The sequence below is a fragment of the Pezoporus flaviventris genome, unplaced genomic scaffold (assembly GCF_033815535.1).
Source record: "Pezoporus flaviventris isolate CSIRO_AGI_PZ_B2104156 unplaced genomic scaffold, CSIRO_AGI_Pfla_v1 ptg000007l, whole genome shotgun sequence".
NCBI classification, from domain to species: Eukaryota; Metazoa; Chordata; class Aves; order Psittaciformes; family Psittacidae; genus Pezoporus; species Pezoporus flaviventris.
Genome location: NW_026892555.1, coordinates 4,227,594 through 4,371,772, shown reverse-complemented (window position 1 = coordinate 4,371,772; position 144,179 = coordinate 4,227,594). Strand labels below are relative to the sequence as shown.

Sequence of the window (144,179 nt, the reverse complement as noted above, 5' to 3'; positions counted from 1 at the left end):
AGACTCCCACAGCCTATTTGACAGATGCACAGTGTGACATGGCATGTAGGAAACTGCAACCATGTTTTGCTTTAAGTCACATAACTAATTAAACTCACGAGTTGGCTCAAGCTTCACCGAATAATATGGTGCTTTGGAAGGAAAACTGAAAGCTCTGTGAATAGCTGAAGCTCTGAAGATGAGGATTTGCTGATGAGAGCTACAAAGACAGCATCAGTAGTTATCAAATGGTGACTGTTTACATTTTGGCAGATTTTTTGGTTTTAAAAGAAGGAGAGGCACAAAGAAGTGGTCATTTCCCTTTTACGAACTATTACTGTATCTACAATACAGCAGCATGCAAACCCACAATATAATTAGGACTACACTGAAGATGTTAGCAGCAAAGTAAGAGACAGTCCCTGTTTCAGTGAGAAAGGTCAATGTCTTCTACTCTGCAGCTGAGGAGAGCAGGGAGCACAGAGCATGGCTACAGGTTTCCTTGCGATTCAGAGGTGCTTGGTACCTTCATTGGAGGCAATCCTGTCATGACCAAGAGTATGCTATTAGGCTAATAGATTTCTTAGATGATATTTTATTACCATCTTAAGTAACAGAAACAACTGGGATTGTGCCATACAAATAACCATCCTTTCTGCCCAGTTATGGGGTTATCTTCTTTAAACTGAAAACAGTGAATGTCAGCAGGCAGACAAGGTGCTAACCTGGCTTTTTATGCATACACCATGCCTCAGAACAAGAGTTGAGCCAGAATATTCTAAAGGTAAATGTTTTACAAAACAGGAGTGTATTTCAACTTGGAAACACAGGGAGCGAGGTATCTGCCTATATGGGCATCATTTCTACTGTGAAAAGGGTAAATGATCCTAAGAGACATATTGTACATTCACGTAAATGTGTCCATGGTCACAATTTTATCATTGGACTCTAGTAATATTTGTACTGCTTTCAGCTCCATCACAGCCTCTCCCCCTGCCCAGTTTATCTTCACACAGACACACCTTTCGCTCCTCATTTTAAAGGTACCCCTTCAGCAAATTGAAAGAACATCAGCTTTAAAGCAAGACACCAGGAAAGCCTTGCATGGATCTAAGGTGAGATCGTGCTGGGAAGTCAGTGCTATTCTTTTCATTCTTGCCAGGGGAGTTTTAGTGCTCAAAAAGAAGGAGACAAATGTCTTTATTATTATTTCTTGTTGCTTTTATCATTAGCACTACTGCTTAAGCTGTATCACTTGCATTAGTAATAGTATTAGTAGTAGCAGTAGCAATAACAGTAGCAACAAGAGCATCATTCGTAGGAGCCATAGTCATGACTTCAGCTTTACCCTTATCTGGAGAATAAATCTCTTAAAGCATCTCAGCTTAGCTGCACTGGCAAACCCAGTTAAGCCTGGGGAGTGTGGGTAACCGATGATGCATGCCTGCTTGAAGTCAGTATGACATCTCTAGCCCACTTCCATAGGTACCAAGACACTATCAGATGGCAACTGCACTTAGAGCTAAACTGGGCAACACCAGAGATGGAAAACCAAAATGCACTTGAATGAGTAGGGGAGGAGCACAAGGAGATCCTCCTTTGAAGCGTACAGGGTCTGCTCGGATTTACTGTCACCAGTTAACTGGTTCTGTAAGGCAACCACTTATGTGTAACTGATAGTTAGTAAAAAGAATTATTTGATGATTATCCCATTGCCTTTCCATTACTGGCCTGACCTGATAAGAAACAGCTTCCCTATCCATCACATCTGTGACCGTTCTAACTGAACTCATTTTTCAGACCACTATCAGCCAGCCTTGGCTATTTTTACTCCTAGATTTATGAGCCAAATTCATTCCCTAAATTCAATTCTCTTTGATGAAAGCTTTTTCAGAGATTTTTTTTTTTCATCCTTCCTCCATTGTCTGTGAGTTATGCTTTACCTTCTCTGTCCCACATGCAAGCCCTGGAAGGTTATCTGCACCTGCAGGGAGATTGCATTGCCTTCCTATATTTCTTTTAACTACTGAAGTTATTATTTTCAGGGGAAAAAATGTTTTTCTTTTAGATCTCACCATAAGGTTCAGGAAGTCTTTAAACAAGGCAAAATCTCTGTTTGTGTAGGTGGGTTTATTCCTCCTCCTCAATAGACCTTGGATCTCTGAGTTTCTGTAGAAGTGAGGACATGAGTCAATTACGTGCTGAAGGATGCTCACCATTCACTTGCATTTCTTCTTCAATCACCCATTAATACCTGCAGCAGACTTGGATACTGCTATCTGTGATAGGCACTTTGCATCAGTTTGAATAGCAGACTAAGAGTGCAAGTGAAAAATAACTTCCACAGAAGGAAAGGGATGTCCTCAGGAAAAAAAGAATATTAAATTCCACAATAACTCAAACATCTACTCAGCTGGAAATGTCCTGTTTCTCCCCATGAGCCTTATGCAGGGATGTTGCTGCAAGTCCCTTTCCCAGAGATGAGGTTTGTGTTTGAGGAAATTTAGCTACCTCCCATTGAAAGGGGAGACAAACAAGCTGCACATACAGCTCTCTGACTGAGAGATGTGGTAGTGATGAGTCTTTGGAGACACTCGGTGACATGTTTTAGTAGTCGATTTGGCAGTCCTGGGGTAATGGTTGGACAACCTAGCTGATTCTGTGATTCTCCATTTAAAGAACTAGACCATATCCTGGCTGTGTAAAATGTACTTTTGAGACAGAAAGCCCAGCTGTGCCCAGAAAACACTCCCTGAAGGAGGAAAATCCAACACAGGCCAGACTTCTGCACTCCCAGACACCCAAAATCTGGCTTTGGCTGTGAGAAATTGGCTTTTGCCTATCCTTGCTTACATTCCTCCTTGGATTATTGAACTAAATTGCTTTAATGAATTTGAATTTCTTATTACATTCCTCTCAGTCAGCTATCTCAGCTGCTTCAGTAGCTTGACAAGGCAAACACTGAAGGTCAAACCTCTCTCCAGACCCTCTTTGCAACATATAACAAGGTGGGAAAACTGAGGAGGGATATTACCCGATATTGCCAACCCTGACATTCAAAAGTCTGGATCCAGACCTGCCTACAGAGAAAAGACTGCTGGGTCTCCTCTGCTGTTTGCATGGTGCAGGTGAATTGAAACAAAGGGCCAGGTCAGAAGGTGTCAGTCCCTGTAGAGACCTACAAAAGTCATGTCAGACCTAGAATTTGTGACTTAGAAGTTTCCTGACATCAAGGAATGCCTCTTCCCACTGAATCTGCAGCTAATATATAGGATCAATGGAGACCCTTTGCTTAGCAGTGCTCGGTTGTGTACAAGGGAACACAAGCATTGCCCAAGCCCCAGGAGATATGGTTTTGTCTTTTGCTTTCATCAGAGTACAGACATTCAAAACCAAAAGCCCATGATCCCATGTGGTTTCAGGTGATGCCTGCAAGGCAGAGATTTAGACCCTCAATTCTGACTTTTCAACTCTTTTATTGTTTCTAGATTTTTCCCAAAAAGCAGTAGCCTTTGTCTTGATTTTAAACATCACAACTGCTATTAAACAAAGAGAAAAACCTAAGCAAACAGAAAGAAATAATTCTGTGCAGAAACCAGGTCACTCCTACTTTCATGGCTGTTCTCAGTTCCTGTTCATAAAGCTCATACTCCAGCCCTGAGTGGTGAAGACCTGGCAGGAGATAGCAGTAATGCATTGGCCCACCACCCTAAGCAATCTCTCATCATACCATGGCATTATAACATACTGCTGTGCTGAAACATTGCAATCCCCTATTCCAAATCCCAAACATACCAAGATCTGGCCACAAGACTGACCTGATTTAAAACACCTGAAAGGTTATACGTGATGTGCTGATTACCCTCCTCTGCTCAGCAGCAGTTTGGTGGGGAAGGAGGTGACTTTAGGAGCAACCGGCCTGTAGGAATGGGGAGAAGAGCAGGAGCCATCTTGCTACAGGGCACAAACAAGTGCCCTGTAATAAAAGGCTTGAGATAAAGACTCTGCAGTGATAAACAGCGCCTCCTTTTCCCCCAGAAGTTGCCCTCAGCTCCTTATTTAAAGCCAATCCCCTTTGGCCATCCTGCTGTGTCTTCCTAACCAGCTTCTCATTGTTCCTTCTGGCCTTCTTACTGCTGTTGTCCTATACTGTACCCTTCCCTATGTCTGCTATGGACTGTATGTTTGTATGAGAACCCCACTAGAGATTACTTTTTAGGAAGCAGTTGAATTTGTGGAAAACACACAAAACAGTGTGTTTTGTGTTTGTAGAACAAGAAAGCTTCTGTGTCCTCTCCCTTGTTCCTCCTCCCTCCATCCCAGCAGCGCACAGCAAGGCTGGGTTGTCCACCAAGTAGCTCCCTAACAGTGTCTCCTCATGGGAATGGCCCCCTCAGACAGACCAGAACAGAGATGCTTTCTGGGCCCTGGTACACCCCTCCTTTGTCTACAGCCCACACATACCCTTCATCCCATTCATCACCTTGTGTGCTGAGTCTCACTCACCACTTTCTGCTTAAGGAGAGACACACATGGCAAGGGGTTGGAATTAAATGATCTTAAGGTCCATTCGAACCCAAACTATTCCATTATTCTATGATTCTATGGTGATGGTGCCTCATCCAGCTCTTAACATCGCAGGTGCTCTTTTTGCCCTGGGAGGTATTGCTTAAGTAAATTAATCTCTGCCAGAACATGTGGACTGCTACAAGGATAGCTGAGGACCATGGGAATTGGTTTTACTATTCTGCAGTGGTGTGGACCTTTGTTAGGATTAATCCTCTGCATTACACTGATCTGCTTCTCACTGAATAGGCTTTGATTGATTAAGGATGTAACTGTGTCTCACACTACCACTAACCTTCTTAACCTTGGCATCAAGAAAAGTACCGAGACGCTCAGGGAAAGATCTGCAAACATGTATCTCCATGATCAGGCCTGATAAGCCCAGATACTTTTGGTTTGCTGGTATAAATATCTGCTAAAAAACTGCATTCTGAAGAAAGCAGGACTGTCTGTGGCAAGCTCTGCTCTGTCTGATGCTGTTTCTCAGGCCAATTGAAACAACTGAACTGTAGCTTCCCAAAACCCAGACTATTCCTGGTCTACTCCTATAGCCCAAGGAGCTGGGCTCTGGGCCAAGCAATTCTTCCAGGGAGGGGACAATCTTCTCAGGACACAGTTGTAGTGGAATCACTCTGGTTTTGCCCTATCAGCCTCTTGCCTATGTCTCTGCAGTATTACTTTAGAACCCTTGCGAGCTCAACAGCCTCAGCACAAACTTCCGTCAAAGAACTTCTGGCTTAACAGTGGCCATGGGAAGATTCTTTTTGCTCCCAAATACCATGCTGTCAGGCACCCTGTGGGGTGTGAGAGGATGTACATTCCAATTTACTTGTGATTTTCCAGGAATTGAGAGCTGTTGGAGCTCAGCAATTTCATTTTAATGACTGGCATGCCAAAAGGATGAAAAGACATGGTGTTAGCCTATTATCTCTAAATCATTTTATTTCAAGCTAAGGTAAGAGCAAATAGTAGTAATACCAGACAGAGTATGCAGTGTAGGAATAGATAATACAGTTCACAGAGATGTTTCTATAAATATACTACTTTCTAGTCTAGCAGGTTTCAAAGTTTCTTTCACACTCTGTGATTCAGCTAATAAGCTGAAAGATGCTTCTCAGCCTTCTTATTCAAGGACTCACACAACCCATTCACCATCTGGCTGCCTCACAAAAGGCAACCCATGTATAGAGCCCTTCTCTCGCTTATAATTTAAGTTTGCAGTTTCTGTGGATACAAAGATTTCCTACTAGGTCAAGTAGAGTGTTCTATCCCCACACCATGGCCTGGCCCCTCTAGCATTCAATAGAGTACAGTCTTTAAATCAAATAGTCAATAAAGATATTTAATGAATATTCCTGTGTTCAGGAATAAATTATTAAACCACTGTAAAAGAAAATTATCTTATTCCCTATGATGGCCACAGTCAAATGCCAGAGTGAAGCCTCGTTATTTGTCTTCAGATTCTACAGAGTCATTGTATTGGGTTCACACTGAAAGGTTTTGGTAGCAGGGAGGTTATAGGGATGAGAAGCCGCTAGAAACTTCTTCTATGCCTGACAGAACCAATGCAGCCAGCTTCAAGATGGACCTAGTGTTGGCCAAGGCCAAGCCCATCAGCAATTGTGGTTGTGCCTCTGGGATAATGTGTTTAAGAAGGGAAAAACACTACTATGTAGGATAGGAGCAACTTCAGCCAGAGAGAGGAATAACAGTATGCGTGAGAAATAGCCGTGCAGACACCAAGGTCAGTAAAGAAGGAGGCACTGGAGCAGACATTCCCCTGCAGCCCATGATGCAGACTATGGTGAGGTTGGGTGAGGGTCATGGAGGTCCACAGGGTCAACAGGACTGTGGATCAGCTAGAGGAGTATACTCAGGACCAGATACACTCAGGTTTTGAGTATCTCCAAGGATGGAGACTCCACAAACTCTCTGAGTGGCTGGTTCCAGAGTCTACACCCCTCAACCTCTCCTCTTCCGATAGAAGTGCTTTCTCTTATGTTTAAGTTAAATTTCCTCTATTTCAATTTCTGTAATTTCTTTTTGTCCTGTCACTGGGCACCACCAGAGACATCTTGGGCAACACAAGAGAGTTCCACCACATCACTTCACCGCATTAGATAAGATCTCCCTGAATCTTCTCTTCTTGAGGCTGGATAGTCCCATAGGAGCCTCTTGTCATGTGTTAGATGCTTTAACATCTGAACCATCTTTGTGGCCCTTCACTGGACTCATCCCACTATACCTATGTGTCTCTTGTACTGAGGAGTCCAGCACTTCTGGGGGTCTCACCAGCACTGGATAGAAGTGAAAGACCCTTGAACTGCTGGCAACACTCCACCTAATACAGCCAAGGAGGCTGTTGGCCCTTTTTTCGCTACAAGGGCATATTGCCAGCTCATATGCAATTTGTTGTCCACCAGGACCTCTAGTTCTTCCTCTGCTAAGCTGCTTTCCAGACCCCAGAAAGGGGTAAGAGTTGGTATTTTCCTTTCTTGAACTTCATGAAGTTCCACCAGCCCATTTCTCCAGCCTACTGAGATCCCTCTGAAAGGCAGCACAACCCTCTGGACCCTCAAATATGCCTCCCAGTTTTGTGTTCTGTACATAATACAGGAGACTCAGAAATCTCATGCAGGACAACTCAGTTCTACTCATAGAGCCTGCAGAGTGAGAATTAGGCGTCACAGAAAATAACTTCAGGGCCCCAAGTTTCTCATTAGTTCTGGATCTGAGAATTGCTCTCCCTGTCATATCTTGTTATCCTCTGCTGCTCACTGAAAAGACCATATTTAAATATCACAGCCCTGGTGCATACACTTTATTTCAGCCTCCCTGCATCTTAATATTATTAGTATTGATTTTCTGACATTCTGCAGCAGAGATGGCAAAGGGGTCTCTCTGCCCGACGTCCTCTGCACAGCACTCGTGCATCATTGCTTTTGCAGCTACGAAAGCCTCATCCCAGTTTACCACATTCCCTCCAATGTGCTGTCAATAAACCTTGAAAACAAGCCACCTTATAGCTCTTGTCTTTAACTGTTTGCTTTGGTCTGTATTCATCTCATTGGCTTGTCTCTGCTAACTGAAGTTAACCTCTGCAAGGAAGCAGTGAGATTCCACTTCTGCCCTTGCAGCTGGTCAGAGAAGGGCAGAATGAGTGCAGATGAGCACTTTGTGAATCTAGGGCACATTTCTCTCCCTCTTCTGCCCTTTGCAGGAGCTCCATTAGAAGAACCTCATTAGGAATCCTCACTCGTGGCAGCTTCAAGCCATCTGTTGCTACAGAGGAAAGTGCTTGTTGGAAGTATTTGTTTTCCTAAATAGCTCCTGAGCAGTTGGTATTGTCTGGCGTTTGGGGTGCTCCTGGTTGGTCTTCAGACAGGACCTGTCTTACCAAACACTTTCAGTTGTGAATTTTACTAAAACACACCCATCCTCAGGATCTGGCTGGATCCCAGCATGTGTTCAGTTGAAACTACAAATGCCTTTCCTGGAATCAGAACAGAACTGATGCTCCTAAATTCTTTCTCCACAACTAAAATGGTCCCAACCAAACAGCTTGCAGAGCTCAGAAGTTCCTGGTGTCATGGATTATGGATCATAGAAGCCTGTGTGGAGACTTCATAGCAGCCTTCCAGTATCTGAAGGGGGCCTACAAAGATGCTGGATAGGGACTCTTCATCATTGACTGTAGTTATAGGACAATAAGTGATGGTTTAAACTTAAACAGGGGAAGTTCAGGTTAGATATAGGGAAGAAGCTCTTTACTGTGAGGGTGCTGAGGCACTGGAACAGCTACCCAAAGAAGTGGTGAATGCCCCATCCCTGGTAGTGTTCCAGGCTAGGTTGGACAGAGCCTTGGACAACACGGTCTAGTGTAAGGTGTCCCTTCCTGTCTCTGCCCCTGCCCATGTCAGGGGGGATGGAACTGGATGATCTTAAGGTCCTTTCCAACCCAAACCATTCTATGATTCTAAGATTCTGTCACTGCCCACCTCACAACCAGTGGTTTCTTTTGCACTACAGAAGAATATGTTGCTCCTCTCTGAGGAGATGGGGCTGTGCTAAGAGGGCTTCTGTCCCACTTTTCTGCAAGACGAGAATCTTTTCTTTGTAATCCATTAGCAGTAGACCCATGGGGACCCTTTAGCCCTTCCGGTGATGGGTGAAAAGGCTTGCAGGACCTAAGAGCCCAGATAGTGCCTCTATGTCTAGGAAGGCAGGATCAAGGTATACTTAAATTATTCACTCTAATCAAATAATCAATGCCACTGCTTTAGGATCTCCTTCCAACAGAGAGCATTCACAGCCCTCTGTGTCAACCCCTAGATAGAACCACTGGGAAGGTGGTGAGCATCACAACCAGCTTTCTTCCAGGATTAATGAAAGAAGGAAACAAACCTGGAACCACTGTTCGAAGCACAAACCACTGGCTATTTCGCAATGGACTGATGGGAGAGGCACTCCACAGGACCTTTGTTAATAGAAGCAGCCACAGGATGGCAAATGGATAGGCTGGGAAAGAAACAGAAGAAAGAGAAATACCGATGGTATGACCCTGAGAACAACAGGGAGAGATGTGGTGCTGCACTGATTGCAAAGAAGTTATGAACTGAGCAAAGACACTGACACCTGCCACGTTTGGAGAAATGGTGTATTGTAAATTCATTAGAAAATTTCAGGCTGTGTTAAAGAAGCATATTTAGTTTATAATGAATCAGTGATAAATAATAAAATAAATTTGAATAGAATAATAAACAACAGAACTAATAAATTAAGTCCAGTAAGAACAAGAATAAAGGGATAGGAATACACCAGATTCCTTGGGCACCATAGCAGGATGGTCTTTGACTTGCAGAACTCGTAAATTTAGCTACTTTTCATTTTGGTAGTCAGTTCAGAGTTATTACAGAAGCTGGGCTACAGGTAAAGTTGAATTTGTAGAGGCTCAGGAAGACTTTAAAGTAAGGAAAGAGCTACAAATGCCTTTAAAAATAATAGCAATAATTTAGGTTGGAAGCAAAACTTGACCATCTATCCTCTGAATAAAGAAAAGCCAGATTCAAAGATAGATCAAGATGCTCTAGAGCTTTTCCAATCAGGCTTTGATAATTTTGAGGTTAGTACTGGGTCAACCTGTTCCAGGGCTTAACCATTTTCTTTGTTATTCATTTTTACCTGATGCTTAATGGGAATATCACTTGCTACAGCTTGTGTATGTTGCTGCTCATCCATTTGCTGTACAGTTCCAACTGGAGCCTGCCTCCATCTTCTCCATAACCATATAATGTGGAAATCATAGACTCATAGAATGGTTTTGGTTGGGAAGGACATGAAGATCATTTAATTCCAACCCACAATGGTCCCATCTTTTTAGAATCATAGAATAGTTAGGGTTGGAAAGGACCTTAAGACCATCTAGTTCCAATCCCCCTGCCATGGGCAGGGACACCTCACGCTAAACCATATCACCCAAGGCTTCGTCCAACCTGGCCTTGAACACCACCAGGGATGGAGCATTCACAACCTCCCTGGGCAACCCATTCCAGTGCCTCACCACCCTAACAGGAAAGAATTTCCTCCTTATATCCAATCTAAACTTCCCCTGTTTAAGTTTTAACCCATTACCCCTTGTCCTGTCACTACAGTCCCTAATGAAGAGTCCCTCTCCAGCACCCCTATAGGCCCCCTTCAGATACTGGAAAGCTGCTATGAGGTCTCCACGCAGCCTTCTCTTCTCCAGGCTGAACAGCCCCAACTTTCTCACCCTGTCTTCATATGGAAGCTGCTCCAGTCCCCTGATCATCCTCGTGGCCCTTCCCTGGACTTGTTCCAACAGTTCCATGTCCTTTTTATGTTGAGGACACCAGAACTGCACACAATACTCCAGGTGAGGTCTCACAAGAGCAGAGCAGAGGGGCAGGATCACCTCCTTCAACCTGCTGGTCACGCTCCTTTTGGTGCAGCCCAGGACATGGTTGGCCTTCTGGGCTGCAAGCGCACACTGAAGCCGGCTCATGTTCATTTTCTCATCAACCAGCACCCCCAAGTCCTTCTCCACAGGGCTGCTCTGAATCTCTTCTCTGCCCAACCTGTAGCTGTGCCTGGGATTGCTCCAACCCAGCTGTAGGACCTTGCGCTTGTCAGGGTTAAACTTCATGAGGTTGCCATCAGCCCACCTCACAAGCGTGTCAAGGTCCCTCTGGATGGCATTCCTTCCCTCCAGGGTATCAACCGAACCACACAGCTTGGTGTCATCGGCAAACTTGCTGAGGGCGCACTCAATCCCACTGCCCATGGCAGAGACGAAGATGTTGAACAAGACCGGTCCCAACACCGATCCCTGAGGGACACCACTCGTTACTGGTCTCCAGCCGGACATTGAGCCATTGACCACAACTCTTTGCATGCGGCCATCCAGCCAGTTCTTTATTCACCGAGTGGTCCATCCATCAAATTGATGTCTCTCCAATTTAGAGACAAGGATGTCGTGTGGGACAGTGTCGAACGCTTTGCACAAGTCCAGGTAGATGACATCAACTGCTCTACTCCTGTCCATCAGTTCTGCAGCCCCACCATAGGAGGCCACCAAATAGATCAGGCAGGATTTCCCCTTAGTGAAGACATGCTGGCTGTTGATTTTCATGTGCCTTAGCATGCCTTCCAGGAGAATCTGCTCCAAGCTTTTGCCAGGCACAGAGGTGAGACTGACTGGTCTGTAATTCCCTGGGTCATCCATTTTCCCCTTCTTGAAAATGGGGGTTATATTTCCCTTTTTCCAGTCGTCGGGAACTTCACCTGACTGCCATGATTTCTCAAATATGATAGCCAGTGGCTTTGCAAATTCATTCACCAGCTCCTTCAGGACCTGTGGATGGATCTCATCAGGACCCATGGACTTGTGCACGTTCAGATTTTTAAGATGGTCTCGCATCAGATTGTCTCCTACAGTGGGCCCAAGGTCTTCATTCTCACAGTCCCTGTGTCTGCCTTCAAAGACTTGGGTGGTGCAGTCAGAGCCTTTGCCAGTGAATCATAGAATCATAGGATCGTTAGGGTTGGAAAGGACCTTAAGATCATCCAGTTCCAACCCCCCTGCCGTGGGCAGGGACACCTTACGCTAAACCATATCACCCAAGGCTTCATCCAACCTGGCCTTGAACACTGCCAGGAATGGAGCATTCACAACCTCCCTGGGCAACCTATTCCAGTGCCTCACCAACCTAACAGGAAAGAATTTCCTTCTTATATCCAACCTAAACTTCCCCTGTTTAAGTTTTAACCCATTACCCCTGAAGATTGAGGAAAAGAAGTCATTCAGAACCTCAGCCTTTTTTAGTGCTAGTACAGTTCTACCGAAAACCAACTGAGCTGCACTGAGTTAAAACAAAGGGACAAATCGATTTCTCTTCTCTGGATTCACAGTGCTGGATTTTTTCTCATCCTCAGTGTAATAATTTTTCAATGGCCCTGAGTCATTTCCCGACTTTCTTTTCTTTACACGTGGATCTCAGCATTGCCTTTCATGATGCACAGAAAAAGAACTATTTAATACCTCATATCCCAGCATCTACTTACTCGTGGTACCTCACTGGGATATTGCCATGGAAACAGGGAAAGTTTGAAATAAAAGTGAATATGCTTGCTTTGCTTATTTTTCAGTAGGGACTTCAAGATTTACTGCAGCATAAAACAAGCTGAGTACCATCTGCTTATTGAAAATTGAATGCAAGTGTTTCTTTCCTTTCTTCTGGACCTCTAAATCTCTGCCACAGAGTATTCCCTCAGAAGCATCCTTAGAGGTGGTGCACGAGTTCATGTAGCTTCCTGTCTAGAAGTTAAGTAGATGAGAAATACCTTTGTCCTTCAGATATGGGTGACACAGATGAGGAACAGACTGAAGTAGAATGGAAGGCAACATGTATTGGAGACAAGCAGAACCATGAAAACAGTGGCTGGAAGTGAATCTAGGCTGTGTAAGTTATTCAAATTCCAAACTAAGCTTTGAGAAAGGTAATTTTTTTACATATGATAGCGGTGTGTAGGAGTCTTCACAAATACACCAGCGTCATTCTTCCCCTCTGTGGCCGTTTTCCCTGTGAATCAATTGAGTCAAGCACCACTGAACTGGAGAGTTGAGTCCTCTGTTCTTTGCAGGGGAAGCAGCAGCACGTGCCTCCCAGATGATGTGACTGTGATTTATTCAGACTGCCTTTTAGTAAGGGGCAGCGGAGCATAGGTTTTGATAGAGTTGGTGGAGATAAACAGTCACAACATCTATGTAAGCTATCTGGAGAAGGCAAAGGGTACAGTGACATTTCTCCCCACTGCCTGCTGAGGTCTGTAAAGCAGGACAAGGGGTAATGGGTTAAAACTTAAACAGGGGAAGTTTGGATTGGATATAAGGAGGAAATTCTTTCTTGTTAGGGTGGTGAGGCACTGGAATGGGTTGCCCAGGGATGTTGTGAATGCTCCATCCCTGGCAGTGTTCAAGGCCAGGTTGGAGGCCTTGGGTGATACGGTTTAGTGTGAGGTGTCCCTGCCCATGGCAGGGGGGGATGGAACTGAATGATCTTAAGGTCCTTTCCAACCCTAACTATTCTATGATTCTATGATTCTATCTGTCTCTAAGTTATATGCCAAAGAAGAGACCTAAGTTCATCTTAGAAGGTGGTTAGAAGGAAGTTCATTTCTTTTCATAGAATCATAGAATGATTTGAGTTGGAAGGTACCTTAAAGATCACCCAGTTCCAGCCCCCTGCCATGGGCAGGCACACCTTCCACTAGACCAGGTTGCTCAAAGTCCCATTAAACCTGGCCTTGAATTCTGGCCTTTTCACACCCTTGCTTTACAGTTGTATTGAGATCCCCATTAAGGAAAACTTTTGGCATCATGAATGCTGCTTTTATTACCCAGACACCTACCTGTCAACAACCTGTCTTTCTGATGCTGTTTATTGCTGTCTGCACTAGCACCAATTGTGACACACAGGGAAATCCCCCCTGACTTGAGGAGATAGCCCAGACCCACCACTGAGCCTCCAGCAGCTTCCCAGGCAAAATGCAGCAGCACTGATAAGTGCATTTATTTCTTTGCTTTCCCCAGCCCTTTCCCAAGTCAGTGGTCAAAGAGCTTGCATTTCCTCATGCATTTCCATGGAGCTGGAATGTCAAACAGAGACTGACTTGCAATGGTCTATATGTACAGGGTCACCTCTTCCTCTAGAAGTAGAGGGAACAACCCTCTGTCTTGCTCAGCATGTAACATGGCTTCACAGGCAGCTCACGAGGCTGCAACCATTGCAGGGCTACCCATTTCCTGCATGATTTAACCTTTCCCTGAGGTGTCCCAGTGGAGAAGAGGTGTTCGGGTAGCAGTTGCAACCAGATTGTGTTTTCTGTTGCTGTTGCTTTGGTAATCAGACAGCTACACTAATAATCATGTCCTTACAACCCTGGCTCCTGCTTATCACAGCCTTCTTTGAGAATGAAAGCACATTGTGCCCTGCTCACTCAGCCATCCGTCACTTCGCCGTCCTGAATGATTAATGTCTATCCCCCAGAGCCTGCACACAGCTCTCCCCGGGAGGCAGTGGAGCTATATGTATGATGTTTTATCCCATGGAATATGGGGATGAATGCGTGATCATGACAAGGGAAGTCCAGGGTGCTACAGGAATGTGCAAGAGAGGCCGTGCTTTGCAGGACATTCATTTTAAGTGTGCTTAGATTATGCTTCATTTAAGCTTCCTCCTAATTCATGAACATCAGGTCAAATCTCCCACTGTGTCCATTTGGAGTGACAGATGTATTATCTCTGGAGAAGTGCAGTTGATATTGAGAGACTATGTTTAAGCAGCAGGGGGGGTGTCTCTGCTTCTGCGGGGTCTCTGCAGGGCTGAGGCGATCCCTGCTTCAGGCCTGCAGCACCTCCCACCCTCCTTCTCCTCCTGGGCATGGACACACAGTCCAGGTGCTGACTCTTTACCTGTTCTAGACAACTGCTCTCCCACCCTTTTCATCCCTGTGGTACCTTCTTTCCCCTCACTTTCAATTATGATCTTCAATACAAACAGCCCTAAGATGATGTTCACTCCCTCCCTGACACATCATCATCAGCAGTTACCTGCTTGTAACCACTTGATGTACTGGGTTAGCAGAATATGGTTCCTCCCCTCCCTTTCTTCTTTCATCCCAAGAAAGCGATGCATAATAGCGTATTAGATTATAAACACTCTGAGGGACCAATTTGCCTCAGTGTTGTCCATTTACAATGCCAAGCTGAACAGCCCCATTTTTGCTTTGTATTAAGCACAACTGCAGTCAAAATAACATGTAATCATGAATATAAGACCAAAGAATAGGAGCCATTTTTCCCAGTGTGTCTGGGTCTGTCCTGAAGAGTTGTGTGTTTAGAACAATCATTGAAGATCTTGAGTTGGGAGAGACCCATAAGGATCACCAAGTCCAACTGCCTGCTCCTTGCAAGGCTACCTAAAGCCAAACCATAGAAGTAGAACTAGCAAAGTGTTGTAACTTGCACTGATTTGCTGGGTTGGCTCAAATAAGCAAAGTTCAGCACCAGTGGAGGCTATGCCTACATTAAACTGCTTAGTGCAATGCTGAAAAAAATTAGGTAAATTCTATTAAATCTGACTAGGTAAATAATTCAAATTGTATTAATTGCTGCTCTATCTAATCCATTCTTTTTCATCACAGCCATATTCAGCTGAGTCCCATCTCAGTGATGCTGGCTTTTACACTACCACCCAACAGTTTGTTTCACATCACCCCACAGGCTCTTGTACCAAAATACAGACTAATTTAACACATCAGTCCAAATATTTCTCTTGTTTACAGTGATATAAATTCAGTGAGTTGAGATCAGATTGATTCTGAAATACAGCTTCCATGCTGTGATAGTCAGAGCCCAAGCACAATGTGGGGAAAGACAGACTAACACAGAAATACAAGCTTGGATCACTCGTACTGCACGTATTCCACACTGGCAACATGAGTCTAAAATGGCAGGAGGTTGCCTTCTTGCTCCATCTCTGCTCCTTGTTTTTCCTTGCCTTTTGGGAAAATCATTTCAACCCACGTTTTTGAGGCAAAAATAGGGACAACATTCCCAAAGAAATCTTGCAGAAGGGTGACTGCATGTCTGAGCAGCCCCCTTTTTATACATGGAATTTCTTGTTAAGAAATAAGGAAAGAAAAGCACAGCAATAGCACTAAATATGTCACCAAGAGTCATAACTCACAGTTTGAGATCAAGGTCACTCACGTTGTGAGTTGGCCTCTTTTCCTCTCACTTCTGTGTACAGCACAGCAAACCTCTGTCCTAAAACTCCACAGATGTGTCAGCATCTTGCAGTTTGTCTCTGCATCCTACTATTCAAAATGCAGCTGGTAACACTCATCAGTACAACAGCGAAACACAAGATAAAAGCTGTTGCTCATGATGCACTGTGCAGCACAGGACACCAGAGGATAGTGTAAACTGTCTTCTTTGCTTGAAAGTCAGCTGCTGGCTCTTGCCTAGAGAAGGACACCAGATTAAGCTGACTGTGGTATGACACACTGAGATGTTCTTCGTGCTCTGTGGCACCAGCAATCTAGCACCTCCTTTAGGACTATCTAGGTCCCCTATAGCAGATATAAGCAAAATGGAGACGGGTCATGAGTCAGGCCTGAAATTTCGTGTGATCAAGATGTACCGTATATTCGCCTTTTATTCAAATCAAAATCTAAGGTTTAGATTTAGGGAACAGTCAGAGCTGTGGGTTGTTCTCTTTGGAAATACCAAGTTCATTCATGTGATCCAAACTGTCACTGTAAAATTGTTTTTTTTTGTGACACAAGAATATTATTGGATGAGGTCTGCAGAAGTAATGTGGCTATCAAAAGGACTTTTTCTTCCTCTCAACTTTGACTAGGAGGTAGAAGGGAAAGATTAACTTCCAGGTGGAGTCCATATAGTCTGAGGTGGTACAGGTCAGTAGTTTCTATCTCTAGCATTTCCAACCTCTTAGAAACCAAGCGACACACTCCCACACCAGTCAAACCTGGAACAAATAACCATAGTGCTAAGACAGGGCAGCTCATCTGAGTCTGCATTAAGCGTTAAAGCTAAGAGCTTCCATTAATAGCCACTATGTAAGTGGCACAGTACATTAACTTCATCTATAGGAACATTTTCTTCCTTTGCTTCAATAGTCAAAATTTCCCAGCAGTAAAATGTTGGAGCCAAAGATAGGCTGAATATAAGTAGCAACTAGTCTTTATAGCTCCTTCAATGGCTCAACTTGGACTAATACACTGCAGGTCTTCCAGACCTTTTTGTTTTCTGCCTTTTAATCAAGTAACAGCTTCTTCCTGGCTCTGAAGATCCTAGAAATGTGCCTTTTATTTCCTAAAACCAGGGCTTTTTCCTTTTAATAGCAGAAATAAAGACATTTCCTTCTCTCAGTTCTGAATGCTTTGGTTTCTGTTTAATTGGGTATTGCTTTGTCCTGGGAGAGTGAGAAACCACTTCAGGGAAGAGCTAATTTACCTTTTCTGTAATGCTCATTATTTTGTACGCTTCCAGTACAATTCCCTCATTTATCCTCTCTCAGAAATCACTGTTTTTACAACGGGCAAGCTGAACTGAAGACATTGCCTTAGGTGAGAAAGATGCAGAGATTTGGTCACAGCGTGATTACAGACACAAACCCATTTTCAGCTCCTGAGATATTTTGTTTGCTGTCAACCAAGTGGTTGATGTGGACTGAGCAGGCTCTTGCATTTTGCTGCAGGATGCTTCATTTCTTTCATCCTCTGAGATGGGACCCAGGCACATGTCAGCAGCCAAACCCTGAGCAATCAGTCATCTGTGACTTTGATTTAGTTTTATACATATATTTATATGCCTATACATGAAAGATTGGAGGGTGCTTTTAAGTCTAACATTCCTGTGGTTGTTAATGTTCAGCACATGAGGTATTCTTCTAATCTTCCTGGGATTCCACTGCACTACCTGGAACCCTTTAAAATCTGGTCTTCTAGACTATATTATTGATTGCTTAATTAACTACTCAAAGGGGATTTCTTTTGCTTGCAAAAGGGGTGGACAGGGTTCAACACCACTTTGGCTTCTCTGTGCATACTGGGTAAATCAAGATGATAAAATGTGCTGGCAAATACCACTCCAAAAAGAGATTGTTGATTTTAATGACTAACAGAGATGTTGTCTGATGCAGCACAGCAAACGCATGTGGGATTGATTGGGTATATTCATCTCTGTTGCGAAATGGAGATAAATAAATTGTTTTTCTCCTTTCTGTGCCATAATAACTCCTGTCTTCACCATCAGAAAATGAAGTATTTACAAGCATTTTTTTGTTGTTTTAATGTTTCTGGGGACTGAATACAGGGCGCATATAACACTCACTGTGTCCCAACACACGAGATATGTTGGCTTTTAACTCATTTCTAAATGAGTCTCATATACAGCAAGAACAGATGAAGGCTATGATGACAAGCTAATATCACTCTCGTTATAATAAAGAACAGTGACTTCTACCAAGTACTTTCTGCATTAAGGAAATGGTTTCTTCCTCTAAGGCTGCACAAAGTAGTTGGTCTCTTTTCTCACTCCATGTAATGGAAAATTTGCTGCAACCAGTTTTTTCTTGTAATGGTTAACTGATCTCACGGTTCATGTAGACATTTTCTTTCATCAAGGCTGTTGGAAGGAAATATAAAACCTCTGATTCTCTCTGTGAAGCAGGGATCAGCTTCTGGCCATGGCATCATTGGAGAAAAAATTACAAAGAAAAAAAAACAAACAAAAGGAAAACAAAGAAAAAATAAAAAATAAAGGAGGAAATGACAACGAAAAAAGGAAAAGGAAAAACAAAAGAAAAATAGAAAACAGAAAATACAAAGAAAAAAGAAAAAGAGAAATAAGAAAAAAAAAAAAAAGAGAAAAAAGATGAGATTCTTCCATTCTTGGTAAGAAATGTTTCTCAAATATGAAATATTAGCTCCAGGAACTTAGAATTCTTCCATGAGCAGTATTGTGTAGAAATCACATCGTAAGTGCAAAAGCAGATCCTGTACCTGACTTCACTTGTGACTCATCTGGACAGCAGCAACAGTACAAGTTGCCCAATGCTCCATCCCAAATGAGAGATTGTGCTTGTGCCTCACAGCAACAGAGCTAGAATTATCCTGAGACCCATTTCCCCTCTTTTGATAGAAAGCACTGGATTAACAGCTTTGTGAGGGAAATGCCTCATGTTAGGAGAAGTTACGCTGTTCATTTTGATATCCTAAGATCTTGTCCTTCAGCTCCACAATATTGCAGTGGGGGGAGTCTCAACAGCCAACTCCAGTCTGCCATGTACTGGCTCTGCTCTTAAGCCTCCCCTAAAGCGCTTCCCTTTTGCTTATTCTGTGCTGTATTCTTCTGGGAACAGCATGGTTGGGTATCTGATGAAGGTTCATACTTCACTCTGCACGTACTTTTGTCAAAAAAGCTTTTATTGCAATGCAAAATATCTTCTGTATATGACATCTTTCCCCCCCCCCCCCCCCCCCCCAACCCCCTTAAATTTAATGAGTAATCCTTTCTGGGTTTGTACATTGTGATTCTTGTGTGTATGTATGAATATATATACATATCTATATATCTATCAATCTATAGATATTATATTAATACAATCATATATAAATCTGGACCTATATCATTTTATATATTTACACATATCACTAGTTATATGTGTGTGTGTGCATATACATATATATACATTACATATACACTATATACACATATATGTGCACACACACATATCATATAATCATAAACAACTGTTGGTTGTCAAGGGACTTTGCTTTAACAAAATAAGTTTCATCAGTGGATTTTACTTCTGTAGTGCAATTTTACAGGAAGTTAACATTTCCACATTCAATATAAAAGAAACAATATACATTTGAAAACGTGCCATAGGATTTTTAATGAAAAAATTAGAAAAGTGCATTATTTTACAACACTACAGTAAATGATTCTTTTTTTCTTTTTTCTCTGTAAAGACATTGTAAAATATATACAGGGTTGCTTAGTGCATTCATTACAAAAGAAAGATGCAATCCCTTGCATAAATTACATATTGTACAGGGGTTCGCTGTCTACTTGGACTTGTAAACATTTGTGTGATACAGTTTTCATTCTTTATGTAAGCTGCAATACATCTTATTTTCATTTGACTGTTGTTGCATTCTAACTCCAGTACGGCATTCTAAGGCCATGTGTGAAGGCATCCTCTCCCATTATGGAGAAGGCCAGGAAAAGAAATGAAAACACAAAAGAGTCTTTAATTTGGTTCTTTGTAATCAAGTTATCACTGGTTTAATAAATCGCATCTTGATGCCGTGACCTGCTCTTTCTCCTTTGCTAGGACCAGCTCAACAACTATGTTGAAGTTAGAGGTTTGAAATGAGCAGAGAAAATAGCTTCCAGGAGGTAAATTCCCAGTGCAGTCTCCACAGCCAAGCAGTTCCTCTTTCTAGGTGACCGTGCTCCTAACGCTCTGTGTGCTGCACAGAAAATGTATTGACCAGGGTAGAAATTTAGAGAGTTTTGCTCTATCTCAGGCTGTTGAGGGCCTTTAGAATGCCGTCAATACACCATCAGTAAGTCCGCATATGCACATTCAAAGAAGTACAAAAATGCACCAAAAAGTGTCAAGAGATCCAAAAGAGACAGAGCATCAACACACACTCACAAACACACACATACACGCACGCTTCTGTCTGAGCAGGAAGGCTCAGTCTCCAAAGTAGGAATCACAATTTAATTTCAACATGTATGTGTGTTTGGAAGAAATCCAAGAATTTCCATATAAACTCCTTAGGTCCCAAATTGAACACTTTTATCCCTGTTTCTCATAGATGAACAGTTTGTTGAAGTAAGAAATTGCACCTTGAAGAGACAGTATCCACATTCTTTTGGCCTACTGGAAACAACTTTTAACCTCCGCACCACCACCACCCACCACCCCCCCCCCATTCTCCGCTGACCTATCCAGCTCCAAATAATTTCCTTTGTCACCTTATCACTAGGATCAAAAGATTCAGTCAATCCTCCTCAATGGCATCAAACAGCCACACAAATCTTAACAAGTCAAGGGAAGAGGAAAAAGAAAACACTTTTTTCTTCCATAGTTCACTCCTGACCTTGCAAAAAAAGAACAGATGGATTACTGGATGTATAGCATAGGAATAGAAATAGGAATAGGAATTAGGAATAGGAATTAAGAATAAGAATAGGAACAGGAACAGGAATAGAAAAGTAAATTATAGGAAATTTACATTCAGTAAAAGAAAGACAGATTAGGTTTGTATTCTTAGAATGAGACAGTCTCTCATTATTTCTGCTTATTAGTTAGTTGTCAAAAAGACCTGTAGTAGGCAGAACTACTAGTCCTTTGTTTTCAAACAGGGTCAACCCAACAGTAATTACACCCAAACTTTGTGTGGATTAACCAATTTGTTAAAGTCAAAAAAAGCGGTGCTCAGAATGGTACCCAGGAAATGACTTAATAAAGATAACCACTAGATTAACAGAGTCTTAACTGTGTTGTAACCTGGACAGTGGGATTCCTCTCTTGTTATGCAGGTAGTATCCTTGTCCTCCAATATCTGAATTATATTCCTGCACTAACAACTTATACAGAAAGCATCTGACACAACGTAAATGCAGCTGAGCAGTTAAAAAGGAGATAAATTGGCATGAGAAGAACACTAAGATGTGCTGGGCATAACAGTGTGGTGGTTGATGGTGACCACACCAGACTCTGCTGTACTAATCTTCCCATGAAAATAAAAAGGGCTCAGTATCAGTGATGGAGAAGAATTCCTGTTCTTGCCTTTGACTCCAGTATCTTTCCACGTTGAAAAGGGATATGCTAAAAAGGAGCAATATGGCATCCAGACTTCTGGAAAATGTGTGTGACAGGAATTCTTCAAAGAAAAGAGAAGTCACATGGAAAGGTAAGTCACTAGAGCAATGGGGACTTAGACGCTAAAGAACATGAAAGGAATGTACAGTGAACATAAAAATCCCCTCACCAACTAACTGTGCATTACTACAAGGATCTCATGTCTATGTCTTTGCTCCTGTATTGCATTTAGTCAATCTTTTGGCAAAACAACAGCTGCCAGAGCAACCAGAGGAACTTGGCGAAGTTCTCTTGGCCACAAACATGATGAATAACTGTGAGCTGCCCCACAGATCTATGTGGATGGCTGGCACAAAGAAGATAATGAGATGTGCCCACTGTTGCATGCTGAACAAGAAACTCCAATTCACCCACATCGCCATTCAGAAGGGGCTCTCAGAAGTAGAAATGCAAATCAGACAGATCAGAGAAATGTGCTAGGTACCATAAGGGAAACATTAGAACAAACAACTATAGAGATATCTGAAGGACCTTTCACCAACGTTCCTTGTCTTGGTTCCTAAGGAGAATGTTCCCCTGAGATCTTGCTCAGTGTGCAAGTTAGAAATCATCCCTGTCCTCTATCATTCCAACCCAGAAAGAAATATTATCTTCTGCTTCGCCTTTTTAACCTCAGTCAGAGAGGGTTGAGGAGAAGGATATGGATAGCATCAGTGTCCTCATCAACCTAGCACGTAACACAGACACTCAACTGTATCTTCCCCTTTCCCCAGGTGGTCCAGACACATTTCCATGCAATCCTCCCTCCTGGAAGCATGATCTATCCCAGGCAGCACAGCTGAGACACTTTGGCTACTGCACTAAATGGGTACCAGAAACATGCTCCATCCTGAAATACAGCCTCTCACTCATCCGTCTGCATCATCCCAACTCTCTAAGACACAAAACTGATCCTTTCCTCCACAGGCAAGACAGAATCAGGCCCAAAGCCTACCTCCACACTTAAGCACCTATTTAGTTCAGTGGGAATTAAGAGCCTCACTGCATATATTGGATTGAAGCTAAAATCCTTTCCCAGGTACCCCCATGACCAGCTCCAGTCAATGTGCCAAGATGATGCTTGTCAATAGGACAGCCATGGCATGACCTGCATGTCAGCAGTGGTATCACCAAACAGGCCTTTTGCAAATCATTTTGTAGACCTGTGATTTCAGATTCTGGGAGGCCAAAAATAATTTACACACTCTACTCCAGCTAATCTAATTAAATGCTGTTATCAGATTAATTAGCCTCTTAACAGTAATTATGATTAAGGAGCTGCATACTCATGCTGTAGAGAGAAGCACCAATAATGACTTAATGTTATTTCTCCAAAGGTCAATTTTGATTATGTTTTGACATGTAGAAGCTGCCCAAACACAGTCAATCTGAAGAGGATTCTTTGCTATATTGTCACCTCCTGAACCCGGCTGGAGAAGCTTTGCATTTCCCACACATTTCCACAGCAAAGCTCTGGGGAGATGCTATCAAAGGTAGGCAGGGATACCACAGTCCAGGTTTTGGAGCCACAGTACAGGTTTGCTGCAGACAGCAGGAGGGATAGTATAAGTGATCTCTTCCAAGGAATAGTAGAGGGAAGATGCTCTAGGAGATGCAATTTTCCCTGCTCCCTACTTGACACCAATAATCCACTCTACCATGAACCAGCCATGGTCCATCCTTCCCATACACCCCTCCACTCCTGTTTGGGATGATGACTGTTTTGACTAAACCCAGAAGAATCATGGCTCCTCCTTAATTGGAAACCATGTCACAGACCTTACCAATGACATATAGACAATGAGCCAAGCCACTGTCTCTTCGCCTGAACATGTAGTTTGTGCCTTTCTCCTCACAGTCTTCAAACAAACACGTTCCCAAACTCGCCTTGCAGGCTAATGCATTGCATCCCAGCCAGGGAGAAGTGGATCTGACCTGTGCGGGTTTATGGACTTTACATTTCCTACTTGATTTCCTGCATATTGTTTTTAATCAATCTGTAGATTTCTTTTGTCAGTACTAAATAGAGTGGAACATTTCCTTCCCCAGGGTGCAGTTCTTTAGCATAATGCTTTTCATTAGTAGATGAAGGGGAAAGTACAGAATGAGGTGATCTTAGGTCTGAAGATATATCTATGAAATGGCAATCTAATGAGTTAATATCTGGGTACGAAAGTGGGGAAGGCATATGGAGAAAGCCTGAGGGCCGCTGTCTGTGAAATGGATCTCTCTTCTAGCCTCAAGTATAGTGCTCTGGATATGGCAATTAATGCAAGCTGTTCCATAGGCCAGATAAACAATGAATCAAAGCCAGACTAGTGGTATGAGAACTCATGCATGAGTAAGAGGCATTAGAGAGCATAGTTTCAATTATTATATTTGCTAGCTGCTCCACTTGTGAATTAGCCAGCTATGATAAATGTCATCATGCTGTTGTTTGCTCTGCATTTCTCAAAGTGAACTAAAAGACAACACAGACATAGTTTGGAACTGTGAATATTAATTACCAATAAAATTGCAGCAGTAATCTTTCTTCTCCCCACCTTTTATCCTCCCCCCCCCCCCCCCCCCGCCCCAGCCCCCATTCTGCTGTGAGTGTTGATGTATGGCAGCACTCCTTACACTGTCAAAAAGCAAGGTGAGGGAGGGCTTTGGGATATTTATTAATTACAATATTCACAGAAGGAGAGACAAATGAAGGCTGAAGGCCCCAGGGATAGCATTTCCAGCCTAAAATTAGCAGGCAGCATTGGATGACTGGATCCCATAAAGCAAAACACAGTTGCATAAATTACACAAGTTAACTGCTGTCTTAAGGTCTTTCTGCTCTCCATTAGGCTTAGGGAAGCTTGTTCATGAAAAGTAGTAGCTGCAGACACTGATACGGTATCTAGCAGTAAATAGAAAAAGGCTCACATTCCAATTTCAGTAAAGGGGTATAAATGAGGCCTCACTGCATTGCACCTAAGTCGGTTCAGTCACTGTATTAGAAATCTGTGAGAAAAAAAATAGCCTTAGAGTGTTTTGATTTCTCTTCCCAATTCACAGAATATAAACCCACCAGCTACAGAAAACAGTCAAGCAGCAGCTGCAACATCCACCTAGGTTATGTGCAAACCCAGCCGTCATGCATTCCCCATGTCTGTGTTCCCCAGTGCACACAAGGAGAAACTTTGTGGAGCTCCCAGTGTAACAGAGACACAAATGCTGAAAGCTCCTCAATTTGAAGCTCTGTGCTGGACTTTTTTCCCAAAGGAATACTGATGTGTACATGACTTTGAAATTTGTGCAAAGGGCAATATCGTTTGACTGAGAATCACAAAATCACAGAATGGTTTGGGTTGGAAGGGGCCTTAAAGATCATCTAGTTCCAATCCCACCTTCCACTAGACCATGTCCAACCTGAATCAGTCAGGGGCTTTGAAGATGCCTCTTTGGGGAGAAACTAAAAGTAAGAATAACAGTCACCAAACAATTTCAAATTAAATGAAAGACTTGGGGCCAGTGCAAACAAGTTTACCCTTAGTAAAGCAAATACTGGCTTCAGAGGAAGGTCCTGCCACTTCAGGCTTTAGAGAATGAAAGACTTTGGTTACATCCTCCTGAGCCCTTGCATTAGGGAACACCAGTAAAGGAATAGCATCACTAACATATCACAGGGATCAGCACTGCTCAGGCTGAGCTGGCTGTATAAAATCCTGATTTCAATGAAAACAGCAGCAAAAAAGTAACTGGAGAATCAGGAACTCCATGAATCCCCCTATCAGAAGTAATCAGTGAAACACAGTGGCACAGACCTTGGTGGAGCAGAGGATGGTCTCCTAGATCAAAGCACAACAGCCTTCAGTACCACCACACAGTGATTTCAACTCAAAAGAACACTAGTCATGCTGATGAGTACAGTTTCTTTCTTTCCAAATTGCTACCCTCTTCCATGTTGATTATCTGCACCTAAAATAATTGAAAAATGCATTTTAGCAAAGGATACCATCAGTTTTCATGGGTTTAGATCAGCCTCTGAGCTCAGATTAACTAGCATAAGAGTCCCAGAGTGCCTTCCATCTGAAATCAGATTCTCTCTGTGCGATGTCATTATTCCATTTGTTTCAGTTTTGGTGTATTGCTATGATAGCTAATCCTCTTTGTGTGCTTTATCTTCCTGGTGTTCCCGAAATAAAGTTTGATATTAAAGTTAGATGACAGGCAGGCTAGTCAGAAAGGCAATATTACCTTTGCAGTTCTGTGTTACGTATCTCTAGCTAATGAAAGTAGTGGTGGTGTGATTCTCACTGTCATTTGTGCAATATTCCAGTCAATAATAGTGTCTTGTTGAAATATGCATTAGAGCCCGTAACATTAGTGCAGTGGATACATTCCAACACTCCCCTCTGGTCTGGCTTCCACAAACAGATTTTAAATTACTGTCTAATTAGATCTTAATATTAACAGGAATATTACACAAACTTAAATGAGGATAGAAATTTCAGCTGAAAGCTACTTCCAACCAAACCTGTGCCCCCTGGTCTGCACACCCCAAAGCATTCTGGAAGGTTTCCATTCTCCATCTTGGTTCCATTGATTGCTCTTTTCTAAGCTTTTAGCAACAAATGATGCTTTCTTTTTCCCCATGAAAAAAACTTTCAAATCTGTTAGAGAAAACAAGGAATTATCTTGCTCAGGTTTGAGTCACAATAATCTTGATTACTGCTCTGGCATTTCTTCGATCAAAGCACTAGGAAACTAATGAGACAACCTACAATACCATAGATTAACTTGGTCACTTCCCTCTTTTTCCTTGCTGTTGATCGTGTCCTAATGAGCTGTTACAGAGGAGTCCACAAAGAAGCCTACTGATAAAGGTCACTTTATGTCTTCTCTGTTCATTAGCAATTGAGACGCTATTAGGGGCTGTTGGAGTAACATCCAAACACCCCTTCTTGAGCTGTCCCATTACAGTCATCCCTGTAAAGCAGATGTATGTACAAATTTTTGGCAAAGCAGCTCCAGTCGGATCAGTCAGGATCTTCCTTACACAGTAACAAAGACCAAGCAGAGACTTGCGCCTGCATTGTTCTATTAAGTTTCCTCTTTCTTTTCCATATCACAGCACGCTCAGTCAAAGCTATTTTGGTGCTTCACTGATCAAACTGATTTTTCCCTTTGATGATAATATGAAATATGATAGGATAATAGCGTTGTTATATAATCAAAGTCGACAGCAGGGAGCTAAATTTGTGTTGTTTTGATGAAGAGTACATTAGTGTGACATAAATAGATTAATCTGATTTATTATTATTATTTCTAATGCTTAATAATAGGGAAGGGTAGGGGAAATGAGACTCTGGGGAATGAGAGTGCATAACAAAGTGATAGCAGGCGTTAGGATGTCTTGTCATAAGCAGCACCACTACTACTTGCTTTAGCTGAATTTCAAAATAGAGAGTAGAGAGCAAGAGAGGTTGTTGTGCAAGACTTAATATCTTATGTGGAATAAAACTTATGATGTACCAAAGAAAATGTACTTTGGAAAGCAGTGTTGTGGGAAGAAAACTGGTGTTCATATGAAGACAGGCTGAGAAAGCTGGGGCTTCTCCAGCTTTCTGTAGAAGAGAAGCTATGTGGAGATCTCAGAGCAGTTTTCAGTATCTGAAGGAGGCCTACAAGGATTCTGCAGAGGGACTCTTTATCAGGGACTGTAGTGGTAGGGCAATAAGAAGTCAGAGATAGAGCAGATAAAAATCAGCTCACCTTTCACTAGTGATTTTTCATGTGCAACTGAATAGCTGGAATTAACCTTGGACAAAGGCTTCCCTTTCACAGTCTGTTCCAGTTCCAGACAGCCCAAGTCATTATTCACACATCAGCCAAGAACCACAAAAAGATAAAAGAAGCATATTTTGCCTGGCGTACTGGTGTGTACACGTGAGAGTTCTTTACGGCTGCACAAAGCAAAGTCCTGCAAAAGCTCATGCAAACGTCCAAATGCATGCAGTCTTGCAAAGGAAATGTCTTCCCACTTTAAAATGTTGTGTGTAACAAAAATATAGATTGGACAGAAATGTGGGTTCTTCAAGCAGAAAATAAAAAGAAACATATTTTAAAATCCTAAGGAATGCAGATACATCTTGACTGTCCCACATACACAGTCATACAGATATCTACTCTGGCTCCTTCTTAACAACATATATGGGTTTCTTCAACAACATCTATAAACTTCAACTAAACTAAAGCAGAACTTTTACAAAGCCATTGAGTTTTAATGCAAAGACTGCAAGTAGAAGATGAACCATGACATGCCATGGTAAGTGTCTTCCCTACTTATACACCCCATGCATTAAAATTTACTCTTCATTCATGGTTCCAGAGGGAAGATTGTAGTAGAAAATCAGCTAGAGTATGTAACAGCTTTGAACGACTGGAACTCAACATGATCTTTAGGATATTTAAAGATGATTTTTATATGCAGCAGAATTTTCCACTTACAGGACAAAAGGAAAAAGCTGACCAATGTTTTATAAGATAAAATTGTTGGTTTGGGTTTGTTTGGATGGGGTTTTTCCCCACAAAACTGTTTAAACTTTGCTAAAAGTCCCTTTACACAAGTTCTTCTTTGCAAGGCAGACAGAATTTCACTCAAGTTCTGCAAAACCCCAAAGTTTTTCTGCTTTTCTCCAGTGTCAGATACACCCAGCAGGTGTACATGATATTGATGTGCATATTCCAGGCGTACTTTTTCTTATCTCCTTAGCAGGAATAGAAACCTACATTGATTTGCACAATTTCCACATTCTGGAATGCCACAAGCAAAAACTGCGGTCGTGAATTTGGACAGCACTGTGAACCCCATGGGCCACTCTTGAAAGAAACCAGCTTCTAGGTGGCAATAACTGAGCTGGTTTAACACATCCTGAAGCTGTTTTTCTAGATATACTTGCTTCAATACTTCTGCTGTCAGCCTTAGAACATGGTGCCAGCAGCAGAGCATTAATACACCCAGCATGCTCTCCTACTGTATTCAGGGAAGTTATCCTCACATGTTAGGCTGAAAAAAGTCAATCCTCATCCATCCTCATTAAGAATCCTAAAATATTTCTTCACTAATCTTAATGGAGATTTCCATACCACCGGATTGTATAATCCCAAAGGAAGCTGCATAGGAGAGCCAAAGACATGGATATCTGCTTTTCATCTACTTGTTGAAGCACGGATATGGAAATTAGAACATGAACATATTTGATATACCAAATAATTTAAAGCCAGGGAGAAGAGAACAGAGGAGGAATTGAAATGTCCTATTTCTCCCTATTAATTCTCTTTATAGAAGCCTCTTTGAAAGGGTATCAACATCCATCAGCACACAGAGCTCAGAGCTGGGGCTTGTACAGAAACATACCATCTAGCTTTAATGGGGAAAAAAAAAGGGATTATTGCTTTTACACTGAGAGCACAGAATGGTAGAATCAGCAGGAGGTGATTAGTGCCAAAAAAGGATGTGTTTTGTATGGCGAATTAACACGAAAGGCAGTTTAAAAGATAGGATTAAATCAGAGACAAAGGTGGAGGTTTATAAAACTCCCAGTCCTACCCCTGTCAAATGAAAGATAAATCTCCCAAAGCACTAAATCCCATGTAATCATTGCAAATTCCTATTATCTTAAAAGGGAGCTGGATTAGGCCTCTAATTCAGTCCTGTAAAGTCTGTTTGGTCCAGATGAACAGCCGAGAGATGGACAATCTCCAAGGAACAACTCTATGACATGGTCTCAACATCCTTCACTACAATTTGCCAATGAATCACTCCCAACATTACCCTCCAAACACTGGAGTAAAACTGCTTTTGCCCATCACTGCTAAATGCATTTTGCCTTTCTACCTAGCAAAAAACCAGTATCACATCTTATCTCACAAGTTCCCAGTGAGCCAAACACAAGATACTGTCCCTTGAATTCTTCCTGAGACCAACAAAGGCTTTCCATTATTTACAAATCAAAAGCATTTAGAGACAATCATCTTTATTTTTTTATTTAAAACAAGGAAATGCCCTGTCACTATTATATAAGAAAAAATATACATCCACCTATTTATACCCATCCTAATCCAAGCATTCAAAAAAAAAATATAATTCCTATTCATGCAGGTATTTGCTGCACAAAATAATAATAATAATAATAGAAATAATAATAATAATAAATTTATAAATAAAATTAAAATAACAAAATACACTCTTTGGTTCCAACAATTCTCCCAATTTCTCTTAAAAATTGTTGGAACGGTTGAAAACGATAAAAGGAAATCTAGTTAAATCAATAGGATTATTTGCTTTTGATTATTAATTCCGTTGCTAGTTTTTCTTGTGTTTTTATTATGCATACCAGTTTTACAAAGTGCATGCTTTATTTATTTTTTTTTTTAATTTTGAACTGGCAAGCTAAAATGATCCATCTTTTCCTGCCTTTTTTTTTTAATTAATGTTAATACAATCTAAAATCTAGCATTAAAAAATTTACCATGATACACCTGGTATATTGACTGCTTATGGCGCATGCTTGTCTTGGCAAAAAAGAAATGAACCAAATTTGCTCCCCTCCCACCCTCCCTGTTCCTTTTGGAAGCAATCTAAAAGTTAAAAGCAGACTGGAACACAATTGCCTCAAGGGAAAAAATAACCCAAAATAATACCTGATGCTTTGATTTTTGTCGCATAGCACTAGTCGTGGAATTCCACGCACACGCACGCACACCCAACACGCACACAAGCACACAACCTGCTCGTGAGGAAAAGAGTTTATTAGGTCAAGAGTGCCAATGGCACATGAAGGCTCCCAGCTGTGTGTGCAACTTTGGATTTGGTACCCACTTCACGTCACCTTGAATCCTCTGACATCCACCGAGGGGGTAATGTAAGGCATACTTTGCTGGAACGGTAATAATCCATGCTTCATGCTCAAGAGCTGAGTCTCAGAGGAGGACTGGCTTTCTCTACTCCCTTCAGCCTCACTCCGTCTCACTCAAGGAACAAAAAAAACCCAAAACAATGGAGAAGAACTGGGGGGAAACAAGGAAAGCAAAAGAAGACAAATCCCTTTAAATGGACTTTCGCCTTTTCATCAGCCTGTGGTTATCTGTAAAGCTGTGCAACCCAGGTGAGATGGAGCTGACAGGAGATGGGAAAAGGCTGTTTTTTAATGTGCTTGGCGAGATCTCCTCTATCTTGTAAGAGATGGAGTGAAAGTACTGGGGGTTCAGCTTTGAGCTGAATGAATTTTGGTGGGACACAACCCGGCTGGTGTACTCATGGGACCTGTAACACATGCAGGAACAAACTGACTGAAGGTCTGTTACTTCGGCCTTGTATCGTGGCCGACCATGCTGGGAGTCATCTTGGATGTGGATAATCATGCTGTTGCGGTTTCCTGCCAGGGACGCCCGTTCCTCAGCATCCCGCCTCTCGTCCTCGCTGTTCATGGTCAAGAACCTGAGAACAACCAGATTTAGAAATGCCCCAATGACTGTCAACCCCACTAGAATGTACATAAAGCTAAAAGCCACATAGAGAGGCTTCTTTTGAAGGGCCCCTTTGGTCTGCAGGGCCACATAGTCTCCAAAACCTATGGTAGTCAATGTTATAAAGCAGTAATAGTAAGCATGGAAAAAGCTCCACTCCTCATACTGGGAAAAAGCTGCTGCTCCAATGCAGAGTGTTCCCATGCAGGAGAAGAAACCCACAGTGACCATGTTTTCCATGGAGACCTCGGTGCTCCTCATCCCACAGCACTTTTTGATGCGTTTCAAGAGGTACTTGACAAAGGTGTTCATGCGCTCGCCCAAGCTCTGGAACATGACGAGTGTCAGTGGGATCCCCAGGACTGCGTAGAACATGCAAAAGGCCTTCCCTGCATCCGTCCCTGGGGCAGCGTGTCCATAACCTGGGAATGAAAAGATAGGACAGTCAGCAAGGCAGATCATGGCCACAAGTCCCCCTTTGTGCCAGCCACGTGAATCACAGAGTTTGATGCCACAGCCAGATCCAAAGCTACAGGAACACTGCAGTCACACAGCCTTTCTATCTCCTTGACCGTGTCCTGTATCCAAAGCAAGTAAGACACAGAGAACCGCTGTACACACAGGAGTGGGAAAGATGAAAGGATGGACAAGCCATCCTACTTCAAGTAACTGTGCAGTCTCCTTAACAAGACTGTATTGAATTCATTCACTAAAGAAATGTCACGTCCATCCTTTAATACATACGGAAGTGGAAACTTTGGAAATAGATAGACACTTCAACAGTGTTTTCTGAGAGGAGTTGGTGTTGCCGTATCCCAAACCCAGAGTACACTTATGGCAGCATGGAATTAACAATATTAACACACCCACCAATGAAAGAAATTCCTTTTCAGACTCTTCCAGGCTGAACAAACCTTTCTGCCAGACACCCTATGAAAGCCACTCTCTTCTGCAACACTGTAAGATTCCATGCCTGCCCTCTTTAATTACTGACGAATAAACAACTTACAAGCTTGCTTTGTAGTTTCACAGCTTTTACAGTTAATGTGGCAAAGGTAATTTCATCTAATCCAGGACAGCATAGTTTACAGAAGGTAATATCACATCTAAGCCTTTATTCTAAATCAAACCATAAAGAGGGTGGGGGGTGTTTTGAAATTCTAAGTTCACTTTTTCATATCACACTGCTTTAAAACTCTACATTTCTTACAGCTGAGAATCTAAGTGACAGTACCAAAGTCTCCAAAACGGGATAGCTGGGACCCACCTGGCCATGGTGTACATTGACAATGTAGGTACCAGTATCCAGACTCTCCTTGAAGTTAATGAATAGCAACATGCACTTCTGCACATGCAACAGCTGCAGTTCCCCTCATCTATACCTAGGTCAATGAGTCATTCTTAGGAGACACCTATTTCTCTACAGTCATTATAACAGAAATCCTGGGACAGAACTCAGTCCAGGATTAATACATCTAAATTTTTGCATCTACGTGTGTGCTAGGTGTCCAAGCTCCCATTACAGTCAACAAAGATTTAATGAAAGCAGGTAGTAGTGAGTTATTTAACTGATCACCCCAAGTCTACCTTATGGCAAGATGAAATGACACTGCAGACTGCTCCATTGACCATATTCATTGAGTCCCCATTAGTGTGGCTAAATATCTGTTAATTGCAGAAGAATTTAGACACCTACTACACAAGTAGACAGACATATGCAAACAGCCAAATGCAGGCATCTTAATCATGAGTAGAACTTCAGTGCAATGTAGGTGTCTGCATTGTGGACACAAAGGGTTTAAATTAGCAGCATCTACTAGCATTTGAGACCTCTGAGATATCAGGATATCCAGATGAAACACAGGGCATACAGCAGACCCACACTCTTACAAATCAGATGCTGGAGGTCAGACAGCACCTTAGATACTACTGAGGCAGGATCATTCCCTTCGTACTGCCTCAGTCCTACTCCTCACCTTTACACCCATGTAATGAATCTGCTTCTCTATCTGACCCTTTCTATGAAACTTCTGACACTGCCCACCTCCTCAGTCTCCTGTGGCAACAGATTACAGAAATTCACTACCTGCATCATGTAGAGCAATGTCCTTGTTTCAGCTCGTGCTTTTTAGCCTTAGTATCAGAGTTCTACATCTGCCTTCAGCTAAACTCAGTTTTACCTCCGCTCTCAGTTTTCTCCTTTCTGAACTGGAGCCACAGGCTTTTTAGCTCATATAGCAGAATTCCCTTGGTCATTTCAATGTCCTTCTCTGGACCTCCTTTAGCTCTATTGCATCATTTTTGAGGTGCAGAAGCCAGAACCCTGCACAGCCCTCAGGATGTGAGTACAGCATGGTGTCTGCAGTTCTGTTAGTACAAAAGTATGAACACCATTCAACCTTCAAAATGGAAATCAACAGTGGATAAGGAAAATAAAATGAGAAAATGAGCAATAATGCCCTCCAAGAAGCAGCAGGCATTTCTTCAGCTCAGTTGCTAGTTGTTAGCAGATGGATGGTGACAAGGTCTAGTGTGAGACATCCCTGCCCATGGCAGGGGGTTTGAACAGGATGATCTTAAGGTCCTTTCCAACCCTAACTATTCTATGATTCTATTATTCTATGTAAAAAGCACAAAAGCAGCACATTACTGAATATAGAAAGTTCTTTTTAGGTTACAAAACAAAGGGATTCACCTGTTGTATCGGGCTAGATAGCCTGTTCATCATAAAAAGCAGTTTTCCAAATTACCTGGAAAGTGAAATGTCTTGAATAGATTGATGCAGGGTTTGTTCCACCTGATTGTCCCTCAGTAAAGGCTATAATTGCCTCTCATTACTAAGATCAGCTTTTGAACTACAGGGGTGTTAATTAAACCAGGGACATCTTCCCATTTTATAGCTTTAGTTACAGCTGATAAAGAGAAGGAAAGCTTTGGAAAATGTGATTTTCCAGATGGTTGCAGGGATGGCAGTTGGTGGAAACAACTTTCACTTTGGGTTCTAAAGAAAATGGCTGGGGTGAAAAAAACTTCCTCTCTATATTGCTATATCCCTCTCACTAAATATATCCACAGAGGCAGTTTAGGGAAATTATAAAACATTAATGCTTAAACACTATCTCACAACTGCATTTCTAAAATTTGCCACAGACTTCAGAATTAACTTGGGACTCACAGCTCTCCCATAAGACAGCAACATACCCAATTCCCTGCTTTACAGACAGGAAAGCACAGGCACCAGCAGGCTATAACTCACAGAGGTAGATAGAATATCCAGAAGTTCTGATTTCTATTCTGTCCCATGTCATACTCACTTTCCACAATATCAGATTGCAAAATACAAAAATGTATTTTACCATATTTTCACCATGAAGCTGGGCTAAAGGAAGGACTTTATTAATGAAGATGGAATAAAACTTTGCAAATAGATTCATGTATAGGGGAACAGAGTCATATATTTCTCCAGTACAATATGGCTTTAAGGAATAGGCACCTTAGCCATTTCCTCCTACACTGGAATGATGGGTTTCAAAACACACTAGACAAAGACTTAACTCTCCATTACTTTAGCATTACAGAATCTATCCAGCAATACAGAGCAATGCGTGAAAAGCAAACTCCAGCACTGCACGTTTTCTGAAATTCAGTAAATTTCAAATTTAAAATGAACCACTCTCTTTTCAACATCAAAGACTGCCTCTGGGAAACATGAGGACATCAGTCATTGCCAGAGAGAGGGGCACAGAGGATCATTAATGCCAGAATCAGTCTCCAAGTAGCTGGGCTTTACTTGTCTGAAGTAAAGGCAGAAGCAGAAACCACTTGGTAGCAGATTTCAGCTAGCAAAATTCAGCCCAGCTTCCTCTACATGAATGTTTCTGCCCTTTACCAGAATATAAAGAGATGATGCCATGTGAACCATAAGAAACACATGGTTCACAGAAGAAACACAAGGCTCAAAGAGAAGTAGAAAGGTTAAGCATGAGATTGGCATTTCTCACACTTCTGTGGTGAAGAAGAAAGATGAGAAGACCTTAAAATTAGGTATAGCAAATGCATCCCCTAACAAGCCATGTGGCTGTGATAACAATGAGAAAGGTACAGATGAAGCTTTACACTGCACCACACCTAGGTAAGTACTACCTATACTATAGTACTTCACTATACTAACCAGTTTGCTGAGCTCCCACAATAAAGTAATGGAACCACAGCAGGCAGATTTCTCTGATATTTAATGAGACATAATCTGATTGATCAAGGACAATCTAAATAACTTTCACCTTGATTGGAAGTGATGTCATTAGCACTCTCTCTTTCATAATAACACCCAGCTGCTTAGGCTTTCAAGACAAAGCTCATCTGGGCTGCCACCAAGAATGGTTCAGCATGAAGAAATTCCCTGTCTCAGACTGTTACTCCAATTCTGGACTGCAGAGCACCAATGCACCACAAAAGCTGTCTCCTCCTGATTACAGAAGGGCTGGGCTACACATATCAAGCAGAACTTGCAGGCAAGGAGGCAAGGGAGGCAAAGGGTCAGACTGTAAGGAGTTGCACACCGAATGTGTAGTCTGTTAAAGTCTTCACTGCCCTTGATCTTTCCAGACCTTGTCCATTGTCAGGTGGAAAACTCTCAAAGACCACATGCTTCTATATGCAATTCTAGAAAGAAAGAATACTATTTTCCTGTTTGCCAGAGTGTAGTCTGGGAAAAACCTACTCAACCCCCTTCAAAGCTTATTTTTCCATGGTTTCTTTCAGATGGGACACAGAGGGAAACTCATTATAGATTCTACGTGAGATCCATTCAGGAGGACAATCCAAATATCTTTCACTTCTAAAAGGACATTGTGCTGGGGTACCAGGCCACAACCCTAGCATGCAGTGGAACACAGCGCACATGAATCATTCCCTATTTCCCTTCTTTGTGTCACTCATGGTTTTAGAGACATTTTATCAACAAAAATGCCATGCCTGCATTCAGACTCTAAGCAAGTATCTCTGGCACTGTATAGCCTCATGTGGACAGACCAGCCTGTTTAGATCTACATCGGTGATCTTTGCACCACGCTCAGCTGCAGCGTAGACAGGCCCGTAACGTCTGACTTGTCCTCCAACACAAATTCTCTTGAATAACACTTTGCTTCTGGGGAAAAAGAGTCTCAACAAACACTTCCATACCACTGCAATGACACAGATTGCCCAGAATAAGTAGATCTATGATAAAAATTAAAACATTATGGGAAAAAATCCTTTCACTGTACTACATCTACATGGAACCAACTACAATACTGTAAGGCGATAGCTACTATAGCAAAGTAAACTGGGAGAAGGGATGGATTCCACCACCAACCCATGAGTGTCCACACTTACATCATTAGCACAGTTTGTGTCATGGCTTTACACTGGACCAATCAGCACTGTCCCAGGCAAAGTCCATGACCAGTCCAGCCATGGAGGTTAGCACTGGCCAGGGATCACTGTAGCTGAGCATCACTCTGGAGCAGTACATGTGTTTAGCTGTTACTGACATTCTCCATACTGTGTTTTCAAAACACAGCTCACGCTCTACTTAGTAGCATAGATGGAGCCTGTATGGTGCAAAGCAAAAGGTGCTTTTCTACGCTGGGCTCTATCAGAGACTGGGAGAGGTTTGTCTCTAGATATGCACTGGTACCAGGCCAAATACATGATCAGTGTTAAAACATAAAAATGAAATGTGACAGTGGTTAGCTATTTATAGGTAGTATTCAGGCCAGTGTGTAGCTGCAGAGTGGCTAAGCCTCATTCATATTCACGTTCAATGTATAACGGGTTTTAGATGTCTTGAATCTTGAAGCAACACTGCGTTATTCATGAGAGATGCTTTATTTCTCTCAGGAGGAGGTTTCTCCTCTCATTCATCTACACATCATTCATCCCCGTGATGGACACTTGGGCCTGGTTGTCTCTGACAACAGCCTCTGGAAAGAAATGAACTATTTACTCCATCCATGTGACTCAAGTCTTTCTTACTCATGCTGTCAGCAGCCCTGGCCATGAGATAATGAAAACGGGAAAATGGCACCTGGTACTCAGATGGGCAAACATAATTCAGATTAAAACATCCTCCTGATGTCACACACTTCAGAGGTTCATCTACGTCAGAGGAACTGCCACAAAGAACAGGCTGTGTCTCCGCCAGATTTGCTGGTCATGCTTTCAGCAGGGAGAAAAAACATGTCCTTTGAGGTATAGATGAAAGAGGTTTCAGTATGGATCAAGAAGATACTTCATCTTTCTAACTGGTAGTAACTCATTTGCCAGGACAAAGGCATTTTCATGTAAGGAAATTGAGAGCACATCATGGATGCTGCTGTTACATGGATGAAAGCTGCTGTGCAACTACACCAGCCTCCTGGCACACAAGCACCACTGACTCTTCCCAAATCCTGCTGTCTTTCTCCTTAAACATCTCCAGGACCCCCTTATTTCTTTCATTCCCTTATCCCACTGCAGCACACCAACTGAACAACCTTTCTTAGTTTTGCACAGCTTCCCCTTCCATCCTCAAAGACATCCTCCCCTTCCGTCCTCAAAGACATCCTCCCCTTCCATGCTCAAAAGTCAATCTCTAATACCAGGTCAAAGCACAGCACAAGGCTCTCCAGAGACACACACAGCAATATGGGATGACATCATCTTGTGTTTGAAGACAGGCACATCCTGTGAGAGGAAAAAGGACGGGCCAACCCCAGGTATAACCTTAAATTTGAAATTCTTCAATAACGGCAGCACAGCCTCTCACCCTGGTTCATCTCTGTTCCATGTCCTGACTGCAGAGGTAAGACCATGCCACCTTGGAAATTACACTCACTGTTTTCCATTGCATCAAGACCTGCAGAAGATCTGTTCTGGGCAGCAAGGATGAAGCAGGCTCCCCTCACCTTAGTCTCCCCACCACAGATGTCTTTTCTTGTTGATCTTAGAACCAAACTGTCAAGATGTTCAGGGCAAACAGCTTCAAAAGCAGATCTGATCGGATAGTCAGACACGCACGTATGCACAGGCAATGTGCAGCAAAGAAATGTGGAAAAGAAATGGCTTCTCTCTCTGATCCACTAGCTGGCAGGTGAGGGTGCAGCCAAAGCTGGCGTTGCAGGCAGAAAGCCAGTCCTGATCCACGCATACCATAAGTCAGGACAGATAAGTGCCTCAGCCTTGGAAATTACCCCCACCACAGTGATCTCTCTAAGCTCACCAGGCACTGTCAGCAAATGGACTGCCTAACAGCCCAGCAGCAGACCTGAAGGACTCATCCAAAATGACTGATAAGATTGAAAATGCCAGTTTCTGTGCTACCCATTCTCTATCATGTTTTCTCACTCCCTCTTGGTCTGCAGCCACCATACATTACCTGTCAGATGCCTGCCTGGTGTGGTGGGGGTACAAACCTATTCAGGTCACTGGGGCAGAGTAGTTGAAAGTGGTGCTCATTCAGTTGTGTGCCCATCAGTGGTGTGTGCCCGGGCAGTTTCCACCCTCCCCATAGCTGGAGAGACCTGGGGGCTTCTCTGCTTTCTCCTGGAAAAGAGCTTGTATCCCTCCTGAACTCACACAACAACAGGACACAGCTCCCCTATTCTGAGAGAAATTGCTTCTGCCTAACAGGGAAGCAGAGATTTAGTCACAACGTTTGGCTCTTTCAGATACCCACTGGGTTACTGCATGAAGAAATTGGTTTACAAGTTTAAACCAAGCCATAAGAAACTTTTCTAATGAGCTCTATTTCTATTCTCATTTCTTGATAATGATGAGCCACATATATCTGTATCTATGCCCATCTGTCTTTCCTCGCCAATAGTTTTGAAGCTGCTCACCAATTTCCACCACTTAAAGAAGCTGTAATGTAAACTCGATATTAATCTGTTCTGCTGGGCCTGCCATCTGGCCAATATGCGAATACACGTAAAAGGGCCAAAAAAAATCAACGCAGAGATAGTGCAGAGTCAGCTGCAATGTGATCAGCTCTTTCTCTGGCCTTTGGTTAGAGGAAAGAGACAGGAGTTTGGGGTCTTGCAAGGTGGGTTGAGACACAGAGGCATGGGATATGACTTCAGGAATAGGTGTCTCCATCAGACAGCCTGTGATGGAATACCTATCTGCCTGCAAGGTTGAGGATGCAAATCAGAGTTCAAGAGAACTGGAGGATGTTTTGGAGTTCACATGAACCGAAATACTTCAGAGTTCTGCATTTCTGTTTGTTGTCTTATTTTCTTTTGCACATGAATCATTTCCATTTTTTCTGTGTAAAATTTACACTATAAAGGGCTTTTACTAAAAAAGTAAATGAGGGAAAGTGGAAATGTTCAAATGGTCACATGAAACCACTGACAATCTTTCTGCTCATCTATTATGACAAAGCAGACCTGTTTATCTCAAATCTCCTCTTGTTGAACTTAGCTTGAACTTTTACTGCTTAGATGAGAGATGCCTGTGATCACTGGCAATTCTTCTGAATAAGATGACAGAGCATCCGAGGTAATTGCCACCTTGTGTATCACCTCCCCAGGAAACCAAAGATGTCAACACTTGCCAGTTAATTTTGTTGACATGACAACATTATCTCTACTCATCTCTGCAACTGCCTCTGCTTCAGAAAAGAGGCTGGGAAGAGGGAAGAGGTTCAGCTCCAGCGCTATGAGAAGACTGGCACTGAAAACAGCAGTCATATGGGACATGTTTCTGGTATAACATTTCATAACTACTCCCAAAACCAATGGCAGCTCTGTTCTGGCTTTCCAGCTGGGCAGTAGTTGCTGGATTCCTGGACTGCAGCTGAGCCTGGCCACCTTTCTGAAGGCATCAACAGCAGTACAAACCAGCAGCTAGGCACATCACCAGGAGAGCACGTGTGCACCACAGGGGTGCAGCAAGGCAGATCAGCCAACAAGCTGGATTCTTGTAACAGCAAGAAAAACAAACCTCCAAAGTCCAAGGATGAGCAGGTTGACCACGACTCTCCAGGTTCAAACATCATCACACTAGGGGTCTGAAGCATCTCCCTTATGAGGAGAGATTGTGGGAGCAGCGCCTGATTAGTCTAGAGAAGAGAGGACTGAATGGGGATCTCATCAATGCAGATCAACATCTCAAAGGTGGGTGTCAGGAGGATGGTGCCAGACTCTTCAGTGGTGCCCAGCAACAGGATGAGGAGCAAAGGCCATAAACTAAAACACGACCAGTTTCACCTCAGTATGAGAAAGAACTTCTTTATGCTGATGGCGGCAGAGCACTGAACAGGCTGCCCTGGGGGGTCATTGGGTTGAATATCTCCCTTTCTGGAGATATTCAAACCCCATCGTGGACATGTTCCTGTGTAACCTTCTCTGAATGGCCCTGCCTTGGACGAGGGTTGGACTGGATGATCTCCAGACTCCCTTCCACCACTGATGATTCTGTGATCTTGGAGCTTTGTCATAAGCACAAAATGATCAGGTTTTCCAGAGCCTGAACACCAGCAGTTCAGCACTGTGAACTTTTGCGTCTGTTTTGTATCTCTCAGGCACTGAGATACCTGGCTGCACAAACGCCGGTAGCGCTTCGGAGTCAACATTTTCCCATGCTATCTATTTCTGACTGCCCCTGCATGCCTTTCCTCTCTATCCTCTTTATCCTCTCCATTTTGTCCTCCTAAACGTCAGCGGACTGACCTGAGGCTCACATCACATCTAGTCCCAAGACAAATCATGCCCAGAAGAAGTTCTCAATCTGAAGAGAATCAGAGCAACCACTAGGAAGAGACATATCAGGTCACGTTATCCATTCCATAGGGCCAGCATGTAATTGTTCCCCACAATATATTCTCCAGGGCTTTGTCCAGTTTTGTTTAAATGATTGAAATAACAGGGTTTCTTCTCCCTCCCTTAGGAAATTATTCCCCTGTCTACCAGATTCAGCTATTAGGAAGGTTTTTTACATAGATAGCCTGTACTTTTCTATGCTGCCTTTTATCACAGTGTTCTTTCATAGCCCTCAATCCAACACACCCCATTTCTCTCCATCATTACTCGCTCCTTTACTCTTCTTGGAGATAATAACAGCTTTATCCCTTAGTCAACATTAGCTATAAACAGAGATCTCTGAGGCAAAGACCTGTAGCAAGAAAGATAACAGGTGTTTTACAACATATAGCTATATTTAGATTTTAAATGTCTCTTCAGAAGCAGCTCCTTATGTGATCAATTCTGTTGTGCTTGCCTGACATCCCTCTTGCTCCTCAGAAACTTTCAGGGTCTTTGCTAAAGTTGGGTACAGTCATTAGAGACGCAGAACCATGCTAGCAGTTATCAGTTCTCTGGACTGCAAAATAACCTCTTCGGGTATGTAGGTCTGAATGGTCATCACTAACATTATGTCCTCGTTGTACAGGAAACTTTTCCTGATGCTGCCATTCCTTACATCATAAAGGCTCCTTCTATTATTGCTATGGAATTGCACTAACCATTATTTTTTCCCAACCCCCTCTATAAATGGCCATAAATGGCCTTCTTAGGAAATTTTAACAGCATCCTGTAACTGATTTTGGTTGCTCCCAGTTTACTGGCAATGATTTCCGACCTCTCCATGAGGGAGGAAGATGAAGGAATCACCACCTGGCAGAGCTGGCAAGTTGATTCAAACAGTGCTCTGGGGCATGTGGAAAAAATGCATCAGGAAGAAGCGTAAGGGCTCATGTCTTAGCAAGAGGCCAAAAATAAATCACAGAATCATAGAATGGTTTGGGTTGGAAGGAATCTTAAAGCTTATCCAGTTCCAACACCCTGCCATGGGTAGGGACACCTTCCACTAGAGCAGCTTGCTCCAAGCCCCTGTGTCCAGCCTGGCCTCGAACACTGCCAGGGATGGGGCAGCCACAGCTTCTCTGGGCATCCTGTGCTAGCGCCTTAGCACCCTCACAGGGAAGAACTTTTTCCTTATATCTAACCTGGCAGAGTGGCTTGAATCATTACTGATGTAGTAACCACATCCTCTAAACCTGTGATGCCATTATCCACTGCACTTCACAGGGCTCTGTTTGCAGATCAGTGTGACAGCAAATGCTGACAGAGTTGGTCCAGTGTGAAACAGCACATCCAATGAGAGATGCAGGCTGACATTTAGGCAAGCGGTTCAGCTGTGTTCTTACTGAAGCAACTGCATTTTGCCTCTGCGACTGTCTATATGCAACCAGGAGAAGAGCACAGACAACTTGCCGTGAGTTTGCTCACCTGTTTTTATTTCATGCCGCATCTACTGAAGATTGTTCCCATGCAGAAGACAAAAGGGATATTTTTCAAGCTTTCAGAAAATGCTAATAGGCACATGGTATTTTGAGCAGATTCTCCTTTCTGCTGCTTGAGAAACCAGGGCTTCCCCCATCCAAAAGGGCAGCTAAAGGAAGGGTTATCGATTCCCACTGTGCTCAGCTTTGGTCCCTGCTAGTAAAACATGCCAGCAAATCGATTAGGAGACACAATTTTTACTAATACAGATAAATGGGTACAAGGTCTGATCTAAACAAAGTTTTACAGATACAAACGTGCTTCTTCCAGGGTAGACTCTGTCTCAGTAGGTGAACAGTCGTGAGAGGAGGAAACACCAATTCCTCTTTCTCCTTTATGTCTCATTCTCTGCCCTTTCTTGACCACGATAAGGAATTAGCCAAATGGACACAAGTTTTCCTGCTTCTAGACATCTGCAATCATAGACTTCTTGACATCAGTTACAGCATGTATTTTACCCTTCTCTGATGAAAAGAACTTGCAAGCATGGCTTCTGACTCTTGCTGGCTGCAGTTTTGGCCAAAGCTATTTTCCCTGCAGACACTCTAATTTTGCAGTAGCTTTATTAGTTGAAACCTGGCTTCAGTGGTCTAACAGACTAAGCAAGTAGAGTCCATCATAATTTCCCCCACTGCATCACACACACAGACTGAGCAGTGATTTAATTGGATTTATATATAGATTTCATCAAAGGGATACATGTATTTATTGAAAAAACAAAGGAAGACAATTATTTTGTTGAAATGCTTTGGACTGAGTTTATTTTACCAATGTCAGATTTTGTCTGTTGTTTTTATTTCCAAACCAGGCTTATGCTTGAAAGTACAAGCAAAAAGAGATTTCTTAATTTCCCTTTACATATTTTGGTTGTGTGTTCTGTCAATTGTCTTTGAAAAGCTGAAATAATGTAACCAAAACTTCTGTGAAGGAAGAAGTGTAATTCTGACTGAGAAAGCATTTTTGGAACTTGAAACCAAGGAAGTTAATAGAAATATATTGCCCTACTCTACCATCCTGTTTAGTTTTCCATTGAGCCAGTACTAACTCTGAGGTACATTTATCCTTGCATTTTGAGACAGAAGAGCTGAGCTAAAATGTGAAGGTCAAAGTTTTGCAGTGCTATTCAGGGTTGTCTACAGGAAAATGTGCTGGAATTGCAGGATCAGGGTAATTACACTGCTGTAGCTGGGCTGGTCTAACTCACTGGGTTGGCACTTCCGAATGAAGCCACCTCATCCTTTTTTCTCTGATTGCAACTTTCATCTCAAGCACACACCAGGAGCACAGAGACTGTCAGTACCTTTCCCCACCAAACCAAAACCAGAGGGGCTTCTCATAAGATGCTGATACAACCAGCAGAAACTGTCCAAGGTTAAGTCAGGTGTTTTAGGAACTTAAGCCTAAGAGATATCAAACCCAGAACTTGAGTTCACATGCAGTGAGAACCTCCTTCGTAAAAAGATAAGACATCCACCTCAGAGCTCCTATCTCTATTTGATAATGCTGTCCCTAAACACACTGCTCTTACACCTAAAAGTCTTCCTTCGTTTCCATGAAAGTAAAATCCTTAGCTCAAAGAGCAGTCTTCCCAATCTTCCCTACTGCCATAGATTAACAAAGATCAGACATATCTCACCAGTCTGTTTGGGGTGAATAAACCAGGCACTGCTAATCTGTTGCATGAGACAGTTTCACTCTCACAGCATTTTGCACCTTTCCAGCTTGAATTTAATTTTTTTGTACACCAGCAACCCAAATTTAGATACAGAAAACCAGAAATTCAATGCTTTGTGTAGTATTTCATACAGTTTTAGACAGATCTTGTACACAGCACTGACAGAAAACTTGAAATAAAGTATACATCTCAAAACTACCTGTATGGTTCACAGCACTAAAAATCTACAGGATCTTATTTTGTCTCACACTGATGAAAACAGAGTAATCTTTCTTGGTGACTATGAACTCACAGCACCATAACTCAAGTATCCATGAGTTCATGGTTTAACTAGAGACAGGCATTTGAGCTAAGCTCCATCTTAGCATTAAACAGATGGATGCTAAAAAAAAACTTTCCATAGACTGCAAGCATCTCTCCAACAAATGACCCATGAAAAGCAGGATGGGGTTCAAGTGTGCTACTGAGTCTTGAAGCTGACAAGCATATCCCAATTAGTTATTCTAAAAGTGGCTCAGTTTAATCTCCTCAACACATTTCCAGTTCTTAACAAATGCTTTTCTTAAAACCAGCCCGAGATCTTTCACCCCCCTTTCATTTCTTTATTGTTTACAGACATCTCCCTTTCCACATCAGCTCTGATAAGCACGCGGAGCAGCAAGATCACAGGAGGCAGTGGAGTGAGACACCATTTAATGCACCTGACTGGGCATAATCAGAGCAATCCATCACTTCAGTTTTCTATTCCCAGCCACCAGGAATAGTCAAACTGTGTGGGAAGAAATGGGAAGCCGCTTACCAAAACTTCTTCAAACCTCTACTCCTCACCATTCCTTTTTATGATGGGTAAAAAACAGTGTCCTACTATAGTATTTTGGTATCATAAACAGGTGTTTTTCAATTGATTTATTCTCTGAACTCCTCCTTACAAGGTAGCTTGAAAAATCCAACTAACAAAATAGTTCATGTGATGTTTCTGAGCAGTCCTAGCCATCACTTGCACTGGTTTTATACCTGAGAACATCTACTGTGATCCAAGACAAATATTATATAATTGACACAGAATATATATGAATGGTTCCCAACTATTCACAGTTCTCCTCTGAAACTGGGAATTACCATCTGCATCTTCCACAGATTGATACCAGAAAGGGAGAAGGCCTAGTAATGAATAATACAGATCAGAGTTTGATATCCCCCCAAAAAAGAGCCATATAGTTAGGAAGTTAATCTGTTCAACAAGGGAGAACACCCACTAGGGAGGGATATTTAAAACTGCTTTGGACAAAACATCTTCTAGAACAATTCCTGTAGTGATTTACACCTCAGTTTCAGCTTCACTAGCAAGCTTTGAAGCATATATAAGTAAGAAACAGCATTGCTGAGGGTCCACTGGAGTTCCTGTCTATAATAATGACGCCCCACTGCACTACCCTTCCCACCCATGCCCTGTATTTCCAGAGTGATATCATCACATTCCTTAGTTTGGGATTGGAGTTGCATCACATGCCCTGTTTTGGACTAAGGTAAAGACCTTAGTTTTGTGGAAGTTCCCTCATCTGCATGTTTCTGGGAATCAGTATCTATAATGATGTGGTGAGTTGGCTGGTCACCAAGTCTCTCTCTTACTTCCCCTTCATCAACAAAACAGGAGGAAAAAGGATGGTAAAACTTATGGCTTGAAGTAAGAACAGGGACATTGCTCAGCAGTTACCATTATGGGCAAAAGAGACTCAACTTGAGGAAGATTTACTGCTAACAACAGTGTAGGACAGTGATAAATAGGCAAAGCTTCCTTCCACTCTTCCCTTCTTCCCACGGTCAACTCGCTTCCCAACTCTTCTGTCTTGTCCTCCCCATTTAGCACAAGGGGATGAGGAATGGGTGCTGTGGCCAGTCCATGGTACTTCATCTCTGCCACTCCTTCCCCCTCATGTTCTTCCCCAGCGTGGGGTTCCTCCTACAGATTACAGTCCTTCACAGACTGCTCCAGTGTGGGTGCAGTCCTTCAGGAACAGACTGCTCCAGTCGTGCCAGACAATCTGTTCCAGTGTGGGCTCCTCTCCTTGGCCTGCAGGTGGGTATCTGCTCCATCGTGGACCTCAGTGGGCTGTAGTGGCACAGACTGTTTCACCATGGTTCACACCATGGTCTGCAGGGGAATCTCTGCTCTCATGCCTGGAGCATCTCCTCCCCTCCTTCTGAACTGATATTGATGTCTGCAGAGCTGTTTCGCTGATAGAATTTCACTCTCAGAGCTGCTGCATGGCATTTTTTACCCTTTCTTAAATACATCACAGCAGCACCATCAGCATCTCCAATGGGCTCAGCTTTGGACAGCTTGGAGCTGGCTGAAGCTGTCCAATGTGGGGGCAGCTTCTGGTGTCTTCTCACAAAAGCCACTCCTGCAGCTGCCGGCTACCAAAACTTTGCTATGTAAACCCAATACACATCAATAGCTATTTTTTATTTTGCTTGTAAGTCTTGGAAATAACAAGTCCACTTTCAGACTTGCTACTTCATTTGCTGGTTGGTCTCATTTGCTTTGCAAAACTGTAAGCAGTGTGATGGAGCTGTTGTCGCCTGCTTCAAGTGCTCACACTGAGGCTCAAGCTGTTTCTTAGTCCTGAAGACCTCCTGATTCCCTGGCTGTGTAGCAGCAATAGGATTATAAACCTGGCAATGGGTTATTTATGTCTGCAGAAGACTGGCTTTAAGCTTGAAAGAGCCTGTCCCAGGGAGAAGACTCCAGTGAGCATCATCACTGGGTAACCACATTGCTTTTCTTACTAGGCAGATAGGTGGTACATGGCCTAACGACAGAGAAGCTGAAAATATCCTTCAAAAGAAAAAAAACACAACTCTTCTTTGCCTACACTGAATCTCAGACAGACTTCTGTACTCACTGGCCTATTTCTCCCAACAGCTTCTTTCTAGTTCTTTTCTATATTATAAAACCATAAAACCATAGAATGGTTTCGGTTGGAAAGGATCTTATTGGAGTTTCTCATACAACAGTTTTGAATCCTAGTTGTGCTCACTGGAGGGGGGGCGGGTTTGGGTCTATTTAACAATATTTTCATAGACTCTTAGACTGGTCTGGGTTGGAAGGGACCTTAAAGCTCATCCAGTTCCAACCCCTGCCACGGGCAGGGACACCTTCCACTAGAGCAGCTTGCTCCAAGCCCCTGTGTCCAACCTGGCCTTGAACACTGCCAGGGATGGGGCAGCCACAGCTTCTCTGGGCACCCTGTGCCAGCGCCTCAGCACCCTCACAGGGAAGAGCTTCTGCCTAAGAGCTCATCTCAGTCTCCCCTCTGGCAGGTTAAAGCCATTCCCCTTGGCCTGTCCCTACATCCTATTGGAAAAAGTCCCTCTCCAAATTTCTTGCTGTTCCCCTTTGGTATTGGATGATTGTTATATAATGTGTCTCCAGAACCTTCTGTTCTCCAGGCTGACCCAGCCCAGCTCTCTCAGCCTGGCTCCAGAGCAGAGCTGCTCCAGCCCTTGCAGCATCTCCATGGCCTCCTCTGAACTCACTCCAACAGCTCCACATCCCTCTTGTGCTGCTGCCCCAGAGCTGGATCAGGACTGCAGCGGGAGTCTCACCAGAGCAGAATAGAGGGGCAGAATCACCTCCCCCAAACTGCTCATTGGCCATAGCCATTCCTCTTCTTCCCCTGCCCCACCTATACATCCCTCCCATGCTGTTCCTGTGTCTTCACCCTACTTGTTTTCATTTGCTGCTACCTGCCTTTGTTTGGTCATCTTTTTGTCCTCTTTTTTGCCTACTTTCTTTCATTCCCATCATTCTCCTCTGTCTTGAATAGTCAAACACCTGCCTCCTTAGGCAATTCATAATAGTTAAAATAGCTTCATAGCCTATAACCACCCTATACAACAGTTGTTCTATGACTGCAATTGCCAGCTATAAACCATCAGCCTTATCTTTGCAGTCAAGATTAATTCTGGCATGGTGCATTATAAAATTAGCCATCCTTGGCAAAGCTACTGGCCTTCAGTTTTAGCAGGAACACAATTAAGTGGAATTTGCACAGTCAAGCTAGAGCAAAGCTCAGAGGAGACAGACATCATGAAGTTATTAGATTAGGAGGTAAACCACCTACTCCTTGGTTAGATCAAGCGCTTGAACACATTATATTATGTTTTAGACGTAATAGAGACAAAATGAAACCTCTTAGGCACTTTCCTTCCTTCCCTCCCTCCCCAGCCAAGCTGTGGGGAAGCAGATGTGGTAATAGCAAATGAAGAAAGGCACTACCCAGGTCTCCAGACTTTGGCTTTGCTCAGAAGGTAACTTGTGCTACCTGAGCAAAAAGGTTAACTGCGTGGGGACCCCGGAGCATGCACACAGCTTGTGGGGCTTCTGAATTAAACACACACACACACACATCATAATCAGAGCTCTGCCCTCACCCCAGGTCTGGATCTCCGGCTTGTATAAATCAGCAGAATGCCCTAAGAAACTACTTTGATTTCTGTTAGCTAAAAACCCAGTCCCAGAGCCTCTCTATGTACAAGAGGATGTGTTGGCATAACCAATGAGTGTCTGGGCATTAAAGCAGTCTCGCTTATACAGATTTTCACCATGCAGACAGGACCTTGTATATTCATCAGTAGCAACTCAAGCCTTACCTCTTCTCCAAATCAGGTTTTGATTATTGATGTGCAATGCTCCACAGCTGGTGCCCACAAGCACCATCCTGCTGGGTCAATCTCTCTCCCTTGGCCAGCACCCTCAGAGATACAGTCCAAAGGAATCAAAATCAAGCAAATTTGCTGAGCATGCCCTACTTTGTCATCACAGTGGTCCCCAAATCACTGCATTTGGCAGGATTTTGGAAGAAAACTATAAAAGAACAGTTTCAACCCACCATTTTTGTTTCTTTTTCCTTTTTCACAATCTGTGATGTGATTTACTGACATAAAATGGAAAAATTAAACATTTGTCCATCCCCCTTTAAACTACTATTCCACGTTAAAAAGTAACCTGTGAAGAAAATACACATATATGGCTTGTGAAGAAAATATATATATATGGCTATATTCAATACCGCTGTTAGGAAACCAAGGAACCTAATGCAGTTCTTCTGTAGAGGAAGGGAGATAAGAAACACAGGCTTCAGGGTAAGATCTGTAATTCTTTGGAATCTGTCAAGGCCAAGTGTCCTAAGCACTTAAATCATTACACAGTGATAACATGTCCTGTGGGAACTGGGTTCAACTTTGACAACCCTCACAAGTTTAATGTGTGAAGCTCTTTCTCCACCCACTTGCAGCCAAAGGAGCAGACCAGCTTAATTCACTGCTGTTTAAAAACAGACGCTGGCCCTCGATTCATCTCCATCAAGAGAAAAAAATACCCAAGCTCCTCAAATGAAAAGCCCTGCAGGATTTTGCCTGTGCAAATGTGAGATGGAGATTTGACAATAAAAAAGACATTTCATTTGTCTTATTAGTGGCTGACTACTGTGGAAGGTGTTCAATCAATTAGACTGATCTTGGACTCCTGAATTATTGATAGAGAGAGCTGGATTACATTCTCAAATGCTTTTAGTTTAATTGCCCGCCCCATCATTGCTTCATTTTCCTTCTTTTATGTATATAATGTTTGTTGTTGCTGTTCTGTTTTTAACTATAGCAGCTCGCCAGAGGATGACCCTGATACTTGGCTGCTGTTGCAAGTGCTGCTGATGCTGATCCAGGGAGGGAGCACTGTAGCTGCAGCCAGGCATCATTCATAGGGTGCAGCAGGCACACAAAGTCAGGGTGATGCTGGCATCCAGTGGAACTTGGTTGGAGAGAAAACAGTGGCCTCTCACTACGAGAAAGACGTGCAACAGGTATCAGGGGTGACTCTCTCCCACTTCTTACCCAGTCTGTACATTTTATACTGCTCAGTTTCCTTCTTTCTCTTCATGAATTTGCTCCTCTTTGCTTTGCATGCACTTTCCCTCCTCCTCCCCTCACATGCATAAATGCAATACAGCATAGATCTGGAGCTTGTCTTGGCCAGTGTACCATCTCCAGCATTATACAGGTGCCTGAGTGTCTCTTCTTACTCCATCCTGACCACCACAGTTCCCCCCAAACCGTCTTAACCTTCCCCTCTCATTACCCCTCTCCCCCCTCAATACCTTCCAGCCCCTTCACATGCCCCTCTCCTCCTTGTTTCTCAGCTCATACACTCTCTCCTGCATTTCCCAGACTGGACTCATCCTCTCCCTCCTCCACTTGGAGCCTGGAGTGGGCAGTTTGGTGTAAAAAACATCAGAATTTGGAAATACAAGCAAAATAGTTAAACACAGCCAGCAGAAAGAACAAGTGTCATTATGTGCAGGGCTTGAGTAATCCAGTGTGCACACAAGCCCCAAACTGCACTGACCTTGATTGTTTAACTCTTGCTCACATACCAGCACACGAACAGAGTTGCTGTATTTGTACATGATCCATGTTTTATAGATCGTAAGTGCCTTTAAGATGTGGTTCTCTGTCACTACTTCACAGGCTAACCTAAAGCAGGGAGAGAAGCTCAAATGGATTTATAAGGACATGGGAGCTAATTCACAGAGAGAGAGAGGAAAAAGGAGAGGATGCAAAATAAGATGAGATGGGACAGGGTATGAAAATGAGATTAAAAGAGCAGAGTGAAGAGGTTGAAAAGAGAAAGGAGGATACGAAGAATGAGAAAGGAGAGAGAAAAGAAGAAAGTGGGGAGGGAATAAAAAGATAAGGAAAACTTGCCCATGGAAAACGGCATATACGCAATGTGGGTGCTTGGAAGAACAAGAACTCCTGGTACCAGGTGCAAAACAGAGTATTTATGTGATAACAGGAACATGATACAATCGGTACATGGTATTGGGGGATATGATATGAGAAAGATTAAGAAGCTATAATGGTGAAACTGTAGTGCAGGTGAATAACAGTAGCTCATAAGGATTTAAAAGACGAGAACATGCATATAACAGGATCTATATGAATACAGTTCATTTTCTGGGAAGCTGTTACAGATCTCTGCCATTGTATCCAGACACAAGAGATCTCTGGAAAATTATTAGAAATATGAACAATATTGGGAAATGTGTCATTTTGCAATTTTCTAGATGACAAGCAGAGAGTTACTGCTACCTGCAATACTTGAGCTCAGTCCTTCCTGGATGTAACAGGCAATGGATTTTTCCCCCCTTGAAATAGTACCAGAGCCAGCAAAAAGCAGTTCTATTTTGGACTTGGTTTAGGTCAACAATGAGGACACTACAGAAAAGTGTTTGTTTGATCAAATGTTTGCTACTGTTTGATTTAAAAGGAAAAATAAGCAAAAGCAAGTATCCAAGTCCTTAATTTCCAAAGTGCAATGGTAAAAAAATTAAAGGCATTAGTAACTGAATCATTTGGTATGGAGAACGCACAGATGATAAAACAGCAGCTTGAGATTTCTCCATGACAAATATACAATGAACACCAGGATTAGATTACAATAACGCTTACTGCAATAGGTCTTGCAACCTGCAAGATAACAGTAACACTTCCTGCAAGGGAAGAATTGACAGGGATATTTAAAAGGAATGAGTAAAGGACAAACTGACAAACCCATGTCTGCTAAGTTTCTGTATGTAGGATTAAGATGATAACTGCCTAAAAATAACATTAAAACAAGTTAGAAGAGGGCTCTTCGGATGTGTAAGGAAAGAAGGCAGCTGGAAACGAGGGTAGGATGAGGATAAGACACACATTATGAGTATGTTGCTTGGTTTTCAGAAGGAAGGAGGTTACTTAATGCTCAGACAAAGTCCAGACAGAGACTAGTAACTGGGATAGAGAACTTGTTACAAGTCCTGAACAACTCTGCACATATAAAACCCAGATATCATTATGTCAGAATTAATTAAAGAAAGAAAGAACAAAAATGCAGGTGTGTTCTTGTTGCACTCCAGTGAGATTAATTAATATGCCCCACAGGGAATCCCTTGTGAAAATGAGTAATGCTGGGGGATTAAATAGGAAATGTCAACACGCACTGTGGGACAGAAGAGTTACTGGCTGTGGCTTGTCACCATGGTTAAAGAGATGCCTGTGGCAGCTTCTGAGTGAGAGGATCCTCTAGTACAACAACAGGTAGGTGTAGAAATGACAGAGGAAGGAGCCAAGATCCACAGACATCAGCAGTCTGCAGGCATGGGATGATGGCCTTGATGGAGAGAGGTCCACCCCTGCACACACACTTTGAGCTCCCTACAGCGGGGCTGATATTACTGTTTCCATTCCTGGAACAGCAGTGGGATGCCAGTGATGAGATAAGGCACTTCATGATAAGGCAAGTCATGAACTGCAGTAAAGGAGGGGTCTAACACCAACAAAAGGTAAAGTGGGAGCAGTGGGAAGGTTTGCACAGCCACCAAGCACCCCTGACAACACAGGAAGCGAGCGTCTCTGGGGGTACAGCTCCTTTCCAGGAGGCTGGGAGAGCTGAAATGCAAAGAAGGTTGCATCATAGAAGGTTGTATCCTGGAAAGGCTTCCATCTCCCCAGACACGGATCAGGGACCAGCCCCTTCCTTCTCTCACATAACCCAAATGATGAGGGGAGCCTAGCACAATGTTCCTGCCTCGTGAAGCCAGTTCCTGCCCTGCTGATGTGAAGGAGACCCAGAGCTGCCTTCCAGCAGCTCAGTGCAGGCAGAGGCAAGCTGTATGGAAACAGAAAGATGCTTTGGTTACACCAAAGCACCTTGGAGAATGATTTCATTCACAATAAATCTCCTTTCTCCACAGTGGTGATCACAAGGGCCTGGATGTTCAAAGGGTTCAGAGGAGGGTCACTGAAATGGTCAGAGGGATGGAATACCTCACCTAAGAGGAAAGGCTGAGAGAGTTGGGGTTGTTCAGCCTGGAGAAGAGACATTATTGCAGCCTTTCAGTACTTAAAAGGGAGCTATAAGAAAGATGGGGAGAGAGTTTTTAGCAGGGTCTGTTGTGATATAGAATCATAGAATCACAGAATGGTTTGGGTTGGAAAGGACCTTAAGATCATCTAGTTCCAGCCCCGAGCCATGAGCAGGGGCACCACACACTAAACCATGTCAACCAAGACTCAGTCCAGCTTGGCCTGTATACATACATAAATATATATATATGTGTATATATATATATACATTTGCCTTGTCCTATAAAGGACAAGGGGTGATGGTTTTAAAGTAAAAGAGGGGATATTCAGGCTGGATTGAGAAAGGAATTCTTTACTATGAGGGTGCTGAGGCACTGGCACAGGGTGCCCAGAGAAGCTGTGGCTGCCCCATCCCTGGCAGTGTTCAAGGCCAGGTTGGATGCAGGGGCTTGGAGCAACCTGCTCTATTGGAAGGTGTCCCTTTGAGGTCCTTTCCAACCCAAACCATTCTATGATTCTATGAAATGGTGCAGGAAGACATCAGGACTCTAGGGAAGATCAAGGTTTCCTTTCAATACCTGTCCTCTGCCCACTCACACCCTTCTCCATCACACTCCTCAGATGCCGGAGGAAGCAGGTTTATGCCATGAACAGGAGGCACGTGGGACCGTGCTGTGCTATGCCCCTTCAGCTTGATAGCCCCTGTTACTGCAATGCCTGGATGAGAAAGCTGAGTTTGATGAAGTCTGAAGAGCTGAAATGAGGTCTTCTACTGCCAGCCTTGGATTTTAAACTCACCCTCAAACTAGGAGAGTGGAAATATCAGACAAGTGAATCTATTACTTGCACTGCTCAATGAGGCTTTTATGATATTGCCTGTCCCCCTCGGAGAGATGCTTAGTATACTCTGGGGTGCTGAGATACATTCATTTCCATTTCCAATTCCCTTTTATTCACCATTCATCTCCCGGCTGGTATACACACACATTCTTCTTTCCACAAGCAAAAAGCCTTCCTCCCCAGCTCCTTCTTCATAGAAATGCCTCCCATTGACCCCCAACTGGTGAGCTGCATTAGCACACCAGGGGTAGAAGTGTAGCTTTTCAGATGAACCTTTCAGCTCCTCAACAACCTTGCACCTACTTGCACTAGAGCACCTTGTGTCTCCACTAAACACTGCTTTCAGCCCCCTTTTCAACAGAGACATGGTTTATTGTCCCCTAAGTAGCCCTTCAAAATTCCCCTTCTCAATCAGCACTGGGTAATGGTTTCCTAGGGACCATAATACTTAGCAGCACAGTAATTGAATGATATTATTAACGGCAGCAGCATCTGTGTTGTCTGTTTAATTAACTGGAGAGCAAATGAGGCCTAAGTCTGATTCTTTATTGTTTTCCTAATGATCTGCAGCTTTTCTTGTTTGATTATTGGCTAAGGATCCCCTTTACCAAAAAATGCACTTTTAATAAAATAATAGCAAAACAACTCGCTATAGTTGTTGAATGACATGTATTACTTCTCTCAAGCTGCAGATTAGATAATGGTAAACTTCTACTCTAAATACTCCAAATACACCATCTCTACCACTCCTTGAGTAGCATAGGGGAAATAGGAGACAGTAGCCTTTCCAAGGGAAGAAAGAAAGCTGCAACAGGCATTGTATTGCTGACAACCTGGTAAGTGACAAAAGCAAAGCTCACCCTGCTATCAATCATGGAAGTTCTGTAGGGGCTGGAGAAGACAAAACCACCTTTAAAGACTGCTGGACACCAAGGAACAGCTATAGTAAGCCAAAGCTGATGGTCACATTTCATTTCCTCTCTGCACTGAAAAACAGATGAGCACCAAACAAAGGAGACTCCTTTGCATCCAGAATTTGGCTGGATTTATGGCAGACCTACAGCAGTAGTTCCCATAGCTCCACCTAGGAGCTTCTTATACTGATGGGACAGCCACTGAACAGCAGCTTTGCAAGCCGTCATGCAACCCTGTCGTCATACACAGGCAGGAGTTGGATGTGGAGTCATCACTCCCTCCATACTCATTTAGCAGCCATCCTTGTCGGGTGGTTTGGGCTGAGGTTCATTGCTTGACAGCTGGTTATTGGCTTCTCTGCAAGGGGCATATGGAAATTTCCATGAAGATGATCCCAACTGCAGTTATTTAGTTTATCAGGAAGCACAGGCAATTGATGTTAACCAATTAGGAAAAAATCCTATCTCCAACAGGAAGATCTTGCTGTTTGATGTGCAAGATATTTGCTCCTGCAAAGTCTGTAATTTAAGTTAAGCAGTAAAGGGTGTCAGATAGCATCATATACAGATGTGGGGACATACCACTGCGCGTTATACATCCTCTTCAATGGCTAGTCTTGGAAGTCTTAAAACTACATAGCTTTTCTTTAACCTAACCTTGTGTTTCTGGTTAACCCCCTGGTCTGTTAGTCAGGACACCAACCATTACACTGCAGCAGGTGTCTGGACTGCCAACTGCATGCATGTCAAAGCCTGTCTTTGAACCAACACCATGCTAGCACTTTGCATGCTCATGGACTTGGAGGTACTCTGTCCAGGTACTAATTTGGAGACCACTGTGCTCACAAATGGGCCTTAGATAAGAGAGATTCCACCTTCTTGTTATCAGTCAACACAGCACACAGATTGAAAGGAAGGGGGGCATGGCAACATGCTTCTGCTCAGGTTTAGAGGTGAGGTGCTTGTGTAGCATGTTTCTATTGACATTTATGGGTTCAGTAATCAACATGGGATCTTTGAACATCAAGTCCATGTTGGCTCCTTTGTTCCAAGTCCCAAATGCATCTCACTGCATAACATCATCAGTACCAAAAGGTACCAAACCATATAAATATTACACCTTAGCACCAAGGCTGAGGCTTTGAGGGGCACTATGGAAGAAGAGCTGCTTGTAACTCCATGATCTCAATGCAAATTCCTCCAGGAGTCATTGCCTACTGATCTGAATTGTCATTAAGGAGAAAAATAAACCCATTTTGTCCTGTGATGGCCTCATTGAGTTCAGTATCATGTTTCATCAACCAACTTCTGCTCGCACATATTAAATAAATACAGAATGAAGAATGAGTAGAACTGGATCCTGTGGCTTTGAAGAGATTGGGAAAATGACTGTCTTGCATGTGTAGCTAAGAATAAACAGGAAAATCAAATGAGCAAGGAAAGAAAAGAAAATGTAATGATGTCTCTGGTCACCACTGGACTTCTCTGTCTCAGAACAAATTCACAACTGCTCCAAGATGTGCAGACTTCAAACAGTTGTGACTCTCTGGACATTTCTTTGAAGCACTTCACTAAACCAACTTCTTAGCTAGGGGCTGGCTCCTTAACAATTACAGACATCTCTGACTTGTTCACATGGAAATCCTGCTATTTGTTCATGAGGGATTTATTTGTAATCCTTGATTTGCTGCCATTCTCTCCCTCCTTGGATTCCAGTGTAGCAGCTGTTGGCTGCCTCCTTCTCAGTGCATGGATGAAAAACAAATGAATGAAAACAAGAACTTTGTGGCTTCCTTTCAATATAGCATCTTCTTCATACTGGGTATAACAACAGGTACTGTTAGAAGCCAAGAAAGCTGCTGTTTGGATGGATGAAGCTGTCAGCATGATTGCTGATAAGACCTCAGACATTTCTCCTGAGGGTCTGAAGAACCATCTACAGCTTCAAATCTCTTTAGAAAGCATTTAAAAGCCCCTCAAAATTTGTGATGTAAATCTGCTAGGTACAGTCTTTCTTGTGATTCAGCTGGAGCTTGTCCTCCCTCCAAGAGACAGCTTCTCAGCAGCGTTTTGGTACAGCAGGTTCCAGTACCAACTGGAAAAGGGGGAAAGAAAGATAAAAGATATGAGCTTCAGAAACTGTATGCTTCAGAGAAAAATCTAAATGATAGGAAATAATAAACTCTTTCAGGTCAGCTGCTAACCAACTAAGTGGCTAGACAGTTGTAGCCTTCCAAGTCTTCTCTTTACTGCCTCCATAAATTGGGAATAGTGGTGCCTGGCTATCAGTAAGCAAAAATGGTTCTGGGATCTCCGAACAGCAAGCAGTGGATATAAAAATGCTCCAGTAAACCCTGCTGATTTGCGGTTTTCACCATAAGAGTCTTTCTTGGGATTGATGCCTGGGAAGCCATCCCACTGGATTCTCCCAGCTCTTCTGTTCATATTATTAACAGGCAAAACCCCCTTGGGTCCTCACAACACAGTTTCACACTCATTCATACCTCAGCAGACTTGCTCCCGTACCATTACTTCTTTCAGATGACCCTTACCCCTTCTGTGCACTTAGTTACAAAATGCTAGCAAAGTGCCACATGTCTCAATGGAAGGTACACTTCTGACTGCAAATTTGTATTGTTCTCAACCTGGATTTTAACCTTCCATAATCCCCCCCCCCCCCCCATTACTGATGAGTGCTACGCCCTTTGATTAAGCCAAATCAGTCCACCCTTTATTCAGTTTCTACATCCATTAGATATTTGCACCTAGGTAGCAACAGCCCTTTTGCGCATCCCTTGGACAAGCTCTCCAGGTTTAACCCTCCACTAGTATTTTGCATTGCCTTCCCACTGCTTTGTGTGCATTTCTTGGTAATTCACCTTTTAACAGTGCAATGAGGTCTGCAGATCAAGCTATGAGTGGGGAGTGGGGAACTCATCTTTCTTAATAGGGTGCAACACCTTCAATCTCCTCTTTCTTTATGGTGATTGCTTCTCCCCACTATGCTTGTGCTTGCACGCAGCGTTGCATATTTTATATCGTAACATGAAGGCATCTACTCATCTCCCTGCACCTACAGCATAGCTGGAGGTGATGTCAGGAGCCCAGGGGGATCCGCATGCAAGCTGCAATCTCATCTACATAGCATCTTTCCAGTTGCATTCTGCAGAGTTAAAGACTGAAGCGTATAAAGAAAACAGGAAAGGAATAAAGAGGGAGGAAATCCAGCTCTGTGGCAAGGATCTAGGACAGACCCCTAGGAAGGTGCATTCAAAGGAAGTCCCAGCTTTCTACCACATAATGAAGCAGGTGCCTATGTCACATGCTGTGGAAGAGCCCAGCCATTGCCAACACGCAGTGCAGGGAACCAGAAATCTTGGCTCATGGTCTCTGCTCTCCACGTGAAGCCACTGAGCAAAACTACATAATCCACTTAAGCATGAGCCTCATTTTATGATCTCTGGATGGTGAGAAGGTGGCAAGATCAACAGCCTCATTGCCCGTGTTTGACAGGCGCATGGGGAAGAGCTGCCTGACTTGGCTTTAAAGGGTGTTTCCTTGCTGCATTTGTAGAAAGTTGCCATAATTAAAATGAGGAGAGAGCAATCCCCAACACAAGAAATCCATCAGGCAATGCAATCGCTGTACTGGGATCTGCAGGCCCTTACCCAGCCGGAGCTTGAATTTTAGGTAATTGATTTCCAGAAAACTCGTTCTTTGCCAGATTTCCTATCTCACTGGGTTTTGCTGTCAAACAACTAATTCAGCTTATTGGTATATCTTTTCTGGTATGCCTGTGGGAGGGGGACTGGTAGGAAATAATTGCCCCACTAATGCTGATCATATGCACACAGCATCCTCCTCCCTGACGGTGGCTGTGCCATGGGGTGTCACGTCCCATTCCTCACGTCCCCAGAGCTCTGACTGACTGACAAATTAGGGACAGTGCCACTCGTATTTTCTTGTGTTTCGGTTGCAGAGCCATGTCACATTCATTTTTGCTCCTGGCCATGAAGGACATGGCCGTCATGGCCTGTCAAGCCCTTCACAATCTGGCTCTTGGCAGTCTAATCATCTCAGGCCCATCTGAGAGAGGGGCTCCAAAACAAGAGAGGACAAAGTCTGACTCAGTATACTGCGAAGGTCACCCTATGGCATGCTCTGGCTGATGACGCTGTGCTGGAGGCTCCTGGGATGATGTGAAGCTAGTTAGCCTCCTGTTTTCTTTACCTTTCCATGGAGAAATGACTGGCAATGGATACCAGGTATGTTTCAATGTCTCATCGTGATCTCTGCTTCTTCCTGGCATGGTCTGGCTAGCAGGTTTGGCCACCACTCATTCCAAGTCTATCCCGCATTTGACCTATTTATCTTCTTCCACCTGCCTCCTTCTTTCCCATCTCTCCCTCCCTTTCCCTTCCATTTTCCACAGCAAAATCTGTGGTCCCAGAGAACTTTCTACGTGCACAAGACAAGCACAAGTGACTTGTGTGAAAGGTTTCAGCCCCTCCATGGTGCTGGTGAGCAGTGGCAGAAAGACTGGCCATCTCCAAAGACCAGTGCCAGCTCCATTGCTGCTGGGCTTTCCTGGTCACTGGGCCTGCATGGAGACATCCAGAATCTCCCCATGTGCAGAACACTGACTCAGACTCTTTGGCATAAAACCTGCTGGCAAATACTGCCTTTTGAGCAGGCAATGGATGTATTTTCCCAATACGGGTCTGCCACATAGCAAAGGTATTTCAAAAGGGTCACCATTCTACTAGATGATCACAGTGAGCAGGTTCCTCTACCTAAGATACCACCTTGTATTACAACACAGTCTCAGCTTTTACTTAAACCTGATGATCCTTGTGCAGGTCCTCTAATCTTCCCTCCAGGGCCTGTGACCAGGATGGACAAGGCAAGGGTACAGTTTCATTCTGACCTGCCTTATCACCTCCTAAAAAGCACTTCCAAATCTGTGATAAGCAGAGGCAAAAATGGCAGCCTTACAGCTATACAAACAGAGCTATATAAATACAAAAATACACACATCTATGCATATATAGCTATACGTACTGTAGGAACCAACCTTGCTGCTAGCATCCCTCTCTCAAACAAGACTTGACTGGTTTTGCAATGAGTCTTTAGTAAAACCTTTTGCTCCCTACATGGCCACCCTGTATTTCAGCAGCTCTGAAGCAGAAACAAGGCTCCACTGGGGAGAGCATCAATATCAAACCAAGGGACCTACCAGCCGGAGGTAGGGTTAGGAGCAGAACCCCAACCCGACAGCTCTGTCAGCATTTAAATCACATGACTATCATCTCCTTCCACTCAGCCACAACCTCATTTTCTACTAAGCTGGTTAGCCTTGCTTTTTGCCCATGTCCTGACTCCATATGACTGCCACTTGCATAAAGCAGCATGTCCCATCTATTCAGCTTGCATTCAGATTGCTTTGTTTGTGGTGTTCTTTAGACTGCTCCCAAAAAACAACTACTGATCTCATTCAGATTTACCAAGTCATTTCACAATTCTGAGTGCTCTTTGCTTGGTAACCTCGCAGCCACTTCAGTAGGAACAGTCTGAGGTCCTTAATCTTTGCTGATATATAAATAGTATTTTTATAAGCCTAATGCAATGAACCCCATTGTCAGGTGCTAGCTACCAGGTTCTTCATAGCAGAGGAAATGTCTCTCCACTAAAAAGCAATCAGTTTGCACATAAAGTCCCTTAAAAACTTAGCTGTATTTTGTCATAGGGTACACCTGGATTTCTAGTCTGTCCCTCCACTGGAAAAGCAACAGTCACATCTCTCCTGCTCTGCCTGCTTAGGTAGTTGTTAGCGTGTATCTGCACCACAAAACACATAAAGGATAGCCATAAGGCAACCCTCAATGCTCAGCACTTGCCAAAATCCACCAAATGTTAGTACTAACAGCCATAAAGGCCCACAGTGTATATGCTATCACTATTAATCATGTATAGCAATGGTCCCCAAAGGCATAATCCAATGCCCTTTAGCCCTGGTGTTTGGTAGGCGCTAGAGCATTATATACTTTGGATTAAGACATGTAAATTGTGATTGGCACACACTGACAGATGTTGGCAGATGAGCAAAGAAATTACTACTGTTTTCAAAGCAGGAAGCACCTTTTCCTAATTTAAGAAAAGTTGGTCCAACTGTATCAGTCACCAATGGCACAAAACCCTTACCATAACCAGGCTTAAAGAGCTAAGAAGTGTTATGGGAGCGGTATTGCTGATTGTAAGCACAGAACTAAGTTTGTCCTGGCTAACACATTCCCAACACATGTTTTTGAACTTAAATAAATGTTGTCATACATCCGCAAGGAAGTAGAGATGCAGTATCCACATAATGGCACAGAATTGCATGGCATGAAGACAGGGTCAACCCCTATAGGGCTGTAAACCTAGTGACCTCTCCCGAAACCTATGGAAGTCAAATATGGCACATAACAGGTCTGCTTCAGTATCATGCTTCTAGTAGCACCATTATCTGATGGTTCAAAGAAGCTGTCTTTATGTAAAAAACTTCCTTAATGGGAAATAAGTATTTTAACCTGGCAGGGATGTCATCTTCCTTGATCTATGCAGAAAACATTTTACGCTCTGAAATTCATAACCAGAAATGTTATTGCTGCCCTCAGAATTAGACAACTACAACTTTAAAAAGCTGGCCTCATCCATTGAAGCAACAGGCTGCTCTGCATGCTCATTAAAAGAGGAAACAGGAGGTAACAGACTGATTTCAGCACCTACCGTGGCAGGAGAATAACATTTAATTTCCCTGGCCCCTGATGAGCCAGATTTCTTCCCCTGTCATATAATCTGCAATAAATAGTCCATCAATCCTTTCACCGGGTGGCTGGCTGCAGAGCTGTTCAGTTTAGCATATGCACTTTACTGTCCCCATTGCATTGTTGCACATTAGCCCACATTTAAACCGTATTTTCCACTGGAAATCTCACTCAGAAAGAGACCCACATTTCTCAAAATCCACATTAGGCACCATCACCAGTGACTCATCCCCCTGCAGCAAACCAAAGCAACTCGGATAATCCCCCTTTTCATCTCCCTTTCATCTCCATCCCCATGCTCCCCTGTCCTTCTTGTTAATCATTTCACTGCTCCCCTTCTGGGTTAACACTTTGAGTATTAGACCTCTGTATATTGACTGAAAGACAGCATGAGTCAAAATAAGGCAAATTTAGTATTTCAAGACATGAAAGGAACATCACCACAATGCATCAATCAGCTCATTGTAGAAAGAGAGAAGTTGGACTTCTGCTGAAGCAGGGAAAGTACCACTTCATCACTTGCACTTAGCAGTCTAATTTTAGCAGTGCTGAGGGCAATGCAGGTCCCCTGCCAGGCAACACTCCGAATTTGCCTCTAAACACATTTTAATCTTATATCAAAATTAAACGTGACCTGACCACCTTCACACTTTCAGCAGAGGAGGGGAAAGCAGTGGTTGGCAAGCTCTGCCTGTCATAGACACCTCCAGCAGATCACTCTTCTCACGCTGCGTTGAAGAAGACGGCAAAGCACCCACATTTCCCTGCAGGCATCAGATGCTTCCATCAGCCCTTCAAGCCCTCCCAGGGCAGAGCAAGGGGCGTGGGGAGGAGTGGGGAGATGTGCTTTCATTTTTGGAATGGGCATAAACTGAAAATAGCCTCCTGGTAGATGAGTACATTAGTGAAGCATGACTTACCAAGCAGAAGAGATGCTTCACTGAGATAAATCTATTGCCTCTGAACTCACCCTGAGAGTGAAGAAGCCAGCACCAGGAACAGATGTTCACACCAATGTTTTTTCCACCTTTACCTTGGATAACCTCTGAATCCTCACTGCATCTTGCTAGGGCTTTAAAAGGAGGGAAGTCGTCAAGGCCAGGACCAGTACACTTTGCTCTACATGGTTGATCAGAGCCTTCCAGTTTGTTTAAAGAAGTAATTTGGTGATAAAAATCCTAACAATATCCTGCTCCCTTCACCCTCAATATGCTGTAATTATATTTAACACACTTGGGGGAAAAAGAAAGCCAAACAACAATCTCGTAGTGAGGAGGCACCAGAGGGAATGTGGGCTAGAAAAGGATATTACAGTATCACTTCAGAGAGCACCATAAATAAATCTTCACCCGAGATGGGTAGGCAGATCAGTGCAGAGCTCCACACAAAATTGCGCTGCTCTATAAGACAATGACTCATCAACTTCTCCACTTCTGATAATCAGTCCAACCAGGCTTTCATTGCAGCAAGGAAGAGAAGCCACAGAAAGGAACCATCTCCAAGCCTGGGTAGAAAATCTGGCCTTGATGTCACAGCAGGGAGCTGAGACCTATGGGTCCAGATCTCACCTCCCTTGATCATTTTCTGATGGACAGTGGGGATGCTCTCCAAAGAATGGTGCTTGCAGCCAAGGCATCCAGTGCTGGGCTTCCCAATACAAAAGAAACATGGACATGCTGGAGTGAATCCAACAAAGGGCCATGAAGATGATGGAAGGGATGGGAATATCTGTCACACAAGAGGCTGAGAGAGCTGGGACTGTTCAGCCTGGAGAAGAGGAGGCTCAAGAGGATCTTCTCCATGCTTATAAATACCTCATAGGAGAACATAAGGAAGGTGCAGCCAGACTTCTCAGTGGTGCCATTGACAGGACAACAAGCACAAAGTGGCATACAGGGAATGCCATTTAGACAGAAGGAACTCATTCACCGTGAGAGTAGTCACCATCAAAATAGGTTGCTCAGAGAGGCTGTGGAGTCTCCTTTCTTGGAGATACTCAGGACAATACTCTCCGAATACTCTCGGAAATACTCTCCGAATCAACCCCCAGCCGGATGTGGCCCTCACCAACCCCGCTCCAGCTAACCCTGTTTGAGCTCACGACTAGATGATCTCCAGAGATTCCTCCAAACCTCCACAACTATGTGATTATGTGTCACCCCAGTTTATTGGCTGTTCAAGAACATTAATATCACCTACATATGCTGTTAAAAATCAGATGCCCATTTAAATACATTACAGGCCTCACTAAATGTAAAATCCAGGGTGCTAATCAGGTGTCTGTAAGTTTCTGAGCCAATGTCTAGCCCTGTGTCACCAAAGATGTTCAGAGCTCATTTTATTTCTCCTCAACAATATAAAATCAACATCTGAATCAAAGGTCTCCCTCCAAATGACTACCATTCACTATTATTTTTTTAAATCATCCACACACTGCTTCTTTCCCTTTCTTCTCCAACACGACACTTCTTCTCTTTTGCCCACTTGCACCTTCCACTAAATGGAGAAGGAAAATTGGACCAGACAGGAATATGTAACACAAAACCCGCCACTCTGGGGCCTGGTTTGTGCTTTTCAGCAGAAGAATAGGGCAATTAATACCCAGGGAAGAAGAAAGTTGCACACAGCAATACATGCCATTTGCTCTGGAAATGAGGTAGCTGATTTCCAACGAGCAGCATTTGTACATGCAGAATAGCTATTTAAGGATGTTCACTGAAGCTTTATGGTTGTCTCCAAGCTCCAGAGAGCTCAACTCATGGTAACTAAAGCACCTGGATTTCCAGGTTGGCAGATGCTAATCTAAACCTAATTTTAACACGTTAAAGCTCTCTATAATGTTTGCAGAACAGTTTCTCTGTAAGAAAACATGAATGAATGTTAGAGGATGGGATAGGAAGAATTTGTCAGTAGATGTTCGTCTTCTGCAATTCTAAAGCCACATGCATTACTTGACTCATGGCTCCCATGAAGAGTGCAACTGACTCTTGCACCCTACAAGACCACCTTGGGTCCTGCATGACATCCAGATCAGACAGAGGATAATTTTCAGTCAAATTATCCCATTAACTCTGCATAGTTAAAGGTCCTCTTCGTCAGAGGCAGGGTGAGGGTAGGAAGAGAGCAAACCCAGGCAGAGAGCCCACATGAACCACAGGCATTACAGTCCGAGGCAAGGGAAGTAGAACTGTAAGAAGACGGAAAGAACAAGACACTGTCCAGGAATGGCCTGTCCCATGATCTACAAGCTCTGTGCAGCATGGAACAACAACTGGAACAAGTTCTCATTTCCCATTGAAACACATTCCTAAAGGGATAAAGGTCTTCTGCTGTTAAATCTACACCTTCTTACTTCTGACTTACCAAAAGTAAATTGGTAAAATAACTACTGTGCCAGGTGTATCCTATGGGAAAAGTAAGAATTAAACTGCCAGGAACTCCTGAGTGTAACTCTGCCTTCCTGAAGATAGGACTGAGTGCTCACAAACTTGTCCTGTGTGCACGTAAGTGGGGAACCACATGAAATCATGCCTTCCTGTGCAGCAGGGCAGCTGGCATGCTGGTGCACACAAGCATTCTGAACATGCAGTTACTATACCATCTTCAGAGCCAAAAGCATCTGTGTTTTAACTCGACAGCCCTTCTGCATTTAGAGCCCTCATAATATCCATAAAATTTCCTTCCTCAGTCTTTCCTTGCTGCAGCTCTATGAAAACTGCTTTTTTTTCACCTAGACTAGGAGGAGGAAAGAGTGGAAGGGCACACTGAAAACATGACTTTCCTAACAGTGAGGCCATGTGTGTGCATTGCACATGTGTGACTGCCTGTATATCTCCAGCCCAACTCAGTTATGTCCCCAATTAGAGTCCAAGCACTTCAAGGCAGACATCACTAGCCAGATGCCTCCTGATGTTCCTCCACTAACTCCATAAATTTCCTCAAGGGCAGACTATGCTTATACATTTACTTTTAGGTTTATTCAGCAGGCCTACAGCAGCTTTGTCCCAGATCAGCAAAGAAACACCAGTGCAGGGTAATGTGGTCCAATACAAACCCCCCTGGCTTTCTGATTTTTCTCAACTTCCTGCAGTCCTCAACAGTCCTTCAGACCACTTCAAAGGCTGGGGTATGATGAAAGTCACTACCCAAGATGTTTCTAGGATGCTCCATGATGGGTACAAAATCACTATTTCTTGGTTGGCTCCTGTAATTGCCTCAGAATCACCTCAAAGGTTCAGTAGCATGGATTGAAAGGTGCAGTTTCAAAATGCCCTATCTCTTGGTGACCTATCATCCGTGGATCACTGACATGGCCATTAAGGCTCATCAAGTTAGTTCATGCCTAAGGAAGAGTCTGAGCCACACATCCACACACATACATTAAATCTGCAGACAAAAAACATCTTGATGTAATTAAGGCTGAACAGCAGTGACTGCTTTGACCAGACCCATCTTTTTTTCTAAGGTTTTCAATTGAACTGAACATTTCCAAGGGGAATTTATTAAAAGGAGAGACCAATTCGTTTTAAAAACATGCTGTAGGGACATTAGAAAGCCCTTATCATTACTAACGCTTACCAATAAGAGAATTATTAATTGGAAAGAAAAGAATGTGTTTGATTCATTTTAGAAATTACCCATGATTAAGGATTATTATTCCTGGATCGTTATGAATTTGCATACAGCCATGTTTCATTCCTGGGGTTCAAAAGAGCTCAAAAACTGAGCTTGAGACTAAACCAAAACTGCTGGGTGCCATACACAGGCAAAGCCTCCCACCCCAAGTCATTTCAGAGTGGTCTGGGACACCACACACTGGGCACAGGCAACTTCTAGATAGCCTGACCTAGAGCCAAAAACTGCCATCAAATCTGAACCATGTGCATCTCCTTTGGAAGGAGATAACCCACATTGCAATCACTGCTGTAGGCGAGGGATTTTGTGCATAGCCGCACTTATGAATAGGGCGATATTTGCTCAGCATGACATCCCTTTCCATTCCCAGTTTGACACTGGCATGTACTAGATCTACTAGATCCTTAAACTACTAGATCCTTAAACTATTAGATCCCTAAAGTACTAGATCCTTAACTAAAAATAATATATAGATCCATACATATATAAGCCTGTACGAAACTCCAAGAAATACTTTCCCCACCAAGGTACACAAACTTGTCATGCAGCCTCGGAACACTTCTCCCCTCTGAAACAAACTGCCTTTAGCTTTCTTTGTACTTCTCTCTACTCATCACTTCATAAACACGATCAAAAGGCAAAAAGCAAAACCAGAGAGTGGCAGGCGAGCTTTTTCCTATGAGTATTAACCCTATAAAGTACATCAGTTTTAAATTATTCATCGTCTTTACCTATGGATTGAATCCTATCACTTTTCCTTCTCAAGAACATTCCCCATAGAGAGGAACCACATGGTGCTGATCACACCATTATTTTCCTGTTTGCCCTACCTATCACTGTCCAACATTTATTAGCAATCCTGTGTAACCAGAGAAGGGCAACAAAGCTGGTGAAGGGTCTGGAGCACAAGTGTGATGAGGAAAGGCTGAGGGACCTGGGAGGGTTTAGCCTGGGGAAAAGGAGGCTCAGGGGAACCTTACTGCTCTCTGTAGCTATCTGAAAGGAGGTTCTAGTGAGGTGGGGTTGGTCTCTTGTCCCAAGTAACAACGGATAGGACAAGAGAAAATGGCTTCAAGCTGTGGCAGGGGAGGTTTAGACATTAGGAACAATTTCTTCCTCAAAAGGGTTATCAGGCTTTGGAACAGGCTGCCCACAGAAGTGGTTGAGTCACTGTCCCTGGTGGTTTTGAACAGATGTGTAGATGTGGCACTTAGGGACATGGTTTAATGATGGACTTGGCAGAGCTGGGGTAATGGCTGGACTCGATGATCTTAAAGATCTTTTCCAACCTAAATGATCCTATGATTCTACCATTCCTCTTCTCAACAAAAGGGCGATCAGGATGCAATACAGCAGGTGGTACAGATGAAGCATTAGCTCATCAGATTATTATTAGCCACATCATTATTATTAGCCACAGCTCCCTCCATCCATCCCTTAACTCAGCTGTGCAGTCTTCTCACTGCTGCAAGCCCCCACTGTGTACTGTCAAATCTCCTCTTTCAGCTGTTGGCTATGATGTCCCAAGGTCTGGACGGTTAAAAGGAATACAGAAATCATCAGCATGTACAGAGCATTTAAATCATTCCTTTCAAGCCATACTGCCTTGTGCTTGGCTATATTGAAATTCATGTTGGCAATTTTTGAGGTTTATTAGGCCTTTATGGAGTTGCTTTTATTCTTCACTAGTCTTAACGAACCTGATTCTGGGCAGACCTTGTTATTAACCTCTTCCCATGCTCAGAATTGAACTCTTAACCCTCCTCTTTCTGTCCCTCCTCTCCATCACTGATGAAGCTATGTCTCTGCCGGCTGTCTCCCTCTATAGCCACCAAATCCCATTAATAGCTTCTTGCAAGGCACATTTCCAAAAACATCTTGAAAATCTAAATTAACTGTATTTGCCAGTTCTCCTTTATCTGCTCTGCTCTTCATCTTGCACAAAAAAACTGAGGGGTTATTAACATCAGAGACATAATTTATTATTTGCATTCAAGTGCTGCAGTGTTCAAAGACACCAGCAAAGATTAGGTGGCAACATGCTAAGCTCTGTCTACACCGAGTGAAAGCCCCCATCTCTGTTCTGATCTTAGTAGATACAGAAATGCCAGTAGAAGGAATAATTCTTATCCTGACTCTAGAAAAAATGAATGAAAGCATGCAAGATTTTACCTGTAAAATCCACAGAGTTTTGCTGTTTTCAGCTTATGCTTATACTTATCCTGATGTTTTATTGCCTGTTTTTAATTAATTTCACAGTTATTCTTTCAGCAACTGAAATAACAGAAGTCTGTAATTCTGTGGATCACCCATAGTTCATATTAAATAGATGGATACATTGGCCTCTCGCCAGTCCTCCCCAGTCAAATTATTCATAAGAAATAGAATTTATTATGAATAACCCCATTTTGATTAGCAGAACGTGTGGGAACCATGCTGATTTTCTTTAAATGTATTGATTATTTATAAGCAATTGGCAGATAGATCTTAAGTTATTTAGAAACAATTTTCTTTGACTCTTTAACTTTTAATGTTTGATTCCCAGTTGGTCTCCCACATCCATGATCTTTTGTAACTGCTTTATTCAAGAAGCCACACATTATATTTGGAAAATCATTGATCAATGATAAATTGATTTATCATCACTGGACCTTGAAGAGTAGAAGATACTTTCCCAGATCCTTGGGGGCTCTCAATATACTTGCAAACACCATGAAGTGAACTCAGCAAAGCATAGTGAAGTCAAGAGCTCAGTCACAAAAATAAACCACTTTATTTTAATTGCATTATTATTCCATTTGTCCCGCTGGGTTTAATGCTAAACAGCATGGCTATTCACCTCCTTTGTAATACTGAATAGCTTAGTTCTTTCAAGACACCTAGGTTTTCCCTACTGCTCTGATCTGTGTCTTTCTTCTGAACCCAGTTCTTAGAAACAAAACCTGTGCCCAGCCAGCTTCAGTGGGGTACAACAGTGATGTGCCCATGACGTGCTCCTTACTGTGCTGCAGCCTTACAATCCCCATTTGTTCCAATGCCAGGTTGATTTTGGCTCCCTTTCTTAGCCTCTGTATTGCCTTCCCCCCCTCTAATTATTCTATTGCCAAAGCATGAGCAAAGAAGGAAAAATTCTCCAAAATGGGATCCTGGATTACCTGCAATTCCATAGTCAGAATAGTCTTTTAGTTGCTTTGAAGTGATGCCCTCACAGGGGACATTATATCAGAAATACTCTGGCTCACAGAGCTTTGCTTGTGGGAATAGTTCAATGGTACTCATGAATTAAAACTCAGAGGAGGAAAGGGAATCCTCTCCACACGTCTCATCCTGCCACTCAAACCCTTTCCAGTTCAATGCAAACATAGCTTTGGAGTGAAGATTGATGCAAACAAGTAATTGAACTCCTCTGCAGTCTGTTATTGCCCATGATTGCCTCCCTTTCACCTTGGCAGTCTAGTATTCAGAATCATTGCAACTAGCCTGTAACTAGGAAGAAGGAGATGACTCAACTGTTTATTAACCCAAGCAGGAAATGAATTTGAAAGTGATGCATCACTTGGAAGCCCACAAAGCTTTAAGAGAAGCCTGATCACCTCCGCATGAATGAAGCCAGCAGGAGGGGTCACCCCCTCTATGGGTAGGAGAGCTATAGTTTCTGGCCGCCTTGTGACAAAACTACCAGTCAGCAGCAGGAACGCTGCATTTCACATTTGTTTTTATGCACGAATTGATCAATAAATTGGGGAGCATATTACCACCATTGATTTGCTGTCATTGTAAATTTTGTGGCTGCAGAATGGAAAAAAACAAACCCAAACCAATAAAACAACAGTTAGGGACTTCATCTTTGTTAAAGTGATGTTGTGCAGCTTCTCTCAGTACTTCATTATGGCAAGGCACTTAAGGGAGAAAGAGCTATGGAAGGAGTGGAAAAAGATATGGAAGAAGGGGAGATACTTGGTATGCTTGGTCTTTCCATACCCCACCAAATCAAAAAAACTTCAGGTTCTGATTTATTACTATTTTATGTACCCAAGTGTTCCCCTGACCTCCAGCAGTAAAATCTTTGAGGTCTGTGAGTTCAATGGAAGCCATGAAGCTAATAAAACCAATACTCAATCAGCATGTGCTAAGAGACTCCAGCTGTACATCTCACATCTATTTGATTTACCCTGCAAGTAGTTACTCCATCTTTCACTAGACAAACAGCTGCCTGACCACTACTATGGCTTGGAGATCACTAAGACGACCTCAAATGGCTTGGATCGTACCCTTTGCATCCATTTACCCCTCTGCTAAGGGGATAAAATCCATTTACCCCTCTGCATGGACAAAATCTCCAGTGCTAGTGCCTGAAGACCACCACATTTTCAGTGCTGATGAGTGTAAGTTGCCAGCTGATGGACCCCAAAGTATCAGCTGGATTTGGCTTTTTCTGTCATGGCTCGATGGTGAGACAGTGCATGGTGGAGAGGGCTGCATCTCAAGAGATGTGGAAACAACCTTTGTCTCCAAGAGCACCTGAAGAGGTGCACCAGAGTTGTGAGACAAGAGACTCCCATTACCACTGCATTCATTCTATGGGGGAAGGAAAGGGATCCCTAGGGGCCAAACTGTGAAGACCCTGCTCAGATTTTATTCTTTACTTACACTGCCTTTAAACTGGAAATCGAAGTAGGTATGTATGGGGTCAACTGTCCTTGTCACTGGTTTTGTGGCAGTGAGTTTAAATCAGGTTAGGCTTAAAATAAGAGTGACACAAGGTTGTCACTGGGGTTACAGCTCATGCAAGATGGTGGGTTGTTAAAGGAGTGAAATAGCACTCAGCCTTTCACTGGAGTATTTCCAACATCTTATAAACACGAGGCAATCAGACCTTCTGACACTGGTGAGGCAGTGAGATGCTTTGGGGGGTGAGGAGAGTGCTTACACAACTGTCATGGCAAGTCAGGATTAGAACTGGGATGAAGACACTGTTCATTTTTAGCCTGGTCCTCCAACCAGTTTCTCCTCTTTGGGACTGAGATGTTGGAAGATTCCTTGTTTCTCATTGGTCACACCATTCAGGGCTTTGACAAGGCATAAGGTATTAAATCTGTATCACATAGAACAACTTTTGAGCACTTTAGGTTAGTATTCATCTAATTGAGCAGAGATGGTGAGCCTTCCCTTCCTCCAGACAAAGAGAAGCATCCTCAACAATTTTATGGAGATGAAAAAGCATCAGTGCATAAAAGAAATGCTAAACAGTCACAATGCCACTGCTATGCCAAAGAGACCCCTCTGATATGGAATGGGAGGTAGTTAGAACCTTTTAGGATGAGATGCATTCCTCATGTTTCCAGTGAAGATCACAGCTCAGTGAATCAGACCAAAGACCATTTAGCTCCCAGCTTCCTGCCAACCCTCCAGTGAGGGCTTAGCTCTGCCTTTCCAGAGCAAACGGATCAGACATCCAGCCATATTTGGGATGACACCGAGTGGGACACAGAGATCAGCAGATCCTAGAAGAATGCCACAGGGAAAGCAGACTGACCATCAGCACCCAATCTTCTCCAAAGACTCAGCATCTACAGCCTGTCAACGGCATGACAGGCTTGAGGGATTAAGGTCAACATTTTGCAGTCTGACAGGAGCTCAGGATGTTATGAATTTTTCATGGCCTATCCACACCTCTATCATCAGCAACGCCTCACTGGCCTTGCCCATATTAACCTCTTGAACTAGAAGGGATTTTTGCCTTTACTGTCGCCCTTCCTCCCTTCAAAACTCATTTCCCATTATTCTGCTGAACTGCATAGTGCTGGTAGTTCAGACCTCTCCAGGAGACATCAGTGGACTTGCAGATATTATTTAGGCCTGCTGGGTCACTGCACTGTGTTTCAGTGGCTCATAAGGCGAGTCAGATGTACTGCAAAGCTCCCAGCAGGCCCACTTGGGATGGAGGTTGAGAGTCTGTAGCTTCACCCCTTGGATTGCTGCTACCCAGACATGAGATGCTGCCCCCAGACACAAGCAGCTCCCTCCATCAAAGCCCATTTATGTGAGCAAAGCACAGTGAAACATCACTTCACAGCCTGTACCTCAACACCAGCCTGCACATCCTTGTCCCATAGTCTGCGCTTCATGTTTCCAAATGGAGCTCTAGAAACCAAGATAGTCTCTATTAGAGACTTCTCAAAGATATTGGCATGGTCATACCATGTGAAAAAGGACCTCTGGAGGTCATCCTGCCCCCTTACCCTGCAGGAACACCTAGAGCCATCCTCCCAGGACCATGACTGGATGGCTTTTGAACATGTCCAAGGATGGAGACTCCAAAACCTCCCTGGGCAACCTGTGCCAGCACTTGGTTACCCTCACAGTAAAAAAGTGATTCCTGATGTTCAGATGCACACTCCTGTGGTCCTATCACTGGGCACCACTGAAAAACAGCCTGGCTCCATCCTCTTTGCACTGTCTTTTCAGGTAAATTAATAAGTACCTGAAGCCTTCTCTTTTCAGGTACATTAATAAGTACCCTGAGCCTTCTCTTCTTCAGGCTAAGCAGTCCCAGCTTTCCCGGCCCTTCCTCATAGCAGAGATGCTCCAGGAACTTCATCACCCTTGTGATAACTTTGCTGGTCTCTCTCTGGTATGTCCATGCTCCCCATGCACTGAGGAACCTAGAACTGGATACAGGACCTCTGAGACTACCCAGGACTCTTGAAACCAACCCCATCAGTTTACCCAGCAAACCCAAATGAGCCACTGATTCTTGAGAAACTACCATCCTCTCCCACGAAGCTATTCCTGAATCTTCCCATCCCTTCACCTCCCAGGGACAATGATACATCCCATGGCTCACAGGCTTTGCAGAACAATTTGATATGTAAGTCAGAGGATTAGGGAAATCTGTTGCCCCTACCCTGTAGCTTGAAGAGAAGTTGAACTTTCTGAGGCAGGTTCAGGCACACTTGTGCTTTGTGTTTACCAGTTGCTTAGAGTCACTTTAATTTTGCTGTCTGAGACCTTGGCTTTTTGGCAGGTACCAGTTCTTGTGCAGATGCTTCATTTAAACAAAAGGGCATGCAAGGCATTGCAAGGCTGTAATTCTGTCAGCTGACATTGAATCAAAATCAGTCTTTCTCTTTGCTCATAAAACAAAACAGGAAAGTCCTCGGGTTCTCCAGGTGTCTAACTTAGATGAAAGAAAAGAGTCATGAATGTCCTTGCTTTCATGAATACCAGCTAACATTTTCCCCTGCAGCCATGGCAAGCTTCCATCTACCCAAGGAGGCAGCGATATGACTCTGATATTGAACCCATCCACGGCACTTCCTGGAGCCACACACAAGGCTGAACATATGGACTGGATTCTGTTTTCAGGCTAGCACACATGAGGATTAACGTCACCAAGGTCACAGAGAGCCTTAGCTCCAGCAATAAGCTACATGCAGAGTGATTTGATGGAGTACCTAAGTCACAAGGAAGAATTAACAACATAACAGGACCCTGATCTCCTATGGGAGAGGTAATCCCTTCCCAGTGCTGTTTCAGCATAAGGGAAGAGGCATCCACAAGCTTCAGTGATAGGCACCAGCCTGTTCATTTTTGCACTAGATTTGGTTCAAGTTTTGGTATGGATGAGGCAACATTTGGTTTAGATCAATTTTGTCATGTCAGATAATAAAAAAGAATTAAGACCCAGAACTGTGCAATGAAATCCCACAGTCACAGGGCAAAATTCAGCATAGCCTCCATGATGCTTGCTTTCATTTGTCCAGAACCACCAAACCACATCACCTCTATGATGTATGTCACCTTTTGTGCCTGTGGAAATGGGTAAGAACTGGGTTAGCACTCACTGATTCAGAAAGAATTATCCCTCAATTGCACAAAAGATGGGAAGCTGCTCACAAACCTTGCACTTATCAGCACCCCTCAGATTTATTAGTGCCTCTGAAGGGCCTCTAATTTTAGCTCACCTTCCGTTTCACATTTCCCTCTTTCCTGGAATCATAGTCTCCAAGAATATTACCTATCACTTACCTCATGTCTACTTCTAATTCATGCCCAGTTCTGTGCTTTCCTGTAATCTCAGGTAGTTCAAGGTTGAATTCTGTAATAACTCTGTTCTAGCTTAATTATTTCTGACACCGTAGTGTTGGTGTAGTTAGCTATATCAGCTTAGTTATATCTGAAAGGAAGTGTTTTCCGACATGGTACAAGGGAGGTTCTCTGAAAAAAAGAAAGACGAAGTCTTTAGGAGACTTGAAGTTTGGGGTTTTGTTCATAAACTGATGCCAGGAAACCTCTCTGAATTCCTGTTTCATCTATGGAAAGACTGTGATTACAAAAATATCTTCTCAGCAAGCATCTCTCTACGGTAGGTAACAAAAGTGGTATCTCAAAAATTCCCAAGAGTTTCATTCACACCAATATCCTGTAGTTCTGATCCTTACCCAGACATCTTACTCATACCACCATTCATGGTTTAGTGGTGGCTTTGGCAGTACTGGGGTAATGGTTGGACTTGATGATCTTAAAGGTCATTTCCAACCTCCTTGATTCTATGATTCTATCTGCCCCTCTTGGTTTTGCCAAACTGCTCGAAAGAGAGAGTTGGGGAGGTTTTAACATTTTCAGTATTTATTTCCTCTTTAAATAAAACCCAAATATCAGATCCTAAACAAAACCACACTATTTTGCAGAACAATCCAAATCCTCCTGCTCACAAAGCACAGACAAACCCAAGTCAGCTCATGACACTCTGCATAAAGATCTCCTTCCATGAAAGCTCTTTTGGACACATCCCTAAAGAAGTTGCAGGGTCTGCAAGGCTCAGGAGTAAAGCCTTTGTCCATCTCCAGAGGATCCCACAAATCCATGTTCCAGCAGTGGACTCCTGGCTGCTGTGGATGTCTTTGTCAAACCTACCAATGGCAACACAGGACTGAAGGCACTGTTAAAAAGCCATTTAAGAGGTGTTTACTGTGCAGAAATGGAGGGGAATTAATTCCAAGTAACCAGCATAAGATAAGTCCCTTAGGAATATCCAAATGTAATCCTTAAAGGGATGGACCAACCAGGTACCTTGACAGTAAAAAAAATGAAGAACTGGCCTGAGACTCAAAACATGGTGGAGTTTGGGAGTTTATTCAGGAGTAAAACCCATGAGGTCCTATGACAAATCTCCACTCTGCTCCAACACTAATACATGTGTCATCCTTACATTACTAAGGAAAACAGATAATCTACTTTTTCACGGCCCGTGTCTCTCACACACGCTATTTCTTCTTACACAATTGTAAGAAACAATCTCGCTATGACATTTCAGCTGAGAGTCTGCAAATCTCACGATCTCTAGCTGCAGAATAACAGCAATTACAACAGAATGACAGTTCAGTTGCTGTAAATGTCTTTTCCACACGCTGAACAGAGAAGAAAATAGGGTTCTTTTATTTATTAGAAGTAACTCCAGCAGGACAAACAGCCTGTTTTCTGAGCACAAACCCTGCTTTGGACTGGGTCAGAGTTGGTCCTGGGTCATTACAGCCACCACACGAGCAAGGCAAGCATCAGGAGAATTTCTTTATGGCAGACCTTGCTCTCCATCAAGAAAAGATTGAATTCAGCTTTGAGCCTTCCCTCAGAGCTCAATTAAATCTTCACAGCCTGAAGCAGCCAAACTGCTCCTTTTGCCTGTGAGGGTAGCTGTGACAACATCCTTAAAGTCTTTGCAGCAACTGTTACTGGAAACAAAGACCATGTCTGGACTCAGATTAGCAGGGAGGATCAGACGTGGGCCTAATCCCTCTTTTGTACTAGCAACAGGAGGGCTGAGATGGAGGAATCCCCATCATATGGGTCATCTCACATTGGCTTGAACTAGCTGGTGCGGACAAGCCTGACAGTGCAGGTTTCTCAGCTCAGAAGCCAAACTGGAGCTCTTCAGGGTGAATTTTGGCTCTTTCAGCCAAACTGAAAGCTGGGGAAGATGGGTGTAGGAAGGAAAGTCTAGGGGGAGATGGCCACAGAGCACGCACGCACTCCCACCCCATGAAAATGATGGTTGGGGTAGCAACTAGTCCAAACCCCAGCCCTGTCTTCAATCGATCCCACCATTAAGCTGAAACAACCTGTGAACATACTGTGCAGCACCACCAGAGAAACAGAAGCCAGGGCTGGAATGGCAAAGCCACTTAAATGGAGTGAATGCCATCGATACGCAATTGGAATGGTTGGCACCCACCAAACAGGAGAGATGGTCTCACTTGACAATTGGACTTGGTTGCAACTTAGAGCATTATACCACCCTGTCTTGCTAATAGAGGCTTTGCTGATGCATATTGATGGCTTCACTGTGTAACACCTAACAGTACGTCAGGCTGATAATTTAGTGGCTGATAAACCCAGCTAAGAAGAATCCTGGAGTGAATTGTTCTAAACATTAGCTAATTTGCCACTACCCAATTCATCCAGAAAAGAAATGCACTATTGTGCACAACAGCATTTCATCACTCGGGTTAACAATTAGCACTTTTGAAGGTATTTCTTCACTCCCACAGAACAGCACCAACATTAACTACATAATCCTCAGCAAGGATTCAGAGATGCAGGCAGTGGGTACCATTGCAGCTAGAGGAAGGAACTGAGGCAGCAAACCTAAGCCAACTGCCCAGAATGACTAACAAGACAAAGGCAAGAAGGAGCAAAACTAAGAGGATATCTTCCCCAAATCTACCCACTGAACTGGGTTGTCAGGTCAGAGACTGACCTTTCAGGGAGGTTTGTCTGTCCCTCTAAATGTTTCTAGAGAGAAGGATAAAGCCAGGACAATGATGGTGTAGCTACTCTGGCAGTTCTGACTTCTCATCTCAGGAGCAATCACCTCCTTCCAGCTTTTGAGCACTAGTTTAATTCTGTTGCAGGTACAGGAGGTTCCTGTTATAGGCAGGGCAGATTTCCCACAGCACAGAGCAGCTCTAGATGCCCCCAGGCCCCTTCAGTAGTCCTACAGTCCCAAGAGAGGACACCATGGGATGCAGCTGAAAGGGCTGGGTGGCTTCCTGAGCTGTGCAGATAGCACCAACAAATGAAGACTGGAAAGAACAATTAATTAAGCAAATATTTGTATTAGAAGCAGATAATTATACACACAAAGTGGGGGAAGAGAGGCTGGAGAGCAGCTCCATGGAAAGAGATCTGGAGTCTGGGTTAATGGCAAGTTGAATATGAGTCAACAGCGTGCCCTGGCAGCCAAAAGGGATAACCATGGTCTGGGCTGCATGAAGCACAGCATAGCTAGCTGATCTAGGAAGAAGACTGTCCCATTTTACACTGCAGTGGCGTAAAAGCCCGCTTGAGTAGTGTGTGCAGTTCTGGGCACCCCAGTATAAAAAGGATATTAAACTATTTGAGCGTGTCCAGAGGAGGGTGACCAACCTGGTGAAAAGCCTTGAGGACAAGACTTAGGAGAAGCAGCTGATGTCACTTGGTTTATTCAGCTTGGAGAAGAGAAGGCTGAGGAGTGACCCCATTACAGTCTACACCTTCTTTAAGAGGGGCAGTGGAGGGAAGCGTTGATCTCCTCTCTCTGGTGACCAGTGATAGGATGCATGGAAATGGAATGAAGCTGCGACAGAGGATGTTTGGATGGGAAATCAGGAAAAGGTTCTCCATGGAGAAGCTGGTTGGTCACTGGAAAAGGCTCGCCAGGGAAGTGGCCACAGCACTGAGTCAGAGTTCAAGCAGCATCTGGATGATGCTCTGAGCCATACTGGTTTAGTTTTAGGTAGTTCTGTGAGGAGCAGGTACTTGGACTCAATCCTTATGGGTCCCTTCCAACCTGAGCTACACCATGATTCTATACTATGATTCTATGTCAGTGCAGGCACTTCTAGGACTACTGATCCCATATGTGTGACTGGTTCATACTGAGGGGTGTCAGATCGTGACTGACTGAGCTCCTTGTTGAAAGAGCAAACAGCAAGTTTAATTTTAAACATCTCATAATTTTCACCTAACATTTTAGTAGCACCTTTGCTAGGAAAAAAACACTTTTGTTTGTCTTCACTAGGATTTACTATTTCATTTCCTCTATCCACCAAATATTGTTTTGCTGGAGACACTAAAAATGCTCTCGTGTGATTATGATAAAGTAGTGGCACTTCTGAATAGTCAAATCAAGGGGAAAAAAAGAAGATAAATGAATCTGTTGATGAAAAGTTGAATGATTCAGACAAGGGAATTGATTATTTGAGTCAATTCCATCAGAATGTGAATGTCATCGCTGTTCTTCAACTTCACTTTCTTTTATTGAAACCTTATGGTCTGGAAAGTAAAAAAAAAAAGTCATTACCTTAACAAAATATCAACAGAGACCTAATTCTGTATCATTCCTGTGGAATTCTTTGGTCATTTTGAACATGGTTTTCACTATATTCTTAAAAGAAGTCTTTTGGTGTACATTTTTTCATGACTGCTGCTACTAACACCTCCTTGAGTTAGGAGTACACCTGTCCAAAATACATGTGCATTACCCGCAATGTTTTATGCTTTTTTATAGTCTTTGAAATAAAACATATAAAAGCAGCATTTTCTTATCCTGTCCTATTAAATATCTATTAACCAGAACATAATATGATTTGAACTTAGTTACTGACACATTCAGTGAGGTACAGGGTATTTTTTAGTTTCTAAGCGTTTCCTAGTCACTACAACATAGGTCAAATTTAACTAAATACTGGCTAACAAATAGCATATTTTGAATATAACATTTTATTATGAATGAGATCTACACACAGTGAAAAGATTTTACATGGTATCATAGAATCATAGAATCAACTAAGTTGGAAAAGACCTTTAAGATCATCAAGTCCAAATCATTGTCCTTTTAATCTAACACAGAATTACTACTCATAGCATTTGGAGCACTTAGTCACCAATTCTTTATTTCTTGTTTATACATCACTGCCTGAAAGCTTGTTAATTTTTTATCATTTACCAAAAACTCTGAAATTTAAAGAAGAAAAGCACTGCAATTCCAACCACACTGAGCTTCATAGCTACAGAGAAGGAGGCAGGTTTGTTGGTCAGAAATGTCAGACCAGATATTTTCAGGCCAGATCTACTCTGGTAGATGCTTTACTGTAACGTGCCAAAACCTCTCTGGTGTCCACTGGTATTACACTGCTGCCCAGTAGCTGCAGTGACCCCAGGGCACAACTCTTCATGGTTGCTGAACTGACATCAAATGTGGTTGCTGGAAAATATGGTTCAGTCTTTAGTACTCAAGCCATAAAGGGACAAAAAATTCCTACATTGACTGGAAATACATAATAGAATCATTAAATCACTGAATGGTTCTATGATTCTGTGAAATGTCACCATAATGTTAACCAAACACCACAACGCAGGCTTGGGAGATGAGTACTGACAAAGCATTACCATCTCCTCCTTTAATCCCTTGCATGAAACCCATGTAATGTGAAGAGCTGCTACAAAACACTGGTCTATTGCCTGTCTCATCCCTCTCCTCCACAGCACAAGATTGACAAACAGTCCCCACACTTATGTTGCTACACCGTGGCTCATTTTTCCTTATCACAATAACCCACCCTTTTGGGGAGGAAAGGGAGAGAAGTGGGATGGTATGAGGAGTTGAACCAAAATTCCCCAGCACGATCAGAAGAAAAACACAGCTTTATCAAGCACATCCCTTCAACCTGCAGAAGTCCTAACAACTCAGCCAGAAACAAGCGTTACCTAGAGACGTGAGACTGTGCTCCCTAAAAGTGGGAGTTTGGTTTGCCCAGCAACCCAGAGCCAAAAGGAACATACAATATGGGGATGTCTAAATGCCAAGTACAACCACATCCTTCAAAGGACTATGCACAAGTGTCCCTTCTGCCTTCTATATCCCATTTCCAGTGATGGCTTGTACTAAAACAGCCTAAATAATGAGAAGTGTTTGTACTCTCTCAGACATCTGCAAATGTCCTTCACCCTGAAGTCTCTCCTAAAAAGCCAACGCCAAAAATAAAGCAGTTTAAATTGTTTAATATTGAATTTGGAGGGTTTTCTTTCCTTTCCTGGACTTGTTTTTTGTTGTTCTTAACCCAGATCCACAATAGGCTTCATGACTGATCGATCAGAGAGTACCTGGGGTTGCAGACAGTGATGGTGCCTTATTCTACAAACAAAATCCACCCGTAGGGAAAGGAAATAGAGGGGGGAATCACATTCGTGCTAAAGATCTGAAATATTTTACTTATCTACAGATTTTAGAGGGAGAGAAATAAAAGGAAAAGGTGTGGAAAACCAGGGAAAAGAGACTTTGCAGCCCTGTGGAGGATGGCGGGGCTCCGGCGTGCCTCTGGGGGGAGCTCGGGAACCGCAGTTCGCCCCCCCACTTCAGGGCTGAATTCATCTCGCTGCCTCAGCTCTGAAAGGAGAAGAGGAGGGGAGAGCATCCTCCTCTCCCCTTTGCCTCTCGTTTGAGAAACAACCATCCTTTTCCCCTGGAAATTCATTTTGGAAACGCAGGTATCTATTTCACAGCATTTCATCAGCTAGCTTGAAAATAAATAGAAAGATGAAGGCTGAGCAAACCTGTATTATCCTGAGGTTCTTTCCAACCCTAACTATTCTATGATTCTATACTGGGCCCTGCAACAATGCTCTCAACAACAGTGCTCCTCCTCGGTGCTACCATGTGTACCTGTGTATGGCATCACACACATGAGGGCTGGATTGCCAGCCAAGGCATCCCAGGCACTGCTGTGAGTTCCAGCAGCGATGCTGAAGTGGGTGGCATATCATCCACCAGCTCCTGTGTGATCTCTCAGAGCCTCAGGCATTTTGAATGGCTTCTGATTTAATTAATCTTAAAATCTTCTCCCTTGGTCACTCAGCACCTGTCCCACCAGTATTATCACTGAGGACTGAAGCAGTCTGTTTGTATGTCTCAATGAAACACAGCTCATTGAACACCTCTTGTTCAGAAAAGCCTATGGGAATACATGTCAAGCATCCCCTTATTAATGGGAAATGTGAATCTGTGATCCTTCTGTCCTCATCCCACTTGCTGGTCTGACTTTAGGCTTTTAACTGTGGAGGACCTTGACGTTAGCTAAGATGAGCTTGGGAAAAGCCACGTTTCTGAAGAGCAGAGTGAAATGTGAAGGCAGTCGGTCAGCGTGTGGCACCTCCATTTCAGCCTCAGTTATAGATGGGGCTTTTGGTTCCAGAAGACCACGGTTCAATGCAGTACTTGCTGACGCAGTTGCACCACTCTTACATTCACACATTCATCAGAGAAGGCAAAATTAAAAGCTAAAATCACTGATGAAATATAATTGAGGTGAATATTCTGGTGAAAGAACGAGAGGTGAAATCTCGCCTGTGCTTCTCCACAGTAATCCCTGGCCAAGAAGGGCAGGATAACTAATTGTACGAGATAAGAAAATCCAATAAAGGCATGAGAAATTATGTCAATGTTGGAAAGAACGGAGTAACAAGGGGAGATTAAAACAGTCAAATATATAGTTTGACTAAATATAACCTGTGGTGAGGACTTCATAACAGCCTGTAAATACTGAGAGGATGAAAAAACTTTACCTGATGCAGTAAAACTATCAAGAACTGAAGGAATTGTTGAAACACAAAATGCAGGCTAAAAATTAGGAGCTCTCTCTAAACACTGGGTCTGTGCATCAGTGGAACAGCCGTCGAGGAAAGCGATCTCTCCCAAAAAAAGCAAAGATTTCATTTAATACAGATACAGACTCTCAGAACCATGTAACATCTACGAGGATTCAGCCGAAAGCAGCGGAGGAACCTGCAGGCTCCGGCGTGCAGCCTCACACTAACTACTTAGAATGTTTGCAAATTGTAACGCTGCTGTTACAACTGATACTGTGCAATTTTTTAGCAGCTTTACACTAAGGCAGGAAAAAAACATCACTCCAGCTACAAAAGGAAGCAGCTCTGCTCGGCTCCTCGGTGACAGATCCCTCGCTGAAGGTATTCCAGGCTTAAAGGTCTAATCATAGAACCACAGAATGGTTTGGGTTGGAAAGGACCCAAGATCATCCAGTTCTAACCCCCCCGCTATGGGCAGGGACACCTTCCACTAGAGCAGCTTGCTCCAAGCCCCTGTGTCCAACCTGGCCTTGAACACTGCCAGGGATGGGGCAGCCACAGCTTCTCTGGGCAAACTGTGCCAGCGCCTCAGCACCCTCACAGTAAAGAACTCCTTCCTTAGGTCCAACCTGAACTTCCTGTTTCAGTTTGAACCCATCACCGCTTGTCCTATCACTACAGTCCCTGATGAAGAGTTCCTCTCCAGCATTCTTGCAGCTCCCTTCAGACAATGGAAGCTGCTCTGAGGTCTCCACACAGCTTCTCTTCTCCAGGCTGAACAGCCCCAATTTTCTCACCCTGTCTTCATATGGAAGGTGCTCCAATCCCCTTATATTCACCTGGATGGATTCCTGGTTCCTTGCTCTTGCCCCTGTGATCCTCTGGAGGTGCAAGTGCTGGAAACAGTGATGAGGGCCTGAAAACCATCATGGTTTGTTAAAGAGCAGAAAATGATCTGAGGGTCCTGGCGGACAAGAAGCTGAAGAGGAGTCAGAAGTGTTCCCTTGCAGGAACAAGGGCCAGTCACACTGGGTTGCATTAATAAGAGCTGAAGTGGCAGGTCAAGAGAGGAAAGAGTTGCACACCCAGAGGTGCACAGCAAAATGAGAGGCAATGATTACACATTGCAGAGATGAAAACTCAAGTTCAGCATTAGGATAAAAATCTTTACAACGTACACCAAACAGGAACAGAGCTGTGTGATTTCCAGATGGTTAAAAATCTGCCTTGGAGATGATCAAAACACAACTGGACGAAGCTGTCCTAATTCAGAACCGGGTCTGCTTTGAGGAGGGGCTTGGACTAATGATCAACAGAGGTGCCTTCCAACCTAAGCCATGTGGCTCTACGTAAGGAGCTCACATGAACCAAAATTGGAAGCTAAATTAGGAGCAAGAGCCCTCAGAAACACAAAATAGATTTAGAGCTGCATCAGAAACAACTCACAGAAATCATTCTCCTTCTTCCCCTCTCTGTAACACTGTCAAAGACCCAAACTGACCCAGACACCCACCCAAAATCCAAGAGATCCAAACGGAAATCTAATGCCAAATTGCACATTCCCCTTTGGGAATCATCCTCCGAGCTGCAACCTTCAGGAAATAGCACATCCCAACCTACAGATTCTATAATGTACAAGTGCAATACCCTTATGACCTTCCAGAAAGTGAGAAGATATGTACATACACGGATTTATCTTCTTCACCACCACAAAACAGGCATACATGCATCATCACAGTAAAAAGTGAACTTTAAATATGAGTGTGAGAATTAGGGGGAAAAAAAAGGGTAGAAGTCCACAGTTACCACTATCTCAAAGTAAAAAGCAGCCCCTTCTTTCTCAAGGCTCAAGGTGACATGTCCCCAGATTAGGGCTTCTGATTTTGTTTAGAGGGACCAGGTCTTTACCCCTGTTAGCATGATATGGTCAGTGCGGTGCAGAATGAACTGGTATCCAAACTGGCTCACGTATTGCCAATAAAGCTGTTTCCCATGTGCTGACTGCAGGATATTACTGGAGGCGACAGTCATGAGGCAGAAGCACTGTTTGATTTCCAGAACCCAGCTGAGCTTATACTGTTGGCACTAGGGAAAAAAAAAACAACAACCCACTGTTGACTTGAAAATCAAGCAAACCCAGTCTAGAAGTCATTGAGGGGGAATAAACATGGAGTCCCAAGATGCCTTTTATAGAAGCACTTTACCATGGATAAACACACTTTGGAATGAGGCATTTTTCCAACTCCATCTTCTTTGTGCCGATGTTACGTTTCTACCAGGAATAGGGAGCTTCTTACAGCTTTTTTTTTTTTGTCAGTTAGAGAAGAAACATCTTGTGCTAAGTGCCCTCATCCCTACCTCACCAGGGACATTTCTGAAGTCCTTACTGCTTGAAAGCCAACTAAGAGTAAATGACTCCATATCATAACCCAGTCCCAACCCAACCCATCAGAGAGACGAGCTGTCAGGCTCGTTCAGGTTGGCTGAGTCACAACATCATTGCTTTCGTCTTTGTGATGAATGTCAGGGATAAAAGAAAAAGCACTACAGTTACATTATTTCTGCTCACAGGATATTGGAAAATGTATTAGATGATTTCAAATTGGCTGAAGCACAACACTGGGCTCCCTGAAGCTTTTTGTTATGAAGTTCCTACTTCAACAGCCCAGGGTGTGTTCTGGGGGACCCCTCATCTGCCCAGCAGGTCCCACTTGCCAGTTGCCTTTCCAAGGGTCCCTGTGGCTGCATACACAGCTTTGAAAATACCAGTTTTCTTTGGCTCTTTTCAGTGTTGCGTGGCTTAAAAGTGGCCAAAAAGATTACTCTCTGGGGCTGCCCAGCAGTAACAACTCTTCCAGAGCATGGGAAGCAGTCACTCTCCTGCCTAAAACACATACCTGAAGCGAATTTGTGAGGACAGTCCTGTCCCCATCACTTGAGCCGAATGAGACATTCACTCTTCCCTCTTCTGCTTGCTTAGATTTTAGCAAGAGATGCAGATCTCAGGGTGAATTACTGACATTCCCACTGTATTTGCAGGGACATATTAAGGAGCCCCACGCACGTCAAGAACAGAACTGATTGCACCGGGATTGTGCTTAAATTCAGAGCTGTAGAGACTGCTTCCACTGGGAGACATACGGGACACTCAGCTGGATTCCCTTGCAGCAATGAGGGCAGATACTGAACATACAGTAATTTTCCTGGTTTTTTTATTAGAAGTGTCAATCCAGCCCTTGCCCCCTGCTTGGGAATACACCACTTTTGGCATATGGCATTTCTTAGGAGCAGGATGAAATTCAGGCTGAAAAGCACTGTCTTTAGAGTAAGGGACACAGCTCCACTCATGAACAACGTGAATGTGGGCATCTCACTATCAAGCTTCCAATAACACTATTTCCTTCCCTCTCTCAGCCTTACTCTATGCACCTTACTTAGCACAGAGATAACATGAATCTTGATCAAGTCCATCCATCTCTTGAATACTTGCCCTCTCTGAAGCACTGACAAGCACAAAGAAGGACCATCTCAGAAAAAGAGACCAATCTGAAAACCAGGGGAAACCCACTCAAACACCACCACAGCTGCTCAGGAGGGACTCTTCATTAAGGACTGTAGTGACAAGGGGTAACGGGTTAAAACTTAAACAGGGGAAGTTTAGATTGGATATAAGGAGGAAATTCTTTCCTGTTAAGGTGGTGAGGCACTAGAATGGGTTGTCCAGGGAGGTTGTGAATGCTCCATCCCTGGCAGCGTTCAAGGCCAGGTTGGACCAAGCCTTGGGTGAGATGGTTTAGTGTGAGGTGTCCCTGCCCATGGCAGGGGGGTTGGAACTGGATGATCTTAAGGTCCTTTCCAACCCTAACTATTCTATGGTTCTATGATTCTATGATAACTGTGGTGTTACCCAGGCATCCACATTCTGCCACAGCACTATAGCCTCACTGCCATGGTCTTCATTACTCGTGATTAAAAAGTCAGGGAGCAGGAAAAAAACATTATCCTGTACTAGGATTAAATACTCTCAGTTGAAAATTCCATGAACTAGACATAACATGGGCTAAGGATCAAAAACAGAGTAAAAGGGTGGGAATTGGGGTATGGCTTGAGATAAAGTAAAAAATAAATAGAAAGCGTAATGCAAAGTGAGTGAATCTACCAGTGAATGTGAGAGCAAGGAAAAACAAGTAGGGAACGATTTGGCAGCCTAGAAATCTGCAGAGCATAAGACTACCTTTTATCCAAGATTGGCTCAGTCTAATTTCTTTCCTACTCTACAAACTACAGGTTCTTTCCTTTCCCATTTGTCCAGTAGGATGCTTTTTATGCTGTTCTATTCCTGACCCAACACCCAGCACTAAGATTAACTGATTATAGGCTATCTTTTGGGGTATTCTGCAATATGAGTTGGAGATAGTGTTAAATAAAAGACATTTACAGTCAGTTTGTGGCCACATCAGGCAGTGGTCATTTCTCTGTCACGGGAGAGCTTCCACCATGCAGAAGACCACTGTTACCACATAGCACACAATGGGGCATTTCTGATTCTACCTGATACCAATCATCTCTGCTATTAAAAACCTCACAGCTCAAAGCACTTTGTAGTATAAGCAGTAACACAGTACAGCAATAACTTGAGATGATAATTCAGGTTGCTGCCCTTTCTCAAGTGTCTGGAATTTACAGGCTGTCTACCTTAATTCCCTCTGCCCATTAAAACCTCTCTGGGGAGAATAAGCATGAATTTGTTAAAGAAAAAAAAATGAATCCAGAAATTTGGAGAACAATAACAGGTGCATACAGAAATTGAAATAACACATTCATTCATGGGATTTGAGGTCTCTTTTAAAACCCGAGCCAAGAATCTATATAACATGAACTGCCCAAATGGAGTAAGAAACAAGGCAAGGATTCTTTCTCAGTGTAGACCGTACATGCAGGGGAAGAGGGAGACACTGTTATACCTATTTCAATTACGGGAAACTGAGATACAGTCAAGTTAAGGGTAGATGCAGTAAGGTCCCTGGGCACCCAGAAGTATAGCGATGCATATGCTTTACGCGTCAAGTTCACAGAGTAAAATTCAAACCCTTGTCTCAGGGGCTTGGGAGATGTGGCTGTCATGACTGCTGAAGTATTTTATTCAAATAAAGAATATAGTATCAATGCAAGGAACAGAAAAACACCAACAACGTCAAACACTTTCTCATCATCTGATCACCATGTTACAGCATCACACTTTCCTTCCTTTCTACTCTCTCCTGCTGGATCCTTTTCTATAGAATGGATCATTTTTAACACAGGTGGAAAGTGCTCATTCCTCACCTCCTCTTCCTTCTTGTAACCTCTACTAGGGGATGCCTAAATGCATGTTAGGTGTCCAGGTGATAAAAGGGGTGGCTCTGTACACATGCAAAACTGCAACTGTTTAACTGGAAGAGCTCAAAAATTCAAGGAAAATAATAAAAAGAACAGCAGAGGCACCCAGTTAGATCACTTGAGCACCAAAGAGAGATAGCCTGAGACATGGAGACACATTACCTACATCTAGAACCACTATTAACTACAGGATGGTGTTGATTTGGCTGTATGGCCATGTATGCATGTATGGAGATGGGAAAGGGAACTTGCTGGGACATCCTCATGTTTTTGGGGTCGTATTCCCCAATCTGAACACAGGCTCCTAGAGAGCTGTGTCACCTTTTCCTGACTATTCAATCCCCCAGGCTTGAATGAATATTCAATCTGATTGTGCTGTTCCATTCACAGCATCTCTGAGCTGTGGAGATGAGTGAGCACCGTGCCCATGTCCTTCATTACATTCCCTAAAGAATCTCTCTTTTCCTCTCCCCTTTGCATTTCTATTGCAGCTTGCCACTTGCCGTAACAGGGAAAAGCAGCACAGGCAGCACACCAAAAAATCCCAGAGCCTGTGACAAAGCAGTGCAGAACTTAACACTGCCCTGAGATGCCAGTCAGCTCCACCATCCCCAAACAAAAGCAACGAGGAAGCAAATCACTGAGATATTTCCATTCCACTTCTAAATTTGCTCTGGGTACTACTGACTTCTCAGAGGCTCCCACAGATTGCTCTCTCCCTTATCAGCACCAGGGTTCATCTTTCTGAGCTAGACTGGTGCCTTTTTCCGATAATACCACCACTAAAGCAATTAACATTTCCTTTAAAGTTTTTGAGTCAAGGTAAAAGCACTCAGCCTGAAGAGTGCTGCTTTCATCAGAAAGGACTGTTGTGCTTTTCAAGGGGCACAAGAGGATCGTTAAACCAGCTAAATACACTCAGGCATAGCAACAGCTTCCTGAGAAATAACTGCACAGTGAGGTTTGGAAAGCAGCACATAAACAAGACCAGATTGAGGGCCCTGGCAATGGGCATCCTAAGAATAGATGAAGGAGGGCAGCAGCAAGCCATGGATTTTCCGCCTCGGAGCTGAGGAGGAAATTGTAACCTCCAGGCAGCATGAAATAACCTATATCTGAGCAGCTAAATTTGTTCCAAGTCCTGAAGCTTTTTGCCTGTAACTAAACAGAGCCATGGTATAGAAAATGTGAAGAAATGCTGTCTTACCACATCCCAGACAACATCCATGTTCCTGATACATTTGGTGCACTGGACCCAAGAGGGGTGTGTGTCAGCATGTCCACCTTATGACATGGGACATGCCACAGTCCTAACACAACACAGCACGGTGCTTTTCAGTTGGCCTCTTTCCAGCATGCTGAAAAGATGCTGCCACATGCCAGGCAAAACCAGTCATTGGATGGCTACAAGTGTCTAACACATGGGGATCACAGGGATCAAGGGGCAAAGGATCAATTGCACTGGAAGAGAGAGCAAGAAGACAGCCAAGCCCCCACGTGCAGGGCTGACAGGCCAGCAGCACATCCCAGTCAGCCCAGAAGGACCACAATCGAACATGAGGAACTCTCCGTCTCTGCAGAAGGTGCTAAGGCAGGTGGGATCATACGAGGAAGAGATGAAGAGCTTGGCACGAGCCCTGGAGGGGGTGGCTTTGAGCGATGTGAAAACCTGCCTGCCAGAAGTTGGACTGAGATCCACCAACTCATTCCACACAGCTCCCCAAACAGACACACTTCCTTTTCTTAGAAGCACAGATGCCTATATATATTTAAACCACTGCTCTAGTCAGGGGTTGTACCAACTTCAAATTCTGAAACTGAGGGGAAGGGGAAAGGCACTGAAGATTCCAGTATGTAATTTTCTCCTTTTTGGCTTATTAGATTATACCCTTGTTTAAGAACTAACTGTTCTTTTGCTCGGTGTCCTTTTGGCAACCATCTCTACCTAGCAATACGTGGGTGTGTGCACACCCCCAAGTTCGCTTGTACTTGCATAGCAAGTTCAAATGAAATACAGCTCAGAAATTGCACTCCCGCAGTCCAGGAGCAGTATTTAGAGCAATTAATCACAAAAATGAAGAAAAGGCAATGACTGGCAGTGTAGAGGAAGGGGAAAAAAAATATGTTAACTCAGAGCACTACTGAAACGTGCTCAAAATACACAATCCAGGGAGGAAGCAGCACGTCTGCCTCAGCATTACAATGACAGCAGCTGAACATCAAGACAGCTTGGAGCTGGGCTGCTCACAATCCAAATTCTTCTTCAGGGCGATGAGGCCAGGAGAGTGGATTTGGCCGGTTCCTTCTTCCCTGAGGTAATTTTGCTCTCTTCAGTCACACAAGCAGTAATGACAATATTTAGTACTCCCTGAGCCTGGTTTAACCTAGAGAAGAGCTCCAGGAAGGAGCTTACATGCCCTGCCCCAGGCTGAAAACAGAAGCATCAGTGTATCTGCCACACATCTGCGATAGCGGCTTCCCTCCTTAGAAGTCTTCTTTCAAGACACCCAAAGCTGGAAGGCATCCACAAATTCAGCTGAAGTCATTAAGAAGTACCTGGGCTTGGACAATTAGGATTGCAGGTTATTGATCAACGACCTGGCTTCAATGCCATAGGTATTTCTATTTGGACATTGTCTAATCCTGCTGAGGTAAAACTCTTTCCACAGCCAAATACCTCTGTATGCCAGAACAGTGGAAAGATTACAACTCTCCCACCAGAGTTTTAACCCCAAAGTTTGCTGAAAAGTCTTGGTGACCATTAAAAAGAGCTGTGCTACTAGTGAGACTGGTGCTAGGATGCTAAACCTAGTGCAGGAAGCACATAAAAGCTGTAAGTTCAGGCTGTGCTGGGATGCTTCAACCCTGCATATGTTGCAGCTTTCTGAGCTGTGTCAACCTCTGATGTTGTATTAGACAATATTACAGACAGCTGTGCAGTGCACATAGCCTGGGAATATGTGCTTTTCAAGGAGGCTTGAAAAAGAAAATATGTAGCTTCAGATGCTTTCAGAAAGGACAGTGCATCCCACATCCAGATCCTCATAACCATGCAAGGCACAAAGATAACTCTCAGCCAAGTCGAATTACCACTGGTATCCCACAGTAAGGCAATCAGGTCATAACTGTTCTGAACAACACTTGCATAAGCTGTGATGTTCTGTACCTGCAGGATACCCCATTCAGGTGGGATATCCTCGGGCACTTTGAGAAAAACGATCAGAGGGCATCAAGATCACCATTTCCAGTCTGAAAAGCATGTTACCTTAAGAACTTCACCTTTCCCTCTCTATTGACTTCTCTTTTTCCCACATCTGCCAAGCTTTTCATGACCACACAGCCCCGCTCCATCTTTCCCAGCTCTCATTCCTCATCTCCCACTTCCCCATCTGCAATGCCATTTGTGCCAGCAGTGACTAGCATTTTTTGGCTTCTTCAAAACGTATCTCCAGGCATTGTTCCTCACAATGTCTTGGACACAAAAGATGTCCCTGAACTAACCCACAAAACTTTATCTTGGGATACATTCTTCAGCCAGTCAGTGATGGTGGCAATTGAAAGCAATTAGCAGAACATAATTGCTATTATTTTCATTATTTCTCCTCCTTCTATGCTATTACTTGTTGCATTCATTTGTGTCTTATTTACATCAACAGGAATTTCTCCAAGGCAATGACTTACTCCTGTGTTTTGTATTCATAAAGCTCCTGTGAGTATCACCAGGGGTTGGTACCTCATGAGTCAGCATGCACAAAGAGCAGACCAGCACCTACTGCAGCTTTCATTAATGCTTCACATGGTGACTTACATCCTCAGGAGTAAAAGGGAAGGAAAAACTTTCAAGTGCAGTTTATGTGACAGGTAGCTGGAAAGTGGATTACCAGAAGACTCAGAGTTACCTGTTTTTTTCACACTGCCCTGAAAGGCAGATTTTTCACATGTTCTTCAATAACTTCACACCCCAACCAACCTGTTTTCTAAACCTGTATTTGGCAGGTACAAGCTTACTTGGCTTGGAAAGTAGCCTCCTAAGTGCAAAAGCTACTTTTGAGAGTGGAACTTCAGTTCCATCGTCTTCTAGACACTTTTTGATATTACCCTGAGTTTCATGCTGGTGCAGAGCCCGGTGCAGCAGGGCTTCCATCCAAGGACAGGACCAATCAACATGACTGGCTCTAAGTTTCAGTGAGTGGCAAATCAAAAGAAAACCAACATCAAATCCAATTGCAGATATAGCTGTGCTATTGTCACTGCCAAGTGGTGAGGTACACATAGCAATTCACCTTCTTCCCAGGTGGGTCTTACAATCTGTGCTGAGCACCGCACCAGCAGCAACCCACTTAGGAATCTTACAGAGGCAGAGATGCAGTAGGTTGTGATTCTGGAACAGATGATCACTGGCATCTTGAAGGCTTCAGAAGATAGCACACAGGCACACAAGATAGGGTTGCATGTAAGGCAGGCACCTCCATTTGGTTCCCTATATCAATAACCACAATCTTTTTAGAGGAAGCCTCAGTGATGTCAGATATTGTGTCTCTGCCTCACCTCTCCCATCCCATGCCAAACACTAGTCCACTGCAACACTGCCTCCATATCCTTTCCTGAGTCTACTGCCTCCTTGTTACTGTGATGGACCAAAGTAAGGCCATTGCTGCCTGCCACTGCAATAGCCCTGGTGTTGAAGGGGTCTCACAGCTCAAGCTCAGCTGAAAGAGATGGACCAGAAGAGGTGGGACTATGTGAGCAGCAGGGTAGGGGCTTCTATCTACTCAGCCCTGACACAACCCTGCTACTGTTGTTGTCATGGATGTGGCCACCAGCCAAATTGCAATAGCTGGCCGTAATTCCTATTCCTGTTGCACTCAGACTGAAGGAGAACTGGCAGCCAATGTTGCACCTCCTCCTGAGTGCTGCCAACTCTCCATGAGACCCTGGTGCACAGCATAGCCTCCAAAGAGCTGGAAGGGACAAGCCCCAGCCTTGTGACTATGCTCACCTCCCCTCATTCCAAACATGTGCTTCGTCCCTCTTACACTGACCATTACTACGTCCTCTTCCCCAAACTTAGGGAATGTTCTCAACAAAGTTTCCCAAATTGATGCCTTGCAATCTCAATGAATTTGTATCTTTTAACAAAACTATTTCTTCCCCAGACCTCCAACATGGTCTAAGAAAGGAGCTTTACTGATTTCAAAACACATGTATTGCTTTCCAGCTGGATATATAGAGCAGGTAGATCTTGGCACATGTGCCCCACCATTTTGACCCTTGCTAAGACACATATTAGGGATTAATAACTGGATCCAGTCATGAATTCTCCCTGGCCCTCACCTCACTTCTTCTATTTCTTTTAATCCCCTGCTCTACTCCAGCAAAGGAAAAAAGTGGGAATTTTCCACTACCACAGCATCTGGCCCTGAGCTTGCTGGTCACTTCCTAGGGTCCTCTGCAGTAAATAAGGTTTGTATAGTGACATGAAGATTGGAGAATGCTTTGCAGCTGAATAGAGATCTCCGTTAAAGCAAAGTTTGGTCCTTCATTAGATCAGCCCACGGGTGAAATGAAAGTGTGGTGACATTAGTGAACACCCTACTAGAAGCAAAGAAAGACTGCAGACCCACAGATGAGTCACGAAATCTGTCTGTTCCAGTGCTCTAATTACATTGCTCATCCAAGAAAAGCCTCTTCTGGAGCCATTAGGTCAGAATCTGTTCTCCCCTAGCTGCAAATCCCTCATAACCCAGTGAAGTCAATCGATTCATATTGGTGTAAGCAAAATCAAATGCAGTGCACTTGCACAGCCTTTGATCTTTCTGTCTCTCTCTGAACACAAGCTCACAGAATGCCATTAAAGAGACAAGAAACCCAGACCCCCAGGTCTCACACACGCTGCAGGCACTTGGAGCAGCAAGACCAACATCAAGCACTGCAGTTGGGAGGGGAAGAAGGCAGAGAAGAAACAAAAGCCTTCTGCCTTGCCTTCAAGATGAAAGGCTGTGGACCTCCCAGAGGGCCTTGGACACTTGTAAAAGGGTTGGCACATGTGATGTTACAAGTTTACACTCAAAAGAAAATAAATTATCATCTATCAATCTACATTTTGGGTACTAGTATCTTTCTATTAGAAAAGCAAACACAGTGAAGCACAGGTCCTGTGGCTCTCCAGCACTCAGCGAGCATGCACGCTCCTTCTGATTCTCAGAACTGTAACACTAGAAGACTGAAGACCACCAAAACCAGACACTTCTGTCTGAGGAAACCACCCAAATGAAGGATTCCAAGCAATGGTCCATTTTGTCCCAATAGATGTTTCAGGCTTCTTCCTCTTCTCCAATGTGTTGTGCAGGAAAACTTGCCAGCCTCCCCTTGGCAAAAAGCACTACACTGTGAATGGAAGCAAAAGTCACCATCCAAAAGACATAAGATGTTCCCCCAATATTATGTGTATTAGGCAAGCAACCAAAGAATGTCTTTGGGTCACAGAAGCATTTTCTCCCTTTAAATCTAACACAACTTCAACTGAGATAGAGATGACACAGTCTTCTGGTTGAGAAGATCACCAGCCATTGCTTAGTCTGCAGTCCTGACTCTTGCTTCCTGGATCAATAGGGACACCAAGTTCTCAAAGGAAGAGGTGAAGACAGAACGTCTTCAACAGCCAAGAGCAGCTTGGCTTGAACAAATTCAACAGAGAAGCCCACAAGAATAGCTTGATTATTACTGATTGTGTTGGAAGGTGCAAAGAGTAAAGGAAGAAGGCCATGAGGGAGGCATAGACTGGAAAGCATAAAGACATTCGTCCATCTAGGATTGCCTCCAAGCAGAAGAGCAGCTGAGGAATACAAAGCTCTTACAAAGCAGAAAGGTGAAAGCTCTTGATGTCCTGATTCTAACATTTGTTCCTGTGAAGTAATTTTTTAAGTCAGAGGAGATGACTCAGGAAAAAAGAGCTTTTGAGGAGTTGTTTCTAATAACATTGTCACATCTATGAATATATACCCATTTTGGATATATATTTAAATTTGTTTGGTTCAGTTAATGCTCCTTTGGGGGGTGGAAGGAGAAAACTACTTCTGTTATTCAACAGGAATGTCTGTCAGGTGTTCTATCCCAGACCCTGCATTTGATAAACCATCCCCGAGTTCTGAAATGAGGTCCTCTGGGTTATACATTTTCCACAGCACTGAAATGTGCACAGTATGATGGAGAAAAAGCCAGAGATATCTGTAATGGCTAATATGGAGCTGTACTGATTTTGTTGGTTATATGATGCTTATTTACTTTGTTAAGCACTGTTTGAGAACATTTTCTGTTCCTCTTGGGCTACTGGCAGGTTTTCTGTTTGCTACAGGAGCTAATACTGATGCGACACCGTGCGTGTGTGAATTTGTTGGGTGAGTAGGAGGGGATGCTTCATTCAAAATACAGGCTCTCCAGACCAGATTCTGCATGCATTCATCTCAGTCTAAAACCAGTGAATACACCAAAACACCCAAGTTCCACAGGATTTACAGAGAGCAACTGTGAACAGAATCTGTTCCAGTCTGTCAGGATCCACCACTATTGTCTGTTGAGAAAGCTGTAGGTGGTCTCTCCCACTCCCTGTTGATGGAAGGGGGTGGGAACACAATACCCCATGGGAATAAAAAGGCAGCTTTAAGGTGAACTGATATATGAACAGGAATTAACAGGGTGGTGGGAAGGGAATGAATCAGCTACTCCCAGTGAAGACAAAGAAATTTTTCAGACACTACCCTGGATCTCACCCACTCAGACACAGCATCTTTTCTTGGCCCCTGTGACACATTATCTCTTTCTCTCATAAAAACCTAATATTGCAGTGTCAAGAAAATCCTATAAAAATGACCCTGCCAGATCAACAACCCACACTCAACCAGTGATGTTCAGTCAGTCCATGCGTGCCAAGTCAGCCCCAGGCATCCCGAACTGTTTGTAAATGAAGCCAGGACCAGCACTAAAGTCAAGAAATTATGGAACCAACCAAAGTTTGGGCATCTGCACTTGCAGAATCAGGGATGAATTCATGCAAGCAATGGAACATGAAGAAATATACGGTCATGGTCTCTGAGGTTTCTTCCAAGAACCACATGTATCTACCTCAGCGTTATAGTAAAAGACCCAGACTTGAAGCCCATGGAAGAAGCAGGTTTCAAAGTAGAAAAATGGAAGTTGTACAAAGGCTTAGAGGGCTCTTCTGGAAAAAAGTGCATTTGGGCTTAAAATCTGTGCAGTAAATAATCTGTTCTCCCCTTGATGCAGGCAAGTAATTCCTCTCACTTTAATGGACAATTTTAGGGCTGCTAATAACATTTGTTGCTAAAATAATGACAAGGATAATCAAATCCCATGCTTGAGGACATAAACTAATTGCTGCAGGGGTTAGCAACAAAGCCACCATCGCCATATATTGCACAGGTGTATTATGGGATAGATTTCCTTTCTCCAAAGTAGAAAGGCTTTAGTGTCTGCCAAGACAACAGATTGGATGATTGTCTGTGTTATGGAAATTGCTGGTTTGTATGCATGGGATTTAGGGAAAGAGGAGAAACCTCTTTGTTTCAGCATGACAGAATTCCTAACCCAAAACGCAGGATGATCAGTGGTTGCAAGATGTGTATTGATGCAATTCTAACAGGAATGGTCTCTTAAAGGCAAATTGAGCCTTGGCCACGATGAAGTCCACTGCCAGATAGCAAATGTTGCTGTGCACTTAGCATGGTACTCAGAAGACCCAGAGTGTATACTACCAGAAGCTGAGGGCTGAGAGAAGCCCCAATGAACTATTTGACTTGTTTCAGGATGCTTAGATCTTCAGTCATCATTCAGTTTACTCAACTCATCGGTCAGCTCCTGTATAGCAGCTATCAGCCACCCACCCCTAGGAACACACAGCTTGGAGGGACCTCAACAGGTAAACTTGTCCACTCAGGTCTGAGGCAGGATGACGGATATACCAAGCCCATGTGTGTCGGACAACTTGTTTATTCAGATAAATATCTTACTACTGGCCCTTTGAAGGTTCCTCAGAGATCATGTTCCTGCTGCTTTCACTGCTGACAATGAACCTACATCTGCCATGCTGACAAGTAAACCTTTTATATATATGTAGAAAATACTCATCACTGCTCTCTTTACAACAGCATTTCACATACTCAAAGACTGTTATTAGGCCTCCCTTCAAATATTCCTTTTCAAGACTAAACATATCTGTCCACTTCACACTGACTGCAGGTCTCTTCTTAGCATTTTGATTTTTCTCTTCTTTTCTCAAAACAGTGTGTGCCCAAAACTGGACAGGTTTCAAGCTGAAGCTTTACCAATACCAACAAAACAGAACAGCTACCTTCTGTGGCTTACATCCAACATTTGCCTGCTTTGAACATCTCACACCATGGACTCATATTTAGACTATAATCCACTTTACCAGCATGATGTTGCTGTACTTGCATAGAGTCAGTTCATATCATTTCTCTATGTGTGCATCTGATGTTTCCTTCTGCAGTATAATACTTTGCACTTGTCTTTATTGAATTTCATCACATTGATTTAAGACTATTTCTCCAATTTATCAAAATCACTTTGTATTCTGCTCCTGCCCTCTGAAGCGCTAGCCACCCCTCTCACAATTAATATGTCCATTCTCTGTTCTATCAGACAAGCCATTAATGGTCTGTATGTGTTATGTCCATCCAATTTGACAAGAAACTAATCATAAATATTGTTTTTTCTCCTGTTATATGAAATTATCCAGTGGCTGATTTAGCAGGGGGCAACTGAGTCTGCATTTTCTGCCCCATTTACAACCACCTGCACAGTGTGTGTGCTTTTCATACACGCGATAAGCCCAGCCACAGTGCAACCTCTAATCCACAGCGTGTGTGCATCCAGACCTTGCATCCTCATATGGCAATTCAATCCAGGCTGTATTTTTCTACTGCAACTCAATGCTATTACAATGCCACACATGTAATAAATGATATGATCTCTTGCTCCCCCACTATCAGCTATCTATTGAAAAAAACAATCCAAAGAAGTGCAATGTGAGTTAGTCAAGAAAAATTCATGTTTGTTCCAGCTTGTCCCTTGTTATCCCCGAGGAACTTTCATGCTGATTGTTTAACAGCTTGGTCAAATATCTTTCCGAGTATCAAATTTAGGTTGACTGAGCATTAACTCCCCATGTTCTCTCCTGTCCCTTTTTTAAAGATAGGCAGCATGTTTATTTTTCCCTGCAACAGCCACTGGTAGAGCTGTTCAAACAGCAGCCATAAAAAACTGGTGACACTGCTGACAGTGAACAGTTGCTGCTTAGAGAAGGGGTTTGATTCTTATCCAGATATTCAGCTGGAGACAAAACTGTAGGACGCACAGATAATCCCTCAGGGAAGCAGGAGCCTTCAGCAAAAAAGGACAAAATAAACTTACTTAGATACCAAGCAAGATCCAAGAAACTTCAAACAGCCTGTGTGTGTGTGTGCAGAACCATTAAAAGTAAGGGAGGAGGAGGCTAGTCCATACCTTGCCGCGAGGCAGGACATTACACACAGGCCATCTTTGGCAGATGCTTGTCTATCCTGTTTTTCAAGACCTAGCAAAGAGGAGCCCACCCCCTCGCAGGCGAATGTATTTCACAGTTTTACTGTTATCATTGCTAGGAAGATCTTTTTTCTCTGTGGCCACTCTTAATGCTTCCTTGCTGAGGTTTAACTGCACCTCACTCAAGGTCGTCAGAAGCAGACTATGGTTTTGATCAGATTTGAGAAGTTCCACAGGCTGGATTCTTTTCAGAGTGCTCATCACCCAATCTGCAGTCAGGTTTCAGCTAGTCATCCAAATCAAACCATATATGCTTAAGAGCCAGTAACTTCTATTGTTTTAGCTATTGCTAGGGACTCACAACCAGCTTACATCCCATGCATCTACCTCTTCAGTATCACGAGCCTTTACCATGGCTCATCTTGAGAAAAGAAAAAAGCCCTGAAATCCTTAAAAAGAAATATATGTCATACCAAAATGCCAGCAGCTGACCTACCTGCACCGTAGGGACACGGACGTCAAACATCACACAACACCAGTGGAGTAAGAATGAAGCTCTAGGAAAAATGATCTCTGGTTCCCGTCCAACAAGTCAAACCAGAGCTGAATGCAACCCATACACATTAAGCTATCACAAGCACTGGAGTGATATGAAGGCTTCTAAATGAAAATATAATTAGGGGTGGATATTAGGGAACAAAACAAAAATGAAGCCATTCTGAATCGTACCTAGTGCTTCTCAGGCATTAAAAGAAACCTCTTGGATATGCAGTACATTCACTAACTGACTTGTAACACTGCTAATTTGCCTCTGTTGGCCTACACCAGTAGGTATCAGCTTCTGCCGTTTCCTCTGACTGGCAGAGTGCACTCATTAAGGCAAACACATTGCTACTACAGCCCTAATTGTTTTGAAAATTGCCCTTTAAATAGCTGGCCTTTTACTACAAAGCAGGATGTGTTTTAAGAGCAAATCACGAGTTTAAGCCTTTGCTGCCAAAAGAGTGGCTGATCAATTATTTGTTTGTCAGACAAAAAATACCAGAAAAGAATGCAAAAGAAATAGAGCACTAGTACAGACTGAACAGCTTCCATCTCCTTCCTCTTCTTGGGATGTTCATCCCCACATGAAATAGGAAAGCGGGAGAGAAACTGAAGGAGAGAGTTTGAGATGATCGCTGAATTCTTAATTTATCAGTTGAAAGGTCAACTGAAGAATTCAGGTCAAATCACTGGGATTTAAAGGTGCTTCTGATGGTACAGACACAGTGTCTCTGGTTTAACTATCAGTTGCCTAAAATGAGCTTTATCTAATTTCTAACACACTTAAGTAATACTGAAAAAAAAGACTGCAACAATAACTCATATTTGATATCCAGGAGAATATTAGTAGATCAGGGATTATTATGGAGAATGTGTCAGAGTGACGGTGGGTAGATCCCTTCAGATGTTGGGAGAGACTCTCATTCCCCAAATATCAGTCCCCAGACTTCCACATCCCAAAATACGCTTTTCTTTTCCCTCTTTGGCAGCCTAGGGCTGCCAGTTTTTTTGACAGACTAGTATATATGTAACGATTCTCAATAATGCAGAAAGGGCATCCTTTTGCTGTTTCTAGTCCTTAGCAGAAAATCCTATATGCTTTATCCTGTAAGGAACTCTTCCAAAACTTCCGGTCTACCTCTGGAAGCCCAAGAAGTTCCCAAAGGCCAGAAAAAATTGTGGGATAGCACTGAGACTTCAAGTCACCTCTGCAAGTACGAGGTGTTTCTCTGATGCAAGGTTGTGATAGCAAGTCCAGTCGTCTTTGTTTCATAAGACTTTTAAGATGTTTCAGATGCAGTACCTTATGAGACACAGCCTGCATGCAGAGCTTTGTGGTCAGGACTCCACATCCCTCCTGCTGCTTTTTTTTTATTGCAAGTTCCCTAGTTGCCACAGCAAAGTTAACCTAAGCACCAGACTGCAGGTATTTAGACGTCATTACTCCCAATAACACTGTTTTCACTGAGTGAAGTCAGACCTGTTTCAACAAACAGTGTAAACTATTAACAGTTAATAGCAACTGTTCATTCGTTCAAGTAATAGAGGCCTATACCTTTTAAACAGGAGTATCTGACACCTTTTCTTACTATGTCTGGTCCTGAAAAGTTCCAGATGGATGTGAAATGCAGCAAAGTGACAACCCAAAACTCCAGGTGGGCACAGGTTTGGTGCAACTGTTAATTTCTGATACAGTTCCCACAGCAATGGTGTGATGGTTTAAACATAGGAGGAGGACATCCTCTCTAGAGGACATCAAAAGAAAAGAGGGTGGAAGAAGTAAAACATTCCATCTGCACCCAAAACATCTCAGTAATGAGTTAATGGTAGCATGAATCGGAAACTGCTGACAGTGCCAACTGCCTTGGGAGTAGATCGCTTTTATTTCTACCTTCCCTTCAATATGTCAAGAATATCCCTAAATTGGGAGTCTACAAGCATTTCCTCGCAGCTAATCTCCTGCACTCTACAATTAGAGAGAGCTGCTGCGGGTTTCATTCATCAATCTGTGCCCTAAAGCTCTCTGTGAAATGTTCCTGGCTGGGAAAGCTCACGCAGCTAGCAAAGGGAGCGATCCTCTTCTGTGACAGGAGAGCAAGGAGACAATCAGATCTTTTAACCCCACTACTTGTCTGCTTTGCTCTGAAGCTCTTTCTTGCTGGCGCAGGGAATTGAAAGGACATTCTAAGAAGTAACAAATACACGAGTCCTTAATAGAGATATGTCTTTCACTGACATGCCCTAATCATCTCCTTAATGAAAGCAGTTAAAAAGGATACTGAACCCTTTAGCCAGCTAATGACTACAGAAGCCTCTTGTGGCAACTGGCCAGATAGAGAAAAAAAAGTGCTAAGAAATTTAGGAGATTCTTCCCCCAAATTCGAAAAGATGTAAGTGTGCATTACAAGTTAAAAACATAAAAGGCATCTCAGTGGATCAGAAGAGGCTGTTAACTGTCTGGCAGCAATGAAAGAAAGCAGAAGAAAATAAAATAAACCAACAACCACCACTAAAACAAATAAATGGAATAAAAAGCATCAGCATCATTCCTCAGAATTACTCTTTTATCAAAGTTTAAGGTATGCAGAAGCCAAGTAGTTTAGCCTCTCACTTTCAATTAAAACCAATCAAAATCAGTATAAATGCCCAAGTCAGCACATACTGTAACTCTACAAATTCTGTTTCCTTCATTATTTAAAAAAAAAAAATCTGAAAACTGCTCTTACAGGTATTTTCCAGGAGTTGGTTTGCTGCAGAATGCAGCAACTTGCATTGTAGAATACATGTCAAATAATGACCTGATCCAAAATCACTGTGACTCAAAATACCCTCTTCGTTATTTACAACAGGCTTTGGATCAGGCTTTAATTTCTGGGAGATTTTTTCCTCATCCACAGACCCTCTCACTTTAATCAAAGAAACTGTTGCACTACAACACCAACAATATAAATGTCACTCATCAAATCAGAGACACATGGTAGGGAATAGGTAACTTGGGGGAAGGATTCTTATCTATACATTTTAAAGTCAGTAGATTCCATGGACTATAATCCACAGAAGGAAATAAATTCAAATTAATTTGCATCATAGCAATCTACGTGCAATAAATGTTGGTAGTCCATAGCTTCACTTAGAAATATCCACAAGCCAAAAAGAAGTGAATAGGCCTGTTACACGCAGCAAGTAGCTAATGCAAGTCCATAGTAACCTCTTAGTTCAACTCAGAAGCAGCAAGGATTCTTACTGATTAGTTCTGCATCACCAGCAAGTGTCCTTGCTAGCATCTGTTACAGGGGAAGGGGATATTCCATGTGGCCTTCATCCAGATTCAGTCAAGGATCTTCAGTAAAATCCATAGAAACTGGGTACCTAAAAACCTAAAGGGCCTTTGACACATAGTAGTAACAGAGGAGTAACCCAGCAATGTATACGCTCCTTCATGTAATAAAGCTCCTGATTCTGATACTATTGTATGTCAAAAGACCTAAACTGCAGGAGCTCACTAACATCAACTTGTATTCATTACGGACCTCTGCCTTTGGTTCATCTTCACTGTTTAATCTGGCTGTAAACTAGTGCCCTGTGGTCTGAAAGAGAGAGAAGTGAGCTGTTTGGCAATTAGAAATAGTTCCCAACCTGAATCTTCAGAAAGTCATTTTATCTTCTTCTCTCTAAATTGAGGGTAATTTTTACACAGAGGTGTTGTGAAGATGAATCACCTAATATCAGTACAGTATTCTGAATATAAAATGCTGTGTTACTCCAGCTCAAAGCCGTGAGCATGGCTTTCAGCATTTATGAAGGAATATACTCCAGCATTGAAGGAACTAAGCATCTTAGCTCAAATTGCCTTCAAGGGAAGAAAACAGCATTCTGGCCCTTGCTTTGTGCCAGACCAGCAGCCCCTGTGCCAAAACACACGCTGTCCAAAAGGCAAGCTCTGCATTAATCAGTTTTTCTTCAGATCAAGCCTCATCGTTCTGATGCTGTTCCCAGAGAAAGCCAAGGTGGCTTTATTCTTAGTTGAAGCAGGCATAAGCCCCTAGCTAACAGCTAAACTCTTCCCTTATTCTTAGTCTAGAAATCCTCCTCTCCCTTCCAATTCTGCTCTTTAAGTTTCTGCTTGCCATCCTTATATCGGCAGGATCATTTTCTTCTTCAGTTTACTTTTTTCCCAGGAGACACACCGACACCTCTAACTTGTAGCCTTAACAGTGGGTAAACACAGATACTTCCATGCTGACACTTGCAAAGGTACATAAATGGTTCTACTGCATAAAAAAAAATAATAAGCAAAGACTATACCATGAAGAAAACGGAATTTCAAAGATCTTTGGCTTGCTTTCTCAAGAAAACAAGCCCAGGAACTATTATAGCTCAAGAAGTGGAAAAAGAAAGATTCAGAAAATCACAGAACATACGGCTGATAAAGACTTCAAGAGGTCAGCCAGTCCATCTTCCTCCCCAAAGGCAAATAAAGCAGCACTAGCTCAACCATTCCAGACAGATTTTTGTCTAAGCTCTGTTTAAAATGCTCCAATGATGGAGATTCCACAATCTCCTCAGGCTATCTCTCCCAGCATGCAACCACCCTGACAGCTGGAAAGAGTTTCCTCTTTAGCCTAATCTAAATCTCACTTGCTTCAGTTAAAGTTATGAATTAGTTAGGAAGAAATGAAAAAGCACCAAGTCCTAAAAAACTACAAGACACTTATTTCTCAAGCCTGGTTACACTACAGAAAGCTGCTGACACCATCACCCAGATGAGTGGCTAGAGATTTCTTGGTGCTTCCCCAAAACTGCCTTCAGACCCTTACTGGATATTGCATTTGCAGTGCCAGTAAGCCATGCAGTGTGAAGCTGCAGTTCAGCATCAGTCTGAGCTGTATTTTTGCATTGCTTATCAGTGATTTTTACAAAGCTCTTGCTAATGTGCCTCTGGCAGGAATGTTACGTATCACTGCAAAACCAGTTTTCAAGAACTCCAGAACTGTTTCTATAGAGGTGTGACTAAAGTAGCCACAAAGTGCCTTCTGTGTTAGTCCCTTCTGTGTTAGTCCCTTCTGTGTTATCAGAACACTCTTTTGTGTATTTATTACTTTGATCTCTATGAGACAAAGAATACAGTGTGAAAAGATCTTGCTGAATATTTCAGTTATGCAGGTGAGCAAAATCCTATTCACACTTTATCTTGATGCAGCTCACTGAAGCTCACTGCCTCCTTGCTTGGGAGATACCACCAACAGATACTCAAGACCTGTTCATCCAGTATTCTCCAGTGAAGCTCCAGATGGTGTGAATGAATAGATTTGTTACTCCAGTGCATCTACAAGCATTGGAATCACCAGAAAATCTTGCTCTTGACTTTCACCTGAATTTATTAATAAGAGTGGCTTTAATCTACTCTGTAGTTATTTGGGGATTTCTATAAGAGATATGACCTTCATGGTCGTGGCAAGTCATGAATGTAGTAGTTAACTAACCAAAGTATTGGTATCTTCATTCTTATCTTTCCCTTTTCATGTCTTGTTGTCTTCCTTACTTTTCTTTCTATTGCCAATTGTCCATCTGCCATGATTCTCTATTCAAAGCTTTTCACTTGACTGCCTTTAAGCATAAACATCCATCAAAAACCAAGAGCAGACTCAAAAACAACAGAGCCTGGTCTCCAAGGAGGAGCAACGCTGACAACATAATTCATACATGAAAACACTTTTTCAACGCAAAATTAGAGACATTGCAACACTACCAGCTTGGTATTTTTATACCCATTTTACAGAAAGCTAAAGAAAGGATAGAGAGACTTAATCCTGAAATGGATTTGAGCAAGTGTTTGTTTAGTTCATTAATGCAGGTTCAAACTCCCTTTCAGGCCACCGTCTACCAGACGTATGCAATCTCCTCATCTGGATGTAGACAGATCCTGAGTGTTTAGCTATTCAGTAGCCAAACAGCTGTCAATAAGTGGATATTCCATTCACCATTACAGGTATTGCACTGTATTCTTATAAAATATTAAGTCTGTGTTCACCAGGGTAGTTGAATCACTGCTTGTAGTGGGTTTGAAACTGAAAAAAAGGACTAAAGTCTAGAAAAAGGGACTAGGCATTCACAGCACACACCGTATTTAATTATGCGCCCCTTATAGTCACTTCTCAGGAAATAAATAAATAAATAAATATCCTCAATCTGTTTGTTGTTTCAGTTCATTTTAGGGTGACATAAACAGCTTTCAGTTCTTTACATTCTGCACAAGCCTCCAGAAATATTCAGTGTTTACTAGAGCTTGGTAGTGTTAAATCAAGTATGACTATCACCCTTTAAGGCCTAAATGATGGAGCGATATCCATACCAATAACACATTTTGACAGTGTTGACACCTGCTTACATCAAAGCAGTTTACTCACTCTTATAAACCTGTGGGAAAGGGCATTAAAACTTAATAGGAATAGAAGGAATTAACTTTGATTTTCAAAAGTTGGTGTTTTCATTCATCATGTCCAGCCTCTTGATGAATTCTGTAGCATATTCTACAGCATAGCTCATGAAAGATAAACAGCTGGATGGGGAACTCGATTAAACTACTCTCTGTCATCATATTGGCTGTGTAACTGGAAATGGTTGTGCAACTGGAAACGGACAGGAAATTATACTACCTAACTCTGAAGGGAGAACAATCCCAAAATAAACTCAGCAATTGGTGAGAACCAAATACATCTTATTAACTTATTTTGATCACCTACAAACTTTCACGGAATTCAAACATGACCAAAACTTTGCAGAAACTGGGTATTTTTCTTCTGTTAACGGATTTTAAGATCAGACACATTGAATGCTGTAGCAACTGTGATTGTTAATAGTTTTTATTGGGTCAGTTAAAATAACAGCATTGCACCTGGGGAGTAGATAAAAAATGTTGTGTCCCAGATGATAAGACCCCTGTTTCCATGTAGGTCATCAGCCCTCGCTTCTTTGTGTAGTAGGCAGCTTGTCAAAACAGCAGCAATGTCCTACCACCCTCTAATAAAAGCCAGAATAGTAGAATGGTTTGGGTTTAAGGAAGGGACCTTAAAAAGCTCATCCAGTTCCAAACCCCTGCCATGGACAGGGACACCTTCCACTAGACCAGGTTGCTCAAAGCTCTGTCCAACCTGGCCTTGAACACTGACAGGGATGGGGCAGCCACAACTTCCATGGCCAGCCCTTGCCAGCGCCTCACCATCCTCATAGTGAAGAACTTTTTCCTAATATCTAATTTAAATCTCCCCTCTGTCAGTTTAAAGCCATTCCTCCTTGTCCTATCACTACATGCCCTTGTAAAAAGTCCCTATCCAGCTTTTTTGTGCCGGAGAGCCATGTGTTAGAGGAGATGTGAGAGCTGACCAAATCTCAGCGCTTCGCCTCTCACGGGATGCTTTCACTTTGCCACCCTCCCTTCCAAACGGGTCTTCAGTGATGAGTTTTCACAAGCCCCACTCGGCCGCGGGGCGTGCAAGAGCAGGCGCGGCCCGAGCCGAGAGCGGGAGCTGTCCCTTCAGCACCACGGGCCACCCTAGCCGCGAACACCCGGACTCGAACAGGTACCCGTGGCCACGGCCAGCCACAATCGCCTTCGGTGCAATGAAAGCCACAGCGGTGTGAATCGATCCGATGAAGGGGTAATCGCTTCAGACATGTTGCTAGCACGGCAGTATCAAGGAGAACAATTAAGTTAGACATAAATTAGTCTGCTGTCATACGCGCATTGCTAGACCTTGTGTTCCACTGATTCTTATCACACTTCTCTGAGGAGAAGCTTTGTGGAGATAGGTGTACCACTCTAAATTAGGCAACGAAGGGTTTCATTCACTCTGTTTTAAAAATCAGCCTGCAATGCTTAGTTAGATGCACTTTTGCAGGAGCACTGGTTGACTACAGCACGCTCACAAGTGCACACAACACTGCATGTGCTCCTCCAAGTATGGAAGGATGCAGAGGGAGAAGGAAATCTGTGTGAGAGCATACACACAGATTAAAATTCAGACTCGCAGAAGATTAACATGAACATTTAAGATCACTGCCCTATGAATCACAGAAAAGAAATCTCTTATTTTCCAGAGAACTTAAATACAGGAAGTAATTTTTTCCCCTCTATGAACCAGATTATTTTAGGATAAAGTAGAAATTAAAGAACAACCTTCCATGCTCACTTTTACAGACTACCAGTCAATGAGACACCATCACAAAGCTCCTTTAGTACTGAAGAGATGATACACAGAATAGAAGACGCAAATAGTAACTATTAATAAACTTTCAAAAGATGGATCCTCCCGGAGCAGAGTTTCCCAAATGAACAGTTGTTAAGGAACGTCTGTTTTTCCGCACCATTCTTTATTACCACTCTTCCTCCCAGTGGTTCCCTGTTGCTATACACATCTTAAATTTAAACAATTCTAACATCCCAAAGCGCCTCCGCCTACAGAAACACATGCCATGCTCTGCACGCTGAGGTGCTCCGAGCTTCCTAAACAAATCCCAGCTCTTTGCAGGAGAAAATGCTTCAGCTTCCCAAGCAAGTTGGGCTTGTTTCCAAGTAAAATATAACCAAAACAGCAAACTACCCTTTCTACCTGTCACCAACTGAGCTTAAGAACATAGAAAGTGTAGAAGCCACCTCTTGGGTGGGAGTAGCAGGCACCGTGAGTACATAGGCGTGTGCGTGGAAGCCTCGTAAATCCAGAGGGGCATGACTGGACGGTACACACTCAGCACAAATACATGACAAGAGACTGATGGAGGAAGAGATAATCAGTGACTAAAGGAGGAAGGGCAGTTCTGACATCGTAATGAACAGTAGGTAATCTAAGTCAGTAGCCAAAGTCACATTCTACTCCAATTCCACAGCCTGTTAGTACGTGTATTTTATATAATATAGCTAATAACAGAAAATAAGAGGAAATTTTCCCTTTAAAATCTTCTTTTTATATGGGCAAATAGGCTTTATACTATCAGATTGTCCTTCAAAGAATATTTTTTACCATCCAGGTATAATATAATCAAGTACACATGTAAGTAGACCCTGCTCAAAGGGTATTCCATATCATGTTCTGCTGAAAGCTACCTGTCTTCAGGTGGCAATGCTCAAATTTCTTGTAACAAACCCAAAATGGTAAAACAATTGAGTCCTGTACTAATAAGAGAGCTGGTGTTTCTTGTCCTGCTCCATACAATGCACTATCAAACAGCCGCTGAGTTGGAGAGGTCTTTCCAGATCTCCCCAGATTCAAGGGGGTGAACACTGAGAAGCGCTGGGAGAAGAACATTACCAAATGCTTCCATCCTTGATGGATACAAAAACACTGAGGAAGGAACCAAGCCAGAGCTGGAGTCGTGGCACAGTTCTGCGTGCACACCACAGCCTCTCGTTATCCTGGTATTTATTGTATGGCAGGGAAGCAAACTTGGTGTGAAATGCTCTGCTGTAACTGTGGGAAGCAGAGCAGTACAAAATGACAGCCTGTGGCTGTGTCCACTGACTGTACCCTGACTGTCTTGGGAAATGGCATGTCTGGGAAGCTGGGCAGCACGAATGTGACAGCAGACATCATTCTACCTGTCAGACCATGTGCCCACAAAGAGCAGACGCAGACTGTGACCTGTTGGCACAGCCAACTCTCCAGCTGCAGTAAAAACTTCAGGAACACTCTGGGAATGCCCAGGAGAGGCCCAGCGATGGGACCACATCTGTGGGAATCCCCTCCGTAGCCCTGCCCAAGACCAAAACTAAGTTTATGAAAGCAGGGCTATGTGTGGCTACACACAGGGCTTTCCCAGCTGATCCAGAACCCATGCTCTCATCATTTCCATTGTCATCCAAATGCCATTTGTCTGAGTTTTCCCTATATCTCTTTAAGCAAAGGTGCAAGGAGAAGCATGGCAACAGGGCCTCCGTCTTCCTAAAGGGAACACCAGGAGTGTCACCCTGCCTTTTCCCCCCTCCTCCCTGACACCCAAGCCACAGTTCAATGGTAGCCAACTGGCCAGCACCAATGCCCCCAGCCAGGCCTGCCTCACTCCTCTCTATTACCACTCTATGGGGGGACACAGGTTCTGTCTCTAAGAGTTAGAGGTGTAGGACACTGCCAAATCCAACAAGTGCCCATGAAGAGCAATGAATTACATAACACAGGAGGGAAGCCAAAAAAACTCATCCAAGCACAGAACTCTTCCCCTGCCCTGCTGCCCCCTGCCCTTTCTCCCAACCAGGGGGGGTTTCACCCCAGCCCTCACCCTTGCCCCAGAGAACCTCCCGGAGGGCAGACACTCACCGATGGTGGTGATGACCGTGATGGCAAAGTAGAAAGAGCCGGCGAATTTCCACTGTACACCGGCCCGATGTGGTTCGGACTGCATGATCACCAACTCCAGCTGCCGGTAGTCCTCGCTGGTGATGTTGTACTTTCCTTTGAGCCGGATCTCCTCGGCTTTGAGTTTCTCCTCCTCCCGCATCTCGTTGTCGGACTCCAGGGCATCAAAGACGGCAGCCCCGACCAGCAGGTAGGTGAACGTGCAGATGATGAGGGACAGGGTCCGCACGTTCTGCCTCTTCATGGCCGCCAGCAAGGGGCGAGTGAGGGGACCATGTCCCCCCCTGGCCGCCCGGGGATCCGACAGGCCGCAGCAGCCGCAGCAGCGGGGCAGCTGCCGGCGGGGCTGCCGGCGCCCGCCGCTGCCGCTGCTCCGGGGCAGCTTGTGCTGCTGCGGCGGCCGCTCTCCGCCCGCCTGCTCGGGTTCCTGGGAGGAGGAGAGGCACAGGAGGCTGCTGGAGCGCCGGGACCAAGTGCCCTGGAGCCGGGAAACTCTGCGCAGGACCTGCCCAAACCAAGCCGTCCCAGCGCGCAGGGCCATCCAGGGCACCCCCGCTCCTCCCCAGCACCGCGGCCAGGGGCAGGGGGTCCCCGCCGCGGGGAGGAGGCGCTGGGCTGCGCCCCGCCGGGGAAGGACCGGCAGCCCCGAGCCGGAGTCCTGCGGCCGGCGGGTCCCCCCGCGAAGTTGGCGCGTCGACGCGGGAAGGGTCCCCCGCAGCCCGGGCGGGGCGCGGCGGGGACGCGGAGGCCGCCGCCGTCCCAAGTTTCTTCAGGCGGCGCAGAGGGGCCGGGGGGGGCCGGGCGGCGGCAGCCCGCCCATCCGCGGGGGGCCGCGCAGAGGGATGAGGGGCGGTGGGAGCCCGGGCTCCGTCCGTCGGGGGAGGCCCGCAGGGGCCCCGACCCGCCCCGGTCCCGGCTGCCTCGGGGGAGCGCCGGCCGGGCGGGTCGGGACGGGCTGAGCGCTTTATTCCTTCCGCCGCGGGGCGAGGCGTGCGGCGGGGAGCCGGGCTGCTGCAGGTGGCCGCGGTGCGGGCAGCGGAGCGGTGTCCGGTGCGGTGAGGGCGGCGGCGGCGGTGTCAGGCGGCGGGCGGGGAGTTGGGGACAGCATCCCCGGGCGCGATCGGCCGCGCCGCCGCTCCGGCGGGAGGCGGGAGAGCCGGGCCGCCGGCGTGGCCCTGGCGGCGGGGAGCCAGCGCCCCGCGGGAGGAGCGGCGCGGAGCCGCCCCGGCCGGCGGGCGGGTGATGGGGATGCGAGAGGGCAGCGAGGAGCCGGCGGCCGCCGAGGCACCTGCCCGGGGCAGCGGTGGGGCGGGCGCTGCCTCCGGCTTCGGGCTGCGGGGAAGGAAAGGAGAAAAAAAGCCGGCGGCTTCCCCGGGGAGAGAGCGAGGAAGGGGCTCGGCCCCAGGCGGACACAAAGGCAGGGATGAGGAGGAAAAAATAGGGGGAAAAAGGAAAAAAAAAACAAAAGAAGGCAAAAAAAAAAGGTACTTTCGCGGCTGCTCCCCCGGCGCGCGGGGCTGGGGCTGCTTTATTTCGGATGGTTTTAGAACAAAGCCGTTAAGAAAAAGAGCGGCCGTCCTCCTCCTCCTCCTCCTCCCGAGCTCTTGACATCATCTCGGGGAGAACCGAGCCCGCGCCCCTCGGTCATCGCCTGCCCGTGTCTGTGTGTGTGTGTGTGCGTGTGTGTGTGTGCGTGTGTGTGTGTGTGTGTGTGTGTGTGCGTGTGCGCTCCGGTGCGGGAGGCGGGAGCTGCCCCGGCCGCCACGGGGACCGCGTTAACCCCGTCGGCGCCGCCCTGCCTGGGAGAAGCCGCGGAGCGGCCCCGGCGCGGCGCTTTCCCGCCTCCCCCCTGCTTGGCCACGCCCCGGCCGAGGAGCGGGGCCGGGCGGCGGCGGCGGCGGGGCGGGATCGTGGCGGCTCCGCAGGGACGGAGCGGAGCGGGGGAACGGGACAGGTGCGGGAGCGGCGGGGACGGGGCGGGGATGCACCTCAGGGAGCGCCCGCGGGAAGAGGCACCGCGGCACCGTGCGGGGATCGACCGAAGGCAGCGCAGAGCACGGCCACACACACAGCAGTGACACACCATGGACCATGGCACACACACTGCAGTGACACACACCATGGACCATGGCACACACACTGCAGTGACACACACCATGGACCATGGCACACACACTGCAGTGACACACACCATGGACCATGGCACACACACTGCAGTGACACACACCATGGACCATGCACAAGCACTGCAGTGACACACACCATGGACCATGGCACACACACTGCAGTGACACACACCATGGACCATGCACAAGCACTGCAGTGACACACACCATGGACCATGGCACACACACTGCAGTGACACACCATGGACCATGGCACACACACTGCAGTGACACACCATGGACCATGGCACAAGCACTGCAGTGACACACACCATGGACCATGGCACACACACTGCAGTGACACACATCATGGACCATGGTACACACACTGCAGTGACACACACCATGGACCATGGCACACACACAGCAGTGACACAGACCATGGACCATGGCACACACAGAGCAGTGACACACACCATGGACCATGGCACACACACAGCAGTGACACACACCATGGACCATGGCACACACACTGCAGTGACACACACCATGGACCATGGCACACACACAGCAATGACACAAACCATGGACCATGGCACACACACTGCAGTGACACACACCATGGACCATGGCACACACACAGCAGTGACACACACCATGGACCATGGCACACACACTGCAGTGACACACATCCTGGACCATGGCACAAGCACTGCAGTGACACACACCATGGACCATGCACAAGCACTGCAGTGACACACACCATGGACCATGGCACACACACTGCAGTGACACACACCATGGACCATGCACAAGCACTGCAGTGACACAGACCATGGACCATGGCACACACACTGCAGTGACACACCATGGACCATGGCACACACACTGCAATGACACACATCGTGGACCATGGGCACACACAGAGCAGTGACACACATCATGGACCATGGGCACACACACTGCAGTGACACACATTGTGGACCATGGCACACACACAGCAGTGACACACATCATGGACCATGGGCACACACACTGCAGTGACACACATCGTGGACCATGGCACACACACAGCAGTGACACATCATGGACCATGGCACAAGCACTGCAGTGACACACATCGTGGACCATGGCACACACACTGCACTGACACACACCGTGGACCATGGCTGCACGCACTGCACTGACACACATCGTGGACCATGGGCACACACACTGCACTGACACACACCGTGGACCATGGCTGCACGCACTGCACTGACACACATCGTGGACCATGGGCACACACACTGCAGTGACACACACCGTGGACCACGGCACACACACAGCAGTGACACACACCGTGGACCATGGGCACACACACTGCACTGACACACACTGTGGACCATGGCACACACACTGCAGTGACACACACCGTGGACCATGGCACACACACTGCAGTGACACACATCGTGGACCATGGGCACACACCATGGACCATGGCCGCACACACTGCAGTGACACACATCACAGACCATGGGCACACCATGGACCATGGCCACACACACCACAGTGATACACATCATAGAGCATGGCCACACACCAGAGACCATGGTTACACACACCACAGTTACACACAGCACAGACCATGGCTACACGCCAGAGACCATGGCTACACACACCGCAGCTACACACACCACAGTTACACACAGCACAGACCATGGCTACACGCCAGAGACCATGGCTACACACACCGCAGCTACACACACCACAGTTACATACACCAGTTACACACACCACAGTTACATACACCAGTTACACACACCACGGTTACATACACCAGTTACACACACCACAGTTACATACACCAGTTACACACACCACAGTTACACACACCACAGACCACAGCCACACACACCACGGTCGTACATACCACAGTCCCGCAGCTACACATACCATGGCCGTATGCACGATAGACCATGGCCACACACACCACTGCTAAACAAACTACAGCCCCACACACCAGAGCTACACACACCACAGACCAGGGCTACACAGATCACGGCCACACACACCACAGCTCCATGCATGTACATACATCCCTTTTATGTATGCGTGGCCTCAGGCTGTGCCAGGGGATGTTTAGATTGGACATTAGGAAACATCTATTCACGAGGAGGGTGCTCAGGCATTGGAACAGGCTGCCCAGGGCAGTGGTGGAATCACTGTCCTGGAAGTGTTCAAAGACCATTTTGATGAGGCTGTTAGTGGTGTGGTTTAGTGGTGGATTTGGCAGTGCCTGGGTAACGGTTGGACTTGATGATCTAAAAGATCTTTTCCAACCTAGTTGATTCTATGATCCATACCACTATGGCCATACCTACCACAGCCCCACACATCACATCTCCCCAAACCCAGCCCTACTCACCACATCCCACCACAGTCCTTGTCCAAACGCCGGACAGCGTCACACCTACCAAAGCCCACCACATAACACACAGCCATACATGTACCACCCAACCAGCCACAGCCCTTTGCATACCACCCCCATCCCACACAACCACACAGCCCCTTCCCCAACCGCACCATAACCTCCCCTAGCACAGGTACACACAGCACCATGTTCACGCACACAGTGCCACATTCCCAGTGGCTCAGAGGCACCAGCACCATTGTCTTCTGAGCCACCACCCTGCTGCAGGGGCTGCAGTCCCCATGGCTTCTCTTTGCCCATGGTGAACCCCATGCCATCCCTTGCATCCTGCCCTGCTCCTCTTGGCTCTCCTCTCGCCCACTTCACTGCTGGATTTCCAGCCACAGGTGCTGCCACAGAAGCCTGAGGCTGCTTTCATGTATGCCCCGAGACAGGGCTGTCCCTTCTGGTGTCAACATGGTAGCTGTAGGCCTCCTCCTGTGTAGGAGCTGGGATTTTCAACCTTACTCAACTTCTGTGAGCCTCAGGTGATGTTCCCTCATTTTAGCTCTTTCTCTAATTCTAGGACCCTGGGGCTCATTACTGTCATCCTCCATCCTTAAAATCAGCTCCATCTGTGTCATTCCTGACTACACTTGTCCAAGGCCTTTGGATACCCTTCCTGAGATGGAAACAGATTTGCAGAGCATTGCACATGGACCAAATCCGTGGGCTGAGAAGGCAGTCTCCGAGATTGAAGCCCTCTGAAAAGTGTGCCTCAGGCTGAGCAGACAAAACAGGTCACAAAGCCCTTTGTGAAACTGTTGGACACAGGGAGGAGGAGGAATTAATTTCATTAATTCAGCAAACAAGATTTCACCCAGGGCAAATTCCGCATCACATCACCTAAACATTACCAGAATCATTGCAGCACCACATGGAGCAGGAAGGTCTTGCCTGCCAAGGGAAGCCTGTACATAACAGCAACAGGGGAAAGGAGGGGAAAAGAAGAAGAAAAGAGGAAATATCTGGTTTTGATCGCCTCCTTAAAAATAGAAGTCTGGTTCCCGTTGCCCATTTCTGATTCCCCAAGGGAGAGCAGGAGAAGAAGAAGAATCTATAAATAGTTTGCAACACAGAGAATCCTATAGCAAAGTTGCTGGGAAGGATCAATATCATCATTCAAGGAGGCCTCCAAATTACATCTCAGGGGAGGGAGGTGCTGAACAGAATTGATAAATGAGTTGCAAATGCTGTGTGTGTTGTGTCTATCTAATTAACAGAGGGTGACTGGGATCAATAGCAACGAAGGAGCTGGGCTAAAAATAGCACTCAAGCAGGGATTGCAACCTGCGGGCAGCAGCTTGGATGGAAATATCCCCTGGAGTAATTAACCTTTAGCTGGAAAATGGTGGTTAGTGTGGGGTAAAAGTGGGGCAGCTGAGAAAGGACGGGGTCTCAGTGGGACTTAAGAGCAAAGTGTAGTGTGATTGTCATGGATGGTACAGGGGCTGCTGCCTTCCTCTGATCAGGCTGCAGTGTCAGGCTGCAGATTGATGTAGTGCTTGCTGGAGAAAAATCTGAGTATTTGCATTTTGCTGGGGTTGTAGAACAGGAAATATTTGTAGTTCTGTGTACTTGCAAAGGTTTCAACATTGCTCAGAGAAAAATCACACTCAGTTTTTAAACATCTATTTGCATCTACATCCTGCCTTTTTGCTGACCTTGCTGCTGAGAAAATACTCACCTGAGGACCAGTCTTTATGCATCCAGGCTCACCGGCACAAGCCTCTGTTTGAACTACAGAGCAAATAATGCCTAAAGAGAAGTCATTCAGTCCTTCCATCAACAACAGTCAGGCAAACTTCAGGGAGAAGGATTGACATTGGACAGGATGATCAATGGCTCTGCTGCAGTGCCAGGCTGTGCTGGCATCACTCAAGAGAGAGACAGAGACACATGCACTGAGCAGCAGAAAGTTCATTGTGAGCCTGAGTGGAGGATAGGGACCCAGGGTGTATAGCATGACTGAAAGAAAAGGAAATTGTAAGGATGAAGAATCTAGAAAATACCTCATTGTAAAGCTGGTGTGGAAAGGATTGGAGGGGTAAAGGATGAGTGAAAAGCTTTTCTCTCTTTAAAATAGATGGAAATGGCTAAAAAGATCTTTTCTGCCCAAAGGATTTCTCCATGAGGTAAAAAAAGAAAGTAAATTGTTTTATTCTGTTGTAGATGGGGCTACTGAAGGAGTGCAACTTGTTTAGTCACCAAAAGGAGGGTTAACTCGAAGTGTCAGCATATGTCTTGGCTCCTCTTGGTTTAGTCTAGCTTGAGGAAGAGTAAGCAGGTTGTAAGATAGCCCTGAGCTGTGTAGTGGTTGCCCTGGCAGCTGTGCTAACCCAATGTTTCGCCTACTCTCTCCACAAAAAGCCAACAGGAGTTAGAAGTCTCCCACGTTCAAGGTAAGAGCGTGTGGGTGCTGTTGTATTATAGAAGCTCTCACATTTTACCTTGAATTCACTCTGCAGTGAAGGCAAGAGCTAGTTTCAACTGGTTCCTGAGTCTCTTCTGTGGACCTGTCCAGTCACTCCTGTTGACGTGCCAGAGGTGCTCCTTGAGAGAGATCTAATGCCTCTCTCTGTGCAAGAAGGGGTTGGACTCATGAGCCATCTTCCAGCTGAACCATGGCATTCACAACAAAGCAGATAAGGGAAAAAAGCCTCCAAATCAGAAAAATAACCAAAACCTGTGAACAAAACTAGAAAGAAGAAGGGCTTGATAATACATGCATAAATATATATATATATAATATGAGAAAAATGAATAAACCTATTTGTTTTTCTACAGAGGTTATCAGGAAACTATTTTATTTCCCTTGAAACAGTGGCATGATGATGGTCAGAAAGGCAGTTCTTGTCCAGGGCCAAGGTTCATTTAGCCCAAAAGGCTCTCTCCCACAGAGGCTGTAGCAGACTTGAGGGAGAAATACAAACAGAACACGTATGTGTGATTCTTTTTCCAGCACCTTAGATACTCTCCCAACCTCAGACTATTTTGATTCAGGGTTTTTTCTCAGCCTCAGTTAGTTGTTCTGTTTAGTGACCCATGATGGATCCTCCTCCCAAGCACTTGTCCTCTCTCTTCCCAAATACAGCTAAAATGTTTGCATACTCAGCAAAAATTCTCATCCTCCCCAAAGGAGGAGTTCAACAGAGCTGTTACTCAGAGCAGGAAAAGCACTCCCATTTAATTCCCTTCAATGTTCCCCATCCCCTGTGCTGCAAGAGGGAGCAAACTGCAGTTTCTCTATGCCATTCATGGAGACTTTGAATTTCAAGAAGGTGGCCCCATTTCTTAGCCACTGTCCCCCATGCAGGGGTGTAACAAGACAGCTCTGTGTGGCTTCCCCATATGTCTGCCATGGCAATAAGAGGAAGAGGCTCCTCTTACTGCATACAGAGCAAAGCAGAGGTGTAACCCCGGCTCACTTTGCCCTGTAAAGTGTCTCTATCCCTTTGGGGGATTTTTTTGAATTACTACAATGAAGGTACCATGTGAGGGACTGTCCTGTCCAGGGCCACATGCCCAAGGAAAGCAACAGATACGTATCAGTACCTGATGGGTGTTGAAATTTTCTGTGGATATTCTTTTAAGTGACGATAGGCAATTATTTGTGGAAGGTGGTCACATAGAAGGAGTGGTTGTAGCTATGCTGTTTACATGAGAGGAGTGCCTCAGATCTGTAGCAGTTCTCCATCCCTGGAAGTGTTCAAGGACAAATTGGACGGGGCTTTGAGCAACCTCGTCCTAGTGGAGGGTGTCCCTGCCCATGGCAGGGTGCTGGAACTTGATGTCTTTAAGGTCCCTTCCGGTCCAAACCAGTCTGGGATTCTATAATTTGAACAGCCAGCAAGATTGGCAGAGCATAAGAAAAACACTGCAATTTCAGGGATTAAGAATAGCTCTCCAGAGGTCCCTCAAAAAATTCTTCCCTGTAAGTCTACAAAACTCATTCATGAAATGGTCTGACCATGAATGAAGACCGTCCTTCATAATGCAGCTGCAGCATGGAGGTAAACATTGCCATTTTAAGAACCGGTTTAGTTTAAAAATGCCTGGCTCAAGGCCTACCATAGCTGTATCTGTCAGCTCTGAGGACCTTTGGATCGGTGTGTTACCAAGATGAAAAGATAATCACAAGTACTAGAGACTTTATTGTAAGGAGCCAAACTTCCTTTAGTTTCACAGGCTCCCTTCATGTCTTTTCCTTCTGCCAGCCATGTGCATTTCTATAGTCGTGGACTATGGACTTATCTGGCTGACCATGAGAGGAAGCTGAGCCTGGGTTACTAGATGAATATACCAGTGTCCTTAGAGCAGTAGCACAGGAAAATGATGGAGGAGGGAACCTTCTCCTTGCAGCTCTCATTTTATTCTTTATATCTTTTCCCCATTGATGTTCCAAGGAGAGCAACCTCTATTGGATACACTCAGGAGGGTCTCAAATGAGTCAACAGCATTCCCTTCCTCAAGCAGTGTTTAAGCAGAAGAAGGCAGAACAGGGGGACTGGTGCTTTAATTCTTGCCTCCATCCGCCTTGTTCCTGCAACATGACAGTCCTCTTGAAAGTAATCAGCAGTGACAGAAAACATGCACGAAAAGTCTCATTGACTTAGGGAGAGGGTGCTTGTGTGAAGCAAGCTCACATGTGGGAGAAAGAATAACAGGATCAGACCTACGCTTCGTATTTTTCCCCACACTCATTTCTTTTTACAGGGAATTCACAAATCTTAAATCCACCTAAGTGGCAGGAATGTGAGCATCTGGTCCAACCGAAATAGTCTCTTCTGTTCTATTTTTATATCCATGTATCATTTTTATTCTGCAGAGCTTGTGCATGGCAGAAGGGGTGAATTCACTTCTCAGTGTGCAAGCCAAAGGTCTCTTCCAGAACTGCTGCGAAGGATTTGGAAGATGTTTCACTCAAACACAGAATTTATATATAGGCACAGCGCTTTCATTAAACATGACCAGCTAAGGGGACAGCATCACTCGCTGACAGTAATGTATGCACGTCTTGAAGGCACATTATAGAGGAACAGGCTGCCTTGGAGAAATTAATACAGCAAAGGTGTTGATTATTGATGCGTTTGTTACTGAGCCGACTCCGCCTTAGTCTCCTGAGCCAGTGTGACTTCCAGATCTATTTCTAGATCACCAAATGCTCACAGTGTGACTGGCACTTTTGCATTTACTGCAGCTGATGCCTCAATGTAATATTTGATGCATACTTTAGATCATTACCTTGCATACCAAAACTGCCACTGAATGAGTCTTCAAAGAGAATCCTGGCAAAGTAGAAACGAAGATCCTTGTACTGGTACATCCTCCTCCATCATCACCAAAGGTAACTGAGCTGCAAAGATACAGAGCACTAGGAGAGACATCTTCCTATAGCAATGGGTACAGTGTTTTGATGCAACAACTTCTGAATGAACCTGTGGAAGCGTGTGTTTTGTTAAAAGCACCACCAAAGAAGGAAATTAATTGCTTAGGGGGCTTTCTTGCTAGTGAAGTAAGCTGCAACTGTTACTAATGGAATGCCACTGTAAAGGGAAGATAGGAGCTATCATGAATATTTGACATTGTCCTGTCCAGAAGAAAAGACTCCATATTGTCTGTGATATTTAAAATAAGGCTGAATAAAATGTGCTGATTTACCTTACTTCTCTGTGTTGACTGCTTCAGCAGCAGGACCTAGCTTTTATCTCCTTTGACTAAATGGTTGATGTATACATATCCTTTTTATTTGGAAGAGATTGAGTGGGCTCTTCCACACATCCTTCTATTTTTTTTTTCCCTGTTTAAGGACTCATGAATACACTCACCCTTCAGATACTTCCGTAATTTTCAGAGTGCATTTTGTTCTAGCATATATTTTTTTCTGGCCTCTATTCTCATCATTTATGACCCAACCGCCTCTCAGTAATGGAAAAACTTTTCCAACCAGCATTTTCCTCCTGCATATACCATTTTTTGGGTAGGGAATAGAGAGATTTACCAAAACCATAAAGAAGCCTGTGGCAAATAGGTTATCCAGCTGGATATCAGTCTGGATTGTTCACAAATGACAACAGACATCACCTGGTGTATCCTCACTTGCATCTCTTGCAAACCTGCCCCAGTGGTCCAAGGCCTGAACACTCCAGTGTAACTCCTGAATGCTCCAGCTATGGGTGCAGCTTTGGAGTTTGCCTAGGACACACAAGGGCCAAGCAACTCAATCTGTTGTACAGCAAGTGGAAGAGCATCTTCCCTCTTCCCCACAGACATGCTGAAAGTGTCAGCTTTATCTCACCAAAACCAGGCAGTGGTCAGGCTAACTAGTAATTAAGAAATTGATGCTAAATATTGTTATTACTGTGTCTGACTGTGTTGAAATAGAAATAAGACCATAGCAGTAGCTTAAGCCCCAGCTAATCCAATTACATTTAGCCATGCCAGAGTCTCTTACAGCTATTTTCCAAAATAAATTCCAACCTGCATAGACACACAAGGCTAAACTGTTTCTTTGAAAGGAAGATTATAGTTTTACTTGTAGAGATCAAGCAGGATATATACTCTAGTGAAAACCTTTGCTGAGAAACTCAAGAGTCAGGGCAAAGGCAGAACCATCTCATGGAGAGAATTTCTCACCACCTCATATTATCACTTAGTTTGAAACTGGAGGAGGGAGGGAAAATGAACCTTTAATAACCGCCCAGCTCTAAAATCAATTTCAGTGCTCCAGACAGCTTGTAAACACACAATATGCTTTAAAAAGGATTGATGCTGAGGAAAGTGAGGTGCATATTTTCCTGCTGTTGAAGTCAAATAAAGCTTTGAAAAAGCTTCCATTTTAGAGGGTTCATAAATGGCTATAGTGTTAAGAGCCTTCCTCTGGCTGAAGATGAAGGATTTGATTCTCAGCTCTGTTGTACACATTTAAATCAGGAGTAACCCACTGAGAGTTGACCCAGGGTACATTTGTTAGGAGAAAAGAATAGGATGAAGACTTGTATAAAAAAATTCTAACAATTACATAAATTATGATGATTTACACTTTTGGGCCAGGAGTTGAGAATCCTTTTAAAACCACAATTGATTGATGAAGCCTCACAACATGCCTGTGATTCAGTAAGGACTACACTCCGTTTGCAGATGGTTGCTCTGAAGCACAGCATTGTTATATGGTTACAAGCCCAGCAAATGAATTAGTGGCAGAGCATGAACCAAATTCAGGTTGCTATATCCTAAATATCATACAGCAGTGCTCTGGGACAGCATTTTTTCCTGGGGGTTGCTCAGTGCAGGCCAGTCTGACTGACTGAATAAGGTTATAATAGTACCTAGGGTGAGAATTTCTGTAGTTCTGTTGCTCTTGGCTATCAAAAATGACAACTTAGCATTGTCATGATGCTGCTGCCTTTATACCTGCATGGTGTCACCTCTCATCACTCTGAGACCTGTTGCTTCGCGTAACAATCCACATCCCACTGAAGTTGCTGAGGTAGGAGTTGAAAATTTATGCTTACTAGTAAGTTTAGAGAGTAATGCCAGGTTCAGTAATACCATCCTGAAGGACCAGCCACGACTAGGGAAAGCTGCCGCTGATGTCTCATAATATACATGTGCAAGAGAGAAATGATCAATGGTAGGGGCAGAATGCACAAAGAGAGTAAAGATTATGACAGTGATGGTTGTCATGCAGGCAAACTAACCTAGATGGGAGGAAAAAGCAGACTGGAAAGGTGTGGGAGACTGAAGAAGGAAGTGGGTGGAGGAACGAAGAGCTGAGGATGTGGGGCTAGGAGGGAAACGGTTGGTGCAATCAACCATTTGGCACTGGGTGAAGAAAATATGCAGTCAAAATTGCAGAAAATGTTTATCAATGTCTACTTCAGCTTTGTCTGCAGCTTCTTCAGCTGTCTGGAGATTCTGGCTCAATCCTCTTTTCATTTTTTGTTGAAGACAACAGAGAAGGGTACAGGTAGCACCTGTGTTTTACTTTCCCCATGGGACATAACAGTCTGTCATGCAATGTTCAAATTCTAGGGGATCATTGGGAAAGGCTCACTGTGTTCACTGAAGTTGCACTGTACTGGCAGACTAAAGTGGGCTCTCAGACCCTAACCGAATTTCCAGCAGGCGTCATGCCATGAAGACATTACTGTTACTAAGGCTTTTTTCCTGCATGGAATGAAACACTGCAGAGACTTTTGCCTCTGTGTCAATGGTGTGAGGGGCAAAAAGAGCCAGAGCTCCACCAGCTCCTTGGTTTTCTGGTCCCAACCTCCCCAAGTGCAACTGGAGAATCCCTGTGTGTGCTGATAGCTGAGGGGCATTAACCTTAACCTCCCAAACAACCTTTCCCACCATTCTCCTGAAAAGGCTGCTCATGACACACTGTTCAGGAGGGAAAATTGCTGTTTAAAAATACTTTTTCCAGGGATTAATTTTATGTTTACAGTAGATCTATTTCCCTACTGCTAAACTGTAGTGGCAAAGCATCTTTGCAAGTATCTGCAGACTCCTGCCTGCAAAGCAGAGCTTTGCATAAGCTTAGTAGATTTTCCCCATCAGCACAGCAAGCTGTCTGATTGCAGCACACAGATTTCACTGTATAACCGCACTGCTTTTAGGACATGGTGCCAGCATAGCTAGACAGTCACGGTTCACACCTCCTCACACCCCTGGGCAATGTCGCTCAGCCAGCAAAGAAGCTGGTGGTTAACGTTGGCCAAGTAGCGTGACTGGAGCTGGCCCTGGTTCTCCAGTGTGTGTGCTCAGGGCGCTGCCGAGCTTCTCCTCGCTGAACCTGCTCTGAAGTCACATTAAATAACAGGCAAGAGTTACAGGTCAAAACTCTATGGGAAAATGGCAAGTGGTATTTTTGGCCTGCTGAGTCAGGCACAGGAGATGGGGAAGAAGGGGGTTGGGACTTTTCCCTGAAGATCATGTCTTGGCAGGGGTAATAATTTCTGGCAGATTGAAAAATCCTGTTGGGCAGATTGGAAAGTCCTCAAAAGGCCTGTTTTGGGCAGATTGAAAAGGCAGAAATCTGAGCTCTGAATATGAAGCTGCTTGATAGCTTCATAAGACCACTTACTATCAATCTCATCCTCTTAGCAACTGTATGAACAGCAGGGCATATGATTGAATGCTTTTCATATAAACGTGAAATAAACCGCACTCCATTTCCTGCTGCAGGCTTCTTTCAACAGTAAATGTCAGGTGTGCAAGATAAAACAGGAGCTGAGATCCACTCCAGATCTTGGCATCTTCTGCATTTCAAATGTACATAGAGCTGCCTTTCCACAAGCTATACAAGACTGAATTCATCACACTTTCCAGCACAGTGCTAAGTAAAACAGAAGACTGATACACTACTAATAGTTGAGGCTTCTTAAAGCAGCCTCATCTGTTATCACATCCTCTGCCATCGTCCACCTTCTGTTCCTACATCACAGTTACTCTGGCCCTCATGCTCTATTTATCTTCCTCTTTCTGTCCTGAGTCCATGGCTATTTCCATGCTTCTCACTTTCCTGAATTCAGTTGTCCTGCTGACCCCCAATGCCACCAGCTCATGCAAGTCTGCAGTAAAAATCACTTCTACAATGGCACAAGCCAAAAGCTCCAGGCGGTCTTCATGAGATGCCACCATAGGTCAGTGTTCCTGGCTGTGCACAGGGTGACCATGCAGTATGATGCAACTCTCTGCACTCCTCTGGGTCTCAGCTTCTTCACACATGGGAAGAAGAACCTATTACCTGATGCCCAACCCAAACCTCATTTCAGGCTGATGCTTGATTCTCTGTGTGTCTTTAGGTCTAATAAATCAAAGTCTAGGTTTGGTGGAACAGGCTGGTTTCACTGGGGGCTTGCATGAGCAGAGATTGAGAATGAATGAAAAGACATTTAGGATTTAGCCCAAAGCATCTATTATGAATATGTCATTAAATCCATTCTAGCACAACTCGTGTGGTTAAGGAATGGGACAGGAGCCCCAAGCTTGACCTGGAGCTGTATCTGAGGGCCATGAGGACAGAGGAAGAATTTATTTCTGTGTAAGAACACTATTAACTGACATGCTGTCATGATGCTTTAGAGGAAAAGAGAGGGTATGATTACAGAGGGAGAGCAGGAGCCACAAAACAGCACTTTTATTTTTCAGAACCTTCCCATAGCTTGGCAAAGCAAATGACAACAGAAGTTAAAACAGCACTTTCCAATTTTCCATTTCTTATTTCCACACAATTCTTCTCTGGAACCGTAATTAGGATATTTATTTTCCTGTGTTGTGCTTTTTCAACACAGAACGTCAAATGGTTTGGTAGCAGATAGAAAAACATAGCTCTTATCTCCATATAAATATAAAAGTGCATCCCTCTGCAGGACTAGACACAGGTATTTGTGATGCTCAGAGCCACCATTACTCTATTACCTAAAAGCCTCGCATCAATGGATTTCTCCTTGCATCACTTGAGTGAGGAGAAATTCAGTCCTCAATTACTATCCTCATCACACAGACAGGGAACTGCATCTTAGAGAAATCACAGCATGGACCGCGAGCACACAGGAAATCTGTGCAGATCATAAATGTCAATCAAAAGCAATGTGGACGCAAAGGCTATGAACAGGAGGCAATCTGCCTCACCATGTACCTTTGTCTAGTACGAAGGAGGGCCAGGTTTCTTTGTCTGCTCCCTGGCTAGACCCACACAAACAAGATTTCAAACCACTACATGGTAATGTCAAAGTGATACTGAAATATTTAGCTGACAGAAACTGAAGATAATGCACAGCTTCAAAGCTGCCAGTGATGTCAATTTACACATGCTGAGAATTCAGCCCAATCCATTTACTGCAGCTAATTACACAGACAATAAACCACTAAAATTGTCAGATACTATATATCTTCAATATAAGATCAAAGCAGTCTTCTAGACTGTAAGATCTTGGGGAATTTATCTCTACTGCATTAGTGAGAACAAATTTTGTTAATGTGAGGCAAGAACTCTCTTTTTACAGTATTGCTACTAAATTTACTAGAAACAGGGAATTTCCTTTGTGAGGAAATGTGTTCTCATGATGAATTACTTCTGAAGAAACTTTCCTCCAGCTCTGTATTTCCCTGAGATGCCATTCAGGATCTCCTGGTGAGGATACTGATTAACAGCATCTTTCCCAGACCCATATAAAGCCTGGCTAGGGAACAACAGCACACAGTGCCAGCTCTTAAAGGTGATTTTGACCTCTCAGCTTTTGGGCAAAGGCATTGACACAGCTAACTGCAATTATTCAGGTCATAGATTTTGTTTTCTTGATAAAGACAGAAACGATTTGCCCAAAAAAGCTTGGAAAACCTGGCTCTAGCACAAGGTATATAAAGCAGGAGTTGATCAACCTTCAAATGCAGTCAGCCTTGCCATTGCACCATGTCCGTCCAAGTGCTCAAGGACCACTCATTGGGTGACTAACATCCCTGCAAAGTCAGTAAATACTCTTACACCCTCTTATCAAAACTAGCAGCAGCATTTTGGCCCCCAATGATACCAATGGAAAAATTGCAGTGCCATGAGTTTGCTTAAGGAATTTAGATGATTAATGTGAAGTCCACACACCTAATCAATGGCTAAAGCAAAAGAACTCAACCTGTGTAGGAGGAGGTACTCTGGTGCTGGAATAGTTTGTAATTGCAGTGCTTTGGTAATTCTGCTCTGCTTCTGTTATCAGAAAGGTTGTGTAATCCTGTTTTTCTTCCTCTCTTAGAAACCTCCTTTTTGTTAACATTGTTGTTTGCCCATTGGAGTTGTTAGCCTCTCACAGTGCAAGTATAGATTTATTTGAAAAAAAAAAAAAAGACAATCTGCATGCCTGCTTCTCTTCCTGTGGGAATTTGATCAAATTTAGCTTTACCAATGAAGAAATAATTCCATTCAGAAGAGAATCCAGAGATATTGTCGTGTATGTGATATCCAATGCTTCGTTTCAGAACTGCAGGAAATAGATGCTCCTTTTTCCAGCACTGAGACTCTTCCTAACTAAAGAAGTACATGAAACCTTTTCACAAAACTTCTCATCTTCTCTCTGCTTGAAGGCTTTTCCAGCCATCTCTGCCTCCAGGTCATGTCCTTCTCATGTCTTGTCAGCTTTCAGATTTTCTCACCTTTTCATTCTTATTTTCTTTTGCATTTGCTCATTATCTCTCTCCTTCATTCTCAACAATCTAGTCCTTGTTTTAGGTAAATGTCAACTTTTCTCTCTACTGGTTTGAAATGATATTTTAACATTTATGCTCTTGCTTTGCCTCAACTCATAATTAAAATGATCAAATTAGCTATTTCATTAAAGTCAGTGTCCAGACTGACAGCAGAACTTCTCTTTTAGCATAGTTTAACATCAGCATATAGTGCAATGTAGGCGCCCAGCACTTAACATGTGCCAGAGTAGATGCTAGTTACCTCTGAACCTAACTGATGTCATTTGACACCATGGAGCTGGAAAAGAGAGTCTTACATCAGCTGCTGTATTTCTAAGTATCCGGTACCAAGTGTTCTGGTGCCACCACTCAACAATATCACACAAGTTGTCTTAATTTGTGTTCCAGGAGCCTGAATTCAGCACAACAGCCATTTGGTATGAATCAAGGTTGTTTTAACCTACCTTCATACCCTCTTGGTCTTAGTGGTGGCCCTTTGTGTGCTCATGGTACTGGTTAAAACAGCCTCAAGATTGTCTTGACATAATCCCACTGTCTATGAATAGCCATCAAGCAGCACTGCTCTGCCTGTGACCTCCTTTTCTCCCATGAGACCTATCACAAGAGCCCTAATACGAGAGCTGAATAGAGCAGTTCATTTAAAGATGCTGTATTGACTCAGAGAGATCCACGAGGGTTATAGAAAGGCACTAAAACAGCTGTACTGTAATGAGAATGGGTCTGACTAGTGACACCCATATGCTGAAAATTTCCTTGAAGGGCTAGGTTAGCACACACAGGAGAATAAGAGCTTTGGTATTTAACAGTTGTTTTATTCTGTGCCTTGGCAAAAATGAACCACTTGATACCGGTGTACTCTTTGCCTTTTCAGAAATGAACAACTCAATACTGATAACAATAACTGAGCCAAACATGCCTTCTGAGGGACTTGGTATCCTTTTCTGAGTGTCCCCCATAAAGAGCAAAGCTAATTCTACACAGACAAATCTCAGTATTAATGACTGTACTGGGGTCTCACTGTTCCCACTGTGGGAAAGGGGAGCTAAGACAGCGAGCAGAGAAGCCCCTTGGGCAGCTAAACTTGGTGTTCATACTACCTTCAGGGGGATGGAAAACCACCATCCACATGCCCTAAACCCAGTTTAGCAAACCTTGTGCCTCAGGACTCCATCATCAGCAAGTAGAGAGTGCGCAATAGTCAGTAAAGGAACCAGGAAAGGCCATAAGACTGTAACTGTATATCCCCGATGCCTATGCTAATCTCATCTGAAAAATTCTCCTTGGCAATTGCAATCATTGCAGTGGCTAGTGTAAATCGCTCTGAATTTCTTCTGCTATTACACTGCATATGGCACGGCTTATGGAGTGGATTTATTTCCTACAGAACAAATGCACTGCAGTTTCAGTGGGACATGGAGGGTTTTTTTCTTCCTTTCCTGCAGTGTTCTATATCTGTTAATGCCATGAAATTAATGGAAAATTGTAGAAAGTCATGCATATTTGAGTCAGGTTATGTGAGCACCGTATGCACACACAAAAGTGGCAGTTTGGAGTGAAAGCTGGTTGTTTTGGATGGGAGGAGAACTTTTGCTGTAATGAAGAACATTACAGACATAGAAACTATCCTATTCATTAAATACATCTCTTTTTATTTCCTTTGCTTTTATGTTTTCATGTGCCCTACCTCAGTGACATCTGTGCTGATGAATTTTGCCATTAGAAGCTGGGATAATATCCCAATTATTAATTTTCTAAGTAGCTCACCTCTGGACATAACCTTATGCAAACAAGTATTGCTCCCAGTGTTTCATATTTGCCATTATTAAAGCTGAACACTTTATTAACTCCCAGTGGGTGCTTACAGAAGCAATGGAACCAGATTCTTCTCAGGGGTGGTGCAAAGACAAAAAACAATGGATACAGATGGCAGTGAAGGGGAAATTACAGCTATTTGCAAGGAAACATTTTTCACAGCGAGGATCCGTAAGCACTGGAGCAGGCTATGCAGAGAGGCTGTGGTATCTCCATCCTTTGATATGTCAAACTCAGGAAGAGAAGACCTCAAGCAAGCTGACCTAACTTTGAAATGAGCCTTGCTTTGAGCAGGAGGTTGAATTAGACACCTCCAGAGGTGCTTTCCAATATATGGTACCCTCTGATTCTAAAATACATTTGTAAGAAAATTTTATTGTCCAGGGTACTTAGGCAAATGCAATACTATTTATCCTAAATGGTGTGAAAGGTGGATCTGAACGCTTCTGTACTGGAGCTCATGGGTTTCTTCAGCTTTTGAGATGAAGAGCTACCAGGGATTTTTCTGAATGACATATTTTGGAAGGGAACATGTCATGCACTTTGAAAAGCTTTAAAAAGCAGCAAAATATAACTGAATCAATCAGCAGGAAGACTCGGGATTTGTTTTTACAGCTGTTTTTCCAGAAGGCTTTACTTTGAGATTTCCTGCCATCCAATGATGAAAAAGAAACAATCCATGTAACATATGTGTCTGGTCAAAGCGGCTTGACCTTTGTCAATCACACATTCACAGAAAAAATTTCATGATAGGGGGAGACACAGTGGCAGAAATTGTTCAGCACAAAATCCCATTCACAGCCTATTCATGGACAGTTTGTGGGCAGAAGGAGAAAAGCAAGAAAAAGAAGAAAAGTAACACTCATTAGAGAAATTATTGACGGCAAATTACTCCTCCAACTCTGCCTGTTCCCTATATTCCGTTAATGTTACCTTACCTCACAGCTTGGAGGAAAGCAGGCTAATATATTAGCCAAGCTACTATATTAACTGTCACTCAGCAAATGAGCAAATCATTATATTTGCAAACTCTGCAAGCAAATGACTGTAAGCAATCTTTAGGAACATGCACATTGACTTCACTCTCATGTAACTCTCGGCATGCCTACAAATAGAACTGGCAGTGTTTAATTTAAAGTTTGATTTATCATCTCTTTTATGGGGAACATGCATGTTCTTTTTTTTTTTTTTTTTTTCAAAGTATAAAACACTAAGTTATTTTAATTTAGCTCAGATCTGCACAGATATCTATAATGGCATTATTAGGCCATTAATGCCTAAGTAATAAATAAGTTTAGAACAAAACTATAAACAAGTTTGGTTTTGTATTTTAAATGTACCTGTTCTATGTCAGCCATGATTACATAGAATCACAGAATGGTCTGGGTTGGAAGGGACCCTAAAGCTCATCTAGTTCAAATACTTTCCATTAGAACAAGTTGCTTCAGGCCCCGTCCAACCTGGCCTTGAACACTGCCAGGGATGGGTCAACCACAACTGCTCTGGGAAACTTGTGCCAGTGCCTCAGCACCCTCATAGTAAAGAGTTTCTTGTTAGTATTTTTCTTCATTGAATATATGGATCAGGCAACATCTACATGTGAACTCCTTTCAGCTGAACCAAGATCCTCGTTATTCGTGACATTATTGAACAGGCATGGGACTTCCCATCATTTGAACATCAACATTTGAATGTGCCTTTAGCCAAGCCCCAAAAATTGCAGCAAAATTTTAATCTACAGGACTGCATATTCACAGTGTAGCAAAGAATTCTGAAGGTCGCATCTAGGGTTATGATTTTGAACTCAAACAGAAGTAAAGAGTTCTTTGAGACCCTACCTAGTACTCCTGAACTGCACATCTCATCAGTGGATTGTCACTGTCCTGTGTTAGTTTCTTCTGCTCCACATTCCACATTCAGCTTCTCATTCTCACATCTAGATTCCTGTACAGGTGCACTTCTTTTCACAAGGCAACAGCTTTTCCAGGGGGACCAAATTTCCTCCATCTCATTATGCCATCCCTGACATTGGCCAGAAGTGGATTCCTGAGAAAGAACTGAGTCACTCTGTATTCATATTTGCCCAGCTTCTGTAAATTGTCATCCAGGAATTCCCAACCTAGACATTACGTCTATGTATTTAATAGTCTGTAGCAGATATTTTCTTCTATAAATCTGCCTGATCATTTCTTGAACCCTTGTAAACTTTTAGCATCTACAGAATCCCATGGGAAGAAATTTCACAGCCTAATTATATGTTACACAAGGGACTGTATCCTCTTGCTTGCTCTGAACCTGCAGTCTGCAGCCTGATAGTTTCATTATTAACCCCTAGTCCTTGTATTGAAAGAGGACATGAAGAAAACTCTCTTTCATTTTCTCCATACCACTTAGGGTTTAAAAGCCCTCTTTAAAATTCCTCCTTTGCTGTTCCCTTTTGAGGGCAAAGAATCTTAGTATTTTAATCATCCCTCACAGTTATCCCTTGCTGTATCTCTTTCAGTTCTACTGTACCTTTTTGAGATAGAGGGGGCACAAGTCCATACAGTTACCAGGATGCGAGCATACCACGACAATAGGTATGATTAAGTTCACCCTTATGTTGTCAAATCCTTTTCTTCCAACATCTGATTTGTATTTTTGGTCCTTGTGGAGCAGCAGGGTTATGTTGGTATGCAAAGTGTGAAAACCTGAGACCCCTTTCAGTTGTATGACAGCTATTAATATGGCATTATTCCAAAAGCCTTCTCTAAATGAATGCCACCACCTTCCTTGTAGCCTCTCTGAACCCTTCAGTCTATGCAAAACAATCTTTTTATCACACTGTAAAGACAAAATCCTTGAAAGGTTACAGCTTAAGCAGACATTTCTATGTTTTGCAAGACGTGTTATGTGTAAGTCTCACCCAACCTTAGTCTTATATAGAACACAGATTGAAGCCTGACCAAAGGTTTGTCTAAAATGGCCAGAGTAAAAGTGGAGCAAGAAACCTTCCCCATCTCCCTGAGTACCTTTGTGTGCTCTTCTTCAAACCCAATTTATGCTGGAGCATGCAGGGGTTATGATATAGCAACCTTTCTGGATACAAATTTGCCTAAAATTTGGCCTGTGGGAAGTGTGGCTGTTCTAGAGATGGCTCCAGCCTAGTGCTGTCACTGGTAATTCAGAAAATGGGCAAATTCTCCAAGTGCACATTTACTAGGTTAAGGGATGCTTTTTCTCCTAATACTTTTGCCATACTTCATTTAGAGCACGATTATGGATAGCAACAGGGGGGAGGGCTTGAACACAGAGATCGCAGACCAGCTTTCTAGGTCATCCAACAGAAAGGCTTCTCTTCTTTCAGAGCACTTCAGATCTATTTCAAAATGGTAGGCTTTTCTGTCCACATCTGCTGAATGGGGAAATGAATTTGGTGAGCTCAGAGAATACTACTGGGGGAAAGCCTGTGTCTGCCAAGTGACTGGCAAAGGTTTTGCTGAGGACTTGCAGCTGGCCAAAGGCCTGTTACTTACCTAATTTTCTGACAACAGTGTTATGTTATTTTCCTTCCTCAGGCAACAAGCTGGAGGGTATAATGTACTCGGGCTGTAGCCCCATGAAAGAGAGGAAAGATTTGATTTGCTTATCCTGTGTCTTCCCGCAAAAAAAAAACTTGTCAACAGTTTTCCACTTGCTCTAAAAGCAAAGGGGTCTAGTAGACACAAATACTAGGTTAGCTGGTTTATTGTGTGCCTATCGTTTCCTTCACAGGTCATACAGGACATTGTATTCTTGGGACTTTCCACTGTGATCTGACAAGTGAGTGTACTGCAGAAATTCTGAATTCTGTGAACTGAGCATAGCTGGATATTAGCCAATCGGAAGAAATTGAAGCCCTGGAAAACACAGACAAGTATCTCATCCAACTATTTAGAGTGCTTACTGAAGGCTTCAAGCCTTGTGTTCGTTTCTCTTTTCTGCCTGAGGAGGACACTGGAGCTCATATCTGTTCTCCATAAAAGCACCCTATCTCCTGCTGTCCATAAAAGCACCCTCATGACTTCTACCCTTTGGGTAAGGCGAGGGAGCAGCTCCATCCATCACCTCTGTTGAAGTTGTTCAACATTGCAATAAAACAGAAGAGAAAAATCCAAACCAGATTCACTCAGCACAGAGACAAGAATGAAAATGAATCTCCAGTTGAGTGATGAGCATATTCTGCTGGGAGGGAAAGAGTTTGAGGCTCCAGCTTCTCTTCAGAAGACTATGTGGTTTATATATGTGTGTGATGGACACTTCATCTCGCATCCGAAGGCTTCCACACTCCAACACTGCACCAATTACCTGCCAATCAGACTATCAGATTAGTACACACACTTTTTTTGGATGTCACCTCTGGTTTCCATAGAAACTGTTTTAAGCCTTATCCTCTCTCAATTAGAACTTCTTATAATTTCTCCACCCTTATGAAATCATTTGTGGTTCCCATGGTAATCACTGAAAATTTGTTATCTCTCAAGTGCTGCTTCTTAATCAGAGGCTTCACCAATAGCAATGTCCTGCTAGAGCAAGTAAAAGGCACGAAAAGCTTCTAATCCTCTTTTTGAATGAGGAGTGTGTCCTTTACTCATCCATAAGGCCAGCTACCACAAACCCATTCTTAGCCTCCTAGCTCTGGCATCAAGGTTTTGGTCACTGTAGATTTATTATATGCGGAACACACCACAATGTCCCCATTTCATTGATTGCAAAGATGACACACACAGATTTACACAGATTTTGCCCAAGATGTTCCACAGCTCAAGTTGTCTCCACAAAGCTTGTAGGAAAATTCATGTCTCCTTTGCTGAATTTAAGTCCTGTCCAGTTCCCTTCTCACTGGATCACAGTGACATCCACTCATCCGAAACAGGTAAAGGTCCAAATGCCCCATGTACATGCATTTCATGCCCAGGTATATATATATATATATATATATATATATATACACGCACACTACATTTACAACACTTTATATACACTTCCCTTCAAGCCTAGATAGTAATTTCCATCACTATAAATATGCCAATGCATGCTAATATGTCCTACTACAGTCCCAGACTTCGAAGGCTTGCTTTGACACTAGATGCATCCGTGTAGCTGATCTCAGACTACTTTTGTCAGAAATCAGCCCACATCGCTCCTCCTCTATGACAGCACTGCTTCATGTCCTGCTCTGTTCCTTTTATTAAGGCTTGTAGATAGTATCCTCCAGTCTTTCTAACTCCAGCACTTCAGCATTTTCTATCCTTATCCGCCTGTGATGCCACTGGACACCTTTCAGTCAAAACACTGGTTGTACTTGCTGGTTCTGGAGTTCTTCCTGTACTGAGTGATAAAAAACAAATCAAACAGATTTCAAATTCTGAGTTAATATAAATTGCGGATATGTGCATGTATCTTTTGGATGTACAAAGCATCACTTGATGCGGTAAAATCCCATCCTGTCCTGTTCTGGTGAGTTTTGCCCAGGAGTTTCAAGCTGAAGGGGACTGCTGTAACCAGCTATTATGATTCCATGATTACAACCAACAACTGATGTATTGAGTTCCTCCTTCCTCTTTGAAATAAGCAATATCTTTTGGAAAGATATTTGCTCTCGACTGAAAAAAATGAAGTGAAAGAACACCATTTTTCCTCTGTAGAACTGTCCCTAGTAGTTAGTTACTAGAAACATACCTTATGTTTGCAATACATCAGACTTTTCTTTAGGAAGAATCTTACTATGTCTTTCAAAAATGGAATTTCTTTCTCCAAGTGACATTAATCCAGAGTCTGGGCTGGTGGGACATGATCTCAAAAACAGCTATGTGAATATCAATATGCACTGGAGATTACATATGTGTTGGAACCTCTCCTCTAAAGAAGGGGAATGCCATCTGCAGCACTGCAGAAAGGGTTCATTGATGGAGAAAATGATAGATGGTTAACAAGAACCTCATGCAGAATTGCTCCATCTTGTTCATCAGATCAGGTCATCTCCCATGCCCACAGAAACCCAAGGTTCATAGTCTGTTCATACCCTGTGTCAGGAGACGCTCTTTATGCTTCACAAGAAGATAAATTGTCAGGCTGGGATGATAACAGCCTACCTGAAAGCTTTATCATCTGTTCTCTCTGTGGTTGGCTACAGTGAGAGATTTCCCATTTAGAGGCAACTGTCATTGTCTTAGTCTAAATAGCTAAAGGTCGATAGAAGCTGCTTGTTAGTACTAAGCAGGGTATCATTTTTTTTAAAGCTCTATATAGCATTTAAATTAACAGAATGTTAAGACACATCAGAATTTAAGAGAAAGTTCTATATCCTTGTACTCAAAAGGGGAAGGCATCTTGAAGTGTTTGACATTCTGGTGTGTCAAAAAGGTTAAATGAATGCCTGATTGTCGTATAACTGAACACTGTCATCCATTTGATAACTAAGTAAAGGTATTCGGAACCTCTAGCAAATCAAAGAGCAGCAAACCCACTTCATTTATATGTTGAAAAGCCAATGTGATTTCACACTCTTCAAGGGCCTTGTGAATGAGGCCTCAGAAGGAAACAAATTGCTGCAAAGGCTTGTTAGCAGCTTTTATAACACACAGACAGTAACCCCAGCTTGGAAAGAAAATAGGAAGAATAAATAAAATAGAATTATTTTTGCACTGCTTCAGAAAGTCAGTAATATCACGAATCAAAATTCTTTTGGCACAAACCATCAAAGCTGCAAATGGGTTTCAGTGTCTCGTGACAAACAACGCACCTTATGGAAAGAGCAGCTCTCTTAGGAAAAGGAATTGGGTGTCAAAAAAAAGTCTCCCAAGCATTTTAAAAGCTCCCAAGGGCAGATTATCAGAAATAGGGAGTTTTAACACATTTACTGGTATCCTGCCCCTGGGAGATGGGGAAGGGCTCTATAGGCATACTGTATGTTTGTGTGTGTATGTGTTTTAGACAGTGGTATGAAGCCAGAAGTACCTTTGCAATTGTGGTATAGAAAGCTTGTGATGGATCAAGGGTTTCCCTCCACTTTCCACATTCTGGGTACAACTCTTGGAAAATCCCTGTTAAAACAGACCTGTTTATACAAAGGGAAAAGTTTGGTGCCCCTTGCTCCCATCAGTCCTGTGTTATGTATTTCCACGTTACCCAACCTCAGCTATACTCCCTTAGAGCTAGTGCTCACTCAACCTGATGCAAACAGAAATCAACAAAGGAACTAGAGATTAGGAAATCAAACTTTTAATTAATATCTCATATTCTCAATTCCAATAAATTGCCTATGCTTAACGGTGTAAGCATTTTCTGCTTCCCCAACAACGTTTGGAAGTAACTGCCAGAGGTGAATGCTGCAGTACAATATACACCTCATTGACATGGCAAACAGGTATTGCAGCTATTGTTTACCTAGAGGTAAGTTTCTCCAAGGCTGAATTAACAAATTGACACTGCTCTGATTAGATTACCCTGTTAGTTCTGCACTAAACTCATTGTAGATCTCAGGCTTTTTCCATGAAAAGATGTAGGCATAATATCTGCCTGCTATGCAGGATCCTAGGCATTTAAGATCCAAGACCCAGCAGCCAGTGCTGATTCCCTGCACTACTGCATAGGGAGACTGGATTCTTCTGCATCCTCTCCTTTTCACCCAGCACAGGGTACTGGGAAAGAACCTCCATCTTCACAGGACTGAAAGTATTGAAGACCCTCAACCTTCCCTGAAAAAGTGACATAAGTCCATCCTCTGAAGGACATGAGCAGGGGGTTCTTTCAATTTTAGAGCGATGCTGTACCCTCATAGTTGTTATTTCTATGCTATTTAACAGAGATGCTGGTATCAGTGCCCCACTCATAGGAAGAGATATCTTGCCTATGTCTGTAACGCCAAGCTTCAGAAGTCTCCACTCCTTGTGTCCACAGAAGAAAGGAACACAACCTTCATTGACCCATTAGGCAAAAGCACAAGAGGGCTATCGTCTGCTCTGACTTCCTAAGGAAAAGGGAGGTCTGGGTTCCTCTCACTGCTATTGTGCCTGTTAAATGTAAAGTGTATGGTCAGCCCTCAGAGGAAGAACAGAAGCTAGGTCTTCTGATTCACAGATAAGTCAAGGAATTTAGACTTTTTTCTTGACCTTGTATGGCCTTTGGTGCAGATTCCAGCAGTAGAGAACGAGAGCAGAACTTTGAGAATCTGGAAGACATTGGTCTTGCTTGAAAGAGTCCAGCACAGAGCTACAAAGATGATTAAGGGAATGGAGCATCTCTCTTATGAGGAGAGGCTGAGGGAGCTGGGACTCTTTAGCTTGGAGAAGAGGAGACTGAGGGGTGACCTCATCAATGTTTACAAATATGTAAAGGGTGAGTGTCAGGATGATGGAGCTAGGTTTTTTTCAGTGATGTCCAGTGATAGGACAAGGGGCAATGGGTGTAAACTGGAGCATAGGAGGTTCCATGTGAACATCAGGAAAAATTTCTTTACTGTGAGAGTGACAGAGCACTGGAACAGGTTGCCCGGGGGGTTGTGGAGTCTCCTACGTTGGAGATATTCAAGGCCCGCCTGGACAAGTTCCTGTGTGATGTACTCTAGGTTACCCTGCTCTTGCAGGAGGGTTGGACTAGATGATCTTTTGAGGTCCCTTCCAACCCGTAGGATTCTGTGTGATTCTGTGTGAAATACTCTCTGATGGAAGATGTGTCTGTTTCTAGTGGGAGTTGAACACAGGATTTTAGTCTTACAGTTCTGTGCTTTGATTCTTGCTTTTCTTGTTTGTATTCTTACTGCATGAGCCAGCTACTACTCTTTTCACTCTCAGTCAGTACCTTCTGAAGTTAGTGGGTCTGCTGAGAAAGCAGATAACCTTTTATCCAGCTCAACAACTGAACTGGATCACCATGGAACAGCCATGCAAGAGAGGGAGCAGGATTCCAATCACCACTCTTAAGTCAGCTTGGGGTTCACAGGTCTTATGAATTTCTCCGACAGAAAACCCATCTTCACCAGATTCTGCATTGTCTCAGCTGAAGCTGAAGCTACAATCCCAGTATTGGAAAGCCAGTGGTAAGATTCCAGTTCTGAGAATATAGAAGTGCATGTATACTTCTGAATAGCATGAGAGATTCTACTCAAAACTGCACAGGTGACTTTATTTACATCTGTGTCAGTGAGGTGAGAATCTCATCCATAACATTCAGGTTTTTGTGTTGGCTAGCAAAAATGTTCACACTCCAACTAAATCTGTCTTATAAATCACCTTGACAGTCCTCATAATTCAACATAATAGGGTTCTTTGCAGAAAGAATTGTCTCCCAGCTGATGCAAGGGGATGGACAAGATAACTGAAGAGCTTTATATCTATGAAAAACACAATTCTTGACCCTTTTCTTATTCTTCTCTGCCTCCACCCATTAAGGAACAGTTATATCCTGAGCTTTAAGGAGATTTCTCTCCATTAGCCAGGCAGATCTCTTTGCTAGTCGGTATGCTGCGGCATTCTCCTAGTTAACATATTCTGTCTTTATATTCTGTTCTCCAAGACTCATTATTCTACATTTATCTGCACCGAACTGAATTTGTCATCTTTTTGCCCAATTATTTAAATGATCTAAGACCTTTTGTGTCTAACTGCATTGTTCTTCATTATTTACCTCTCCTCACCAACTGCTGTCACCCAGAAATCTGGCTTTCGATACTATCCAAGTCATGTCTATAAATAATGAAGCATTTAAAAAGCCATGGTATAACACCCATAGTGAAATGCCTTCTCACTTGAGACACGGAAAATAAACACAGTTTCTGTATGTTTTACACATCTTAGTCTGATGCCTCCCTGTCACTCTGCTACCTGCAGCCTTCAGATGTAAAAGGCACATATTGAAGCTGCCAACACAAATGTTAATTTATGAGCTGACTGTCTCAGGGCAATAAATCAAAGGAATATTTTCCACCTAACTGGACTCCCTAAGTTTGGAAAATTACCTTGTGAGTACATTGTTGCTGTCAGACTTAGGAATTATGCAGATCCTTTCTGCCAATCCTATTGGCAGGAAACAAAGGAGATGTGGTGACAATTTCCCACCTCACTGGAGAGGACCCCTTTCTCCTCACAAGTATGGTATCTTTGGGCATAAAGTCGTGCTGGTCAGGTCAAGCTCTTCCTTATTCTCAGTATGATAACTCTGTGCAAGGCTTCTGAGGGATGTTCTTAACTACACTAAGTGCCAGAAATAAATGTTCAGAAGTTTGTCCTAAAAATTAATCAATATCACTGGTTTGGGCTACCTTAACTGGACTATACTTAGCCAGCCACTAATACCATACCAGCGCAGAATCACTGCACTGCTTTTTAAGGGTATAAACAGGTAAACACAAACTTCAGAGAAACAACAGTAAGCCCCTAAGAAAAGCTAATCAAATTAAAAGTAAACCAGTTGTCATTACAGCATCTTTGCTTCTTAGTTTGTTCCTCCTCCCCTGTCCTATAGATATTCCATTCAGAAAATCCTCTAACATGTTCATTCCTAATTTTCTGCTCCGAAAAATCCCTTTCACATGGGTAAGTGGGTAGATGAGTCAGTCAGTACAGCTACATCAGAAGATAACTTAGCACTTCTGGATCCTTGTCCCTAGGTTGTTCACAAGCCATAAATAGTTCACTCCAAGCCAGGCACCATGAAGATGGGAGGCAGAAGAGGACCATTAGATCTTGTCTTCCCACCAGAGTCATGGTAGGAAGCTTCAGGGACATAATATTTCCTTAGTAGCTCTGTTTGGCTGCTTCTGCCCTTCAAATCAAGCAAGTGGGGTGAGAAACCCATCACTGGAAGCTTATCTGGCTCAAGGTTATAGTTCATGAGAATGTGGCGCTTCTCTTTGAATTGAAGACCAGCATCAAGTCTCATAAAAACCTGATCAATCTCAAGAAGCTCATCTAAGTGGGAAACACTATTTTGTGGATGGAAAGAAAATCCATCAGGCCACAAGGCACCAGAATGTGAAAACAGAAGAGATAGCTTCCTAATGTCTTTTCAAAAGAACTTGTTGAGGAAGACAGTAGCAACAGCTATGGGAAGGATCGAAAGGCAGATAGGGCAGCAAGTCCTCTCTTGGCAGCCAGAGAAGAGGATACGTTTTAGGATCATTTTTGTTCTTTGTGAATGGACAACAAGACTTATTTTTACTTTCAAATGCACTGTGTTGTTCTGGGAGTGGACAGCACAGCCTTTGAATTTCAAAAGCCAAGAAGAGTATAGCCTGTGTTTCTTAGCCAAACTCATTAGTTTTGGATACCTGTTTCATCTATGGAAAAGACCAAGCAACACACACATAGACATACACACAAACACCAGACTAACTCAACACAAATTCCGATCACTTCAACACTCCTAATTTTAGCTTTGCTCACACTGAGCATCACATTTAGATCAGCTGGCAAGGTCTTCCAGTGGAGCAGCAATGCCATAACTAGTAATTTGCTTTCCCTGGAACTCCTCAGCACATTTCTTTGCAGGTTTACAGATAACAAATAAATAATCTTCACCTATACCTGTGGAGCCTGAGAGCAGGCAGCAACGGAAGTAGAGTAGATGTTGGAAACACATCCTTCTCTTGAGGTGATCAGGAAGTGGTATCTTTCACCATCTGCAGCAATCCATTTCAGTCTTGTTTCCTCCTCAAGCTTCCAAGTACACAATGCCACCAGTGAAGATCATCTCCAAATAGAATGCATCAGTAGATATTTTCCATTCTTTCACTGACACCCTACAAAAACTCATCAAAGCAGTAATGATCATTTACATCGTTATCGGTAGCAATATTAGAATGACAAACATGAAGTTACCAATGAATCTCTTGAGGCTGCTGGAAGCGCCATGCCTAGAACTGGCCAGTGCTACTGAATCATCAAGCATTTCTATATATGTTTTTTAAGGCAAAGCATGCAGATACTGGAGGGTCTGGCAGACCCCAGTATCCACATGCAGCATCTATTCCCAACTGCTTCCCTCCCAGTGCTCCTAATGGAAAAAGGAAGCAAAGCCCTACCCCTTTCTTCCCCTCCTCCCTTTTGCAGTTAGGGCTGGTAGAACACGCAGCAGAGACATGCTGTGTCCCATTAAGGGTTGTAGCAGTAAACAGACTCTTCAGCAACACCAGGGATTGTCATGTTCTCAAGTGCAGTAGCTAACAAACAGCTGAGAAGTTTCTGGATGAGCAGTTCACAGAGGCTGCAACAGAGGTTACCAATTTAGTCAGGTTTCCCACTGTCTGTAGCCAGAAATTGCTTCTCCAAGGCTCTCACTACATTGCAGATGCTACTCATTGAGAGTCCAGCTCTTACAGCGAAAATGCAGACAGATGACAGCTATGAGACCAGGAGAGCACAAGGCATGTATCAGAAGAGCAGGGAATTTTCTGGTTGTGTAGCTGCATCCTCAGTCTCTCACAAAATTACCAAACTGCCCATTTTTTACTGTCATCTGCTCTTTAGGAAGTATCTCTGTGGATTGACTGTCATTTCCTCTTTCATCGGCTCTTGGAGGAGAATCTCCAAGAACAGCTAATTCTTGTGCTGAGGGAGCAGATGCATGTCTACCTCTAAAGGAACAGCATTTCTTTGCAAGAATTTACTGGTCTAGCTTTTGCACTGAAAGCAATTTCTTCTGGCATCTCTGCAGCTCTTGCCTTTCCTGCCTGTTGGAGAAGAGAGGATCATCCCCCTGTTCAGAACTCATACAGGCGTTAGAAACAGGGGAAGGTATTGAAATAAATTTAGCAGGCTTGGGAGAAAGGAAAATATAGAGTCTTGAGGCTTCACCCGTTTCTTCTAGGGCACCATTTTAGCTTCTTAAGCACTAGGTAATGGCCATCATGAAGGCAAATGTGGAAGGGAAGCTCAGTTCATTTACAAAGACTGACGACTTGCAGGCTTTCCTGCTGTTAATAAGGCATATCCAAGCTAATTTAACAAGCCTATTAGATGACAGCATCAGCAGAATTTGAGTCTTTGAAATCCGCAATATAAACTGAGGCTTGAATTTGGTTGTTGCATTCCACCATCCATTAGACATGTACTTTAGTAGTAGGCAATTCCACTTGAGTTTATGATGTGAGTCATAGAATCATATAATCATAGAATAGTTGGGGTTGGAAAGGACCTTCAGATCATCTAGTTCCAACTAATACGGGTCTTCTATTTCAACCTAAAATCCATTTCCGTAATTATTCTCCAAATATTTTAAATCTTTCCCTTTTTAAAAAATTACAGGTTTTTGTTGGAGATACTTTTTTCTATGACAGAAATATGAGTCTTTGCTTTAAAATCTTGGTTTATGTAGCATTGTTCCTTTTTCTCTTAACTCTTGCGCAAGAAAAAAATTCCAGTGGCACCTCACTGCATCTGGCTAGAGTGATACCTTCGTAGGTTTGCAGTTTCTTTCTTCTTTTCCTCATCCCATTAGAGATGTTGGAATGGTCCTGAAATCCATAGTAGCTTGAGTTAATTTGGGAAGAAAGTGTCAGAAATTCCACCCAGAAATGATGCTAAACTGATGTCCAGGCAAGTAATTTCTCCCTCTAAATATTTCATTATGATGGATTCCCAGGGTATGTAACTGATTAATCCCTACAGTACTGGACAAATCAGTTACTTTAGGCAAAATCAACTTCAAATAATTTTATCTGTCCACAATGTACATGCCTCCACCTGAGCTTTTAACCTCCAATGGAAAGCTAGTGGTGTTCCCATGGAGGGCTTGGGGTTCAGGATAAATCTGATCAAAGAATGATCAGATTTTAAAAATTTCAAAAAATGAAATGTTTCATATCTTGAGTTCCACTGACCACTGGGATCAGTTCTGCGCTATCTATAAAGGAAGTGCGGCTTTCTCAGATGGAGATTGTAGATTAATACCATTAATTTACACATTAATGTATTTTAGATAGTTGCACACCCAGTCCTGCCAAAAAGGAGGTCTAGTGAGGGAGCAGAGCATACTCAGGGTGGGTGTCCACTTTGTAAAATGTAGCATGCAGACTCCAATATATCCATTCTATGTGCCCCGATATTTCAGCAGCTCATAACTAAAATTAATGAGGATGAATTTTAATAGGAGCAGGAGAAGGCACATCCATGGCACAAGGGGGACATCATGTCTGCTGTGGAACATCCAAGTGCTCAGCTTCCCAACAGATCTCAGCATCTGGGCAGAACAAGCAGCTTTTTTATTTCCTTGGTACATCTTGCAGCCAAACCATTTTTGCTGAAATTAAAGCATACGTCTTTGGGGAAAAAATAATATTGAGAAAAATCTCAACAACCAACCAACCAGTTAAAAACCAAACCAGGAAGTAGCTCAGAAATAGGCATATTTCAGCCCAATGTTATTCTATGATTGTATGAAAGTCTGGCAAAACTTTCAAAAAGAGGGGTCATATAGATGTGAAAGTGTTAGGTAGCTTTATAGGCTGCACTGTCAGCTCTGTGCTTGTTTCTGAATGAAGACCCAGCTAAGATTTAAAGCCTAACATTAAAACTACTTTCATTTGCTCCTTCATTTTGAGAGTAGTTTTTCCATAGACAAGAGGTGAAAACAAGATGATGAAAAGGGTACAGAAGGTGATTGTATAGCATAGAGCAGACTAAGATTCGCTGGTACACAATCATTTGCTGCTGTAATTGCATTCAAGAATATCTATATTTGATTGCCCAGCACCTTTAAGATGTTGTTCCACTACATATGGTGAAGGTACCTATGAAATGAATGGGACTTGACAGTTTAAAGTATGGCATACTGGGCAAAGCACTAACAAGAGAGTTCTGGTAGTATGTCACTGCGTGTTTAATGGGAGAAAGATCATAGGTTATCATAGTTGAGGACCTTTCTTAGCCTGAAAGAACATGGTTTAAAAAATAAATATACATAGATTTTACTGTGGTAAAACCAGATACTTGAAAGTTTGTGGGAGACTTTACTTACAACTGAACCCACCCAGGGAACCACTGTCTTTAGTTTTATATAGCCCTGAAACCACTTTACATTTCAGGATGGGTAGATGGCTGCTGTTCTCCAGCCACAGGCATCTGACCACTGCTGACTGCTGTGGCATTTGCTTTTTCAGTGCCTCCTTAAACTTCCTCCAAGCCTTAATTGTTCCCTGATATTTCTACATTCAGGAATTCCTGAGTTTTTGCTTCTAACTGGATCAGGGGTTATACCCATATATATTACATACACATCAGCTGGTGTCAGTAAGATCGACCTTGTACATAGGCTTTTGGTGCTTATGTAGAGGAGCTGTTGGGGAGAACGTATAGAAAAGGTATCCAAAGATGTGGGTGAACAGCATAGCAAACTTTCCCCACCAGAGAGGAAGAAGAAATCACCTCCATTTCTTTGAATCAATGCTTCATTAACTATGGATCTCATCATCTCTATGTATTCAGTTTAACCCTCATTCACCATCTCACTGACACTGATGATGAAAAGGCTGGCAAGCTCTCCTGTGTCCCAAGACAAGCAATTCTACCTAGTGTCCTATATGTATTTGTTTGCTACAGGCCATGCTGGTATCAAAGCATATAAAGCTGCAGGGATCCTGAGCTCTCCATTCTGCTCTGTGTGCACTTAGTTGCACAGATTCTCCCCTCTGCATTGCACAGAACCCATGAACGGAGATATGTCTGATTTACTTGGTTTTCTTCCAAGGGTGAATGTCTTTGTATGGGATATTGTTCTATTATTGTCATCAGTCAGGAGGTTTGTGTCAGAAACGGTCAAAAACCTCGAGACAATCTACATTGCTAACAGAGCTAGGGAAGTTGTTACCTGCCTCACAATACTGCACCTAGTGATGTTTTCCACAGTAATTAGAGAATATAACTTCTTGGGTTTTATTTTAAAGAAAAATATTTTCACAACTGAGAGACCCAAAGCTTGATATCTATTTATCAACATTCAGTCTGTATCTGAGGGCAAGCAGACGAAGGTATAAAGGACATGAAGAGCTGATGGACATACACCATTACATTGACCACTACCAGGCTGAGTTGAGCCACAAGTTCAGCATAACATGGATGAATGCCTAAAGAATCTGCAGTATGCAACATAATGGTTTATTTTCAGTTTGGAAAAGAAAAAAAATAGTAATTATGGAGCTCTGCAAGATTAAGGTGAGGTCTTGCCTTTTTGAGAAGGTCTGTAATCTGGAAAGCTATGGAGGGAGCAAAGGGTTAAATGAATGGGCAACAGCAAGAAAAATGCAGCCGCATAGATAAAATGTAGCACATAGAATCATGGAATCATAGAATAATTAGGGTTGGAAAGCACCTTAAGATCATCCAGTTCCAACCCCCCTGCCATGGGCAGGGACACCTCATGCTAAACCATGCCACCCAAGGCTCTGTCCAACCTGGCCTTGAACACTGCCAGGGATGGAGCATTCACAGCTTCTTTGGGCAACCCATTCCAGTGCCTCACCACCCTCACAGTAACAAATTTCTTCCTTATATCTAACCTGAACTTCCCCTCTTTCAGTTTGAACCCATCACCCCCTGTCCTATTGCTACAGTCCCTGATGAAGAGTCTCTCCCCAGCATCCTTGTAGCCTCCTTCAGATACTGGAAGGCTGCTCTGAGGTCTCCACGCAGCCTTCTCTTCTCCAGGCTGAACAGCCCCAACTTCCTCAGCCTATCTTCATAGGGGAGGTGCTCCAGCCCCTGATCATCCTCGTGGCCTCCTCTGGACTTGTTCCAACAGCTCCATGTCCTTTTTATGTTGAGGACACCAGAACTGCACACAGTGCTGCAACTGGGGGCTCATGAGAGCAGAGTAGAGGGGCAGGATCACCTGATGGAAGTGAATCTTCACTTTAAAAAGTTTAGCCCAAAATAATTCTTTGACACAACAAGGAACTTCACAGAGCCAAGAGATATTTTTTTCCCTTTAACATCGTTCTTTTGCTAAAATTACACCCCTACTGTATTATTATTTTATCACAATTGTGCTTTTTCTCTTTCCCTCTCTCTCCTCTCTCTCTCA

At 43.6% G+C, this 144,179-nt stretch overlaps 1 protein-coding gene and 1 long non-coding RNA gene across 2 annotated transcripts; one reads left to right on the top strand and one right to left on the bottom strand.

Annotated features, from left to right (window-relative positions):
* Positions 1 to 30,137: 30,137 nt before the first annotated feature.
* On the bottom strand, positions 30,138 to 109,342 carry KCNK9 (potassium two pore domain channel subfamily K member 9). The gene is made up of 2 exons (XM_061447679.1): positions 108,534 to 109,342; positions 30,138 to 31,459 (listed from the first exon to the last, which is right to left on the bottom strand). Exons 1-2 carry the CDS (start codon positions 109,111 to 109,113, stop codon positions 30,618 to 30,620), a joined length of 1,422 nt encoding a protein of 473 aa, XP_061303663.1. The 5' UTR covers positions 109,114 to 109,342; the 3' UTR covers positions 30,138 to 30,617.
* Positions 109,343 to 109,429: 87 nt separating this feature from the next.
* On the top strand, positions 109,430 to 118,794 carry LOC133266474 (uncharacterized). Its single transcript, XR_009742413.1, has 2 exons — positions 109,430 to 109,627; positions 117,958 to 118,794. It is a non-coding gene; the product is annotated as an uncharacterized LOC133266474 (long non-coding RNA).
* The last annotated feature ends 25,385 nt before the right edge of the window (positions 118,795 to 144,179 follow it).

Excerpts from the sequence above, each read along its gene's own strand:
- KCNK9 (XM_061447679.1), bottom strand. The coding sequence starts at position 109,113 with ATGGCCCTGCGCGCTGGGACGGCTTGGTTTGGGCAGGTCCTGCGCAGA. Across the intron at positions 31,460-108,533 it reads CACGGTCATCACCACCATCG|GTTATGGACACGCTGCCCCA; the intron begins GTGAGTGTCTGC and ends TTTCATTCCCAG.